The sequence below is a fragment of the Cavia porcellus genome, unplaced genomic scaffold, assembly GCF_034190915.1.
Source record: "Cavia porcellus strain 051 isolate PalLab524CR breed Dunkin Hartley unplaced genomic scaffold, mCavPor4.1 scaffold_12, whole genome shotgun sequence".
In the NCBI taxonomy this organism is placed as follows: domain Eukaryota; kingdom Metazoa; phylum Chordata; class Mammalia; order Rodentia; family Caviidae; genus Cavia; species Cavia porcellus.
Window position 1 is genome coordinate 50159908 of NW_026947495.1, and position 144179 is coordinate 50304086.

Sequence of the window (144179 nt, forward strand, 5' to 3'; positions counted from 1 at the left end):
TGTATGCCCTCATGGATGCAAAGATGTATTATGCCTTCAATTTAAACATTCATCCTGGAACTCAGCTATGGGTCCTTATTGTACAGTAATAAACTGAATGATGTTATAAACAGGCTTATTGTTCCCATCTCCTGAACTAATCAGAATGTGACATTTGACAGTTGGTTTACTAGTTTCCAACTGATGTTGCATTTGCTCATACAGTGCAAGTTGACTGGTACAAGTACTGTACACAGGAACCAAGCAGAAATTTCAAATTAAATGTTGCAATTTGAAAGCAGTGATTTACATGGTACAATCTTTGGATTTCAGAAAGATTTACATTGGCCTTGTATATAGCAAAGAAAAACAAACTGGTACTGCTGATGTCAACATTGTACCATGATGGACATATTGATAGAGGAAACCTCAATAAAATGGGAAGCCTGAGATGGAAGCTCTCTACAAGGCCAAAGGGAAAATAGATATTGTTGAGGAGCTATACAGCATCTATGATGTCACTTGTAACACAAACCATTGGCCAGTGGTTCTATTTTACTTGATGGAAATATTGATAAGGAAACCTCAACAAAGTGGGGAGCTTGAGATAGAAACTTTCTACAAGATCAAATGGGGAGAAGCCAGGAACTTAGCTCAGTAGCCTAAGTACCTATCTGGCAAGTGTGAGGTTGTGAATTTGATGCCTGGTAACACACACACACACACACACACACACAAGAACAACAACAACAACAACAAAAAACAAAACAAAAGGGGAGTAGATGTTGTTGGGGAGTTATGCCGCAACTATCATGTCACTTGTAACACAAACCATTGGACAGTAGTTCTGTTTTACTTGATCCTAAACACGTGTGGCACACGTACAAAGTTTTGATATTTACAAAAAAAGTAACAAGGGCACAATACCATGAAGAAATTTTCTTAGAGGACTGGGATTGGAACTCATAAGAGATATTTACAGTAGAGGAAAAACAAAATATTTCTATCTAGAGAACTACACACAAAAAAATTATGGACCACACTGGGGAGCTGACAGATGAACAGGGAGGTGCAGCATCCCAAAGACCTACTATAACCACAATAACAGGAAAACCAAGAAGACGTCAAGTATGTCCTACAGGAAAAGGATAGGAAAGGATAGGAAAATAAAACATATGTGCTATCAGTGCAAGTGATACTTGTGTAACATGCAATTTTGATGTGTGAACACTGCCTTGGTTGTGACAATTGAAGCAGAGGTTATTTTTGTTGTAGAGTTCTATTGATATTTTCATTGTAATTCACAGAGGTTTTTATTTCTGATGTTATCTCCTAGATTTTTTAAGCAAGTAAATGGCTGATGTGAAAATGTTGATGCCTATTCTAAGCAATCATTACACATCTGATATTTTATTTCATTGATATTTTCCTGCTAAGTGCACATTGTACAGTATAGTAGGAAACTCCCTACCAAACAGGAAGAGATGTGACAATAGTGGCCTACCACATAGGCCACTATGTACACATGTGCTATCAGTATACACAAGATATATGTATGAAATACACAGTTGTCATGTGTGAAGAACGTTTTGGTTGTGACAGTTGAAGCAAAACATTTCTGTGGTAGACTTTTGTTTGGGTTTACATTGTAGCTCACATAGGTTTTTTTTCCTGATATCTCAGGTTTTGTAAGCAAGTACACAGCTGATGTGAAAATGTAGATGTTTATTCTAAATGTGCAATATTTATTAAAATTTAATACTTTATTGATATTTTATGCATCTTTTAACTACACAATGCATAATATAACAACCTCTTGACAAAACAGTAAGACCAGAGAGATGTCAAGTATGCACTACAAAAAGGTCAGGAAAGCAAAATACATATACTGTCAGTGTAAGCAATATATGTGTATGGAATATGCTGCTGTCATGTGTGAAGACTGCCCTAGATGTGATAATTGAAGTAAGGATTATTGCTATTTTCATTGTAGTACATATAGAAATTTATTTCTATTGTTTTTTAGACTGTGTACACCAAAAATCATTTGATGTTGAAAATTTTTTTATAAACGCTCAATAGATAATAAAAATTCAAAACTTATTTTTGTGATTTTCCTGTTATACATTAACATAATAAAACTAATAATTCATCAATAGAAATATTCAAAAGGAAAAACATGGTTTGACAAAAGTTGTTATGCTCAGATGTATGTTATTTGAAACACATTTAAGAACATTTATTTTGTAAAACATGGTGGTGCCCTGGACTCACAGCGTAACATACACTTGTCAAAAGTCATTTAGTGGGCAGTTTTATTGATTGAAAAAGCTAGCACAGAGCAGATAATGGGTAAAACATAGTTATTTGGACATATGTGAGTTACCCTTTAAATTATGTAAATTAACTGAGTTTAAAGGTTTTTTAAACATTTGTGAAAAACGTTAGCCAACGCTTGAAATTCAATCCTTATAAAACAATAAACACAAAGTGGATAAACCGGCCTAAGGGAAAAGTCCTTCTCTAATCACAAGGCCTTTTCTTCTACACCGGCTTCCCAGCTCTGACCAAGTTATGTCTAGTTCAAGTTAAACTTCTAGCTTTTGAGAATGGTGAATGAAAAACAAAACGAAAGGCGATCTAGATTGTGCAATACCAACAGTTTCATCAGGAAGCCAGTCACCTCCCAAGCAGGGAAGCACCCAGATAGCCGGAGAAAACAGCAAGACTCGAGTAGGAGGAGGCATTCAGCGCCCCAACTTCCGCCCTTTCCTCCATCAGTCCCGCGTGCTCCTTCACGGAAGCCCGCCCAACGCCAGAGACGTCTCCTATTGGCCGTCAGGGGAACGGAAGCCGCAGGAGAGCAATGAACCCGGAAGTGCTTCGCCACGGAGGCCCGGGCTACTCTTTTTGAATGGAATCGGGCTGATTCATCGCCGGTTCGCGGAGCCGTAGCTGGGCTGTGTCTGAGCCGCCGCCCCGCCACCACCAAGTCGCCGCAGAGTCAAGACAGGGGTCCAGACCACTCTCTACCGCTCACCTTCAGGTGAGGCCCAGCCGGCAGGCCCGGAGATCCGGGAGGCAGTTGTGATAGGCCGCGGCTAGCCCCGGGCTGGCCTGAGTCACGCTGGCCCGTGGAGGTGCCGCCACAGGCCGGGTCCCTGATGGAGGAGCCTGGGCCTCTTCGTATGCTTTGCTGCCTCCCCCAGGTCTCCGGCAGGTCAGGTGTAGGTTTCATCTCTTCCCTCCATCCGTTTATGCTTATCAAATTCATATTTTGGCAGTCTCTTCTCCCTGTACGAGGAGAATGCTTGTTTGTGGCCTATTTGTCAGTGCTCCATCGAGATTGTTGCTTCCCTATTGAGAAACTTCAGAGCACGCGAGGAAAACACGGGAGAGAATAAAATCAACTTTCCTTTAGACTGCATGTTTGCTGTATCACTTACCGGTGTTACCTGCTTTGATCTATCCTCACTCCAGTGTTAGGTTTTCAGCTCCCTTCAAAAGATAAGAAAAAAACAATTCCTCGGAGTTGTAATACTTTCAAAGCACAGTGTATTCTTAATCTAATCTGTTTACTTATTTTCAGTGTTGTCCTAATTAAGTAGTTGTTAGTAAATTTATTAATTTCCTGTTTTCAGTACAATAGAAATTAGCTGTGCGTTACCGCCTGGAACTTAGTTTTCCTGGGAATTTAGCTCAGTTTCTGTTTAAAAAATAATGTGAAAGTTTCAAAGTAGTGGCTTAGTGAGAAATTCTCGAAATTAAAACGACTGCCAGACATTAGTAAAGATTTCATTGGAAGGTAGAGAAGACACTTAGAAGTTAATATAGAAAAATAGTTTTACCATGCGAATAATTATTCAACACACAAAAGTATGTTTTTAGAGCGCTGACTTAATGTGTGTAAAACAAACACTGATAATGTTCAGTAAACGGAGCACAACTTTAGTGAAGATGATAAACATGATGGTAACCTTATTGTCATGAAAGGCTACCAGGCAGTTCATTTAAATTTTAGATTATGTTTTAAGCGAATTGCATGGTTATTGCACATTTATAGAGCATAAGATAATATAGTAGCTCAGAATTAACTACAGTTAAGGAATATTTAGTGTATATTGTCTTCAGTTTGCCTTAAAACAATTAGAAAATTTTTGAAGTCACCATCTTAGCCCCTCCCCTTACTTGGTAAATAACACTTTGCTATCTCTTTGTGGAGCTGGACTTTTAACCTCTCTGACATGGATTTGTCTTATTTTTATAGGGCTTACAAATGTTGCACTTAGTATCTAGGTTCAGAACCATTTGTTTGAAAATCAGTAACAAGCAAATTGTGCTTTTTTTATTGTAGAATTTTATTATTAAACGTCCATCCTTGAAAGCCCTACTAGAATACTCATGTAATATCTTGCTTATGAACTTGCTGTAAACCTTTTGTCACGCTCATTTAACGTTTTATTTTCTGCTTTGTGATATTTTATCCTCATTTGTTAAATGAGAGAATTGGATTGAATAGTCTCTTGCAGTTCTAAAATAATAACAATACCAGTAATAATAGTAACAACATTTATTTAGTGCCTAGGATGTTCCAGGCAGTATGTGAAATATCCTGGATTTATTCTAACAACAGACTTGAAAGGTAGTTAACTTCCTGGATCAGATCTAGAATCCAGAAACAAATAACTTGTTGTCAGTAGCATAATGCCTGTATTCAAGTCCTGGAATGACTGCTTTTAGAATTTTTTCTACTGTGCTGCCTGTTTTTAACACTGCTGCCTTTCCACTTTACATATTTTTTGTGGGGGGAGGTTTCTCTTAACCACCTTCCCCACCATCCCCAGATTATAGGTACTTTCAATGCAAGCCACTAAATTTCTTGGGTGTCTGAAGTGTAGTACTCAGTAAATGGTTTCCTTGAATGCTGTAACGCGGAGACACTACAATATTTATAATTCCCTCTTTACTCTTATAAACTGAGGGAATTTTAGCTTTCAAAATCTTACTGTATAATTAAGATTAACGTTAACTCTTTCTAGTTCTTCCACTGCAAAAAGTCCTTAAGAGAATGAAAGACATTTTTACTTTCTACAAGTCAGAACAGAGAAATTTGAAATGCATTAAGGCACCTAGAGAGTAGTTTAAAAAGGATTTAACTTTTGTTTGAGAGGTACTGTATTTAACTACAGGATGGATTAAAAATAAATGGTAACTAGGAAATACAAGGATTGGCCTGAACAGCTAAGGTTATGATTTTGTTTGAATTTTGTAAATTGTAAGAACTCTAGTATTATGCTCTAGTATTATGCCTACAATACTAGGTAAAAGTTTGAAAAGGGGAATAATCCAAATTAAATTTGAAGGATTTACTTTTTAGTTACCTATAGTTCTATATGTTGTGTAAATATTTGATAATTGATTTATTTAACTACAACATGAATATGATCGAACAATACTGGGTTTTAATCAGATAGTAATTTGAGAGATTAAGAAAAAGTGAGTCATCAATCAAAGTACTGATACTTTTTTGGTACTATTTTGGAACATAACATTTGCATTTAGGTATAAACTTTATTTGTGCTGACTGATAATATTGTAAGTAAAATTACACATATAGAGGCCTTTTGACTCCTCAGCTTTTTGGTAGGTATAAAAACAGTTTAAATTCATAGACCTTTTAAAAAGATTTTTATTTGTGAGGATTGAAAGCATTTTTTTTTTAATATTGTGGTGTAGCACTTTAACTTTGTGAAATTCACCAAATGTCAAACCCTGTGAGAAGAATGTTGCTAAAAACAACAGCTAGCTTTCTTGGTTACTTATTTTATGCCAGAGATTATATTACATTTTCTACTTCCAGTGTTTGCTTTAATCTTACAAACAGCTCTATGAGCTAGATGGTATTCTGCCTTTTTGGAGATGAGGCAACAGGTAAAGGACACATTAGCTTTGTAGCTAATAAATGTTAGAGACAGTAATTCGAGTTGGTTTGGGTTGGGTTTTTTTGTTTTGTTTTTTAAATTTTAAGACAAGTTCTCACCTTGTAGTTCATTTTGGCCTCAAATTGGCTATGTAGTCCAAGATGGACTTTGTCCTTCCGTCTCAGCCTCCATAGTACTAGTATTAAAGATGTGTGCCATTATACCTGCCTAGTTGCTGGTATTTGCTATGGCAGTTTTTCTTTCTCTCTCTCTTTTTCTTTCTTTTTAGCAGTACTGGGGATTGAGCCAATGACCATTGCACTAAACTATATCCCTACCCTTTTAAGTTTTTTTTTTTTTTAACTTAGAGATAAGATCTCACCAAGTTACCCAGGCAGGGCTTAAACTTGTTGATACTCCTCCCTTGTCTCTCAGAGTGTGCCAGCATGCCTGGGTAACTTGATATTCTTATCTGCAAAGTCATAACACTTGACTGTCATATATGGAGAAAAATAGCATTCTATTATCATCATTTATCATCTAGATCCAGTGCATACTTTCGTATGTACATGTAGATCACTCCTCAAGTAATTTACAGAAATAAAGGATAGTGAAAAACAATTATATTTGAAATATGGTATGGGCAGAAAAATGACGGATTCCAAAAAATTAAAAAGGAAGCACATTATTAACTGAGCTCAGCAGCAACACTGTCCCAGAAAAGCAGTCTTGGAAAGTGGTGCCAGCGCTGCAGGGAGTTATAAAGTAGCAAGCAGCAAGGAGAGGGGTCAGGGTCTCCATAAAAGGTAATTTGGTTTAGTTTCACAGCAACTGAGGAGGTGGAACAAGCAGTTACAAAACTAGGGAGGCAAGGAGGGTCGCAAGATTGTAACTTAACAGGCACAAGCTTTACAAAAAGAGAACAAGTTATAAAGGCACATTAAATAATAAGTATAGTACATTTTGGGTTTTTGAGCTTATAACAAAATAGTGTTAAACGTTACACAATACAAATGTTTATGTATTTTCCTGGTTTTGAAGGTACTGTGTATGGACCTGAAATAGACAGTATCCTTTGAGTGTAATTAACTGTTTAGTTATCCTTGTATAAACCTAGCAGATAATTACCTTGTAAAGATCAGTTCTGTGTTTCAAATACATCTCTAGGGGATGGAGGTGTAGCTCAGCGGTAGAACTTTATAAAGCAAGCCCTAGTTTCAATCTCTGGCACACACACACACACAACTATACCTTGAATAGACCCCAACTTATTTCTTCTAGTGCTTCTTGTACTTGATATACTTTGCATATAGGGTGGGGAGAGTTTAAAAATTTACATTGCATGAAATTTACCATTCTTGGTATGCAGAATTTTTTAGGAATTTATGGCAGTGAGTCTTTTACTGTAACAAATTTTTAAAAATTTAAACATGGGGGCTGGGGATTTAGCTCAGCGGCATAAGCACCTGCCTTGCAAGCAGGCGGTCGTGAGTTCGATCCCTGGTACCGATAAAAATGAAAAAGACAAAAAAAAAAAAAAATTTAAACATGAACCATATGTTTTATCACATAATGTAAACACACATACACATACCCATACACAAAATCTATTAAAATCTGTTTTCCATTCATCCTTTGGTGGGCATTTGGACTGTCTCCACCTTTTGGTTGTTGCAAATAGTGATGCTATAGATGTAGAAGACAATTTGAGTGACTCTCTTTAATGTAGAACAATTGCTAAAGCATTACTCTTATTTTGATATATTGATATATATGGAGTGGGGTATGCTATTTTTTTTTTTTTGATGTAAATAAGGCCAGCTGGAGTACTAATATGTAATCTGTAATCTTTGGGGTCAATCTGACAATTTCCTGTTTTTTTTTTTTTTTAATATATTTTTTTAACTTTTTAAAAACTTTTTATTGGTACTGGGGATCGAACTCACAACCGCCTGCTTGCAAAGCAGGTGCTTATGCTGCTGGGCTAAATCCCCAGCCCCTGTCTCCTGTTTTTTTGCAAAGTATTTTCTATAAAAGATGTGAGCACAACAGAATAGCAGAGCCAGAGCCAGTCAGCTCTAAAAATGTCAGTTGGATATAAGCCTCAAAATAAAAGAGTTTCAGGGCACAAAAGTTCATATATCCAAAACTAAAGCAACAGCCTGTAAAAACAATTTAAATGCTACCTTAATTGAGTTATGCAGATTGATCCTGCTGCATGTCATTTTTCCTACAATTTATAAAGATGCTTTTTTTTTTTTTTTTTTTTACCTGGCTAGCCAGCTCAAGTTACCATTTTCACTGTCACTCACCTTTGAGCCACCCCTTCTTTACAAGCTAATAAATTTTGGGAGAGGCCTTACATCAAGGCCTTTGTCTGTATATCTTTACTTAGATTGAGTTTAGGACTCCCTTGGCTGCCCTTAACTGTAAATATGTCTTGGTGTTTTTACTCTTGCCATGGGTTGCGTTAGAGGTGATAGATTAAAATTAATTTGTCAGGATTCCAGTAACGTCTCAATGGGATTACAAATATAACTTTCCAAAATGTAACAAGGATTATAAAATATTACAATATTTAGATTACAGTATTCAGTATTTAAAATTACAGTAATATATGTGCATGCACATGTACTTATTTTAATGATCTGTTTTAAATTCTTTGGGATGTATTCGTAGGAGTAAAATTGTTGTTATATAGTAATTCTGTGTTTAGATTTTTGAGGAAATGACAAACTTTTCAGCACTCATTGATTCTTTAGTTTGGGAAAATTAATCTGGGATGTTGTTATCTCAACAGATAGTTTGAGTTTTTGTTTTAATTCAGTTGAAAGTGATTTTGCCCCTCAGGGAACATTTGGCAGTATTTGGAAACTTTTTTTTGATCATCACTGAGTAGGTACTTACTGGCATGTAATGTGTAGAGGGCCAAGATGTTTGGTTTTTAAATTTTTTATTTTTTTTAAGAATGCTGCTAAACATCCTACAATGCCTAAGAGCGTCCTCCCCCAACAAAAACTTGTTACTTCTGAATGTCAGTAGTATCAAAGTTAAACTGGCATGTGTCATCAATTTTATTGTCATTATTAGAGACTAAAGTATTACCTGTATCTTTGCAGTCACCTCATCATTTCCCAGTTGTGAAACTTTTCTGTTAGCTTTGGCATTGTGGGTGGAAAATGAAAATTTCTCAATTCTTAAGTGTGTCTAATGAAAGGTTATAAAGAGTACAATGATGATATCTCTGATTTTTAAAATATATTTTGAAAGATTGATCTGTACTTTGGGCAACATAATAAAAACTGAAGGACAATGCAGCTGTCATAAATTGTTTCACTATTGTGTTGTTTTGCACAATTCTTACCATTCCATTTCCTTGTTTCTTTGTGATGGAGGGAACCATAGTTGTGAAAAATTAACAAATAACTAATTCCAAGGATGATGAATGGCACAATTTCAAGAATCAAGAAAAGTAACATCACTAAGATCCCATGATACATTGTATATTTGTAAGTGTACAAATGGCATTAATTGCATACTATATGAATTCTTTCTTTTTTTATAAGTAAAATTTTTAATACTTCTAGAAAGACTAGAAGTCATAAAGATGTCAGTCCTCAAAGTTAGTGCATGAAAATGAAGTCTACAGATTTGAGAATAGGGTTAATCAGTATGCGTTGTAGCTCCTTGGGATGATGAATCATTCTGTACTCTCAGGAAATCAATTTTAAGACTGAAGATACTGGTCAGTGGTAAGGGTGCTTATCTAGCATACCGAAGGTGCAGCACTCCCCACAGTCAGTTATAATTTCTGTTTCACTTTTAGAAATTTTGCTCCTCAGACTTGGTATAAAAATGTCCTCCTCAATTATTTAAATAATTGTATCTCATTTATTCCTTTTTTAGGAGACAAAAAATATTTGGAAAAAATTATATCTGCCAGAAGTTAGCAAGAGTTTGAGTTAAGAAGAAATTTGTTAAACTTGACAAATTGAAACTTACACCTTAAGAGTTACAGTTACTGAGCAGGTGAGGTTCAAGAATGTATTTTACTTTGAAGTATAAATACTGTGAAAATGTTACTCTTACCAGACATCAGATTAGGAATATGTGTGATCGAGAACCAGATTTTTCAAAGTAATGTGATTTAGAGTATTTATCACTATATTTCATTTCCAAATGTTACTATTTTTATTAAATGTGGTCATCTTATCTTAAATGTTTTAATTTGTTAAATATTTTTTCTTGTTTGTTGAGACATCTAGTTTTGCTAAAAACACGAATTTGACCTGCCAGATTTTCTTTCCCTCTGCTCCTCACATTGCTCATGTATATTCAGAGCATCTGGAGTCTGTAAAGTCATCAGAAACAACACAGAGGGAGCAGACAAACTGAACACAGCTGGGAAACAGCTTTGGCCTAGAATACATACAAATATATTCTATATTGTTTTTTTTTTTTGCGTTGGTTTTTTTATGCTTGTAATGTTCCAGGAGAAATTTTTTCTCTTTGATAATATATTCTAAAGAAAAAGTCTTTAATATTTAAAAATATACATGATTTTTTTAGGCTGCCTTTAAAAAGTGCTGCATATTGAATGCCATACTTGGATTGAGGAATTTTAATGAGAATGTGATGGAGATTTTGTTTGTAAATGTTATTAGGGGTATGAATTAAGTTTATAAAGTGGAAATTTTGTCAGAACTGTCAACTTTTCATGCCTTTCCCTTTTTAAAAATGAATTTATCTCTTGTGAATCTCACAAACGTTGAGTGACATTGCCAGGCACAAGAAATACATGATTCCAGCCAGGTGTGTTGGTGCACACCTGTAATCCCAGCACTCACACTGAGGCAGGAATATCCTTAAGAGTTCAAGGATAGCCTGAACCACAGAGTCAAACCCTGTTTTCAAAAAAATTAGCAAAACTAATCCATGTTGTTAGAAGTTGAAACCCCATATTTGCAGAGTAGTAAAGACTGGAAAGAAGCTTGAGAAGCTGAGCTGTGGATAATCTTAATCTAGGTAATGGTTACTGAATGTGTTTACTTTGTAAAGAATTCATGCTTTTATTTTTGCATCTCTGTGTGGATTTAAATAATGTTTGTAGAGTTGTAGTTAAATATTAGCAGAATTAAATTATTACTGACTAAACAAAAATGATTGGGTGGAAATGAAAGGATAAGGAACATTATTGAACGTTAGTTTATATAGCAGTTCTAACTAGTAAAATGAACAAATGACTGATACATTAGCACTTGACTTAATTTAAGGCAATGCCATTTTTCTAAAGCATATACTTGGAAGAGGAATTTTAAGGCATAATAAGTATTTTCAGGTAGAAAAAATCTTTGTTTTCATTTCTTAAATACTTAGTTGTACTTAATTTTATTTTTCTTTAACATTTTTAACTTGTTGCAGTGCTGGGGATCAAATTCAGCGTAATTTTTATAATTTGATTATTTCTCTTTGTGTATTTAAGGCTGAATAAGTATGCTTGCTATATCTTTCCTTCAATTCTTCTCTGAGTGTTTTGTTCTTATAATAGTGAACCTTGAAAACAAATCCCAATGATATTTCAAAGTTAATTGTCTTTATATTGCTTAACTCTGTAATTGAGAATAGTAGCTGAATTTTCTTGGTGTAGAAGAAAATATGTATCTGGGCAACATCTGAAATAATAGAAAATACCTAGTTAAACTCTAAGACACTGTCTTAATGCATTTAATGTTTACTCTATAGTATTTCTTTTGGAATAATGAGTTCATTTTTTAAAAGCCTTTGATGCTAATTCAGAGATCTATAATCTGCTCACAATGTCTTTCACATGTAGTTTTGATGATAACTGACAAGCTGTAAGTTAATTAGCACAGAACTTACTAATGAGGATGTTAAAATTTAATTTAAAAGTGAGGATTTTTATTTGTACACTCTGGACAAATTGAAGGAAATTCAATCATACATATCATAAGCATTTCAGGCACTTTTTCCTCATTCAGGTACTATATTAGATAACAATAAGCAAATATAATTAACTTAATGATAGCAAAGTTTTGAAAGTATGCTAAGATTGCTTGTCTTTAAAACTGGGGATAACCCAAAACCAAAGCAGTAAAATAAGGTCTGTTAATTAGCATGGAAGACAGCTTCTTGAATTAATATGTGGTGTTAATTAACAGGAAGTCTGATGTTGTGTTGTAATTACCACCAATATTTTTGACATGCTGAGTGACTGAAGGTGAATTATAGCAATTGAGTAAACACTTTTGTACTTAGGAACATTTTTCTTTGTTTCTGTTTTCTAGAAATATGGACAGACTTCTTAGACTTGGAGGAGGTATGCCTGGATTAGGCCAGGTTAGTATCTAGACTCGAGTATGTTTTTGTGCATAAACTATGGGGTTTTCTCTGTTGTATAAGAAGGCAATCACTCCAAAGAAAATCATTCAATAGATAACCTTATGGTAAGAATGTTACCTTATTGCCTGCCAGTTGTTATACTGCAATGCTAAATAACATATGGAAAACATTTTTTAATTTGCTCTTTTGGGAATGAAGTTTTTTTGTTTGCTTGATTTACAATTTTGTAATATAAAACTATAAACTTGCCCTTTGGAGAAAAAAGAACTCAGAACATCTTATTTCTGAGTTTACAGTGTAAACTTTGAAAGTGACACATGAAAAAGTAAACATGACATACTCTACTAGGTTCTAAAAACTAACGTATAGATTTTTTTGTGTGTGCTGTCTTAAGTTTAATTTCTGTAATTATGATACAAGAATATATTGATAGGCAGTATTTCTTTTTTCTTTAAATTTGATGTATATATGGATAATTTAAAAAAACGTTATTATTAAAATTAAGTGTTGGGTTTTTGTTTATTGTTGTCCCATGCTTTTGGCAAATGATTTATATCCCTCTGCCTTCAACTAAAGAATTGCTCCGTCTTATGTTTTCACCTTTCTAGTTATTACCCCTTAATAGTAATGTAAATGGTAGTTATGTATTGTTTCCTTCCTCTTTTATGTGGTATATTGGTTTAAATATTAAAAATTTGTTTTATTTTATGAGACGAGGCCTTGTAGTATAATCCAGGCTGGTTCTGAATTCACAGTGTGCAATAGGCTAACCTTGAATTCACAGTGTTCCTCTAGCCTTAATCTCCCAAGTGCTGGGATTACAGGCATGTGCTGTGCTTGGCTAGAAATACTTCTGTAACTTACCTTTATAGCCCTTTTAATTATTAGCCTTCACTTGCTGTCAGTGTCATTGTCTTTCTTCCCTCAGAGTAACCTGTATTTACAATGCAAAACACAATTTTGTTTGAGACTTAATGAAATTTTCTATATTTTAGGAGTTTTTTTGTAATCTTTGCTTAGAGCTGTTTAGGTTTATCAGTAATATTTCCTTTTAGAAAGATGAAATCTTTTTGTGATTCTGTGTTGTGTATTTGAATAGATTTCAGTTATTTTGAAATTTTTGTTAATGTTGGATATTTCTTACATTTCTTTGCTCTCCAAGGCTTCTTCATGTTTCTTCATTTTTGTAAGATCTATTTAATCCATTTACTAGCATATAAACATGTGAACTGAAGTTATATGTTGATTACTGTAACCTGTAAATTATAAGTAAAGACTATTCTTTTTATTTGTTTTGTTTGTTTTTGACACAGGGTTCTTGTATTGCCAAGGCTGGTCTTGTGGGCTCATGCATTCCTATCCCTTCAGTCTCCCAGGAATGGGACCATAGGCATAGGCTACCATGCCTGACCTTAGTGGTGTCTTAGTTACATAGAAAGAGGAGCTTTCCTTAAGCATGAGATGTGATAAATTGTATACCCATCTTGTAAAGCTATGCTAGGAAATTGCAAGGCATGAAATATTAACCATAAGTTGAATTATGTTGCATCTCAGTGGTTACTTTAAACCTTTATATTAAGTGGAAAACCAGATGTTCCATAATTTCTCATTAATTTCTGATTATATTAATTGGCCTTTGTATACTCAGTTTGTATTCTTTGAAACTTAAAAATATGTTGCTTAAGAACCTAGGTTATTTCATCTATATATTTTATCTCCCCAGTTAAATGCCAAATTCTCGAAATAATTTGTAGTGTTCTTATCTTTATGGCATTTTCCTTATCAAATAGTAGGTGATGAAGTGATCCAAAATGTTTTCCCTAAAATTTGATGTTAAGTTGTTTTAGTACTAACTTGACAATCAAATTTAGTATTACTTCTGGAATGTGAAATAGTATATTATTTCTGAAGTATTTGATATTTAATAAGACTTTTCTTTTGCAGAGCTAGAGATTGAACTTAGAATATCACACATGCTAAGCAAGTGCTCTACTACTGAGTTATACCCCAGCCCCACAAGAAATCAAAGATCTTTGAATCAGTAATAGTTGTCTTTTCACTAGCTAAAGTATAATGAACCATAGTAGTAGGAAAGGACATGCAAGTTGGTCTGCCTCTTCAGAAGTCAGTGAGAAATGTTACTGTTTCATTCTTTGATGAAAAGGCACAGTTTTCTCACAAATAGGACCAAATTTTACAGGTGGCCCTTTTAAAATATGGGACTAATAGGATCAGAGCAGATAAGGGCCACATGTAATTTCAGAGTTCTTTGTGGCTATTTAACCTTAAAAGTTGAGTAGATTTTGGCTCCTTTTTAGGAATTTTTTTCCTTGATTAAAGTATAAGATACATGGATTATTTTGTGAGTGGATGGGACTTCTTAATTCATTGTCTGTAATAACTTTGATGGGGGAACCAGCCAAGAGTCTTTTCATAGCATCAGTTAATAGTTAATTACTTTTTTGGGGCTGGGGATTTAGCTCAGCGGCATAGGCACCTGCCTGCAAACAGGTGGTCGTGAGTTCGATCCCCAGTACCGATAAAAAGTTAAAAAAAAAAATAATTACTACTTGTTTGCTTCACTCCCAATTGAGAATATGGCAGTTACATTTCTGATGGTAACCAGGAGTTGGTATCAAACTCCATAAATTAGACCAGATATGGTGGTGCTTGCCTGTAATCCCAGCACTCAGGAGGCTGAGGCAGGAGAAACACTGGGAATTTGAGACCAGCCTGGGTTACAAAGTGAGTTCAAGGCCAACTTGAACTGTATATCGAAACCCTGTCTCAAAAACAAATAAGCAGGACACCCATACTTTTCATTAGACCAAGTGGCTATAATTGTGGAAGTCCCCTAACTTCTTCAGGTGTAATAATTCACAACAATTTAAATCAAAGGAGGTATATACTTATGATAACAATTTTATTGTCACAGACACAGATCAAGAGAATTAGCCAGTGAAGAGACACATAAGGCAAAGTCTCAGAGGAAATGCCTTTTTATAGATTAGGATGTGTTACTCTGCATCTTAATAAATTCCAGCTACTTCAGTGGAGCCTTAGTAGTTATAGTTTTTATTGGGACTTTATTGCAAAAGGCTATGATTGAACCCAACCTTTAGCTTGGTTTTCCTCCTCAAAATGAACCTGGCTCAAAATCCCAAACCTTGACTCAGCATGTTAGTCTTAGTGGTGACTAGCACCAACCCTAGACACCATCTTGGGGCTTAGGTCACTCATTAGCATAACAGATATGCTGTTGTTAAAGAAATTACAAAGGTGTTGGAACTTTGAGCCAAAATCAAGACTAAGACCAGGGCCAGGGACAAAGCTCCGTGGCGCAGTGCCTAACTGGCAAGCTCAAGGTTGTGAGTTCGATTCCTGGTACAAAAAAAAAAAAAAACTAAAGACCACACAAGTCATTACAAAAGCTTTTGTTTTCAGTCTTGATTCCCATTATTTGTATGGAAATAATTCAACATTTCATTGTTTTTCTTAATATTCTTATTTGGTGCTTATTTATTTGTTTATTGCATTGTGCTAAGGTTTGAACCCAGTGCCTCATGCATGCTAGTTAACTATAGTGCTGTCCCTGGTGGTGGTTTTTTGTGTCTTGCCTCTAACAAATATAATCCAGTAGTAGTAAGAAGACATTTGGGTTTTGCTATGTGTTTTAAGTGTTCAAAACAATTTTTTTTTAAATGGAGACCACAATAATAATACAGGAATGTCAGTATTATAGTCATGGTTGATACTGATATTTTATTATATTTGAGGACATGTAGCCATATTTGTTTTATTTGGGAGTAACCATTGGATTAAAAGATTAAAAAGGATTTAGAAATAATCAGTCTCCATCCAATTTTAGTCTGTCGACTTTCCCTGAAAAGGAAGTGACCTTAATTTCCCAGGAATAATCTTTCCTTATCCCTTGCTCTTTCCTCTTGAAAACTTGTTCATCTCCACTGATGCCTTTTTTTTTTTTTTCCTACAAAGATGTATCTCCTGTATCTAAAAAACAAAACTAGGGCATACTTCCACTCAGCTTTTTTCCCCTTCTCTATTTATTTCTAGATCTCCTGAAATAATAGCTTAAAAATCATATATTCTACTTCCTTTTCATTCTTAGGAGTTTACATTTTGTACTTCTCACTTACTGTGCAGAAATTACTCAAATTGCCCAATCTGTTGACCTTTTCCTAGTTCTTAATTAGACTTTGGTATTCCAAAGTAACTCTTAAAACTCTTCCATTAGCTGTTATTATACTGTCTTTTTCTGGTTCCTGTAATAGTGAAACAACTTCAGAGTTTGGTTTCACATTTATGCATCTTTAAAAATGTTTATACATAATTAAATCTTTACTTCAGTATAATTTAGTAGTAGTTTGAAGCAGAAATGTTTTATTAATACTGGTAAAATACATAAAATACCTGTAAAATTTCAGATACGTTTTTAAATTTACTTTGTTGAAGTTCTTAGAGATGTGAAATTACTCAGTGATGTGAGATGATTGTATTAGTAGCATGCATGGCTGTAATTTGGCTCTTTCATTGTCTTTGGGACCACCCTACTCTAGGTCTTGGCAACTAAACTAGTTCTGCCAGAGCCCAAGAGAGGAGACTGATCAATGTATAGAGCCTCTAAAAGTTTTCAAAAAAAGCCTGAATCTGTTCTAGTTGGGGAGTCAGCCCCACTATCCTAAAAAATAGATGAAACTTCAGTAAAATGTTAATGACTTTAATTCCTTGTCTTCTATTTTAGCTTTTTAGGGCAGTATTTTAGTTTCATGTTCACTAGATGTTAGGCTGCAGCGAATTATCAAGATGAGTAGAAATGGCAGTGTATATATGGGCTTTACATTTTAGTAGATTCAACTAGTGATCATTATACATAATGTGATTTATAAGAATAGTGGAGATATGGCTTCTTTTTCCTGTAAGAAGGGCAAAATGAGCCTTGATATGATGTTTAAGCTATGTTTTTAAGTATATACCATGGCATATTCAGAAAGAGTGGAGAATAGGGATATAAAAGGAAATAATGGGAAGATAAACTGGTGAAGGCATTTGGAGTAGATTATGAAAGACATTGAATGCCATACTTAAGTGATTTTTCCCTTTTTTCTCCATAGCTATATATGTGTATGAAAACTTTTGTTTGTTTGTTTCTTTATTGGCTTTGTGGATCTTGTATTTGTACCCATGTGTGCCTACTGTCCCATAGATGGAGATGAGGAAATCACCTGACTTCCTTCTACACTGTATGAGCACTTCTTTTCTGGTAGAGTTGTAACATGATTCAGTAACTGGTTTGAAAAGTAATTCTAGTGACAGTTTAGAGAAAAAGAGGGAAAGAGATCAAACACAAAGTCATCAGGTATATGAACTATTTCTGACTTTTTTGGTACTGGGGCTCGAACTCATGACCACACACTTGCCAGTCTGGTGCTTGTGCTGCTGAGCTAAGTCGTCCCCCGCCCCTCAACTTTTAATCTTCTGGACATATAAAGCATAATCCTTACTTAGCACCTTTGAAGCTACTCTTACTGAATCTTGCTTTGAGCAGTGGAATGTGATTGGAAGTTAATAGGTGTTTTTAAGTGGAAGCATTGAGAATCAGTGGGTGGTTTGTGTTGGCTGGTAATCAGTAAAGTTTCGATTGGGGACTTGTTTAGTTAACTCTTTGAGTGAGAATTCATACAAACACAGTGTAGGCCAAACTAAGCACTTAAGTAGCAGGTCTATATTGCCTATAAGTGGCCAGTTTTAATTGGCCATATACAATATGATATGTAAAATATTATACTCTATGATGTTGATAGTCTGTGATATGGCTTATAGTTTATGTATGTGTACAGTCTATGATATGGTTCTCAGTAATTTCAAGGTGTGCGAATATTTTGGGCAAATGACCTGAGAAGGCTTTCTGAAATTGGCAGGGTACACATTTTAAAGAATTATTTTTGTGACTAGATTTAAAAATAATTCCATGAATTTAATATGATATGTTTTATTTGTTATAATTTCTGAGTCCTCACACAGTATAGACTTTGTATATATTGAGTAGTAACCAGTTTTGAAGTTTCTTACCATAGGTCCCAGAATGGAAATGTTGTTTCAGTTGTCTTAGGTTTTGGTCTGATGTTTTGATGAAAGGGTTAATTTAAGATAGCAGTGAAAAAAATTCCTAGAAAAAGAAATACCATTTTCATGAATGAGCAGTCTGAGTGTTATATCCCAATTCTCTTCAATAATAATAAGTTTATTGCTTTTTCAATAAAGATAACTAGAATTTTCATGGAATTAAACAAAAATCTAAAATTCGTATGGGGAAAAAGCCCAAGAAAAGGAAAGAAATTTCTTTTCAAAAGTGCAAAAAAATTGCTCTTCCAGGTTTCAAAATGTGTTTTAGTGCTATGTGATTCAAATACTATTACATTGTTAGGTAGATCAGTATAACAGAATAGAAGCCTCAGAAATAGACCAGTACATACAGGGGAACTTGGTTTGCAATATAGATGACATTAAGTGTTCATGGTTGGGGCCGGGGATTTGGCTCAGTGCATTAAGCACTTGCCTGGCTTGCCTGAGTTGAATCCCTGGTACTAAGAAAAAAAAAGTTCATGGTGAAGTGCTGGAGGTATAGCTCAGTGGTAGAGTGCTTACCTACCATAAATGAATGAATGAGGGAGGTAGGGAAGGAGGGGAAAAGGGGTTTTTAGATGATGCTGAAGCAAGTTGCTTTCAGTATAGAGAAAACTAAAATGAAATCCCTGTCTTACTTTGTGCACAAAAGTTTATACCAAATGAATTGGACAAATACATATGAGCTCAGACTTCATAATTGTGGAAGGCATACCCATTGGGATGACTGTTATCAAATAAGAACACAGTAACGAGTGATAATGACTGTAGAAATTGGAACCTGTGTACATTGACACTGGGAAGGTAAAATGGTAGAGCTTTATGGAAAGCATTGTGGTAGTCCCTCAGAAGATTAAACATAGAGTTACCATCTGAATCAGCAGTCCTACCTCTGGGTGCATACCAGAAGCATTGAAAGCGGAGACTTCCGACAGATATTTGTATACCCATGTTTTCTGCAGCATTACCTATAATAATTAAAAGGAAGAAACATCCCAAATACCCATCAATAAATGGATAAGTACAAGCTTTAAAGGGTGGATTTTTTTTTTAAAGGAAAAAGAGAAAAAACAAAACAAAACAAAGCGATGTAAGGTACAAGTAATATAGAACTACAAAAAAAAAAAAAAAAAAAAACAGTAAGAAATCACCAGTTAATAGATTACACATTATCATCTTAGAGATAGTTGCTCAAGTCACAGTATCAAAGATACAAAGTGGACATTCAAACAGAGAGACTGCAAACAGTTGTGTTCAATGATCCAACCAAAAACATTAATATGGTCAGCTATTTAACACCCCTAAACACACTTGCAGTTGTATCCTTTAGAGCACTTCTTTTTCCTTCTCTTTTTTACAACAAAATTTATACATTTTGGGTTTTATTACTCCTTCGTTCTTATTACTTTTTTTTTTTTTTTTTTTTGGTCTTTTTTCCTTTTTATCGGTACTGGGGATTGAACTCATGACTGCCTCCTTACAAGGCAGGCACTTATGCCGCTGAGCTAAATCCCCAGCCCCATTACTTTTTTTTTGGAAGAGAATAAAGTCAAATATGGCAAAACAAAGCTGTCAGTCAAAATCAAGGATAGACATAGTACATGATGTAAAAACAGTACAAGGTTATCAACAATGGTTACCATAATGCCTCTTGCTTCCTTAAAAAGAATTGTCTATCTCATTAGGTATTATAAAGTTGAACAAAACAGTAGAGAACAAGACCAATAAAACTTAAACATTGTAAACAATACAGGACTTCCAAAGGAGATAATAGTCAAACCAGAATGGGCATCTTAGTGAATCTTATTGCCTTCAAAGTAGTTGCCTATACCCTCAAACTTGATACTATCATACAGAACGGAACAGAGTCTAATCAGTCAAAACAAGATAGTGGGAGTATTACAGGACTTCAAATCAAGTTAATAGGAAATCAAAAACAGTTACTATAATATATCCTGCTAATTTAAAAAATTTTTCCCCTTAATTAAAAAAACCATAAAAAATAAATAATTTTTTTAATGAATAAGGGAGAGATTGAGATAAAAGAGGACATAACAACATAACAATACAGGTCAAAGCATGACTGTTTCAGCAACCTAGTGCTTCACCACCAAATAACTCGACTTAATAGTAGTTACCATAGTGTCTGTCTTTTTCCTTGAAATATTTGAATATAACTTCATATACTATAGCTTCAAATATTTCCATATCAAGAAGCCCAGAATAAAGCCATTCCAATTAATAAGTGAAAACTTTATAAGGCTTCAAGGCCACATAATGGGGAATCATGATTACCACGTTCTTTTATATATTTGAATCATTACTTACATTAGGGAAACTATTCGGTATTCACACATGCAAGATTGATTTATTTCACTTATGAGTATGGTCTCAAGCTGTGCCCATTTATTGATAAATATCTCAATGTGATCCTTCTTTATAGCTGAGTAATACTCCATTGTATAGAAATACCAGAACTTTTTTTTCCATTCCTCAGTTGATGGGCACTTGTGTTGTTTCCAAGATCTGGCGATTACAAATTGTGCTGCTATAAACATAGGTGCATATATATCACTGTGGTATGATGCTTTCAGTTCTTCTGGGAATATGCCTAGAAGTGGAATAGCTGGAATAAATAGGACTTCCAATCCCAGCTTTTTGAGAAATCTCCAGACTGACCTCCACAAAGGTTGTACCAGTCTACACTCCCACCAATAGTCTAGGAGAGTTCCTTTTTCCCCACAGCCTCTCCAGCATTTGTTGTTGTTAGTTTTCTTGATCCTGGCCATTCTTTCAGGAGTGAGATGGAATCTCAGTGTGGTTTTAATTTGCATTTCTCTAATGACCAATGATGATGAACATTTTTTCATGTATTTATTTGCCATTTGTATTTCTTCATCTGTGAAGTGCGTATTCATCTCAGATGCCCATTTTTGGATTGGATCTTTGAATTTTGGGGGTCTGAGTTTTTTTAAGTCTTTATATGTTTTAGACAAGAGTCCCTTGTCTGAGTTTTCACTAAGATCTTTTCCCAGTTTGTGGGTTTTCTTTTCTCTATGCTGGAGATTTCTTTTGACATGCAGAAACTTTTTAATAATAAAGGTTGGATTTCTGACACATCGTATAATATTGATAAACCTAGACGGTAATGTTAAGAGAGTCAGACATAAAAAGACAAATATTGCATTTTTCTGTGTATGAAGTACCTATAACAGGCAGATTCATAGATCTAGAAAGTAGCAATGATGATTGCCAGCTACTAGAGGGACAGGACAGTAGAGAGCTATTGTTGAATGTGGATAGAGTTTTAATTTGTGAAGATGAAAAAACATTCTGGAAATGGTTGTTGATAATCGTTACACATGTAAATAGGCCTAATGCCTTTGAACTGTTCACTGAAAAATGGCTTGAAATGGCAAATTTATGATGTGTTTTTGCAAGAAAGACAACAATTAATTTACTGTATCCTTAAAATAAGACTAATAACACTTTTCATAGATAGTTGTTTGTAAGAATTAAATAAATTAACATGAACATTTCTGATACATAGTATTTTTCATCCTAACTTTATTTTTGAAGACAATTTTGTATCTCTGTGATCCAGGATAGGGAAGCACAACTCAAAAGAAAAATTCATAATTGAACTATCTTAGGACAGTAAAACAAATTCTTACCTCAAAAGACAAACTTAAAAAGATTAGCAGTAGAAAAAAGGAGATGCTGCAACATTCATTTGTAAAACATTCAGCAGAAGCATAAATCATTAGGACAACAAAGAACACCTTATAAATACAAAACGATAATTTGTAGAATAAGAGTGACCAACTGGAATATTTGAAGATACCCTCTCTGTGTATTAGGAAGTAAGACCTCAAAGCCTGTCACATTACATATTAATGAAGTTTGGGGAAACAAGAATTTTTTATGAGCCTTTTACTTTAAGAGATGTATAGTATGTCGGGGTAGATAAGGTTGGTTAAGTATTATAACTCAGTGCTTACAACATTACCTACCACAGTAGCAGACAGTAGATATATATTATATGAACATACCATATATGAAGTATAAGTGATTAAACTCACTTATAACATGTATGACACAACATTTGGCAAAAAGAATGAACTACATTCTATATAACGATATGCATAATAAGCCATGTAAACATACTAAGAGAAAAATATGCAGCATGGAGACATTGATATAAATCTTTTTATTTTAAAGAGAAAAAATTCAAAACAAAGTAATAAGGGGATAACAATGGTTAATACATTATGGGTTATCTTTAGTTATTCAGAGTACAAGATAGTGGCATTTAATTGTTAAACAATAATAGCACAAATCTTTCTTTTCAATGCACTAAGAGAAATGAGTACTATAACTATCTTAACTATCATATATATGTATATATTTTTTGCTTTTCCATTCCTTTTCTCCATTTTTTCCACCTCAATTTCTCTTTTCTTTTGAAGCTTCTTTCCATTTACAGTATCCTATTGTACATTTTGTATCTTTATTATTCTTTCAGCTTCCCACACTAGGGAGACAAAATGATTATACATGCGAGCCTGATTTATTTCATTTATGAGTATGGTCTCAAATTGCATTGCTTCACCTATAAAAGCCTCTTGGTTTACCCTTATTTATGGCTGAGTGATAGTGTATTGTATAAAAATACCACATCTTTTTATCTGTTCCTCAGTTAATGGGCATTTCTGTTGTTTCCAAGGTCTAGCTATTACAAATTGTGCTGCTGTATACATGGGCACACATATATATTGCCATGGTACAGTGTATTTAATTATTATATAAAGATATCCAAAAGAGGAATAGTTGGATCAGATGAGACCTCCAATCTTAGTTTTTTGAGGAATCTTCACAGTGATTTCCACAGTGGTTGTACCAGTCTACTCTCGCACCAACAGTAAATAAGAGTTCCTTTTTCCCCACAGTCCCTCCAGCATTTATTTTTTTTTTTTTTATTTTTTTTTTAATTTTATTTAAGGAGAAAAGAAAAAAAAGCGGGGAAAGGGTACAAGTTATACAGATTTACAGAAAAAAATGAACAGTAGGAAATCACTAGTTAATGGATTACATACTGTCATCTTAGAAATAATTGTTCAAGTCACAGAATTAAAGCTTGTAAAGTGGACATTCCATCAATGATACTGCAAACAGTTCTGTTCATTGATCCAATAAAACTCTGTGATATCATTTTCTATCTTATATACTTAAATATACATGCAGTTATATAGTTTGGAGCACTTTCTTTTCCTCTCTTTTGTACCATGACTATTACACATTTTGGGTTTCATTGCTCCCACGGTTCTTATTACTTTTTTGGAAGAGAGTAAAACCAAATGTGACATAACAGAACAGAATCGGTCAAGTCAAAAGGGTGGACATAATAGATAATGTAAAAACATAATACAAGGTGATCAACAATGGTTACCATAATGCCTCCCGCTATCTCTAATAGAATTGCCTATATCGTTAGTTATAATACAATTGAACAAAACAGTAAAGAATAAAACCGACAAAACCAAAACATTGGAGACATTGTAGGTCTTCAAAAGTAGATAAAAGTCAACAAGAATGGGCGTCATAATGAATCTCATCTTCACAGCTGATGCCTAAACTTTCGAACCTGATACTATCCAGCAAAACAGAATAGGGGAACCTCAGTTAAAAACCAGATGGTGAGAGTAATACAGGGCTTTAAATCAAGGTAATGAAAAGTCATAGTGGGTTACTATAATATATCCTGCTATTTTTTCCCTTAATTAAAAGGATAAAGATAAAAAAGTAAATGATGGAGTGGAGATTGAGATAAAAGAGGGCATAACAACGAAACAGCGCAGATCAAAACATAACCATTTAAGCAGAATAGTGTTTCACCACCAGATAATCCTAACCTAAAAGTAGTTACCATATTGTCTCTTTCTTTGAAATCCTTGAGTACAACTTCGTATACTGTAGCATTAAGTATATCAAAACAATGTAAAACCATTTAAGAGAATGACAGCATTACAGAGTATTTAGAATCGACTAACAGAAAATGAACAATGGTTTCTGTATAATCTCCTTGTCTTTAAAAGGTTTTTGCTTATACTATCGTACATAATAAAATCCAATAAGATACAGCCTATTTAGACCATTGGAGACAGAAGGACAAAAGCTAGATGAGACTTCAAAACAAGATGATACTAAATCAGTATTACCTATTAAGATGTCATTTTCTCCAAAATAGCGGTTCCTATCATCCAATCTTCTTTGCCTCATTTCTGTTGAGCTCTTATTCTGTCAGTAGCTGTCAGTTTGTCTTCTTCATTTTGTTCTCTGCTCCATTCGTTGTGGCCTCTCTGCCATTATTTCTGGATTCTTTGTATTTTTCTTTTTTTAGAATATCGTGCAATACTCTCTGTAGAGTTGAATTGGTGGTTGCAAATTCCCCCAGTTCCTCTTTATCCTGGAAGCACCTTGTTTTTCCATCAATTTCCAGGGACAGTTGTGCAGGATATCTCAATCTTGGCTGGAGATTATTATCTTTCGAAGCTTGAATTATTTCCCCCCACGCTCTTCGTGATTTGATGGTTTGTGCCGAGAAATCTGCTGTAATTCTGATGGGTGTTCCCTTGTAAGTGGTCTGTTTCTTGTCTCTGACAGCTTTTAATATTCTGTTCTTGTATTGAATTTCTGGAATTTTTATTATTATATGCCTGGGTGTTGCTCTGTTTGGGTTGTAGGTAGCTGGGGTCCTGTATGCCTCATACATCTGAGTATCTTTACCTTTTGCTAAATTAGGGAAATTCTCCTGGATTATTTCTGTGAGTAGCTTTTGTAGTTCACTTGTTTGTGTCCCTACTTCTTCTTTTATGTTCTTAATCCTTAAGTTATGGATCCTCTTATCATCTTCTTGTCTTTGTATTATTGCTGTTTATTTCTTTGTTATTTTTAAGAAGTTTTTCATTTCATTCTCCCATATTACAATTCTGCCCTCCAGTTCAGATAGTCTGTCCTTAGTTTCTTTCAAGCTGTTATGCCAGTCTTCTATAGACTTCTTAGTATCTTGGTAGTCCCTTTGAACCTGCTTCACGTATTCTATGCTTTCTCTGTTTTCTCCATCAAACAATTCTCCCCTTTTTTTCTGTTCTTCCATTCCACCACCTGTTTTTTCTTGGGTGGTACTTAGCATTTCTCTAACTATTCTGCCTACTTCTAGCTTCAGGTCATTGATAACTTCATTCCTGAATTGGTCTATGAGGCTCTCTATATGGTGCCTTATGTATATTGGTGTGGTGTCTGCTATTGCCTGTTTCTCAGGATTGGGGGCCGAGGAGCCTTTCTTGTTGCTGCCTCTTCCCATGCTGCCTCTTCTTCTCTGTTCCTTATATATGCAAGCTTATATAAGAGGCCCAGCTTCTCTCCCAGTCAGCCACAGCCTGATCGAATTGCGCCAGTTAGGTGTTCCCGCTCACCGCTGCGCACCAGGGAGTTGTGGACCAGCCAGCCTACGAGTCTCCCCTCCCGGCCACCGTCAGGCTCTGGGATCTGGGTTGGGACAGCCTACCAGGTCCTCCGGCAGGCAGTTTTTACCAATCCCGCCCGAGAGGGGGATGTGTGGCCCTCCAGCATTTATAATTGGCTGATTTCTTGATAATAACCATACTTTCCAGAGTGAGACAGCCTCTCAGTGTTGCTTTAATTAGCATCTCTCAGTGGTGTTGAATATTTCTTCATACATTTATTTGCTATTTATATTTCTTCATCTGAGAAGTATGTATTCATCTCAGTTATCAATTTTTGGATTGGGTCTTTAAATATGGAAGTATGGCCATTTTCACTATATTGGTTTGTCCTACCTAAGAACAAAGGATGTCTTTCTGGTGTTCCAGTGTACCTGTGCTGGCTGGAGGAGAGCTTTAGACTATCACTCCCAGCCATTAGATGCCCGCCCAGCTTCCTGAAACACTGGAGGAGGCTCAGGAGATTCCGTGGGCCTGAACAGACCACTCCTGTTGACCTTCTTTCAATCCGGGGAGCTGACACCTCACATGGTGTGTCCAGTGTGCCTGTGGTGGCTCAGGGAATGCTTTAAACCATCGCTACCAGTGGTTAGGTGCCCGCCCAGCTTCCTGAAACACTGGAGGAGGCTCGGGAGGTCCCAGGAGCCTGACTGGACCATGCCTGGCGACTTTCTTTCAATCCAGGGAGCTGAGGCTGTATGAGGTGTATTTCAGTACACCTGCACTGGCTAGGGGAGACTTTAGACCATTACTCCCAGTGGCTAGGAGCTCCATCTTCCTGAAACACCAGAGGTGGCACTGGAGGTTTGGGAGGCCTGACTGGAACATTCCTAGTGAACTTTTGTCAATCCAGGAAGATGAGGGCACACGAGGTGAGTTCCAGCTCACCTGCCCTAGCTTAGGGAGAGCTTTGGCCTATCACCCCCAAGGGTTAGGGGCCCACCCAGCTTCCTGGAACACTGGAGGTGGCACGGGAGGTCCTCTGAGCCTGATTGGGCCACGCTGAGCAACCTCCATTCAGATCCAGGAGCCGAGGGCACAGACATGATTTCCAGCGTGCCTGGGGGGAGCTTTGGAACATTGCTCAAAACCCGGAATATAGGAAAATGACAAGATGAAAGACCAAAATAGAATCTTAAACCTCCAGCCCATCCCAAGAAAAGCTAGGAGCCCTGTACGTAGAACAAAATATAAGCCATACACCTCAAATGCCTGAAATGATATCAACTGAAATAAAGAAACAACTCAAGAAACAAACAATGCATGAACCAGATTCAAAGAGATATACAGCAAATCAAAATTCTGTTGAAAGTTGTCAAAACCGCCTCAACGAAAATAGAGATAAAATTTCAGATCTTGAAGACAAGATTGCAGCTAGTGAACAGGAAAGGAAAGATGTTTTAAAAATAACAAGGAATCAGGAAATAACAATTCAACAGTTTCAAGATGATGCAAAGAAAAACAACATAAGATTGATAGGGATAAATGAAAATGAAGAGGACAACACAAATGCTATCAAGAGGCTATTAACAGAAATAATAGCTGAAAATTTCCCAAACATGAGAATGGAAACTGACATATGGATTAGTGAGGCAGATAGAACTCCAAATAGCCATAACTAAGATAAAACTACACCCAGACATATAGTAATCAACATCCCAGAAATCCAACATAAGAACAGAATATTAAAAGCTGTTAGAGAGAAAATACAGATCACTTATAAAGGAAAACCTATCAGAATCACAGCAGACTTCTCAACACAATAAAGTCAAGAAGAGCATGGAGTGAAATATTTCAGTTCCTAAAGAAAAACGACTTCCAACCCAGACTGGTGTACCCTGCAAAACTGTCCTTCAAAATGGATGGAGAGCTTGCATGCAAGATACTTGCATGACGAGAACAGTTGAAGAACTTCATGACTACCAAACCAACCCTGCAAAGAATACGGAAAGATATTCTAGACAGAAATAGGAAAAAGTCACTAAACAAGGCAGACAGACTGGAAAAGTAAAGAAACAACAGCAGAAAGATAACATGTCAAAAATAAACCCATATATAGAAGTTATAACCATTAATGTAAATGCCCTAAGTTCACCAATTAAAAGAAACATTGGCATAATGGATCAAGGAACAACATCCAAACATATGCTGTCTACAAGAAACCCATTTAACCCAAAAAGAAACTCTTAGGTTGAAAGTCAAGGATGGAAAATAATACTTCATCCAACCGGAACCAAAAAAAAAAAAAACAAGCAGTGGTAGCTATCCTGTTTGCAGACAATATGAACTTCAAACCAAGAATGATTTGAAGCGATAAAGAAGGTCACATACTAGTTAGGGGAAAACTTCAAGAGGAAGAGATAACAGTCTTAAATATATATGCACCAAATTCGGGAGCACCCAGCTATACAAAACAAGTATTAACAGAAATGAAAAATTAAAAAAGCAATAACACAATTATAACAGGAGACCTTAACATGCCATTGACACAAAGGGACAGCTCAATCAGACAGAAAATCAGCCAAGAAATAACAGAACTGAATCATACCTGTGAACCAATGGACTTGATAGACGTATACAGAGTGTTCCATCCAACATCATCAGAATATACATTCTTCTCAGCAGTACATGAGATATGCTCTAAAATAGACCATATAATAGCCCACAGAACATACTTAAGTAAATGCGAAAGAACTGAAATTATACTATGCATGTTATCAGATCATAACACCATGAAACTAGGAATTAATGATAAAAGAAGCTGCAAAAACCCCACAAACACATGGAAATTGAATAATACACTCTTGAGCAATCAGTGGGTCACAGGAAATTAAAAGAAGAAATTAAACAATATCTACAAGCAAACGAAAATACAAATGCAACTTACCGGAATCTATGGGGTGCAATGAAAGTAGTCCTCAGAGGAAAATTTATTGCAGTGAATTCCCACATCAGGAAAACAGAACGAACACAAATAAACAACCTGTTGCTACACCTCAAACATCTAGAAAAAGAAGAGCAAGTCAAGCCCAAAGCCAAAAGAAGGAAGGAAATTATAAAAATCAGAGCAGAAATTAATGCAGTAGAGACAAAGAAAACAATCCAAAGATTCAACTAATCAAAGAGTTCTTTGAAAAAATAAAATTGATAAGCCCCTAGCCAACTATATTTAAAAAAAGGAAAGAAAAAACTCAAATTCATGCAATAAGGAGTGAAAAAGGTGAAATTACTACACACTCTGGAAATACAGAGGATCATCAACACCTATTTCAAAAACCTCTACTCATTAAGTTTGATAATAGAAGAAATGAACAGAATCCTAGAAACGTATGAACTACCAAAGCTGGATCAAGAAGATGTAAAACTGCTGAATAACCCAATTTCTATTAGTGAAATTGAAAATGTAATTAAGTCCTTACTAACAAAAGAAGAGCCAAAGCCCAGACAGATTCACTGTGGAATTCTACAAGAAATACAAAGAAGACCATGTTGACACTCTTCAGACTCTTCAATAAAATTGAGAGGTATGCAGTTCTTTCTAATTCATTCCTGGAAGCAAATATTACTCTAGTACCTGGGAATGACCCAACGAAAAAAGAGAACTACAGGCTAATCTCCCTAATGAACATAGATGCAAAATTCGCAAACAAGATGTAGCAAATCATCAAGAAGATTATATACAGTGACCAAGTGGGATTCATTATAGGCATCCATGGATGGTTCAACATGTAAATCAGTAAATGTAATCTACCATATCAATAGAGCCATCATTTCTATAGATGCAGTAAAAGCTTTTGATAAGGTCCAACCCTCATTCATGATAAGAACCTTGCAGAGAATTGGAATAGATGGTCTTTACCTCAATATGGTAAAGGTCATGTACAACAAACAACCAGCATCATATTAAATGCCAAAAACTGAAGGTCTTTACCTTAAAATCAGGCATAAGATAAGGATGTCCATTACCACCGCTCCTATTCAACATAATACTGGAAATACTAGCCAGAGTAATTAGACAAGAGAGAGAAATAAAAGGAGTAAAGATAGGAAAAGAGGACGTTCAATTATCATTTGCAGATGATATGATACTCTACATAGAAGACCCCTAAAACTCCATTGAAAGACTCCTAGGTATAATAAATAAATTCTGTAATGTAGCTGGATACAAAGTCAATACTTAAAAATCAGTAGTATTTCTATACACTTACAACAACATCACAGAGAGAAGTAAGTGAAGCCACATCCTTCCCAATAGCATCAGAAAAATGAAATACTTAAGAATTAATATAATGAAAGAAGTAAAAGATCTGTACAGGGAAAATTATAATACCCTGAAAAAAAGAAATCAAAGAGGACCTCAGAAAATGGAAAGACATTCCTTGTTCATGGATAGGAAGGATAAATATTGTGAAAATGGCCATTCTCCCAAAATTGTTATACAGATTCAGTGGATTCCCAATCAGAATACCTCATAGGTCTAGAGAAATCACTTCCAAATCATCTAGAACCAGAAGTGACCTAGAATAGCAAAGGCACTACTAAGCAACAAAGGCAAGGCAGGAGGCATCACAATCCCTGATTTGAAGTTATACTACAGAGCTACTGTAATAAAATCAACATGGTACTAGAATAAGAACAGACCTGAAGATCAATGGAATAGATTAGAAGATTCCACTACAGACACACTGAGCCACCTTAGATAAAGGGGCCAAACATGTTCACTGGAAGAAAGATAGTCTCTTTAATAAATGGAGCTGGAAAAATTGGATCTCTATATGCCGAAAATTAAAACTAGACCCGTGCCTATCACCATGTACTAAACTAAAGTCAAAATGGGTCAAAGATCTAAATATTAAAACTGAGACACTAAATCTGTTGGAAGACAAAGTAGGTAAAAATCTTGAAGATGCAGGGATAGGTAGAGATTTCATGAACAAGAATCAAAAACTGCATAGGAAATACTTCGCAGAATCAATAACTGGGATTACGTCTTATTAAAGAGTTTCTGCATGTTGAAAGAAATTTCCAGCATAGTAAAAAGAAAACCCACAAGTTGGGAAAAAATCTTAGTGAACCATCCCTTAGTAAAAGGACTTCTGTCTAGAACATATAAAGAATTAAAAAAAAATCAGACCCCAAAATTCAAAGACCCAGTCCAGAAATGGGCATCCAAGATGAATACACAGTTCTCAGATGAAGAAATACAAATGGCAAATAAATACATGAAAAAATGTTCAGCATCATTAGTCATTAGGGAAATACAAATTAAAATCACACTGAGATTCCATCTCATTCCAGAAAGAACGACCAGGATAAAAAAAAATCTACCAACAACAAATGCTGGAGAGGCTATGGGGAAAAAGAAACTGTCCTGCACTGTTGGTGGGAGTGTAGACTGGTACAACCACTGTAGAGGTCAGTCTGGAGATTCCTCAGAAACCTGGAGTTGGAAGTCTCATTTGACCCAGCTATTCCACTTCTAGTCATATTCCCAAAAGAACTGAAAACATCATATCACAGTGATATATGTGGACCCATGTTTATAGCAGCACAATTTGTAATAGCTCGATCTTGGAAACAACCTAAGTGCCCATCAACTGAGGAATAAAAAAGTTGTGGTGTTTTTATATGATGGAGTACTACTCAGCTATAAAGAATTGAGATATTTATAAATAAATGGATGCAATTTTATTCATAAGTGAAATAAATCAAACTCACATGTTTAAATACCATATAGTCTCCCTAGTTTAAGAAATGAGTATGTAATTTTATGATAATCATCATTCCCCATTACATTGCTTTAAAGCCTTATAATGTTTTCATTCATTGATTGGAACGGTTTTATTCTGTTTTGTTTGATTTTATTGTGTGTGATGGTATGAACAGCTACTTTGAAGAACACAAAACATTATGGCAGCCATTGCTGATTTAATATTATGCTTTGAAGTCCTACCATGCTTTTGTTGTTCTATTTCTATTGGTTCTATCATAGTTTCTTATTGGATTATAATATGTATGATAGTATTTTATTTCCGTTTTTATGGAAAATGAGATATTATAGTAGCCATTGTTCATTTTCTGTTTAATTTTGAATTTCTTGTAGTACTTTCATTCTCTTGAGTCGTTTTATACTATTTTGTTATGTTTGATATTATTGTATGTGAAGGTATGCTCAGCTATTTCAAGTTTTCTTGTTGTGAAGTGCTGTGTTGCTTACATTGTTCTGTTCCGATTTGCTTCTGTCTTCTTTTGTTTTATTCTCTTTAAAATAAAATTTACAATAAAAAGGGGATGCCTTTCCATTTTCTAATATGTTCTTCAGCCTTCTTTTTCAGAGTCTTGTAGTTTTCAATGTAGAGGTCTTTTACATCCTTCGTTAGAGATTGATTCCTATGGATTTCATTTTTTTAAATGCTATTGTGAAAGTTATTGTTTCCTTGATTTCTTAGTGAGCTTGTTATTTGTGTACAGGAAAGCCACTGATTTTTGAGTGTTAATTTTGTATCGAGCTATACTACTAAATTTGCTTATTGAATCTGCCAAGTTTTTGGTGGAGTTGTTAAGGTCTTCTCTGTATAGTTTTATGTTATTTGCATATAATGAGAGTTTAAATTCTTCCTTTCTCATATTTATTCCTTTTATTTTTTTATTTTGTCTAGTTACTCTGGTTGAAGTTTAAAGAACTGGGTTGAATAAGAGTGGAGACAGTGGATATCTTTGTTTCTGATTTTTTTGGAGGCAGAGCTTTTCGTTTTTTATTATTATTATTATTATTATTATTATTATTATTAATATTTTTATTTTGAAGAGAATAAAGCCAAATGGGAAAAAACAAAATGGGGTCAGTCAAAAGAAAAGGCTGGACACAGTACATGACTTAAAACCAAAATGCAAGGTGATCTACAATGGTTAGCATGATTTCTCTTGTTATCTTCAATAGAATTGCCCATATCATCAGGCACAATAAAATTGAACATAGCAGTACAGAACAAAATCAATAAAAACAAAACATTGGAGACATTATAGGACTTCAAAAGAAGGTAATTGTCAAATCAGAATGGGTATCATAGTGAATCTTAATGTCTTCAGAGTAGTTGCCTATACTCTCAGTCTTAATACTATCAAACATAACAGATTTGAATAAAATCAGGCAAGACAGTGATCAAACAAAAGAAATTCACATAAAATCAGTCAAAACAAGACAGTGAAGAACTTTTGGTTTTTGTCCATTTAGTGTGAGGTAGCTGTTGGTTTGTTATAGATGGCTTTTAGCAGATTGAGATAAAGATATCTGTTCCAACTTAGAGAGTTTTTATCATGAATGGGTGCTGGACTTTGTCAAAAGCCTTTTCTGTCTTGGGATGATAATATGATTTTTGTCCTTGGCTCTGTTAGTATGGTGGACTGTATACATTTATGGATTTATGTATCTTTGGGATGAATCCCACTTGGTCATGATAATCTTCTGAATGATTTGCTGCATTCTGTTTACCAGTATCTTATTGAGGATTTTTGCATCTATGTTCATCAGGGAGATTGGCCTATAATTCTCTTTTCTGGTTGGATCCTTCTCTGATTTTGGTATCAGGGTAATGCTTGCTTACAGGAATGAATTTGGGAGTATTGCTTCCCTTTCAATTTCATTAAGAGTTTGAGAAGTAGTGTTATTAGGTCTTCTGTAAATTTCTTGTAGGATTCAGCTGTGAATCCATCAGGACTTGGGGTTTTTAATACACGTTTGATTTCACTGACTGATACTGGTTTATTTAGGGTTTTATGTTCTTTTGATTCAAGTTTTTTTTTGTGTGTGTGTGTGTCCAGGGGATGAACTTGTGACCTTGCACTTGCCAGGTAGGCACTTACGCCACTGAGCTAAATCCCTGGCCCTGATTCAGTTTTATCATATGATTCATATGTATCTAGAAATCTCTTCTTCTGTGTTTTTCTTGCTATAATACAAGCTTTCAAAGTAGGAATAGATGATCTGAATTTCTGTGGGATTTGTTATGATTTAACCCTTTTGATTCCTAATTATATGGATTAGTGTCTTTTTTGGTAAGGTTGGATAAGGTTTATTGATTTTGTTTGTTTATTTTAATCTTTCAAAGAACCAACTCTGATTCATTGATTCTTTGTAATTTTATTAGTTCCAGTGTATTCATTTCTGGTTTGATATTTCTAATTTCCTCCTTTATATGAGCTTTTAGCCTGTTCTTCTTTTTCTAGAGGTTCACCATTAAGTTGTTTATTTACTCTTGTTCTGTCTTCCTGATATGAATATCCATTGCTATAAATTTCTCTTTGAACTGCTTTCATCGTGTCCCATAAGTTCGGCCTTGTCATTGTCATTCAATTGTAAAAACTGTCTTAATTTCTTCTTTTACTTTCATCTATGACCCATTGGTTATTCAGGAGGGTGCTATTTAATTTCCATGTGTTAATGAATTTCTTGTGGTTTCTTTTGCCATAGATTTCCAGTTTCGTAGCAGTATGGTGTGATAATATACATGAGATAGTATCAGTGCCTTTGCATTTACTTAAGCATGTTCTGTGAGCTAGTGTATGGTATTTTGGAGAATGTACCATGTGAAGCTGAGAAGAACATGTATTCTGATGTTTTGGGGTAGAACACTCTATAGACATTTACTAAGTCCATTTGTTCAAAAATTTGATTCAGTTGTCGCATATCCTTTTTAATTTTTTTTTTTGTCTAGTTGATCTGTCTGTGACGGCAGACAGTATAATTGTATCAGTGCTTATTTGATTTTTCATGACTTTTAATATTTTTTTTATAGTTGAGTGCACTGTTATTTGTTGCATATATATTTATGATTGTTATCTCTTCCTCTTGAATTATTCCTTTTTTATCTCTTCATCTCTTTTATCAGCCTTGGCTTGAAATTCACCTTGTCTGCAAATAGAATAGCTACTCCTGCTGAATTTTGGGTTCCTGTCACATGGAGTATTGTTTTCCATCCTTTGGATTTCAGTCTGTGAATTTCTTTTTGAATTAAATTTATGTTTCTTGTATGTGGCAAATTGATGGATTTTGCTTCCTAATTCATTCTGTTAATCTGTCTCTTTTGATTGTGAATTGAGATCATTAATATTGATGGTTATAACTTGATATTCATCGACTTATCCTTGTCATTTTATTTTCCTGTTGTTGACTTCCCTTCTTTCTCTCCCCTCCTCCCTCTGTTTAATTGTTTACATTGCTGGTGGGTTCCTTCTGTTGGGGTTCCTGGAGTTGTTGGCCTTGTTATCTCTTTCTAGAATGTCCTTCAGAACATTTTGGAGTGCTGGTTTGGTGATTATAAATTTCCTCAGATGTTCTTTGGTATGGAAGTATCTTTATTTTCCCATCAATTTTGAAAGATAGTTTTGTGGGGCACATCAATCTGGGTTAAGATGGTTTTCCTTTAGAACTTGAAATTCTTCACACCAAGCTTTCCTTGACTTGAAGGTGTGCTCTGAGCAGTTGGCTATGATTCTGATCGACTTTGCTTTATCAGAAATTATTTCTTTTCCCTAACAGCTTTTATGATTCTAGTGTTGAATTCCTGGAACCTTTACTATGATATGCCCGGCTGTAAATGTTTTTTTAATCATGGCTAACTAGAGTTCTATCTATATGCCTCACTTATCTGTATGTCCAATTCTTTTACTCTACTAGGGAAGTTTTCTGTCATAATGTCTGGACATTTTTATTTCATTTGTGATATCTCCGCCTTTTTATTGACTCCAATCCATCTTAAGGTATTCTTTGCCTCAGCTAGCAGCTGTTGGATTGATCTTTCATGATCCCTTGCTATTTTTAAGAAATCTTTCTGCTCATTATCACTAACTGCAAACCTGTCTTCTGTATCTGAGATCTTATCTTGTCATTGCTTTAATCTACTACAAATACTTTTAATGGAATTTTTATTCTCCTGGATATCTGCTTGAATCTGCCTTATGGATTCCTTTTCTTTCCTATGCTGAGCATTCATGGCTTCGTAATTTTCTTAAGCTCTTCTCTTTTTGTCTGTATGTGCTATAGAGTCACTAAGCATGGTCTTTATTATGGATATCAGCTCTGCAGTTATTTGAGAAATTATTTCTGATTTGATTTTTTTTCTAGAGCCTCATTCAATTGCTTTGTTGTTATCACTTCATAGAGACTAGGTGAGAGGCTTTTGTATTGTCCCACCTCATTGCTCTCTAGGTTTGCCTTTGGTGAACTTGATGTCAGGGGTTCATCTTGTTTAAATGTCTTCTCATTTTCTTTTCTTTTTTTAGTTTAAACCTTGGGGCAATTCCTGTAAGTTGCCTGTGGGGGATTGCTTTACTGCTAGTATTTATAATCATTGGGTAGTATTCTCTGAGTATCTTCTAGATATAGCTGGTTTTGGGGTTTTGAGTCCATTGGATAATACTACCTCCTCAGTTTGTTGAAGATGAGAAGTTGGCTGGTTCCTGGTTCTTTAGCATGGTGCCACAGTATTTTCTGTGGCTCTTAGTCAGTCTTAGTCATGGAATGCCAGAAAGAAAAACTGTTTGGAAAAATGATGTCACTTTTGACTATAGTGGTACCATTAGCCTCAAACACAGCCTGAAAATGACAAACTTAGCTAACTATTAATTTGCCACTTTTAACCATATGAATTAGATTTGTGGTTATGTAATAAAATTTAAAATAAACCAGAAAATTACATGTAGTACACAAGTCCTTAATAGGTCAATTTGGCCCTCTAGGGTTCAAATTTAAAATTGGTTAATGTGAAAATAGAGACATGGAAAAAGAGGAAGAGTTTAGAGAATTGGACAAAGGGCGATCATGCTAACTTTGGGAAACTGGTGCAGAATACTGGAGGGAAAGAGAGACGCAAGAGCTAAAAAAAGAAGAATAGAGCAGAACCATAATCACAGAGGCCTCAAACCACATTCACACCGATATAAAAACGAGATCAAACAATGAAGGACAGAAATAACAAAAACAAGCTAAAAACAAAATCAAAACCACAGCAACAAAAAACAAAGAGACCAAAGAAAAAAAGAAGAAGAAATGAAAATGGCCATTTTTAGGTTAGTCTTTGCTGTCACTTGTAGACAGTGCGTGGAGATAGAGTCCTGATCTCTGCTCTCTATCCCAGCAAGCCAGCAATAGATTTTTGATGAGGTAATGGATAATCTCAGCAAGCCTGCACTTTCTGGTCAAGAGCAGGTTCTTCTGCAACCATCTGCTCACTATCTTGAGCCCAATTGGGAGCTATTAGATGGAACTGACAACAGCTCTGAATTCTGAGCTCATCCAGCCTGTCTCTAAGATGACTTCCTGTCAATTTCTGATGGGAAGACTGAGCCCTTAGTACTCAACTCCCAAGTAGTACAGTCCTGCTCTTCCCCTCTACAGTTCTCTGTGGAGGTCTCCAGGGTCACCAACAGTTGTTGCCATATTGTACAGGTTTGAGCCTTTCCTCTCATGCAGTGAGTTCCATCTCAGCAAGGAGGTGCTGACAGGTATCTATCTCCTTTGTTGAAGTTTCTCTCTTCACTCTCTGTGAGCTTGAATTCTCACTTCAGATCCTTCTTGGGTCCAGAGGACCCACTTCCCTCCTTGTCTTATTCTAGTTGCTAAATTCCAACATCTGGATGGCAGCTCCCAGAAAGGCTGTTTCTCTGTTGCTTGCCTCTCTGCCATTTTGGTATTCCCTGATGTAATCTTAAAAACTCAAAAGTTACACTTTTTTCAAGGATACATAACTTTACATTATTGATTTTGTGCAGTGCTGATATTTGAACCCAGAGTTTCGCATCTGCTAGGCAAGTATTCTACCATAAAGGTCCATCCTTCGTCTTTTTTACTTTATTTTGAGACAAGATCTTACTGCTCAGGGCGATCTCAAACATGATCCTCTCACCTCATCCTGCCAAGTAGCTGAGATGACAAGTGTGCACCACCATGCCGAGCAGCATATAACACTTGAGTATAAATATTATAAGTTCCATAGAAGCACTGTCTTGTACATCTTTCTGCAGTGATAGAAACATTCTATATGTATACTAATGCAGTAGTTGTTAGCTATGTATCTATTAAGCCCTCAAAATGTAATTAGATCATCTTAAGAACTGAATTTTATATTCTATTTAATATAACCCCTCATGTACTTACTGAACCAATGAGATATACCTAATGCAATGATGGTGAGCCTTTTGGAGGTATCAGTGATACAAATAGCTGCTGTGGCACACATGCTGTAGGTATACTACCATTGATGTAGTGTAACTAGGGGAGGGAGAAGAGGGAGAGGGGATGGAAAAAGGAATTAAGATATGTACCAACTCCACCAAGGGATGGCAATGTTATATATTGAAGCATACTAATAAAAATCTCAAAAAATGGAAAAAATGGTAAGGTAAAACAAAAACAATCTCAATTAAAATTAAAATTTTAAATAGGCCGGGTAGCTAATGGCTCTTACCTTTCACAGTATACACCTGGATGACTCAAAACAAATTCATGAAAAGGGAAGGAGACAAAAGGAATGTCACCTTCATATGTCCTCTTTTTCATGCACAAAATAAAATGAGAACAAATCATAGACTAACACTAAATAATATGGACATTTTTCTTCAGTAGTCCTTTTTTAAACAACCAATTGAAACCGCATCAGAAATTCATTTGAATTTGCTTTTCAGTACTTTTTCTCAGCTTTTCCTAGGTATTTCATATTTTTTCCTGTCTTAGATTTGAATGGGAAATACTAGAAAGGTTGTTGGAGACTACATCTTCCCAGGCTTTATGGAAGATTCTCTTTTGTGTAAGTTAGGAAGCTATTAGATATTATTGGGCAAAGTAATTTATCAGCCTGAACATTTTTAAAGAACCTGAGTTTTCTGGATATGAGATATAGGAAGCTAAGAGTAAACATAAACAAATAACTAGTACAATAATGTTTTAAAGTAAGTTAAGTTAATGTGTCATATTTTGATCAGCTAGAGAGATTCTACTGTGGGATAAGCTGGTGTAGATCATTGTATATTATATGATTAATCTTTATAGTATACCTATTACATTTGAAGAGTACGTTTTAATTTTACTATAAGCACTGGTGATCAGAATGAAAATGGGCTCCCAAAAGGCTTCTATGAATTTTCTTTGTTCCTTGATTTCTTTGGCCTATTTATATTGCCTGTATTTACTGATAGATACGTCTGTTTACCTTTTTTAAAAATAACTTTCTTTGAGTATCTGATGTGATCTTTGGTATATTTCTGAACATTAGATTATCTTGGCTATTTTTCCTTCAAATTAAATAGGGTCAAGAACTTTTGATAGTTTTATTCCTTTGTTTCACTACAAATAATAAAGAGTTTGCTTTAGAAAAAAATACAAAATGCCTTTAGTGGTTTTTCATTTGCTACTCTTACCTGAGAATAACTGTTCTGTTAACATAATTGATTAGATGTTTCTACTACAGAAAATTAAGAAAAAAGGTCAAAATTAAGGTAATTAAGACATAGTTTTTCTAGTGATCATTCTAGTGTAATTCTTCTGAATACTTATTAAACTGAAAAATGTTCTGTTGGGAGGTCTCTGGCACTCGAGGATTACCATGTATAAGCAGAATTCTTGGTGGGTGCATTGTAGTTAATCTGTATCATTTTACTTGACATTGTAGTTTTGACAGATCTTTCAAGGGAAAACCTTTGGATGTTTAATTTCTATTTTGATATGAAATTCAGTAAGTTTTTTGAGTGCTGATATATTTTCAGTAACAGTGAAATTTTCCTCAAGAATTAATCATATTCTGATGAAATAAGACAAAATCAAAATTTTGAAGAAAAGTAAAATGGTTAAGGTTTTAAATTTGAAGTCAAGGATATGATGAACTTATGACATCTGATTACATTTTTGGTAAAATAGCTTCTGTGTTCTGATGTGAGGTGTTTAAGTATTTAGTCTTCTCATTCTATAATCCTAGAGTGGTAGGGATAATTATTTCCATATAGAATTAAGTCATGGAACTGAAAAAAATATTCTAGTGTTGAAATCTGGGTTTTTTTTTTTTTTTTTTTGATGTGAAAGCCTACTTGTCTCAGATAAACTCTGGTTGTCACTGGATACTTGCTTCACATATTAATAAAATAGTTTTGTAATTTTTATTGCAAAGTGTGAATTGAGAATAAGATGTTTGCTTTTAAAGTTTTTAGGAAATTTAAAATATTTAAAGTGGTTATTCTTACATAAAATATTTGGTCCATGTTTTAACAATGTGGCAGGAGTGAATGTTTCATCTCATTCCTTGTGTTAATACGTATTATACCATATTGATAAAGGTAGTGGTTATAAACAGTGCAACTTTTAAAAGGAGATTTCTTTTTCTGACTCCTTTGCTTACAACATTTTTCTTATCATTCAAATCAGATTATTATGCTAAACTAATTGCCAAAATATGTTGTTTCACTAAAAAAATATTTTGGGAAAAAAGCTTTTCTTATTAAGCTAATTTCAATGACCTGTCTTGTTGTACCTTGACTTGTAATCATGAAAAAAGAGTTACAGAGAGCTGTTTTATTTGAATAATAGACTTGCCAATTAGCCATCAAGTGCTTCCATCTGTGAAATTGTTGATCAGATGGGTTAGTTGGGATGTTTCCAGACTAGGGCATCATAAATGGCACTTGAAAACTGTCACTTTGATGATGAGGTTTCAAGTATTACACTGCTTGGTGCTGTGGAACCATTTTTTTCCTTTTGCAGTACCATGTTTTTTTAGAACATACTGATCCCATTTATGAATTCTGTGGCATCGAGAGAACTTGGGAGACCTGCCACTCATGTAAAGTTCTGTTTAATCTGCTTCTCTGGCCTGTGCTGGTTTTAAACCAGAGTTGTAACAGCTTCTTTCATGGCCTTCATAATAGTGTTTGTTGGTGATCTGACTGGCACAGGCAGCAGTGCTCGTTGCCTGTGGACCATGAAGCTGGCATCCTTTGGCAAGTTTATTTGCACTTTCCTATTAATATAGACTCATTTTCAAATGTGTCACTGCTTTATATAAATGTATAATAGCCTAAGTCCACATACGTGTTGAGATTTAAAAAAAAATTATTAGTACATGTTTGCTGTACCTAATGTTTACATTCCTCATGGGGTGTTGGTACATGTACATAACACATCTTGGTTCTTTTTATCTTCCCTTCCAGTCCCCTTTATTGCCCAACCCCCATCGCTTCGTCCTCTAAATGTAGCATTTGTGTGAAGTGATTTTGACATCTGTCTTATCTTTCTCTCTTTGCTGAGACAAAATAGCTGACACCCAAAGTGAAGAGGGAAAAGGTTTATTTAGCTCACAGGTTTTAAAGATTTCCATAATCCATTGGCTCTGAGGCAGGATGGCACAGCATACAAGCATCACAGAGGACAGAAAGTTCATGGTGGGCAGAAGGTAGCAGAACAACAAGGAAGGGATAAGACAAGCCTCTGTCTGTCCCTTATATCAGGAGTAGAGTAGTGCCAAGCCAATCATTGGAGTGATTTAGTAATCCTGCACCTTAATCCTAGCATTGCCTCATGAATCAGTCACACACTAGATTCAGCCACCTCTGAAAAAGCTCCACCTACGACTGCTTGAGGCTTCTAGACAAGGTCTATAAAAACATCTCATTCATAGGATTTGAATTACTTATTGATAATTACTACATTTAAAAATTGTTTATTAATAACTTAGAAATATAAATTTCTATAAGTAATTGAAATATTTTTCCTTACATCTCTTCCTTCTTGGCATTATACAGTTTTTTATAGGAAGTTTTCTTAGTTCTGTGGTAGAACTTTACTGAATAGTTCTGTGGTAGAACTTTACTGCACGTCTTGAAATTTGGGCAGACTTTGTGGTCACCAGTCTGCGGGAACAAATTCATGGCCCTTGTCACTTTGCAGACTTAGCCTACCTTCTGCATGTACTAGCACAGATCTGACCTGCCAAACTCACTCTGAAAAGCAATATGTATTGGATAATGATGAAAAAGCTCTAAAGCTAGGCTAGATCTAAACAGTGACTGAGCTCCATGGAAGAAGTAGAAAGGAAAATGTATAAATCAGTAGGACCGCCGATAGTTTGAGGTCGTGTTATTCCAAAGTAGATTTTCGTGTAGTACTGTCTTCCGCTGGCCCTTTAATTTCCCCAAATGGACAGTCTCTCAGTGACAGAAAAGTATTAATTCAAGTGTAATTTGGAGTATCTGGTAACTTGTTTGTTCTGTAAGATTTGAGTGTTACTCAGCAAAAGTGTCTAAAAGTAAATAGATTATGTTGATTAAGCAATGGGTTTCCCTTTACAGTAAGGAAATTGAGGCATATTTTTTGTTAGTTTGTTTTTATTTATTTTTTGTAGCACTCATTACCAAATTCAGTATATTGTAACATTTGAAAACAAAAATGTGACTTTAGAACAGACTGCCTCGCATACTAGCCATTAGCCACATGTGAATTGAGTTTTTGATGATTAAAGAACTAAATGTTTAAATTTTATTTAATGTCAAAGTATGACCCCATCATACAAACAAAATTTTATTTAATTAAAATAAGTGTAATAGCTACATGTGGCCAATGGCTACTCTATTATACTACCCTGTAGTACATATATTTAATAGCACACCCTGGAAATTATCCCACCTCATAGTCATATATAAAAAGCTGGCTTGCTTTTCCATTTTAAGAATCTACTGTGCTTTATTCCTGTATTAATAAACAGTTACATATTTTCCCTATCTTTTGATTTACAGTGTTTGATAAACATTTCTTTGACAGTGTTATTCACATGTATATTTTTGGAGGGTAAATTTGTAGAGTAGAATTACTGTGTTTGATCAGAGTAAGGTTAGACTGATGTAGATATAGTACAGGTTTGCATTAAAATTAGGTTTTACCTGTTACATTGATCGTGTTGAACATATTAACAGCTTTGAGTTTGAGCTTCCTCTTTTATAAAATAGGCACTATAGCATCTACTTTGCAGTATTATTGAAATAATATGTGTGATGGATCTCTCAAATGGTTCTAGGAGTTCAAATTAAGACAATTAATGATAGGTTTATTGTTATTTATTTTGTTAATACTAAGTACATAAGAAATCCAGAGGCCTATGTTTAACATGAATGTGACAAGAAGCTTCAGAATAGCTTTCGTTAGCTCATTTTAGGTTTACTAAAGTATAGACAGTCTACCTTTTATTCCTTTAACTTCTCTGAATTGATTATAGCCATCTGAAAATTATTTTTTATGTGTTAATTTACAATGCTTGTATACGAATGGGCAAAACTGTAAATTTCAGTTTCTACATGGGCCTTGCTTGTCAGCCTGTAGTTAAATTTAAGCAGTATAGATTGTGTTTTATGGTCTATTGATAGAAAACAAAAATGAAAGTACTGATAATATTTGAAATAGCTTTGGGGCCTAAAATTACATGGGTTATGCAAGCATTTTGGAGTTTGGATATAATTTTTCTCTGTAGTATTTTCAGTGTTGTTTATTTGAAATAAATCCCTTAGGGTTATACTGAAGAATTAAACTTTGTAATTTGATTCCTTGACTACAGTGATTTTTATACTGTAGTCTTAACTCACTTGCAACTATTAGTGAGCTTGTTCTAAATTTTTCTTGACTTTCTTCATAAATATTAAGGTCAGTTATCAACACTTTGCACTGTCATATCAGTGGATAACTTTGGAAATAACTTATTCAAAGTTATGTAGAGAAAAATTCCAATCCAAAGTTTTACACACTTTCAGATGAAGAATCAGTTTTCAGATATGCTCTATGTATGAACAAGAAGGAAATATGCTTTTTTTTCACTTACTCATTTTTTAAAAATATGAGTAAATAAAAGGCATATTTATATATGAAACTCATATATAAGGAAAAAACTGTATTAAGTTTTTCTATCTAAATTTAGTATTTAAGACATATATATTATGTTGAAATTAAAATTGCTACTTTGTGATAGACACTAGTAATCTAAATATTAAAGATTTATTGTTAGAAGTAGTAGGAGGAATAGCACTTATGTGCCAGGCTCTATACCAAACATATTCCATATGTTATCTCATTTATTCTCATATTAACCAGCACCTTATGGTATAATTAGCCTGATTCACAAGGAAAAGTGAGTCGTAGCTTTAAGCAATAAAAATTCAATCTCAGATTTAGTCTAGTTCCAAAATATATAAACCCTGCAATAGTAATTTAGTTTAGGAGAGGTTTAACATATTATCAATGGCTGGATCCATTAGTGGTACATGGAAGTCCTGTTGGGTGGCTTGTACCAACCAATGGTACTGTCCTGTGCCTCCATATGCGACAGTCATGTACCTACCACCAGTTGTTCAAGATGTTGGGAACATAACACATTCAAATTAGAGCCTCATAGTAGTGAGACATACATTATGGCCCCTTGTGAACATGTTATCAGGTTGTTGACAGGCATTGTCAACTTGCTCATACACTGAACCTGTAAGAATGTGATGAGCATAATATATTTTACAAAGTAAGAATGTGATGAGCATAATATATTTTACAAAGTTTATATATATATATATATACATACACATATATATATGAACATTTGCAATAATTGAGATGATATACTGTAGCAGAAAGGAATTGCTCTGTGGACCAGGAGATGAGGGTTTATTACTCAGTATACCTTCTCACTATAGATTGCCCAAGTTATTTATTTATATTAGTTTCCCACCTGTGTGTTTTTAATAAGCAGAATCATACTCACTGACTTCGTAATTGTTGGGAAGATCAATAAAATTGATGAGAGGGGGCTGGGGATTTAGCTCTGCGGCATAAGCGCCTGCCTTGCAAGCAGGCAGTCGTGAGTTCGATCCCTGGTACCGGTAAAAAAGGAAAAAGACAAAAAAAAAAAAAAAAATTGATGTGAGGATCTAAAAATGTTTTGTAAAATCACATAGCACTTAACAGTTTAACCTAAAAAATGATGCTTTCCAAGCACTAGCATCATGGTGAGTTGTACAGCCTTAACTAAGTATCCTTAAACTAGATTTGTCTTTTGACCAGAATTTCTCTCAATTTATAAGACTATCTTTGAAACTGTAAGTTATAAGAATTGAAATTTTTCAAACTTCAGTTTGTGTGTGAATGCAGTTGTTATAATATATTTACCTTGCAAATAGGGCCAAGAGATGTTTTTTATTATTTTGGTACTAGGGATCGAACTCAGGACAAGTTTGGCAGGTAGGTACTTGTGCCACTGAGCTAAGTCTCCAGCCCAAGAGATGTTTTTAAATACAGAAAACTGCTCTTAAAATTTTTTAATTGGGCAGTTTTGAAAGAATGTGATTTAAAAAATTTTTTAATGTTTATTAATACATATTTGCATCATATATTGATAAATTCATCATGGGAAGATGATACATGTAAACAATATGTCCTAATTCTTTTTAGCTTTCCCCCATCTGTTGGTTCACTTTCTGTTTACAAAGGACTTATCTCTGATTTTTGTCTTTATTTTGCTTTTTTTTTTTTGGTACTGGAAATCAAACTCACAACCTTGTGCATGCCAGACAGGTGCTTGTGCTGCTGTATTAAATCCCTAGCCCTGTTTTGCCTTTTTTGTACTTATTTATTTATTTGTACTTGTACAATTTATTTGTACTTTGGTTTCTCATATAAGAGAAACCATGTGATATTTAAGCTTCTGTGTCTAATTTATTTCACTCAACACTATAGTCTCGAGGTGCATCCATTTTCTTACAAATGACTCAAATGTATCCTTTATGGCAGTATACTCCACTGTGTATAAACAACCACGTTTTCTTTATCCATTCTTCTGTTAATCAACAATAAGCTGCTTCTAAGATTTAGTATTTGCTATAAACATGGGTACACATACCTCACTGTAATATGTCCTTAACTCTTTTGGGAAGATATCTAGGACAATATCTGGATTGAACAAAATTTCTACTTTTACTTTTTTTTAGAAATCTCTATACCAGGGGCTGGGGATTTAGCTCACGGCATAAGAACCTGCCTTGCAAGCAGGCGGTTGTGAGTTCGATCCCCGGTACCGATTAAAAAAAAAAAAAAGAATCAGAAATCTCTATACCAATTGCCTTAATATTTGTACCAGTTTACATTCCTGCCAGCTATATAGAAGGATTCGTTTTTCTCCACAGCTTTGTTAGCAGTTATTATTAGATTTTTTAATGATAGTTACTGTGTTATTTTAATTTCTCCGATGTCTAGTGATTTTGAACATTTTTTCACTTGTACTTCTCTGAGAAGTTTCTGTACATTTTCTGTAGTTCTCTGAGAAATGCTGTTTGTATTTTGATTAGGATTGTATTGAATATTTGTATCAGTTTTGGAAGTATGGCCATTTGACAATACTGATTCTGCCTGTCCAAGAATAGGGGGTATGTATCTTTCCATTTGTGATGTCTTCTTAGTTTTGTTTTTCAGAGTACTATAGTTTTTGTTATAAAGATATTATAGTTTTTGTTATAAAGAGTACTATAGTTTTTATTATAAGGGTCTGTCTTCCCTTTTATTAATTTCTAAGTACAAGTTTTTCTTGAATGCTATTATGAATGATATTTTTTTCCTACTTTTTCTTTTGATGGATTTATTCTTGGTGTACCAGACCACAGTTGATTTCTTTCTTGGCTGGTGATTTTTTTGTGTTGATTTTGTATCTCCAATACCTTGGTATCTTTGATATGTTGTATTGCTACCTTGCTACCTTGCTAAATTTATTAGTTCAGTGAATCTTGGTGAAAGTTTTTGGGTCTTCTATGTAAAAGACCATGTAGTCTGCAAATATGGGTAGTTTGACATCTTTTCCTGTATATAACGCTTGTATTTCTCTTAGCTGATTCCTCTGTGGACAGAGGAAGACCTTTCACTTTTGCCCCCATTTACCACCTTGAGATAAAGTCCTTCCATATCTCAAGGTTTTATTGTGAGAGGATGTTTGATTTTTTTTTTTTTTGTCTTTTTCATTTTTATCAGTACCAGGGATCAAACTCACGACCACCTGCTTGCAAGGCAGGTGCTTATGCTGCTGAGCTAAATCCCCAGCCCCAAGGATGTTTGATTTTGTCAAAGGCTTTTTCTGTATTAAGGTGACTATGATTTTGGGCATTGATTCTGTGTATGTCATGTATTACATTTATTGATTTCTGAATGTTGGAGAAATGCAAATGAAGTCAACTTGGTCATGATGTATCTTTTTGATGATTTGTTACATTGTCAGTATTATGTTGACATATATCTTTGCATATATAAAATATACAGAATGGCCTGTAGTTTAACAGCTGAATTCTTGTCTGGTTTTGGGATCAAGGTAATACTAGCACCCAGGAATGCATTAACTACGTTCTATATTCTTTCCCTTTCAATTTAATTAAAGAGCTTGAGAATATTGACATTAAATCTTCCCTGATTTTCTTGTAGGATCTAATGATGAGTCCATAGGGTCCTGGGCTTTTTTCTTGGTAGTTTATTTTATTTTAATTACCATCTCTATTTCATTGCCTGTTACTAGATTTTGTGTTTTCTTTATTCAGTTTTGGTAATTCATATGCATTTAGGAATCTATCCATTTCTTCTGCATTCTCCAATTTATTAAAATTGGTAGAAGTAATTACTAATAATCTTGACTTAAGCTGTGTTCTTTGTAATTTCACCTTTTTTGTTTCTGATTGTGTTGATGAGAGTTGTTGATATGGGCCTTTTTAAAGTAGGATTGGCTAAGGGATTGTTTTGTTTATTCTTTCAAAAAAAGCAGCTCTCAGCATCACTGATGCTTTGTAATTTTTTTTTCAATTTATATAGTTTCTGCTCTGATATTTATAATTTCCTTCCTTGTTCTAGCTTTAGGTTTGTATTATTCTTGCTTTTCCAAGAACTTGAAGTATATCATTAATTTATGTATGGATTTTTTGGGCAGTTTTCTAGTTTTATTGCATTATGAACTGATAATATAATGGGATCATTTAGATTCTTCTGTATTTATGCAAGCATAAGCATACTTTCCAGGCTACTATGTGGTCTATTTTGGAGAACACCTTATGTGATGCTTAGAAGAGTGTGTAGTTTGTTCTTAAAGGGACACTATAAATATCTGTCTCTATTTCTTTTTCTGTTTTTGTTTGTTAAATTGATCTGTTCATGTTAGTGGCCTATTGAAGTTCTCCACCTAAATTGTGTTGATGCTTATCTGATCCAGTAGTGTTTCTTTTATAAAGTTGTATGAGCCAATACTCGGTGCATATATATTTATATTTGTTGTCTCTTTTGTTGGATTGTTCCCTTAACCAATATGTAGTAACCTTTGTCGCCTCTTAAGTTTTGGCGTGAAATCTGCTTTGTCTGGAAATTGGATGGCTCCTCTTCCTTTTCTTCAGACTCTCATTGCTGGAATGTTGCTTTCCATCCTTCAATTTTTAGTATGTGAATTTCTTTTTGAATTAAATGTGTTTCTTGTATGTAGCATATTGTCAAGCTTTGTTTCTTGATCCAGTCTGCCAGTCTGTGTCTTTGATTGGGGAGTTGAGACCATTCACACTGGGAGTTATTACAAAATGGTATTGACATATTCTTGGCATAACATTAATTTTTGTTTTACTGATTGTCCTCCTCCTGCTTAACTGCTCAACCTACCTGGTGTATTCATTCCATTATATTTTTTAGTGTTGTTGGCTTCATTGTGTTAGGATATCCTGGAGACGGTATTGGAGTGTTGATTTAGTAGTCATGAATTTATTTTGGTGTTCTTTTCCATGGGAAGACCTTATTTCCTCATCAATTTTGAAAGATAGTTTTGTGGGATACATGAATCTGGGTCAGAATTTGTTCTCTTTTAGAGCTTAAAACTCTTCATTTCAAGTTCTCTTGACTTATGGTTTGTTTTGAGACGTGTGTAATTTTGATGGATTTACCTTTATAAGTGATTTGTTCTATTTGTTTCTATAACAGCTGTGAAGGTTCTGTTGTTGTGTAGGATTTCTTAGATTTTGACTATGGTATGCCCTGGTGTTTTGTTTTTTTCCTGATCCTGGATACCTGGAACTCTATATGCCTCACTTACCTGTATATATTAAATGCTTTCCACTTGTTTGGAATGTTTGGAATGTTTCCTGTTATTTCCGTAAATAGGTTTTATATGCTGTTCATTCTGTCAATTCCAGTTAGATCATAGATTAGTTTTCTGTGCATCATTTAGTGGTTACTGTATGTAGTTTTTTTGGTGTTCTCTTAATGTTTTAAGGTATCTCTGAGCACATCAGCCCTATATTCTAATTCTTATACACTGTACTCATTGGTTTTTTTGTATTCAAAGCCCACACTTTGAATAGAATTATTGTCTTCTGGGTTTTTGTTTGGTACCTTTTTCATAGGATCTAATTTTATACTAAACTGGTTATACTATATAAATTACTATATTGTATCTTCAATTTATAATATTGTTATTTCATTTGTATTTATATTTATTTAAGGAAAATAACAATATACAATGGTATAGTTTATATCTCCATTCTGGATCTTTGTACTGTTGTTGGAACTCTACAATATAATTTTATTGTTTCTGTTTAGTCTTTTTTAATTGTAATAAATACACAGAACTGAAAATGTACTATGTTTTTTTTTTTTTTTTTGTCTTTTTCCTTTTTATTGGTACCAGGGATCGAACTCACGACTGCCTGCTTGCAAGGCAGGCGCTTATGCCGCTGAGCTAAATCTCCAGCCCCCAAAATGTATTATCTTAATCATTTTTCGTTGAGTAGTTTAGTGGAAGTAGATACAGGTACATTGTTGTGCAACCATTACAATTCATCTGCATAATTTTTTAATATTTTCGAATGGAAACTATGTAGCCACTGAAAAACAATTCTCCTTTTACCTTCTCTCCTCTCGCTCCCATCCCGGGCCACTACCATTCTATTTTCTATCTTAGAGTCTTAAAAGCTTCAGGTATCTTAGGTAAGTACACTGATAAAGTATTTGTGCTTTTGTAACTGGCTTATTTCTCTTAATGTAATATCTTCACGTGTCATCTATTTTGTAGTATGTGTCAGAATTTCATTCCTTTTTTAAGAATAAATATTACGTTTTATGTGTATACTATATTCCATGCTTCCACTGATAGGTAGACTTTTCTACCTTTTGGCTATTGTGAATAATTGTGCTGTGAATGTTGTTGTAGAAATACTCTTTTGAAGGAACACTGCTCCACTGTTGGTGGGGGAGTCAGCTGGTGCAACCTCTATGGAAATCAATATGGAGATTTCTCAAAAGACTAAGATTGGAAGTTCCATTCTATCCAGCTATTCCTCGCCTGGGTATTTTCCCAGAAAACCTGAAAAGGTCATGTCACAGTGATATATGTGCTCCCATGTTCATAGCAGCACAATTTGTAATAGCTAAATCTTGGAAACAACCAAGATGCCCATCAACCGTGGAGTGGCTGAAAAAGTTGTGGTATTTTTATATAATGGAATATTACACAGCTATAAAAAAGATGATCTTGAGGCCTTCATAGACAAATAGAGACAACTTGAGGCTGTCCTCATTAGTGAAATAAATAAGAATCATATTTATAAGTATCACATTGTGTCTATTGAAAAAAGTAATAAGAACTGTAGGAGTAATAAAACCTAAAAAGTATAATTGCTATTGTAAAAAAGAGAGGAAAAGAAAGTACTCTAAAGGATATAACTACATGTATGTTTAAGTGTATAGGATTGATAACCGTATTACTAAGTTTTTGTTGGATCATTGAACAGAACTGTTTGCGGTCTCACTGTTTAAATGTCCATTTTGTATGCTTTACTTTTGTAACTTGAACAACTATTTTTAGGAGGACAATATGTAATTTATCAACTAGCGATTTCTTACTGTTTATTTTTTGAAATTATGTATTATTTCTACCCTTTTTCTGTTTTTTTTCCTTTAAATAAAATTTTAAAAAAAGAAATATCTCTTTTGATTCTCTTAATATCAGTTCTTTGGATATACACTTTAAGTAGAATTGCAGTGTCTTAGTCCATTTGTACTTCTCTAACAAATTACCATAAACTGAATGATTCAAACAGTATTGCTTATAGTTCTATAATCTGGAAGTCTTGATATCATGTCAGTATGAGTACTTTATGGTGAGGACCTACTACCAGGTTGTACACTGGTGGCTTCCTGTTATATCCTCATCATGGCACAAGATAGCTCTGTAGGGGTTTTTTTTTTTTTTAATAAGGACACTAATCTTATTCATAAGGATTCCACCTTCATGACCTGATTACCTCTGTAAGGCCCATTGGATTATAAGATTTCAGTACATGAATGGGAAAGGAACATAAATAATAAAGTATGGTAAGTATTTTTAAATTTTTGAGTAATCTCTATGCTGTTTAATAACTTTAAAAGAGCTAACAAAGGAAAAAGATCTTATTTATCTAAGCAGTTATTATTTCTAATGTTGCTTTTTCCTTTGTGTAGATGGGTACATTTTGGTTTAACAATACGAAAAAATATATATAATTTTACATAGCTATTGATGGTTCTGTTTATTTTCTGTGTTTTGGTTTGTGGGTTTAACTTTTTGTTGCTGTGCCTTCAGGTTCATTATTTTTTTTTTTCCCTTGTGTAAGTTTTAATTTTGTGTTAATCCCATCTAGTATGTTTTTCATTTGGCAGCATATTTTCTCCTGGCCACCCATTGACCTTCCTAGTTCAACCAACCTTCACCTCTGATTTATCCTGTGCCACTAATACATTTTGGTTTTTATGTCAAGTTTGCTTTGAGTACCGCCTGTATTTTCTGTGTCTGTTTAACTTTTTGACAGTTATAAAAACTTTAATGTCTTTTCTAATTTTAATACCTATGTTAATTCTTAGTGTCAGTAGATTGTTTTATCCTGTCAGTGGGGATCATATTTTCTTTCCTCCTTAAATGACTTTGTGAATTTTACCTTGTGTACTGGTTGGTTTGAATTCTTACAGTTATTTTGTATATTTATTACTGGATGCAGTTGAGTTACTTGGAAAATTTTTGAGTCTTTCTAGTTTTGTTTTTACTATGTGTCGTTTGCAACTTGTACTGTGTCTTATTTAGGGATCATTATTCTTCTCTATTAATATATGTGCTGCCAAAGTGAGCAGCATTCTCCACTATTGAAGTTGTACTCTTTGGTCTAATCAGTGCCTTGCGAATTTTGAAATTTCCGTTTGATGGTGGGAACAATCAGTTTCCAGGAGATAGATCTAAGAGATAGTTGTAGAAGATAGATGTGGTGCCTCTAATCCTTTTGGGCAGTTGCCTACACTTTGATAGATTCTTCAGACACATGTCTTGTCAGTACTTAGCTGGGTACTAATGATCTGATGATCTCCAGGACAGTTTTCTCCTTTTGCAGATATTCTGTCTCTGGTACTCCAACAAGCAACTTTGGCTGTTTTGGCCTCCCAGTAATTTTAGTTCTGTCACCTCAGCTTAGTCCACTCCTCTGCCTTGGTTCTTCTGCCCTGTACTTCTGCCTGGAAATTGTCTCATGGCAGTAAGCAAGGTTAGTGGTAAGGCTGACCTTGTTTCCCATTTCCTACGAATCACGGTCCTTTGTTGCCTGATCATAGTGGTCTCTTACAGACTACTTTTTCATATAGTTTTGTCTATGTTTGTTATTTTGATTTGTCCATTTTTAATTTGTTTCAAGTAGAATGGAAATTAAGCTGTGCTCTGTCTTGGATTTAAATAAATAATCTCTTTTATTTACTATTTAATGGGAAATTTGTGTTGGAATAGATATTCTACACTGTTTTCTACTTGAACATTGGGGAGCTTAGTTTTAAAACATAAGCTAGATTTTAAATTTTGTTCAGACTGATTAAAAATGCTTTTTTTTCCCCTTTAACATTCAGTGATACTGAATATTAAGTGAGGTTGAGACCTGTATTGCTTTGTGGCTGCTTGAAATTGGAAATATAGGGCAAAATTTCTTAAATAACGTGGAAAATACAAATAATAAATGGACAAACTTGCTTGACACTTAAAATTTATTTTCCTATAAAAATGTCATCAAAAATTAGTAGTTCATATTTGTGGAGCACTTACTATATGCCAGATACTCTTGGAATTCTAAGTGTTTTAGGTCTGTTAAGTCATACAATCTTTACAACTCGGTTGTTGGAATATTGTTATAATCTTCATTTTTCAGGTTCATCTGTGGCATAAAGAAACATAAAGGCCACTGACTGGAAAGATTTTCTAGCGTATATATTTTGAACTTCTACAAATCAACAACAACAAAAATGATAATTCATGTAAAAATAGCAAAAGACAAAAAAGAAAGAAATCATGTCATTTTCAGAAAAATGGATGGAACTGGAAACCATTACGTTAAGTGAAATTAGCCTGATTCAGAAAGTGAAATATTTCATGTGTTTTCTTATAGGAGAATCTAAATAAATAAAAGAATTAATTAACAAGTGAGAAATGACAGGAAACCAGAAAGTAAACTTTGGGAGATGGGAAGGACATAAAATAAATCCCACCATTATGTAATATTAACCTATACTAATAAAATGATGAAACAGTAGGCAAAAGATAAAAACATTAATAAAAGAAACCTGAATGTTCCATAAGCAAATACAAGCCAGTGGTAGTATGTAACCACCTTGGAAAACATTTTGACAGAATGTTACAACAATTATGTTCTGCCTACCCTACAGCTGAACAAATTTTTTCCTAATTATATTCCCTGAAGAAAGTCTCTCTCATGGATACTAAAACATTCATAACAACATTGTTTATAACAGGGTTTGGGGATCTTTTCTTAAAGGGATAGATAATAAATATTTTAGGTTTGTGTACCATGTGATCTCTCAATGAAAAATGCACAGTCTACTATTCATTGTAGTGTTAAAGCAACCATCATACAAAAATGAATGAGCCAGTCCATGTCCCAATAAAATTTAATTTTAAAGAATCAGTCAGTGGGTTTGCCCACAGGCTATAGCTTTTGAATTTCTACCAAATGATTTTCATGTTTCAGCATGTTTAATTTATACTAAAATATTGGAGAAAGCAGAGCACAATTTAGAAACATGCAAAATAATACTAGACTGCCTGTGCATAATTTTGTGGTGAAAGTATAAAGAAGTACAAACCCCTACATGTGGGGTTACAGAGTAAGGATGAAGTCAGTGAAGGGAAAAGGATACAGGTGCTTCAGTCCAGCTACTTAGTGATATTTCATAAGCTGAGTAATGAAGTTTTTATAGTATTTATTTTACTTTCAGTGTTTCTTAATATTTTGTAGAGAATTTGTTACATTTAAGTAACAAAGTAAATTACATTAGTTAGAAAAATATTCATTGTTCACTTTGTGGATGAATTTCAATTAGCTTGCTGTTCTCTACTGCTCACATCTACCTCATTGGCCTCTTTCATTCTCAGAGGCAGCTTTGTACTCTTAGACCTGAGAAAGATCAGATCTCTTAATAACCTCTGTGCTCAGTCTGTTGTCTGATTGGTTTGCTGTCTAGTTCTTTTTTCTATAGCCTGTCATTTATTTTATCTTTGGGTATACTTACCCTTCTGAAAGAAGGGACCTAAAATTCTAAATGGAAACCACACAAGTAAAGGGTTGCCTTTGGCATTTTCATGTATTGCTGGGTTACTGAAGTACTGGAATGCCTACTTGGCATGTTTTGAGTGAGACAATAAAAAAAAAAAAAATAAAACTATTTTGAGATTGAAATTATTTATTGCACATTTTAAAGGTATGTTTGATACTCTTTCTTTAGTGTGGAATTCTTTGTTACATCTGTAGCCTTTTTTTATTTTTCCATTAAGTTATTTTACCAGGTAGCAATACTAGTATGCAGAGCACTTAGCCAGATGCTTTGTGAAGTTACAAACAAGTGAATAACAAGTTTTTATGGAGTGTTTGGTTTAATGGAGACTTACTAACGAGATGAGAAGAGTTTGTGTATACCACAATTAGCTGAGAAATGCTGCTCATTGGATGGAGAAGAGACCAATGTCAACACACAGGGTGACAGTTGTGAGTTGAGGTTGAGGTGGGTGACAGTGTGAATGTTAGAACAGCAGAGTTGTAGGCACTGTACCTCTAAACTGTTCTCATATCTACTTTATCAGTTACTGGATTATTATTTTAGCATTTAGAGAGAGAAGATACTTCAAAGTAGATACTGATTTATAGTAAGAATGAGAATGTTTCTGTCCTTTAAGATGAGTGTTTTCATAAGGAATTATGGATGTTTGGTGAGGTTGGGTTAGTCTAAAAAGTATTGCTTATTTAAAGGTAAAGAAGTGATAACAGATTTTGAAAAAATTATTGGTATGTATGGCAATATAAAGAAGTTGCTCTTAAATTTTGAAACAATCTTAGAATATAAAGTGTTATAATTACACATAGACATAGACATAATGTTGCTAGATTTAGGAAATAATACTAGATGCCTAGTTAAATTTGAATTTGAAATACATATAATAATATCTATAATACAAGTATAATTTTAATATATTTGTGTTCCAAATATTGCATGGAATGTACTTTTAAAAAATTTAACTTCTATATCATATTTTTATAGAGCAATCTTAAGTGTGAAGAGCTTCATTAATTTACATCAAAAAGGAAATAAACAAGTCCCATTAGAACTCTTAAGTTGTGTTTAATTTTAAAGGCATAACTGCTATAATTTTTTTAGTCTGAAATTGTTCTTTGGGTAGGTCCTAACTACCTGTTTGAAGACCAGATAAAATGTTATTACACTTGTGTTTACTCTGAACATTGTATCATCAGATCTTGATTAGTCAGTGTAATGGAAAGGAAAGGAGATCTTAGATCAATGATTGCAAACCTTCTAGAGCTTCCAGTGAGACAAACTATCCACTGCTACACATGTGTGATAGGTTCACTGCTCTCTTAGATAATTTGAAACAAGTTAAAACAAAATTAGTTAAAATGAGATATAATGAATTTACTGTTCATATAACATACAGTGCTATATTACATGTATAAGAAAGTATTAAGATTCTGGAGATTTAGAGTATAAAAATATTTCCTATCTTGATTAACTTCGTTGATATTTACCTAGCTGACCAAGGTAAAACCTGATTCTATTGTATTTGTGTTTCTCTGTATAGTCAATCCCCAAGTATTTATTGTATCAGGACTTTTGCTTCCTAAAACTATCTTGAGTGTATTTCTTACCTTCTGTCACTGCCTTTTGCTTAATTTAGGCCTTTTTCAAATCTTACCTGTGTCTGCCTTGTCATCAGTCTTGCTTAGTATATTTTTCTACCACCAGCCAGAAATACCAGAGTCCTTCCTGAAAATGGAGAAGTGATTCTTTTATTTATTTGTTTAAACAACCTGAATAAGGCCTCAATCATCTTTGCTGTTGGGTAACTATTACAGTCATGAAGGCTTCCCATATAGACATTTTTAAGGGTTATGGGTCACTAGGTCCTCTCTCCAAAAAAGATATTACGATCAGAGTCATTTGGGAGTTTTCTAAGTTGATATGGCATAGGTTGCTATTGCGAAGGTGAAAGTGGCCTGTCGGTTTTGTTAGGGCAGAAAGAAGATCATAAACTAGTACATCTTCACAGAATGACCCCGTGATGCTTTTTTGAATTGATCTCTACATTTTTGGTCCTTAACGATTTGTCTCTTGCTGCAACTTCCTTATGTCCTAAACTAGCCAGTATTTGTAATTCTTTTAGTGTTCTATAACATTCTGCTTGCCCATTGTAGAAATTTGTAAGATGTTTTTCTGAATGAAGGCTCTTTGCCTCTTACTATTTGTTTAATAAGTTTACTTCTAATTTGCTTTCCAGATTGCTTAAATGATCCTTTTCTTCTCTCTTGCTCATAGAAGTTTTCTGTTACGTCAGTTGAGAAGGCTGGTTCATTGTTTATAACAACTCCTAAATCTCAGTTGACTTAAATCCATAGTGTTTCCTTTTTTACTCATGGATCATGGGTCAGCTGAATATTCTGTGGTATCATTCAAGCTGGCCACAGTGTCACTGAACAATGGCTTTTTAAAAGCCATCACTAAAATGACATGGGTCAGTTCTTTTTCATGGGTTAAACAAGTTACATGTTCACACCTAACTTCAAGAGATCAGGAATGTCGCCAGCCCTGACTGATGTTTCTATTTCATACTTCTGTGGCACTCTGTAAACTTAATATCTCAGTTAAAATTATTATAGAACTCTGTAGCAAGATAAAAAAATTTGATTCATTTGATCTAGACCTTTGAAATTTCAAGCCAGCTATATGAACAAAACTCACCTCATGTCATCTCATTAATCTCACAATAATGAAATCTTTTGTTTTATAGGTTTGTACCAGGATTCTTAATCCTGGTTGTATCTAGAGTCTTTTGGGGAGTTAAAAAGTAAAGGAAAAAAAAAAGAAGAAGCAAGAGCTTCACATTGGGGCAGTTAAATCAGAATGTCTGAGGTGAGGCCAGACACCAGAATTTTTATTTTTTGGTCCCAAGCATCCAATTCACGATCTTGCACTTGCCAGGCAGGCACTTAGGCTGCTGAACTAAATCCTTGGCCCAGATACCTGAATTTTTAAATTCATGAATTCTGAGGTATAAACAGCATTAAGAACCACTGGCTTATGTATTCAGTGTATCTGAAAGTTCAGTGTTATGTGAGGCTCTTTCAAAATTAGGCTTTGCTTTTATTATAGCACTAAGACATTCTCTTACCAATATATTTTGGCACAAACCTGTGTTAATCAGTCATTTTTACACTTAATCATTATTGTAAGTCTCCTAAAATACATTTTAAGGATTAGCACCACATCTAATATGTTTACCAGTATATGTTATAGTATCTGTCACATGAGGCCCACATCTTATTTTCCCATGCCCAAATTCACCTGATTTTAGATTCCCTCTCATCTGAATGGTGTACTCTTTTTTTTTTTTTTTTTTTTTTTATTTTTATTTAAGGAGAAAAGAAAAGAAAAAAAAAACAGTGAAGGGTACAAGTTATACAGATTTACAGAAGAAAAAAATGCGCAGTAGGAAATCACTAGTTAATAGATTACATATTGCCATCTTAGAAATAATTGTTCAAGTCACAGAATTAAAGTTTGTAGAGTGGACATTCCAGCAATGATACTGCAAACAGTTCTGTTCAATGATCCATTAGAACTCTGTGATATCATTTTCTGTCTTATACATTTAAATATACATGCAGTTATATAGTTTAGAGCATTTTCTTTTCCTCTCTTTTGTACAGTGACTATTACACATTTTGGGTTTCATTGCTCCCACTGTTCTTATTGCTTTTTTGGAAGAGAGTAAAACCAAATGTGACATAACAGAACAGAATCGGTCAAGTCAAAAGGGTGGATATAATAGATAATATAAAAACATAATACAAGGTGATCAACAATGGTTACCCTAATGCCTCCCGCTATTTCTAATAGAATTGCCTATATCATTAGTTGTAATACTATTGAACAAAACCGTAAAGGATAAAACCGACAAAACCAAAACATTGGAGATATTGTAGGTCTTCAAAAGTAGATAGAAGTCAACGAGAATGGGCGTTATAATGAATCTCATTATCTTCTCAGCTGATGCCTAAACTTTCGAACCTGATACTATTCAGCAAAACAGAATAGAGGAACCTCAGTCAAAAACAAGATGGTGAGAGTAATACAGGGCTTCAAATCGAGAAAATAGAAAGTCAAAGTGGGTTACTATATTATATCCTGCTATATTTTTCCCTTTAATTAAATGGATAACAATAAAAAAGTATATAATGGAGTGGAGATTGAGAAAAAGAAAAAGAGGGCATAACAGCGAAACAGGGCAGATCAAAACATAACCTTTTAAGCAGAATAGTGTTTCACCACCAGATATTTCCGACTTAAAAATAGTTACCATATTGACTCCCTCCCTGAAGTCCTTGAGTACAACTTCATATACTGTAGCATTAAGTATATCAAAACAATGTAAAACCATTTAAGAGAATGACAGCATTATAGAGTATTTGGAATTGACTAACAGAAAATGAACAATGGTCTCTGTATAATCTCCTTGTCTTTAAAAGGTTTTTGCTTATACTAACGTACATAACAAAATCCAATAAGATACAACCTGGTTAGACCATTGGAGACAGAAGAACAAAAGCTAGATGAGACTTCAAAACAAGATGGTACTGAATCAGCATTACCTATTAAGATGTCATTTTCTCAAAAATAGCTGTTCCTATCATCCAATCTTCTCTGTCTCATTTCTGTTGAGCTCTTTTTCTGTCAGTAGCTGTCAGTTTGTCTTCTTCATTTTGTTCTCTGCTCCATTCGTTGTGGCCTCCCTGCCACTATTTCTGGGTTCTTTGTATTTTTCTTTTTTTAGAATATCCTGCAATACTTTCTGTAGAGTTGAATTGGTGGTTGCAAATTCCCCCAGTTCCTCTTTATCCTGGAAGCACCTCGTTTTTCCATCAATTTCCAGGGACAGTTGTGCAGGATATCTCAATCTTGGCTGGAGATTATTATCTTTCAAAGCTTGAATTATTTCCCCCCATGCTCTTCGTGATTTGATGGTTTGTGAAGAGAAATCTGCTGTAATTCTGATGGGTGTTCCTTTGTAAGTGATCTGTTTCTTGTCTCTTACAGCTTTTAATATTCTGTTCTTGTATTGAATTTCTGGGATTTTTATTATTATATGCCTGGGTGTTTCTCTGTTAGGGTTGTAGGTAGCTGGGGTCCTGTATGCCTCATACAGCTGAGTATCTTTACCTTTTGCTAAATTAGGAAAATTCTCCTGGATTATTTCTGTGAGTAGCTTTTGTAATTCACTTGTTTGTGTCCCTACTTCTTCTTCTATGTTCTTAATCCTTAAGTTGTGGCTCCTCTTATCATCTTCTTGTCTTTGTATTATTGCTGTTTGTTTCTTTGTTATTTTTAAGAAGTTTTTCATTTCATTCTCCCATATTTCAAGTCTGCCCTCCAGTTCAGATAGTCTGTCCTTAGTTTCTTTCAAGCTGTTATGCCAGTCTTGTATAGACTTATTAATTTCTTGATAGTCCCTTTGAACCTGCTTCACATACTCAATGCTTTCTCTGTTTTCTCCATCAAGCAATTCTCCCCTCTTTTTCTGTTCTTCCATTCCACCATCTGTTTTTTCCTGGGTGGTGTTTAGCATTTCTCTAACTATTCTGCATACTTCTAGCTTCAGATCATTGATAACTTCATTCCTGAATTGGTCTATGAGGCTCTCAATATGGTGCTTAATGTATACTGGTGCGGCGTCCATTATTGCCTGTTTCTCAGGATTGGGGGCCGAGGAGCTTTTTTTGTTGCTTCCCTTCCCCATATTTTTTGTTCCTTATAAAATGCAATCTTACAAAGGAGGCCCGGCTTCCCTGCCTGTCAGCCACAGCCTGATCAAATTGCGCTGGCTAGTTGTTCCCGCCCACCGCTGCGCACCAGGGAGTCGGAGGAGGCAGCCTACGCGGAAGTCAGTCGCTCCTCCGGGCCATCGTCCGGCTCTGTGATCTGGGTTAGGCTAGTCTAGCCTAGAGAGTCCGCCAGCAGCGTCACTCAGGCCAGGCACTTTTCTCCAATCCCGTCCGAGAGGGGAATGGCGCCCAGAGAGATCTCCGCTAGAGTCAAACTGTGGTGGGGGGGTCAGATTCTCACTCACCTCGCCACCAGTCAGTTTTCGTGTACACCTCTGTCCGTCCTTTTTTTTTTCGACTCCGTTCTCCCGTTCCCAGAGCTCGGCGCTCCCAGAGCTCGGCGCGTCTCTCCTTGCTGAGCCGCTGTGGAGATAGCCGGCCGCCGCACGGCGGGAAATCCAAACCGGTTTCCGATGGCGCGGAGTCGAGCCTCCACACCGAGATTTTTCTGTTCCTATTTTAGCGCCAGGACTGTATTCCAAGTTGGATTCTCTCAGCCCAGTTCGTTCCTGAGTCAGCAGAGCATATCTCTATTGATTCGTGTCTCCCTAGTCCGCATTATTTCTGGCCTCTGAGCCGAACCTTTCAGAGAGCCTCTGGTAGTTGCTGTTGTCTGTCCGCCATGTTCTCTGGTCTCCCGGTGTACTCTTTTTTTAAAAAATATTATTCCTTTGTATTTCTCTTTTTTGATTGAAAGAAATAAGTAATATTTGAGAAATAAAGCAAAGTACAAACATAGTATGAGATAAACATAAACAGGCGAGATTATTAGTATTCATTGTAGCACCTCCGGGGTTTGACTTTCATGATAGTTTAGTATCATTTCTAACAGCTATCACATAGCATCCACTTAACTCTCGGCTCCTTTGATCAGTGATTCAACTGTTTCCAACTATGAACTTCCCTTCTCTTCCAGGGAGACCCATTGCTTGGATGTCTATAATTGGCTTTTTGTAAATTTGTTGAAAGAATATTTTGTTCTTAGAATTATATTTAAAAATCTGGATTTAAGTCTGAGTCATATGTAATGTTTGAACAAATTGTACCAACAGAGAAGCACTTTTTATTCCAATCATGAAATCTTATTTGTTGTAACACATTAACATTTTGTACGAAAACATATAGTCTTATCCTTCAAGTTTTTTCTTGTAACTATGTTTCTTTTAGAAATGTCAGAGATCTCCAAAATGATTTATATTCTTAAATGGTAGATATGTCTTATAAATCTAAAAGTATAGGTAAGGTTCACTTACCATCTTAGGAGGTCTATTTGAAAAAAAATCATGACTTAAAAAACAAAGCACTCATTGAAATTGAAGCAATTTTAATTCATATTTGACTTCTTAGTTTTCATAATTTAGCCCATTTTATTGTTTGGAAAAAATTTGAATGCTGATGTATAAGATAATTGATATTTTATGTCTCTTTGCCTTTCAGTATACCGTTTTTTTCTTGGAGCACCTTACACTGTCTCACCCTCCTCTATTTTATGGAAAAGACATACATATTCTTTATTCTTAGCATAAGGGAAGATTATATCAAGTAGATGGCTGTGATTTCTGTATTCCATATTCTTAAGAGCCTCTGTTTTTGTACTTGATCTACTTGTGTTGTAATTATGGCTTTGCTATTTTTTCCTGGCTATTTTGTAAACTTTTTATTGGCCTTGTGCTATATAAGCAGTATAGCATATCCATATAGGCTCTTAAGTCTGTGATTGTAGAGTGAATAAGTAAAAATATGTATTCTATATGTGTTAGTTTGTGTGTGTGGAACATTCCACATATGGACTTGCATGGAATAATTTAGAAGATAATTAATGAATTGTGAATTATGTTTGTGAATTATAGATATATGAATTACGGACTCATTTGTGGTTTATTATATTTTATGTTTATTATACTTAAAATTCATGATAGTATACTTAAACAATATTGTTTATTTGTTTGTTTGATTATTTTTTGAGACAGTGCCTTGCTTATGTAGTTCAAGCTGCCTTAGACTCACTATGTAACCCAGGCTGCTCTTCAATGCAACAGTCCTCCTTCCTCTGCCTCCTGAGTGCTGGAATTACAAGCATGTACCACCATCCCTGGCTTGAACAATATTTTAAAAAAGAGATGGAACCACTGGTGATGATAAGAACATTGACAACTAGTGTCTATTACTGAACAGTTCTGATACCTTAATGTTCGTGTAGGATCTTCAAGTTTCTGCTTGATTCTTGGCCCCTATTTCTAGTTACATTATAGCAGCATGTTTTTGCCATTCCAAATGTTTACCATTATTTTCTGGTTTCTGAAGTTTGAACTGATCCTCTATAAATAACGCTTCTTTATTTTTTGGTACCAGGGATCAAACTCACAACTTCATGCTTAGCAGGTAGGCACTTACGCGCCACTGAGCTAAATTTGAATGCTGATGTATAAGATAATTGATATTTTATGTCTAGCCTTGCATAAGGGAAGAAATTTTTTTTCTGGTGCCAGGGATTGAACTCACGACCTCACACTTGCCAGTCAGGTACTTAACACTGCTGAGCTAAACCGTAGCCCCAAATAACTCTTTAAAAAAAAGTTATCAACACTGTGCTTGCCCCTTTCTTAACCACAATAAGTAGGCGTAAATGTTTCAAAGTGACTATTAAGGGTGGTCTTAAAGGGGAAGAAATGTCACCACTGGGCATTGTGCACTAGGCTACCAGCCCTTAGGTCGTTTCCTTCCTTTCCTTCTGTTGCAGCACTTCACCCCATTGCCTGTTTTCCATTGAAAAAAAAAAATTTTTTTTTTTTTTTGTCTTTTTCCTTTTTATCGGTACCAGGGATCGAACTCATGACTGCCTGCTTGCCAGGAAGGCGCTTATGCCGCTGAGCTAAACCCCAGGCCCCCCGCCCCAACTGAAAATTTTAAATTTTTAAAATCCTGGCTCTAGGGCAGCCCCCTTAGATTTGCTGTAGTGGAGGAGCTCAGTAAGCCTAGAGAACAGAAGTTTTCAGAGAGGAGGAAATGAGTTTGTCAAGTAGTGAAAGACTTGGGAGGATGTCAGTAAAGTAGGAGAGGAATAATAAAGTGTGGCCTAAGCATGTAGTGTAATTCTCATTTTTTTAAAATATCCTTGATCCACTCTATTTGGTATTATGATCTTGGCCCTTACTGATTAAATATGTAATGAATAAGTATATCATGGATAATAATTGCTCAGGAGCCTAGCTATATTTTAGCAGTGGAAAAGATTATATCTAAATATCCCACTATGTTACTTGTCAGTATCATAAGTAGATAGTGTTAAGTATAATAGGTTTTTAAATGTTTAGTTTTCACTCTGATATTTTTATTAAAGTCAGTACTTTCAAGAGTACTCAGATTTGCAGCAGATGAATGTTAATTTTTAATTGTAATATTTAGAACATTGTTTATATAATTGAGTTTTATTTAAAATTCCTGTAAATGATTAAAAATATATTGGAATATTAGTGTTTATAAATGTGAGATTTGAAAAGTAATGCATTATTTTGATATTTCCATTCTTATTTTCTTTCCTTTTTGTGTGTGTGTGTGTGTGTGGTTTTTTTTTTTTAGAATTAATGTGCCATCTGGAAACCTGAGATCCTACCATAAAAGGAATTTTGGGTTTTTTGGCAACCAGTCATCAGGATGTGCAGTGACTGTGCACCTTATCAGAATAATGAAACATAATTAGAAAGGTGTATTCATTCATAGGTTTCAAAATATTTCTGTATTGAGAAATCTTGGGGTGGACATTATGGGATAAAGTATTAGTATTACTCTATTTGAACATTAAGATAATGATAAACTTATGAATCCTCAAACTTAAATGTAAATCAAAATTCTACATGTCTAAGGATTTCTGAGCTATTTCTAAATGCTATATTCTGAATCTTTTTTCAAGTTAAAATAAGTAAATACTGTTAGGTTTATGTTCTTCAGAGGAGAAACTTGCACTATTACATTGCAATTAAATTTCTGTATTCCTCTCTTCTGAATAGTATGGTCATAGGAGCTGTCAGCCAAACAGCTTTATTTATTTATTTATGGAACACTTTTTTTTAACTCTAAAAAGTAACAATTTAAAAAAAAAATTAATTGAGAGAAAACAGCTGAAATCTTGCACTGAAAGGGTTAAGTCGACATGAAAGAATTCATTTCCACTTTAATGACCTAGCCTTGCTGGGTTAGGACGATGGGGAGCGTGCTTCTGACTTGTACTCCTATTGCCAATTAACACCTCCTATAACAGGTTGCCTCAGCTAGTCATTGAAGCTGAGGCAGTTGAAATAGTTTACATGCAGCTTGTTTTTCACACTAGTTGTTTAATACTCACAAAATTAAAGTATTAAAAGGTTGTTTTTTACCTTGCTGGGTAAGAGATAAACAGTACAGTGGTGGTTATTTATGTATGTTTTAATTCACTTATTTTGTGTTCAGTTTTTGTTTTTCAGGGCCTATTTTTATTGGGGAAACAAAAGATACTGGCTTCATAAAATATTTTAATTTTCTGACAATTTGTTGAGCATTATATTGACTATCATAAAATTTATTTTTTTCTGTTAACTTTTCAACATATTGTTTGTTTAGGTGTTTTGTTTTTAAAATATAATCACCTTCATTTGTTAATAAAGTCTATGTTCTTTATTAAAAAGCATATATTTTACTAGACTTTAAAAATAATTTTAAACTGCAAGATGAAATAGGTACCTTTAAACTTCCATCTTAAAATACATTCTATATAATATTTTAATCCCATGATTGCCTTCATTGTAAATTTTGAAATGTTTATTGTTATTTCTCTAGAATACGTTATATTTTAGATATTTTGTAATACTGTAATTTAGTGATACTATTTATTTTACATTTCTTTTAAGTGACACTTTTGCTCCTATCTATAATCAGCAGGTATTTTAATAATATAAAATTAGCTAAATAATTGATATCAGTTCACACCTAGAGAAGGGTGGAGTAATATAACTAATAGTATTAACAAAGTTGTTAAAAGTCTTGAGTAGGTAGCACAGTGAGGCCTTAGCTTTTATGCTGTTAAAATGGCAAATGCCTTTTGTTTTGTTGCTGTTGTTGGTTTTTTTCCCACTTAGTCAGCAAAGGCTGTCCAAGTAAAAGTCACAGCTTTTTATGCTAGATCAGATTTTAACCTTCTAAGTAGGTGGAAAACAAAACGAAATCAAGATCTCATTTAATTTAATCACATTTTACTGAGTGTAGGACTATGTTTTACTCAGTTTGATGTTGACGCTGTAAGAGGCTTTATACCACTGGGTTAGCTTTTCATGTTTGCATAAAGGCTAGTTAGACTGCTTGTGCTCATTAGATGTGAATGGATGGAAACTTACATATTTCATCAATTTCAAAGCATGGATTTTCTTCCCTTTTAAAATGAATTTATCTTAAAAAGTAAGATTTCCTTCAGTGGCATAAGCGCCTGCCTGGCAAGCTCAAGGTCCAGAGTTCAATACTTTAAGTAAGATTTCCTTAAGTGATTTCAAAGTTCCCTGTAGGAATTAAAATATTGAAGATTTATATAGCAAAAGTAATTCTTTCTGTTTTTTTTTTTTTTTTTTTTGCGGGGTATATGTGCATTTTAGTTTTATAGTTTTTATGGAAATATATAAATCATATGCCAATTTTCCAACTAACATTTAAGTTTTAAACAGTAGACTAGTTGGAGAGCATTCAGATGTTTCTGTTACTTATCTATAAGTGACACATTTTTAAAAATAGTGACATGTGAAATGTAAACTAATTTTTTAGGTTTATTTATGTAAGTTCCTCTGTAGTTGATATTAATGCCTTCAGTTTTGTAATTGGATGCTTTTAAAAGCCCTGACCTTTAACTTACATCTCATTCAGCCTCCAAAAAAAGTATTTTCTCTTATATGTTACAGTGGTGAAATAGTTGGTAGAACATTAGCAGAGTTAACTTGAATAGTTCTTACACTAGACAAGCTAATAATTTTATAACTTTGCAGTTGATTAAGCACCAGGAAGATACTGTTATTAATTTTTATAATACTAACAACATAATCCTGTTTTTAAAATTAAAAATACATTGGGAGCCAGATTTTTACTTGATTTGCTTATTTTTCCATAAATTTAATTAAATTAAGCATTTAGCTTAATTTTTAAACTCAGCAGGTTCTTAATAAATGAAAGATGATTGAATGATTCATTTCAATACTGTACATTTGTTCAGGATTTTTAAAGGTCCTGCAATAGGACATAGGTAACTTGCCCTTAAATGTAGGTCCATATGTCCATTTCAGTTGAATGTAACCATAAACTAACAGTAGTTAAATCAGACTTGAGGAAACAGTTTGTTACAGGTTTCTACTGGTGAAAACTTGTTTCTCAGAACAAATATGCTAGTATGAGGGATGATTTTCTGATGAGTTATAAGGACTTGGAAAGTTTCTCTGAGGGATGAAAACCACTGGCCGTATTTGTAATTTTGGGATTACAAACTCTTAATCCTAGGATTCCTTCTGGGGCCCCTGCATCCTCTTGACCACTCCTATCCTGTGTATTTCTCCTCACTGCATCTCCTGATTCATAATTCTTTTCTTTCTTATTTGATATTTGCCTCAAGTATAGTCATCTGGTAAAAAAATGAAATATCTTGAAAATTCTTTATATTTGAAACATGCTTCTAAAATGTATGAGTTAGTGTCTAATTCCTGTTACATATGTTCATTGCTTTAAAATATGTTAAAGTAGTTCTCAAGCAATTTTATATACTCATATATACGACCATGATTTAATTTTTTGAGCAGGTGATAAGTTTAAGAACTATTCTTGTCTTGTGTTTATCTATCATTTGTATCATCCGATTTTCCAAGATCTCATGTGCTTTAAGTTAAATTTTCTATAGTAGATTTTGAAAAAAATTGTTGCTATTTTCATAGTAATTGCTGTTTTCATATTAACCTATATACTCACTATGTTAGAAATATACCTATTACTGCACTTTGCTCTGTGTAGTGTACTGTGTGCCCATCTAGATTTCAGAAAACAGGGAGACACTGAAGTGCTTTTGAGTGGCAAGGAGACCCAGCGTTTTCTTTAATAAGAAAATGGTTTTGATTGGAAGAGAATTCTGAAACTTAAACAGTGGAAAGGCACTCCAGAATAAAAGTAGGTTTGGACACCTGAAAATGGCAAGAACATATTACTGGAAGTCATAAATAGCATTTAGTCCTGGTTTTGATATGTTCTAACTGAATATATGCCAGTACATGTTTTGTCTCCCTCATGAGCTCCTTGAAGCCTTTGCTCAGCGACAGTTAAAGTAAATTATTTGTATCTTGGTCACACATTTGAGAAAAATTAGTTATTTTTAGAGCCTAAAACAGAAAGTCGATATATTTTAGTAAGATTTTCTGGCCCATGGAATGATTTGGAAAACTTTAGGTTAAACAATAATAAACAGATTTGTTTTCCATCCTAGGATTTCATTTTAAGCTTTTAGGATCCTAGCATACCAAGTAAACTGGATATACATTATATTTCAGATTTGACTAGAAGTGAACTCTACATACAATTACCTTGAAACTGTTTTAAAAAATAATTTTGAAAACTCTGCCACACTGAAGTAATAACGAATTGATACAACTTACTGATATACTCAGTGTGAGGACTAATGAAGAGTCAACAAGAAAAACCTGCTTAAATGAGCTTGAGACTCAAGATCTTGATTAGAATAACATTTGATTTTTGAAGATGTTAAATTTGAGATGTCTTCTTTGGGAGACAGTATGGTGACTTAATAGTAGGTTAGAAGGGAAACTGATTTTAATATCTTCTGATTTAATCATTCATGAAATATTTGAACCCTTTGTATAAATTTTTTTTTTTTTGCCAGTTAGGTTTAGCTTATTAACTCAGTAACTTTTTAAAATGATAACTTGGATCAGTATAGGCTTTTTCTTACTTGAAACTCCTTTCCACAGTCCTCAGTCCTTTCCGTGAATTCTGTTTTAGTCACTAGTTAGTCTAAATAGTTGTTCTCAAACTTTAGCAAACATTGGAATTAGTGGGAGAATTTCTTTAAAACCCTGATATAGAGTATTGTAGTCAGGGGTTGTGAGGAGAACAATTAGAATCAGGACACAGAATTTATAATATTTTATGATGGTCACCCAGAGTTAAACACAAGAAAGTACAGGAAATGTGTCCACAACACTAAAGATTCAGAATATACAGCCACGGGCCTGAATCCCACAGCAATGTCCTGCACGAGTCCAAATAAAAACCTACAGCCAATGACAATGCCTCCTGCAAGTCCACCTGGAAGTCTAAAGCCCACAGAAAGGACTCACACCAGTCCGATTTACAGATCTGCGCTTGGGAAGGCCCAAAGGTCAGCAGTGAAAACTGGAAAGTCTGTGCCATGCCAGCAGGGTGAAGGAGCTGTGCTGGTAGGTTGAGGGTTTTACACTGGAGCTGAGAAGTCATGTTCAAAGTAGGACCAGGGCTGTCCTGAAAAGCACCATAGCCATCCTCAGTGACATAGAGGCCCTGAGCTCCTCCAACAATAAGCACAGTTGAGTACATGCCAGAAAGCCAGCATGACAAGTTTCTCCTGGAGATTAAACAGTACACATCTTCACTTCTGGAGCCAAGAAGCAATGCTCCATGTAAGGACCAGAGCTCCCCCAAAGTGAACTACAATCACTCACCAACAAGGTCCCCTGCTCTTCCAATAACTATGGTCGAACTCACACTAGGGAAGCTAGTCATGATGAGCTCCTCTAGGAGAACCAACGGCTCAGAACAACAGCACTAGGAGAAACTCACAATGCCTGGCTCCTCTTCTCCAAGTCATTATGTTAGCAATTTTGCTCAGGTGGAATATCTACATTCAACATCATGCTAATTTAATTTAGTTGGTGTTAAGTTGACCGCAAGCTTTTAATCCATAACAAGTATGTTCCTAGACACAGGTAGTTCTCAGGTGCGCTGATAGAACTGGTTTAGGTACTGTACTTGTAAACATTAGTGTTTAAACCTTATCTTCTGACAACTTTTCAAGTATTTGCAAAGGGCTGTTTGTACCTTGAGTGTGTTCCAAATTTCATCAGATTCCTTTGAACATTGCCTATATATTGTGATTTTTATGTCACACTCCTGTTTGAGGTAACTCAGATTTTGAGAATGAAGGACTAAAAACAGAATCCCTTACTTAGAAACAAGAACTGTTGTAAAACAAGGCTATACCCTTGCATTCTCTAAAATATTTGAATTGGTAAACATTTTCACCTACCTCATCTGATAGGTTAATTCATAATTTTATTCATTGTCAAAGCTGTCAAAAAGGAGAGATCTGTTGCCATGGTAATGTACTTGATAGCCATACTCCTTTTTTGTTCCTCAGTTTTACTGGGGTGTTTTGACAAATAAAATACTATGGTGTTTTTTGACTGAAGATTGAATCCAGGGACTTCATATTGAACTCCAGTGTAGCTCTTCCTATTTTTGACAGTTTCCCAGGCTAGCCTTCAACTTGGAATCCTCTTATCTCAGATTCAGAGTTCTAGGACAACAAGCATGTGTACCAGACCTGTGTTAAATTGTGTGATATTAAGGTACACTGTGATAATTTGATATACCTGTGTCTTGTGAAATAATTACTACCATCAAATTAGTTTACATGTATTACCTCCACATACTGTGTATTACATCTATTGAGCATGTTCATCTTATAACTCAGTTTGTACTCTTTGACATCTTTTTTCTACCTTTCTGCCTCCACTAAACACTGTTTCAATGATAAACTTTTTAAGGATTCCACATAGCAATGAGATCATATTATTTATTTCCCTTAGCATAATGTCAAGTTTATCCATGTTGTTGCAGATGGCATTATTCCTTTTTTAATGGTACAGTCATCTTCCAATGGAAATAAGTACTACACTGTCTTTAACCTTTCATCTCAGCAGAAACTTCAGCTGTATCCATATTTTGGCTGCTGTGAATAGTGCTGTCACAAACATGGGCATGCAGACATCTTTATGTCGTGCTGATTTCATTTCCTTTGGGTATAATGCTCTGCAGAGTGATTGGTCCTATGGTAGTTACATTTATTTTTAAGTGTTTGAGGCACCTCCACATTGTTTTTTTTACATTGACTGCATCAATTTACATTTCCACCAACAGTGTGTAAGGTTCATTTTCACCACAGCCTTGCCTCTTTATTTTTAAATTTTGGGAGGATGCTTTCAAGATTGTAAGTTAAATGTTCAGTATAGATATGGATACTTGCTTTTTAACTCTAGGTTATCTTGCTGTTTAAGATGGCAGACAGAGGAAGGGGCTTTCAACAGTATTCCTTAATTATAGGCTAAGTTCTGAGGTTTATTAGCACTACTAAAAGAACTGTCATGAACATTCTAGTTCTTACAAACATCTCTGCTTATTTACTCAAATAATTTCCAGAAGTGAAAAGTAAGTCACCAAGTTTGTGCAGTTGTAATACTCTTGATGTACATTGTTCATTTGCTTAACATTCCTACTGAGTGCTATGTTGCTTTTATTATACTCCCAGAAGTGGGCATTGTGAAGCTTGTTTGGTGGGGGAAAAATACCATACATACAATGTCTTGATGTGTTAATTGGTATTTCTTTAATTAAAGCAGGTCAAGGAGGGAGGTTGAACATTTTCCATGTTTATTTCACTATGTATTTCTTATATAATTAGTCTCTTTGTATTCTTTGCTTGTTTCTATTAAGGCTTTAACATTTTTAATTTCTTATGTATCTACTTTTTGTCATAAATGGGACAACTTTTCAGGATATTTTCTTTGTTTTTTTAAGTATTTAGAAAGTTTAGATTGTGTTGTAAATTTTATATGCTTTTATTTGTTAAACTGAATTTATAACTAAAATGTGTTTCCTTACCTTGATCAGTTAGTCTCTAGTATTTTTAGCATAGTTTTTGTTAGGCTTGCATAAAATAAAAAGTAACTGTAATCCATCAGGATAGTGGCTTAACATGAGATAGGCAAATTTAAGTTCTTCCAGTATGAAGAAAAAAGGAAAATAATATTTGTTCAATTTTGTGGTGGTGACTTTGAAATCTAAGTGAGATTTCAAAAAATTTGTGCAGTGGTATAATAGTCTGTCCAGATAGAGGTAACCTAAAGTTTTCAGTGCCACCGAAAAAGCTGTAGCAGTCATTCTCAAAAACAGCTTCACAGCTAAGTGTTTTAATAATGAATTTTTTTAGATTTTAAGACTTAAGTAATTTTTGCATGCATGTACACATCATTAGAACATGGAAAAATGGAAAACTTGTAAGATTTTCCATTTTAGGGCCTGGGGATTTAGCTCAGTGGCTTAAGCGCCTGCCTGAGGTCATGAGTTCAATCCCTGGCACCAAAAAAAAATGTTTTTCCAGTTTACTTTTTAAATTACCATAATAATATTAAAATTTGACGAATTTAACAAACCCATCTCAGTTTTAAAACTATTAAGTTGAAGGAACAATTTATCCCACAAGCACAAAGATTATTTAAGACTGATAAATGTTACTGTAGTATGTCACTAAAAAAAGGCAAGATGAGCGGCTTCTTTTACACAGGAGATATAGGTACTAAGGTTTAGCATCCTAATCCAAAAATCCGAAATTTTCCAAAATCCAAATCGAAGTATTCAAAAAGTTTCAGCTTTTAAAGCCTGAATTTTTGGATTGGGGATGTTCAGCTGGGAATATTTTTGCAAATATTCCAAAATCTGAAAATCTCTGAGAGACATGTCTGGTCTCAAGCATTTCAGATTACAAATACTTGTCCTCTGTATATCTCTTTGACTGACAATAGAACTCTTTTTCCATCTTTTTGTGGTTGTTATTTTTTTTTTTTTTTAATTTTTTTTTTTTTTTGTCTTTTTCCTTTTTATTGGTACCGGGGATTGAACTCACGACTGCCTGCTTGCAAGGCAGGTGCTTATGCCGCTGAGCTAAATCCCCAGCCCCTTGGTTGTTATTTTTAAACAGCATGTATTTGAATTTTCGTTGTAAGCCCATTTTAATATGGTTTTATCTTTTATCAAGAGATTTTAATCCAGTTATAACTAGTGTATTTGGTTTTACTACATATTTGGTGTTTCTGCCTTTTTTGCTTTTTTAGATTCTACTTTTTTATTGTCAGGGTTCTGTTACTTTTTTCTTCATTGACTTAGGTGTATACATGTTTTAAAGTTTGTAGTGAAATTCTTAAAAAAAATTTTTTTGAATCTGTATTTGTAGAATAATTGAAGTCAAAACTTCAGTTGTATCTTCCCTTTCGTTTATAAAAGAGTTTTGTATTCTATATCACTGAATAAACTTGTGCTAATGTTATTTTATAGTATAATTTTAATTATTTTTCATTTTGTCAGTCTTGTAGCATTTAATTTTAAAAAGGAGAAACCTTGTACTCTAATGATACCAAATAATTTACTAAAATTTTATTTATGATTCCTATTTTTAGATGACTTTCCTCTTCAAAACATGCTTTTCGAATCTGGTACTTTCCATCATCAGTATGCTTTGCCCCACGAGTGTTTGCCAGAAAATAGTAGATGTAGATATAACCCCACATTTTTTTCATTTTGGGGGGTGCTAATCAATTCATCTGCTGCATAAGTTTTTACACATCTTTCTGAGTTGTTTCCCGAGTTGTTTAATATGATTTTCATCTAGATTGCCTGGTCATGTGCTATTCTATATAGGGGGCATGTTCACTGTTAGTCAAAGGTCCTTAATATCTGTCTCATAGACTGTATCTCTTTTTTCTTCTCCCCACCTGTGCTCTGTATTTCAGTGCTACCAGTCCTTTACTTGTTAGATTCCCCTCCGGTTTTATTAGTTTATGTTTGTGATGCATAATAAATATATTCATCGTGGGGAGTTGGTACGTGTATATATCACATCTTGATCCTTTTTATACTTACCCTTCCTTCATATCCTTCCCATCTTCATTCACAGATCCCCATAAGTATTTTTATATTTACTTGTAAAAATAAAATTGAATACCAAGCACAACAACAAAATAACAAAATGATGGTTTTTCCTATTTTGAAATTATCATAGGCTTCTCGTTGCAAAAATAGTACGCACATACTCTTTATTCAATGGTAACATCTTTAGTAAACTATATATAATACAATATAAAACAATGTTTTTTAAGGTAAATATATCATACCAAATTCTCATAAATTCTGCTAGTATCCACTTCTTGTCCAGCATTCAATCTTTTCAATCTTTTAATTTCCCTCAACCTTGCAGACCCCAGATTATAATTGTTAGCATATCTACTAAAGGTCCAAAAACCCTTCCAAGATTTTGAGTCTGACTGGAACGAGAAACAAAACAGAGCAGTAATGATACAAGGAAGGTGTGAGAGGGACAACAGAAAATATCACTGTACTGTCTGCTGTCTCAAAAACTGCACTCCTATACTAAAAGAAACAGTTGTATAGTTTTCTTTTACTTGGTACATGCCTTTGTTTGTGAACCAGGAGAAAATAATACATTGTGAAAAAGGAGCTGTGATAATTTATATGCATCTGGCTTGCTTTCTATCTTACAAGTTAACTATTTTTCTTTTTTGTTCTGTTGACTTGCAGAGATTTTATTCATTCTTGCAATTAACACTGAGTTCTCAGCCTGTGCTGGTACTTTACTAATGACTGAGTATGTGTAATGTTGAACAAAACATTTTTTTTCCCCCTTCAATAAACTTTCTGGATTCTGTCAGTAATGCATTTTGACAGTGGTGTAATATTGTATTTTCTTTTTTTTTAAACATAAATATTTTCTAGGAAATTCAGAAAGGCTGTATTAGTACAATCAAGATACCAGCTTCACTGTGTTTTCCATGTACAAATTTTAAAGTTATTCTAAATTCAGAAAATAACTATGAGTATAGTAATATTCATCATCCTAACCTTAATGTATTACCTCCTCAAACTTGTCCTCACTTCTTACTACAGTGCTCACCTTTTCTTAGTGTTAAATTAATACAATTACATCACTAAAATTATGAGTTCAGAAGATGTTTGCCTAAAAGCAGTGTTTCATACAATTTTCATTCTTACATTCTTATCTTTGAAAGATAAGCAGTAAGCTGCATTGCATGATAATAGAAGCTTTAACTACTGCCTGGCATTTATTATTAAAATATAAATTTTATGTACTACTTTGCATAAAAGTAAATAAAAACAGGCTATTTTGCTATGCAATTTTTGTATTTAAGGAAAACTTACTCTAGAACCTTATACTTCATACTAAATACAGGCTTTTAAACAAAACCAAAATAAAAAAATTTAATTACAGAATTTAGCATATAAATAGAACTGCATATAGATCTATAAGTGTGGAATCTAATGAGTAAAGTAATTATGTAGTTTCAATTAGTATAAAAAACACGAGAGAACATTGAGTTGTACTTTAAATACCTAACATGTTCGTTATAGAGTTGGTAATAAGAATTATTGCCAAGAAGAAAAGCAGAAAAGAAGTTGAAAATTAGGCATCACAGTTCACTGTAATTTCCCAGACTGCTGGGTTATAAAAAACAAGTTTTCATGTATATCAAAGGAACTGAATTATATTTATTAAGATTGTAGGCATCTTGAGGGTAAAGACTGTAAATTGCTTTGTGTAGCTGAATGTTACCAGCAAAAAAAATTGTTCCTTTTTATACCTGAGATAGGATCTTTCTGGAGAAAGTATCATCTTTAGCTTTTAATGAGAATGATAATATTCATTTTAAAGGTAGTGGACAGGATTTTCACATTAAGACACTTAAACAGTTGATTCATGTCTGAGGTGAGTGTGTTAAATTTGTTGTGGGGGGAGGGGAACAACTTCATTAGGTGAAGTGTAGAGTATGTTAGCAGCTCTTTCACCTAGGGATTAGAATTCTTCCTGCTTCCCTCCCACTACACCTATGAATTCGAAGAGTGATCCCATAGCCCTAATTTACATGCTGCCTTTAGCTAAAAATCAAGACATTCAGAGGATTTGCTAGTTGTGTGAATCCTTCAGTTATCATCTAGTTTAACAGCATTCCCTTTGAAGTAAGAAGTGACTAATTGGTGCATTAGTATTATTTTGTAGCAAAAGTGGAGTAGCATTGTTGAAGCTTTATGTCTGCTGGAAACCTGCCTGAATGCTAAATTTTGTATGTTTTCTTCAGGTTTGATATTTGCAAACTTGTTTTGAGTAGGTGTTTTGAACTGAATAGGAAGAAACTTGAGATTTTTTTCTAGAACTCCTTTAAAACAGTGACATGTATATGACATACAGCATCTAACTTCTACACTCTGTTTATAATAATTCCTCCACTTGTTTCCAGGGACCACCTACAGATGCTCCTGCAGTGGACACAGCAGAACAAGTTTATATCTCTTCGCTGGCATTGTTAAAAGTAAGTAATAAAGGGAGTTACTTGCTTTACTGACTTCTGTTGCTTTCACTTTTACTTTGGCATATTTTCACCTTAATCCCCTCAGACAGAAGTATGTTTTTATGGGGAAGAACAGACTTTTATTTTTACGGGAGCAAAATTAGATTATTATTAAAAGCAAAGCAAATAAAAGACTTGAGATCTCAAAGAAATGAAGAAATGAGCTTTGTGTTCACATGTCTTCCTCTTTACAGATGTTAAAGCATGGCCGTGCTGGAGTTCCAATGGAAGTTATGGGTCTGATGCTTGGAGAATTTGTTGATGATTACACCGTCAGAGTGATTGATGTTTTTGCTATGCCACAATCAGGAACAGTGAGTACTTTTATAGATTCCTGCTGCAAGTAAATGGATTTCTTTTTACTTTTCCTAAGCAAAATGATTTTTATCATTGTATGTATTTTTTGCTAATAGGATAACTTTTCATGCAATTAGTGGTATAAATTTCTAGATTATATTTAACTAAATCATTAGTCTTTTAGACTATGTATTCATATATAGCCGCCAACAATATGATAACATTAGAAATCCTTTTACATGTTCCTTCAGATTTCATTAGCAGAATATACTGGATTTAAAAGTAAGCTACTCTATCTCTATAAGCACAGTATTAGTTTGAACACCTGGTTCAGAGTATTTCAGAGATTCTTTTATTGAAATTTTTATTGCACATACATTAGTCCACATTATTTTGAAATATGTCCTTTTAACAGTTTAAAAACTGTTTTACAGTAATGAATGACTTTTAAGCTTTCCCTATTAAAAACATTGAGTGGTAAGAAACAGAACTGTTTGTGAATTTTGGTTCTTTTTATCCAGATATATTAATTTGCCTATATGAACTGTATTCCATTTGTATTTTGAAAGTTAGTTACTATACCTCTTTAGAATATAGTCTTTCTAAAGATTTTTTTGTTTTGTTTTTCCTTTTTACTTAATTTATTAGTTTTGTAGATGTTAAAGAAAATAGTCAAAAATCAATAATCATTGTCTTACTTTCCAAAAATAATACATATACTGTTTGCCTAAAAGCTACATGTGTGTGTGACTTTTCTAATGGATGTTTATTTCTGTTTGCAACATTTCTCTGATTCTTGTAAAATATCTGACTTTAAAAATTTGTTGTTGGGGCCGAAGATTTAGCTCAGTGGCATAAGCGTCTGCCTAGCAAGTGCAGGGTCGTGAGTTCAATCCCTAGTACCAAAAATCCCCCAAGAAACATAAAAATTTGTTGTCATAAAACTGTGTTCTGTTTGAGAATCCATAAATTAACTTGCATTTGCTTACATTACATTTGGTCCTTATATAAATATTGATTATAATAAATAGTTTTACTTTCATGTGAGTGCTTATTTGACAATATAAAATAAAATATTTTGATCCTCATATTTATCCTGCGTAGAATTAGAAAGTTTTTCTTCTGGCCCAGTAATCAGTAAACTTTTCTATAAAGACATGCTTATGTTGCATATTTTTCTCCCTCTCCTTTTCATTCTCCTTACTTTCCCTCCTGTCTTCTTTGTATTCTCTCTTTTAAAATATTTAAAAATAAATGAAATATTATTATCCTAGCAGCAAATTGTGTACTTTATTGGAATTTAGTGTATTGTTTGCTTTGATAGGGAGGAAATGCTTAACTGGTTTCTTTATCTAGATCAGATTTAGAATCCTGATGTTCAAAAAAAGCCTTAGAGAAGATAATATGAACCTTTTTATATTTCCATTTGCTAACATGTTATTTTGGTTGAACTAACAAAGAACATTCAAGATACTTGGTCACAAACTATCTCCAATAGAATAGTATTTTTGTGATTGCATTTATTTGAAGCAGTAAGTTATTACCCTTCTCCAAAGTTGTTTATGATTGAAAAAATACTGTTTCATTGTAATAACTAAATAGTTGTAGTCCTTATCAATGATTAGTATATATGGTATTAGAAAGGTGTGTTTTGTTTTGTTTTGTTTGTACTAGGGATCAAACTTACCAGACAAGCACTTGAGCCATTGAGCTAAACCTTCAGTCCTAGGAAGTATTTTTGCCTAGATAGGTCTAACCAGAAGTCATGGTGGTTCAGTTATTTGATACTTCTTACAGTTACTTACATAGCATTAGCCGTAAACTTATAAAGGATCTTTAAGTTCTCCTAGCTCATTAGTGAAAACAGTTTGGTATATGAAAATTTTAGAAACTTTATTGCTGTACCATTTATAATTAAATGACTTGAGTGAATATCAAACTTTTATAAAACTATTTGTTACCTTAAAATAATATATAGAGGCATTTGGGGGCTAGGTGTTATTTATTTACATTACAATGTAAAATTTCTTTGTTTTCAAAGTTATAAAAAGTAATTTCTCTGTCTTTCTGAGCTAGGGTGTCAGTGTAGAAGCAGTTGATCCAGTGTTCCAAGCCAAGATGTTAGATATGTTGAAGCAAACAGGAAGGTAAGTATTTTAAAGGACCATTTAAAAAATAATGGGAAGCATTTTAGAAGCATGCCTTAAAGTTTTATGGATGTTTATGAAAAGCATCCTAGGAAAAAAGCCATGAAGCTGGTATAAAAGTGTCTTGTTAATATAAGTGTAATAAACTACTTATTGTTACCTCTTTCCCGGAAATCTGCTTTGTATTAAAATTCTTGTTGTCATTTAGTGAATTTGGGCTATAGCTTCCCTCTGTTTAGCATATGGAGTTAATTGTTTCAACACTTATAATAAAAAGGTTTGTGTTTTAAGTTTTGAAATGGAATGAGATTTTGAATATTTAATCATGTTTGTAGATATTAAAGACAGAAAGTGAAATCCAAACATTAAGTTTTTTCCTCCAGATTAAATCTCTTAATAGTTGTCATTCTTTTGCTCAAATTCTTTTACTGTGGAAAAAACTTCAAAATTAATGTTAGCAAAAGGCTCAGCAGCTGAGCAGAACAGTGCAAATTGGGTTTTGACTGAGTTCGTAGTGCTACTGCTGGTTTAATTGATATTTAATCCTTTCACAACAGTGGATCCTGGTGTCCATTGTTAAAAATGTTCTCTGTGCTTGGAAAATCCAACTCCCAGAGCTAAGGAGTTAAGGATTAGATATTTATTTGAATGCTGAAGGGGTAAAAACTGGCTCTGAGAAAGTGTGGTAACAAGGTGAAAAACTGAAAGCCTTATCTACCACTGCTAATGTGCATCTCTTAATGATAGCACTCCTTTGTCACACTTACTCATTTCCTCATGTTTCTTGTTTCTAGATAATATGGTGTACAATTTCAGAGTTTCTAATGGTGCTTTTTCACACCTGTGTGTTTTTCATCTCTTCTTAATTTATACCCTGTTAGTGTGTTGTTTCTTTTCATAGCATAAGTGTATTTCTTGTTCTGTTTTGAGCATCTGAATGCCCTTTTTGTTTCAGGCCTGAGATGGTTGTTGGGTGGTATCACAGTCACCCTGGCTTTGGTTGTTGGCTTTCTGGTGTGGATATCAACACTCAACAGAGCTTTGAAGCCTTGTCGGAGAGAGCTGTAGCAGTGGTTGTGGATCCCATTCAGAGTGTAAAAGGAAAGGTAGAGTTAATTCTATCTTTATTGTCATCTACTGCTACCTTGTGCTTATACATACATGAAATAAAAATCCATTTTGCTTTAAACAGCATTCTTGATTACACAAAAACATGCTGTTTACTTAAATAAACAAGTGAGAAAATATACAAGTCAAATGTATCTGATACTAGCAATTTCATTATTCAGGGATTAATTACATGTTATAAAAGAGCTTTTAACTTTAAATTTTATAAAAATGGGAATATTAAACCATACTATTAATATTTTATTAGTATTTTAATAAGCATTGCTCTACCATTATTTTCAGGGTAAATTTGGAATCAGCACATTTTTAAAGTGTCTGTTTAGGGGGCTTTGACTTACAGATACTGTGTGAGGCATATTCTGGAGTTGTACTTTGCAGATATTTTAGACAATGAAAACTTGCTCCATAGACTAGGTGTCAGCCATTCACATTTGGAGAGAAGTCATAGATGAATGATTAAATATGCTAAACGATTGTGAAAAGATCATTTGAAAAGCATATTGGGTTATAGTTGTTCTTTGTTGAAATTTCTTTTGTTCTTGTTTAGTTCTTTTTTTTTTATTCTTTCTTTCTTTCTTTTCTGTCTTTTTTTTTCTTTCTTTCTTTCTTTCTAGCCCCATATGCCGTTTTCCTATTTCCTGCCTCATGACAGCAGGGAGCAGCTCTATTATCACCTTCACAGAGCTGTCTGCAAATGTGAGAGGCAATTCGATTTTGCTCAACCACAGGGAGAGTGGATTAGAAAAACTACAGAACATACAGAAATTGGCTAGGTGGTTACTGCTTTAAAATACTGCTGAGGTGTCTTGTTTGAGCATGTACTTCCATTGTGGTGTAGAATAATTGTTAAAATAAAATCACAGTAGATTTATGGAATACTTTTTATGCAGGTTTCACAAATAATTTTTAAAGCACTTAGAAATAAATATTAACTTGATATCTATCAGACCTGGAGTTTGGTAGGAGTGTAGATTACATTTACCTCTGCTTACCAGCTAAAACTAAACATGGCTGTTAAAATACAGTTTTTATCTGTTACGAATTTGAAGTTGAATGTTTTCTGACATCATATTATTATGATGTATAAAAATTGAAGTCTTCTCCTAAATATCTTATTAGATGTGAGTTAGTTTTTCAAAGACAGAAACTATCCACAAAAACAATGATAAAAGAAAGTGATATACGAAAAATTTCAAAATGAGAAACTTCTGATGCTTGCTATATGCCTGTATTTCAGTTTATTTACTTTCTTTTTGCTGAATATTATTACTTAACTAACAAATAAGTAAATAAATCCTTGATTTTATTAGTTTCATGAATTAAAGTGTATTATGATATCTCTTAAGTATAATTCTGATTTTAAGGTACCTTTTTTATAACTTGTTATTCAATTATATAATTAGTATTTTAGAATTATACAGATACCCCACAAAGTATCTTATCACAATAACTCACAAGTAATAATTGAAGCTTAATTTTAAGTGGCAGTTTTAATTTCAGAATCTAATTTTAAATATTGTATAATGTTGCAGTTTGCATTTCTGGTTGACCATTAATATTAAAAGTTAGTTTCATATAAAACTACACCTTTAGCATATGACTTATGATAGTTTTACATCTAACTTTTTAAAAATATATCTAAAATTATTTTACAAAATAATACATTTTTATGTGCCATGACAATTTTTGAAAATATTTAATTTTATATCATTGGTAATTCATATCATTTGTTGTATCTGACTTACAGATTTATGGATTACCTGAAATAAAAAGCCAGTTCTTTCCCAGTCATGCAGCTTTATTTATATGGCTTCTGAGTTTAAGTCTTAATTCATCATTCTTTCATGCTAAAATCTCTCAGCACTCTGAGTAAAATTAAATGCTAGTAAACCCATCAACAGTATTTTAGTTAAATCACTAAACTTAAGAATATGTTTATAAAAGTGAAGAATAGCATAGGAGACTCTTCCCTTCCTTGCATGTTATTTATCGAAACTGTCAAAATATTTAGTATGACAATAATTAGATTAAGAGTTAAAATGACAGTCTATATGTAAATGATCTAAGTTAGATATCTGTTCATGATTTTTAAAACCTATTTCCTGTTTATTTTATATATTTGTTTTTATAAATTCTTACATTACCTGTTTTTGAGCAATTAGATAATCTTAAATTCTTTTCTATAATTTCAGTTTATTCACAGTAAGTTTGATTTCTTTTAGGGTGACTTAATTGTATTTTTAATAAATAATTTATGTGTGCCAGGTATTGTAATAATAACCATTTCAACTTATTCTTTATAGTAATCTTGGTGGTACTATTATTGTATTATATTTTATCAATGAAACAGTTTTTAAAAATCAGAGTCAAGGCGATTACAGTGTACTTTGCCAAAATCAGACTATGGCAAAGCAACAGAACAATAATACAAATCCATGTCTAGAAATTTTCAGTGCTCCTTTTTTTAAAAACTGGTTCTTTAATATTGCACTGTTATAAATTACATAAGCAGAATAATTCAGGAATGGAAATTAATGCCAGAGGTTGATGCGGAGATTTTTCTTAGGTTACTGTCACTAGGTGTCACTCCCTTCAGCATTAAGTTAAGGGAATGAGCTTTATATTTTCTTTAAGCTCTCAATAGTTCTCTACATTGTTTATAACAGGTATCATATACAGTTGATTTTTCTGTATTCTATTAATTATATAAAACAATTTTGGTAGGCATCCCTGTCAATTTTTTGACATCTCTAGGACCAGTGAAACCAAAATGAATACTAAAATACCCTATGTGTTAAAGAATCCTTGTCACTGTATATTGTACATTATTGTAAATGTTTTAAAATGAAAATTACTGTTAGTCTCATTCGAATTTTAGTGGAGAGTAAGCTTATAGAAATTATCGGAGCTCTGCTCTGAACTAATCTGTGAGATAATGTTTTTGCAGTTGTACTTCAGTTTTGAGTTTATTATAAAGTATATATATTTAAGTATTTTGAAGTTTAGCTCTCAAATTGTACAGTGGCAACTTTTTGCTTATGATTATATGTTCAGCCCATAACTGAATTTGATTCAGAAGCTAATTGATTATACTTTTTCCTGGAGTGTGAAGGGAGAGAAGAAAAGAAAAAATTGGGTAGAATCATAGAACTAGCATAGAACTTCATATGACAGTTTAATATATGTATTAAAAATGTATGCTATAGAAAACTCATTCACTTGCTAACTCCTGGCAATTATTGTGTCTTCTCTGATTTAAGAACATGAGAAAGAACTAATGACCATGTTGTCTCAATACACTTTTACACTGGCTAGGTTTTCTTGAAACATTTTTATTTAATCTGAACAGAAATATTCAGTAGACTTAATAAATGTGATGTTTCTCTTAACATCAGTTAGCTCATTATCATGTGTTTTTTAAATATATCTGATATGCTATATCCTAATGATTCTGGGATACAGAAAAATGATCTTTATCTCTTTGAAAGAATAATTCATGTACATTTAGTGTCACTAGTGAGCAGGATAACATTGTGTCAGTCCCATATTGAGTAAATGGGTTAATGACCATGAATCAGCTCAGAACTTGAACCTTTAAAGGTTTAATTCTTTATTAGCATTCCTAGTTTTATAAAGAGTGAAGCACGTCAACCCTATCTTTCCCAAATCTTATAAACTTGAGTATGGTAGAATTCCTTGGGGACCCAATATTGGTTTAGTTGAGCTCTGAAGCATCTTAGTAGCTTTAGTCTCCAACACTGGACTAGACCTCACTATGGACTCTGAACAAGTACCTAGTGGTATTGTCTTTTATGCAGAATTTTACCAAAAATGAGAGTCTGGACAATAAATAAAATTCTGGAGAAATGATTCAGGGAACAAATGTTATAAGAACTGACCTTTTATTTTCAGATATCTAGGAGGTATGTTACTTTTCCATGAAATTTTGTACCAGAAAATTTTAAGATAATGATTTTAAGCCACTCAACAATTATAAGATTTTTAAAGGAAGGGCAGAGTAATAAAGAGCACAACCTTCGAGTCAGGCCTGCATCACAATCCCTCTTTTTAATTTCTTCTTACAGCACGACTTTGTAGCAGTTACTTTGAGCTTCAGTTTTTCTATACATAAAATGAGTTCCTGCCTCATTACTATAAATGTCATGAGGTGATCGGTAAAGATTAGGATGTGCATGTTCATCGGAAAGTAGTACTTCGCTTTTCTGAAGATGAAAGTAATAGATAATTTTAAGAAATAAGAAACTAGCTTATTTTTTAAAACAGTGTAACTATTTCTGGAAAATTTGCTAGAGAGTAAATATGTATTAATTCCTACCTTGATTATATTTAGGAAGGTAGGAATAACCTTATTGTAATGACCATATAGAAATACAGACTTTCTTGTGTTTTTAACATCATGACTAGTATAAAAATACTGTACTGATTCAGCTTATTTTTATGGTGTATTTAGCCATTTTCAAGGTTATTGCCTTTGGGCATATTGGTGAAGAAGTCTATGAAGTGATTAATGTGTTGTGGCTACTATTTTGTATTTTATTCATTTATATCATCATACCTATCATCTCTCCTCCGTGACAGTTGGTCCTCTGAGAAGGGGAGCAGTTTTTATCTTAGAATTTATATAATGTCTGATAAAATGTATTTTCTTCGTAAGTACGGAATGAACGTGTGTCAGGATTCAACTATTACCAATTTTTTAAGCAACTGAAGTGAATTTTATAAGTTTAGTAAGTAATTTTTACACATTAGCAGTCATAGTCATTTTTTTTAAGTGGCTAAAATGTGCAACAAGGTCAGTTAGTCGATTTGCTATGGACGTTAGTTCTAATGAATTCCAGTTTAACATGTTGTTTGCCTTCTCAGAGTAGTCAAAGACATTTAGCACATTCATTAGCGATAAGAATCTTTTTAAAATATCAATATCCTGTAAGGAATAATTAAGGATACGTAGTGGTTCTAATCTCAAACTGACATATACATGCCCTAATCTTTGTCTGGTTTTCCAGCCTGGAAAGAGAGACTTAAAAATTCTATTTCCATCCTAATATAGTTCAATGAGCATACCCTTCCAACTTTTGGGGCAAGTTTAGTTACTACATTTTTGTTTGTTTCTTGTTTTTTAACTCATCATCATTTCAAGTTTTATAGTACTACTCAATCTTATAGCATACCCATGAAAATACAGGTTCTAATGCGCTGTAAATTTCTGATTTTAAAAGAAAAGAAGACATGGCAGCTTTAGTTTATACACTTAGAAATTTTAAGGTAGGAGTGTAAAAATAATTATATGTTTAAAACTCTAAGAGAACAAATCTTACGTAGCTCTGCATAGAGTTCTTTTTATCTAAAGCTTCTGAATAAATGATACAGTCTTTGAACTGATTCATTTTTTTTTTTTCCTTTTGGTTCACATGGTAGACTTTTAATTTGTGCCAATAATTTCATAAACCCCAGCTAGAGAGAGAAGTCCACTTAGCAGAGCAAAGAAAAAAAAAAAGAGCAGACAAGTTTTACAACTTCTTTTTCTCTTTGCTTCTCCTTGGTCCAACCCAACTCTGAATGAAATGTCCCCTTCTCAGTAGGAACCTGTGTACAGGAGCAAAATGAGGTTAGCGCAGAATAAAAAATTTACACAGGATTTCTATTAAAAAAGTGTTGCATGAGAATCAATTTTTAAAACTAGCCCAAGTATTTCTCCATAAAAATCAGGACAAAAGGTTGAACTGATGCATTTTGATTTAGTATTTGCTGTATATTTTGAATATGTGCTTCAAATTAGTTTTAATACAGCTATTTCAGTAAAAAACCTTTAAAATTAATGTCACAACTGCAAGAATATAGAATACTACTATACTTTAGCTTATTGAATGCTTTTATTTCTAATGTTAACCATCTAATTATTGCTGGTTATTCAGCACACTTACTGGTCACCACTAAGTGCCAGACCTACATTAAAGATACAGAACAAAAATCTGCTCCCAATCCGTAATGCTAGAGGCCTTTTCAGAGGTAATAAAGTTTAATAGATGATAGAACTTTTTTGAAGATCGCTCTCTAAATGATTTGATTAACCATTGTTAATTGTGAAGATTGTCTTGGATCTGGAGCTGAGTTTTGAGACATTTAGTGTATTTTCATTACACTTTCCCAGTAGAATTGATTTTGATGGTAAATCTTCAAAGTCAAAATTAGTTCCTCAGCAGTTTTCTTAGGCTGCTAGCAAGGTGATTAATAAATGCTCATTGCCATTTTTACATTCTAAGGAGCTTTACTTTATTTAGTCTTTATTCCAAATTAAACACAAGTCAGTGCTTTTTGATTTTGATGCTTGAGATTTTCATAGTACGACATGGTGTGCTTTATGAATTCAAGGATGAATACTTCATGAATTCGAAACTGAGCAATGATAAGGAAATGGGAAGAATATATATTATTAAACCTAGATTTTAAATGCATTATTGGTATTCTTTTCTTGAAATTTTTTTTTTTTTTTTTGGTCTTTTTCGTTTTTATCGGTACCAGGGATCGAACTCACGACTGCCTGCTTGCAAGGCAGGCGCCTATGCCACTGAGCTAAATCCCCAGCCCCTCTTTTCTTGAATTTTTAAAGAAAAATAAATATGAATGGTGAAACTTGGTATAAAATTATAACCATATGTCTTTTCTTAGAGTTTCCCATTGCAATAGATGTTTATTTTGCTCCATTTTATGTTCTCTGTTGAATACTGTTATGGGTGGAATGGATGAATATTCAACGTTGAATGGGACATAAACCTTGCTGTTCAGTAACTTTTCTTGCTCTTGTATTAGGATAGCTTTTTTTAAATTATTATTATTATTTTTAATCAGTACTGGGGATCAAACTCAAGACTGGGCCATTTGCAAGGCCGGTGCTTATGCCATTGAGCTAAATCCCAGCCCCTAGAATAGCTTTTAAACTAGATAATGTAATGAAGAGTGCTTCAAATTTGGCATACAATATAGGCACAAAATCATAATTGTGTCATTTGTTGGTGTTTTACTTCATTTAATTTATGTAAGTTCTTTAGACCTCAGTTTTCCCAGGCATAAATTGATAATATTTGGTTATTAATAACAACATACTTGCTGGTTATTGAATGAATTAGCCAAGACAATTTTCATGATTTTAATTAATAAGGAAAATTAAAATGTATAAGATTATAGAGAAAATTAATTTACCTCTACATAGTTTTCCTATCAAGAGATCCTAGTTTTAAGAACAAACTTGCATTTTTCTTTGAAGGTGATTGCAGAGAAGGAATCTGCCACATTCCCCTCATCTATCACCCCAGTACCATGTTTGAGCCCTAGTCTATAGTCAGTGAGACCTTTTGAACCTTGACTTTGTATAGAACTATAAGTGGGCACACTGATTGTATTGCCTTAGTTGCTAAAACTATAAAAGGTTCTAAAATCACTTACTTATTTTATGTAAGCTGACTAAAGTAGCTATAAGATAGAATTGGCACTTTGAGTTGGCATCAGACTAGTCGTCCATAGGTGATAGTCTCTTAAAGATCATTAGAGTCCCCTAAAGAGTTCAATTTAAGTTCACTGCCTCATCAGTCTAGAAAAACCTATCTTGAAGGAGTTTCAAAATTCTGGGCATAGTAAGTCATTTTTAAAAAGGTAATGTTCATTGTAACTACATACTGTTTTGTTTTAATTAGGAATCTGAGGAAACACATGCCTTGAAATGTATCTCCTTGATTTCTTACTGATTTTTTTCATATCCCAGGCATTTATTTCTGGATGCCAAACTTATTTGATTTTTAGGGTAACCTTTTCTAATTTTTTAACAATACTGTTTACTACAGAGCTACGCTGTTTTATTGATTGTGTCAGTTTAAACACTGCAAGGATCAGACATCAGACATGCAAAAGATTATTGGAGGGAAACATGCACAGTGAATAAAGAGGAAAGCTTCTGGACAGAATTTTAAGTTTCATCCTGTGAAAGGATAAACGGAAGAAAGGGTTGGGTTAGAGAAGCTCTCAGATTGCAATGCAGTTATAAGAAAGTTTCAGCTGGGCGGATGGGAAGTCTTTGAGCAAAGTTGCTCTTCAGAGGAATCCCTTTTTTTGCTCAGTTGTTGAGAGCAGCCCAGGGAAAGAATGACCTGGTAGATAGGGGAAAAGTATAACAGCTGAAGTTTTTTTGGTCTACTCTTCTTTAAAAAGAAGGTTCTTTGGAAAGCAGATCTGAATTGGATGGCTCCATGACCAGTTAAGAACAATAAAAATTATAGTGGTAGGATACATGTATTATTTAGTCTTATCACTAGCTCTGACAAGTATTATACATGAACAGAGATTGCAAGTATAAATAACTTATCCTAATCATTAAGCTAGAAAATGATAGACTCAGAATTCTAACTTAGAAAAGATTCTGACTCTTGTTTGCTTTAAGCATTTGAAGCTCTATATCCTACTGACTGCATACAAATACTAAGAAATTCTCCTAAACTCATTTTACTACCTAAGTAAATTTTCAGTGTTTCTCATGAATCTAAAAATATCTAATTACCATTTACATCTAAAGAGCAATTTGTTTTCATTAAGGAATATATGTTTAAAACTTGTGGTTTTACTCTTTGAATTTTGATGCATGTCTTCACTTGCCAAAAAAGTACAGAATGCTAGCTCCACTCCCCGATATATTGAGGTTGTATTTCAGATCTCTAGCTACAGTAAGCTATTCTCTGAGGATGAAGAAAGAAAATGTACATACACATAGGAATTTCTTTTCCAGAGCTAAAATTGACATTTTATAAATAATTTTCATGTTGCAAACTTGAGACTAAGAAATCACAGCAATTCAGTGATATGCATTTGGCATGAGTCAGTTTTAGTTCTTAGTGCTTTTCATTGGAAATGGCATAAAAAGTAAGATATCTCTGAATTTTTTATGCTATGGGCTTACAAGAAACGTAAGATGTTTTTCTCTTATACATGTGTGACAGTGCATGGTAGCAGAAATAATGAAATGGTCACAAACCCCAGCAGTGTTTCACAGGTCACATGCACTCTTAATATTTAAAGAATCTCCAAACAACTTAAGCAGTTGATAACTAGTCATTTCTAGGTGATAAAGGGTATTTGATATGAGATGTTCCTTTTCTTTCCACGCCTCTCATTTTTATAGTGGTTTAAACTGAAATTTATTTTATGTAGTGGTGTTTATTGTTTTTTAATATTTAACCTAACTGCTAACGTAATATTCTTTTACTCTCTTAAAAAGTGTTTTTAAATTGATTTGAGGCCTTAAATTTTTCTTTCAAACTTTTATTTTTTTCTTACTTTAGTTTTGTGTATGTGTGTGTGCACGTGTGTGTGTATAAAATACTAAACTGACCTAAAAGGCTATGAAAGATTCAGATTGTTTAGAGTTTTTTTTTTTTAAGCTCAAGAAAATGGCTTTATAAACTCTTAAAAATTTGCCCTGTTTATCTTTAACATTCCCCACAATCATTGACTTCAGTATAAATGTAGTTGGATGCTACTAGGAGAGATAGAATTATAATAACCATTTTCACAAGTGTTTATGCATTTGTCTTTAAAATGCCTTTGTAGTAAACTAATTTGAAGAGCATTGCTTTAAAAATGTCTTCCATTGATAGTATGCATTGGAAAATTCAGATTGACACTTTAGAAATTTAGTCTAGACTTTCACTGTCCTAGCGGTTGATAGGAAAATATAAATTTTAAAATAAATAGTATATTCGATGAACTATAATATACTCAAAAGCCAAAAAATTGTGGATTAAACTGAATTTGAAAGTAGTTAATTTTAAGACCTGAATCACATTCATCATTAAAACGAAATGGTAGGTCCTTAACCCTTGGGCATGTGTCAGATAAACATAGAATTCAGTATTGTTTTTAAAACTATTTTGCTTTTATAAGCTAAGACAGATGTACAAAATAGATACAGTTTTTATTTTGTATTGGCAGCTTCCAAATATTTAGTATCTATTTCCAAGAGTTGCAATTAGTAAAGCAACCATGGTACTGAAATCTGCACATCCCACAAGCTAATTATATTTGCAAGGTCAGAGTGAATACATATTTTCAGAAAAATAAAGGGTTATATAAATATGTGTCTTCTACTTGGCTGTTATATCACAGTTTGTTGATCTGGAGTATAATGTGTACAATTCACAAATTTGTCTGATAACAGAAAGTGGTGTGTGATTGTGTTTATTTTACTAACCAGTATATTCACAGCAATCACTTCCAAATATCTCTCCAGTAAAGATGTGTTAATTACAAAACAGACAAGGTCTTCTATTATATTAAAGCTACTAACAAGAAGACAGCAGGAATCACACATGTAAATAGCATCATCAACCCCTATTTTAGTCCTCTGTTTTGATCTGTGAGTTGCGCATAGACCAAAGGTGCTATTAAAGACTGAGTGTATGAAATAGGCAGCATTATATGAACAAAATTTATTCAACAAGAAAACAGACCTTTAACATGAATTTAACAAGCTTGAGAAATTATAAACTATCATATGCTGCAGATTCATGCAGTGATAATAAACAAAAAAGGAAAGTAAGAGGTTTCCCTAAGCTAGCCAAACTGCTAATGGTTTTGTTATAAGCTGTCTACTGTTGCAGTGACCTCTGAAAAGTCTCAAGGCACTTGTACCAGAAAAAATTAAATGGTCAGGCTGATGAATAGAGATTTAGTGTGGTGTACAGGACTTCAGCGTGCAAAGGAATTTGAGAAGTACAGCATTACATTCCAGAAATTATTTTTTATACTTTAGTGGTTTTATTTGTTACGTATTAAGGAAGTAATTTTTGTGATGTTCTTGTGTTGTTCTGTTGTTTTTGTTAAATTACTACAAACCAAATTGTTTTAATGTATATGCACTTTAAAAACTACTTAGTGAACTATTTGAAAAATATGGAAAGCTCCAAAATGTATGTTATTCCTCCTGGTCACACACACGCACGCACGCCCGTATCACCTCCCACCCCTGCGCACGTGCACAATGCTGCAATTCTTGAAAATTTTTGCTTAGTATATTACATCTGTCATTCCTGTTCTGAACCATAGAGTGACCACTTTGCTGTCATTTTGTTGCATCATTTTGTTGTAAATATGCAAACATGGAGAACAGCCTTCAGCTTATACAGACCTTCAAGTGCTCACTAGGGCTTTTTCTTGAAACTTACTGTGGCATAATTAACACCTTCTTTACCCATTGCTCATTACTATACTGGACATTAATGAGTCTGTTTTGATAAGTTACTCTAAAGGACAGACTCATTTTATTTTCACAATAGAAAAAGCAATTATGAAATTGTACAGAAATTAAAATGTAGACTATATTGCCATATTTATATTTTTATTACATGCTAAATCTAATTTTGGTCTGCAGGTTGCTGAACATGTTAAGTTTCCTTAAGATAGTTGCTATAGTAATAGCACCAAATTCCTTTAATCTTACTGTAATTATTTCTATTGGTTATCATATCTCTACTTAGGAACTGTCAAGCTAAATGTGTCATTTTTCACAGTCCATCATTTATTAACAATATATTAAATCTGGCCTGGGGATTTAGCTCAGCGGCATAAGCGCCTGCCTTGCAAGCAGGCAGTCGTGAGTTCGATCCCTGGTACCAATAAAAAGGAAAAAGACAAAAAAAAAAAACCAATATGTTAAATCCTTAAATTTTAACAGAACATGATACCTACTTAACTGGTGTTTTCATTTCTTTTTTGTGAAGTTTCAGACTTGCTTATAATATTCCAGGGAGATAGGACAGAGACTTCATGTAAATATCTGTCTGCTATTTTAGTTAGAAAGCATTCAATATAAGAAAGAAAACATAAGCAGATATGTACTTTAAGTGCTATATAATGGAATTTCTGTAGTTTTGTAGATTTTCTTCTACAAACAATTTTACTGAAATCTTAAAATGGAATTATAGAACAATTAGCATAGATGATACTTTGCTCTTGAAAATTTACCATTAATATTTGGGTGACAATTCTTAATTATGACTTTGTATAAGTTGTATATCTCTCTTTAAAAATTGTTGTTTTTGGGGGCTGAGGATTTAGCTCAGCGGCATAAGCGCCTGCCTTGTAAGCAGGCAGTCATGAGTTCGATCCCCAGTACCGATAAAAAGCAAAAAGACAAAAAAAAAAAAAAAAGAAAATTGTTGTTTTTCCCTCTGTTGTTTACAGTTAACTTGATATTATATGCTTTTTAATATAAAATTTTAGTTTTATGATTTAAACTGACTAAATATATCTGAGATCATATATCTGTTGCTTTATTAATAAAAATATTTAAAATATACAAAAAACTATTCCATTTTTTGCTGTCTTTAAATGTGAAAAGTCTAGATTAAAATTACTGTATAAAAAGAACTTTCACAGACTAATTCATATTTTGAGTATGTTTGTCTTTATTTTGAAGTAAGATGAATCTTTGGGAAGAATTTGAACTATTGGAAATAAAAGCAAAATTCAGAGTTTCCTGTTTAGGCTGATTAGAAGGAAAGAAACTTTAGAATGATTTACTGTCATAGTACTTTCTTTTTAAAAGTCTTATTCTTCAAATCTAGCACATAGAAATGCTTACTGGGCCTGAAAATAAGTATTTTTACTAAAATAGTTTTTAAAATGAGACCAAATCTAGCTGACAGCTTTTTAAAAATATTGGCAAATCTATTCAACACTTTCAAAGGTGAATCTGAATATTATACTGTATCACGTTGCTTTAAGACTGTTTTAGGTGACAAATATATTAAGTTCTCTTAAAGAGTCAATCAGTCGGGGCTGGGGGTTTAGCTCAGCGGCATAAGCGCTTGCCCTGCAAGCAGGCAGTCGTGAGTTCAATCCCCAGTACCGATAAAATGAAAAACTCCAAAAAAAAAAAAAAGAGTCAATCAGTCTGAAATTCATATGGCTTTACCTAAAATGGTACAGTGTTTAAAAATGTTTATAAAATCCCTTAAATCTGTAATAATGAATGCAAGTGTGACAGCAATAAGATAGTATTAGATTCTTGTTAATCTCTTAGTATGTGAGAGCTAAGAGATGATTATATCATATAAGAATTCTAAGGCTCTATCCAGAGGAAAAAAGCATTTATTGTTATTTGCCATATTGTGTACCATGTTTCCCAGTTTAAAGCAAAGATGACCTTGGTTTTCTTACATTGTGCCTTTTATACTTGACAGTGGCTTGGATGTTTAAGGCCATCAGACAAGATATAAAGTCTTTCATAGTCACAAGAAGTAAAAGGTATCTGACTAGAAGAGAATATGTGGGGAAGTGCCTTGTTGGCTGTAATTTTGTTGTCATTTCAAGTACTGTGGTAGTATAATTGATGTGACAGGGCTGGGCTTTAAATGTAGTCCCTTAGCTTGTGCTCACTTTCAGTTTTACTTTCTCTGTCATTCACTGTGATTAAGTAAAATTTAGGTTACAAACACATACACATCAATGAAGGCTGTTGGTATAAGTTTAGTAATGATGTAATAATAAAGATGCAAAATTAACATTTTTCTTTTACTGCTTCATGAAAATTGCAATAATTGGTGTCACCTTACATTATAAGATAGAGGGTGGTATGCTGATGGCACAATCAGCAGGAGGTTCTTTTTTATTAATATTATAATTAAATGATTTTCTGGAAATAGGCCAGAAACAGATGCAAGTTGATCGTGCCTTGTCCACTGTTGCTTGGAATCATCACTTGCTTTTAAAGAAGAATTGATTTGACACCTTGTTTTTACAGGTTGTTATTGATGCCTTCAGATTGATCAATGCTAATATGATGGTCTTAGGACATGAACCAAGACAAACAACTTCAAATCTGGGTCACTTAAATAAGCCATCTATCCAGGTAAAAAGTGTATTTGATAATGTGTTAAAACTGTTTTGTGTTTTTAAAACTTCTATAGGTCATCTTAAGATCTAATTTTTAGCATTTTAAGTTTCTTGGAACTAATGTTTGCATTTTAAAAGAATTATAAAATTACAGTAAAAGTTAGATTTGGTCATATATGAGTCTATTTATAGTAGAATACTTATAGTTTCCCCCTGTATTTTGAGGTACCCTTTTGGGGATAGTAGAACCTTTATAGTCAGAGTTATCTTCTGTATGTTTCATTATAGAAGAGGGCTAATAGGTATTTATTTAATTTGGAGAAAACTGGCTATTGTCATTGATTAATCAGTTTATAGACACTTCTCATAACAGAAAATAATGGGAAAATTGATAAATTTTTTAAAACCACAATAAGTAGTTCTTCAATAGTATTTAAAACTGTCTACCATTATGTATAATCTTTACCTTTAAGATAAATCACATAAAACACATCTATACACTACTTTTGATGAGAATTTGTATTTTGTTTTAACTGGAAATAATAACCACTTTGTTGGAGATACTGGTATTCAAACACTATCCTCTTGAGTGATGAATGTTTTCTTTGTATCATTCACATGGCTCATTGTTTAAATACAAACTTATATCATCTGCAGAATTATTGCAAATGTGTTTTTAAATGTATCACAGCCTATGTCTGTGTGTTTAATTACTTCTCTAAAGATTAATTAAAAGGACAAAAATAACATGTTTGGTTAAATAGGAGATGTGGACAAAGACATTACCATAGTTATTGCTGATCCCATCTGAAACCTGGTTCTACCAAGAGGTTGTCTTTGGGGAATTGTGGCTTTGACAGTTAGCTATGGTTAAGCTTTGATTACACTTTGATAACTTTGTACTTTTAAATGCTTAATTTCATAGTCACTTATGTGACTATATGAAATTTTCATCAAAGGAAAGTGTTTTTTGTTTCAAAGGATTGAGATACGTTGCTTTTGAAAAAGAATTTTTGCAAGTCAGAAAATTGTAAACTGTAATGAGTACGGAACACACCACCAGTGATTTTGACTGGGCACAGACAAGTCCATACTTGTATGTTTCAAGAGAATATATTATAGGACCTGTTTAGCTTGTGATAATGACCTTTCTTATAAACCCCTTAGCATCAAACTACTTCATTATTTTTTGCTAAAGGCTAAGTAGCATCTCACAATCCAAAATGATTATGATCACTACATGGTATATTTCTACCAGAAGTTTTTACTAATTGCAAGTCAACAGCCACCTGTTGCAGATTTCATTTTTAAATTAAGACACTGTTTTATAGTCTTAAAAGTTGAGTGTAATTGATATTAAAATTATTTGTTTCTATACCAGACCACATTGTATTTTTGATTCTCCTTTATAGTCTATAATTTAGGATGGACCTAGTTAAGCAGATTCCAAACCTAAGTTAAACAACCTATGTGTGTAACAGCTACAGCATCAAAGCATCATTATTTTTCCTTTCATTTTTAGTTTGTTTTGCCTTCTAATTAGAATATATTTATTTCACAGTTTATATAGCGCCCATCAGAATGACATCTATCTGGGTGCTTTACAGTTTTAAGAGAATTTTAATACTAAAACACACAAATGGGATTAAGCCAAAAAGTGATGGAACAAAGCCACACCTTAAAACATTTTTTTATTTTTGTAAGACAAGCTTTGTAAGGAAAGCAACCCAAAAGAGCTAAATTTGATAATACCTATAAGAGAATTTTATTTTATTTTTTTAAAGAATAAAGGGTTTTTTTGTTTGTTTGCTTTTGTTTTTTGTACCGGGGGTCAAACTCACGACTGCACACTTACAAGGTAGGTGCTTATGCCACTGAGCTAAATCCCAGGCCCCTGTAAGAGAATTTTAATACATGGTAACAAAATTTTGAATTAGAAGTCTTAGAGAGAAAACATGTTTTTTTTTTTTGTGGTGAGGGGAAAATTAGCTTGTGTTAAAAGAAGGAACCTGCTACTAAACTGACTTAGGTACTAGGGATAGAAGTTTGATAGCAACCATTAGTACATATGCTAGTGGTCACTAATGTTTTCTAACACTGATTTCTTGAAGTAAGGAAATAGGATTACCTGTGGACTAACAATTTGAGGAAAGTTCAAAATTATTGATTACAAAAAAAGTCATAAAATTGGCATACAAGTTCTGTGCTTTGTAAATACAGATTTTGTAAATTATGCCTGTATATGGACACCAAGATCTGATTACCTTTGGGTAGTACAGTTTTGGATTGCAAGTTTAAGGCCCACATGGGCTGCATAATGATTTCAAAGTCACATGGGCTACATAGCGAATTCAAAGCAAGCCTGGACTATATGGCAAGAAATTGCCCTACCTACCCAAAAGTTAGTTTTAAAACACTGATGTAAATGTTGAAGTAGCTAATAAACAATTTTTATTTGCATATTTTATGAAAGGGAAGCCACTAGTCCTGTTGAGAAATATGTCTAATGCCTAAATGGTACTATCGGCTTCTATATTAATATATTAAATTTTCTATTATTTTTTACTTGAAAAAGTTGGCTGGTATTACTAAATGTTTACAATTGCAAAGTTAAGCATTTGTTTTAGTTACTAAATTCATAAAACTTTTATTAAAAACTGCTCACTGACATTTCAGATCCTTAAAGGGTCACAATAAATTTGCAGACTGCTTGTCAGCCTTATGAAATTTTGGTAAATATTGATGCATCAGTCTCTTTGCTAAGTTCCCTATTGAGCTCTAAATGTAGCCCTTGGTGCTGTTGCGTTTTGTAGTAGAGTTAAGCTATTAGGAAAATGTTATTTTTGATAATTTAGTGCAATTATAATACAATTGTACTGGAATTATCATGGTGATTTTGCAGATGAAGCAAGGCAGTTAAAACCCAAAAAGTTGAGTTGCTCGTGTTACTCAGTGAAACTGGTATTCATAATTAGATCTCATTCTTTTATATTATAGTTAGAAATTTTATTAATTTTGGCATAGATGACATAAGTATACAGTTAAAATTTAAAAAGACAAAAAGATAGTTAGTTAAAACTCTTCCAATTTTGCCTTCTGCGTGCCAGTTTTCACTATGGAGGGAATCACAAAACACATGTTTTCTTTCTGTTCTATTTATATATAGAAAGTTGTATTTAAGGGTGTGACTTAATGGATACCATTTAGCACTATATTTTAAGTGTATTAATTTAAAATAATTTAAGGAGAACATTTATTTTTACCTCTAAACACACCATTTTAAGAGCATAAAATGTTTAAACCTTCTAGGGTCTATGAATAGCTTATATATATAAATCATAAGCTCTGTGTTTTATAACATGCCTGCATTTTCACAGCAATATACAGAGGTATAATCATACGTAAACTGGCTATGTGCACTTTATCCACATAAGACCAAAAAGCTCATGGCTGGTTTATTTATGATTTGAGATCAGTGCACTGCGAGCACACATATGTAAAATCCAAAGACTACTTAAGTATAGGATTTGACTTAAATTTATATTTTTTTATTATTACATTTGCTATTTGTTCATGTTGTTTGCATTATTTTTATTAATTTCATTTAAATATTTTATCTTTCAATCATGTAACTGACAACTAGATAGATAGTGCCTTTAAATACCAAATTGTGAACTGATATTTCAGCAGTACTGTTAATTTCCAAAATGTATGGCTGTCTGTGGGCCCACTGGCTTCCTTCTGTTTGTATTGGTTTCAACTCTTACTAACCTTACTATCATGCAGAATTCTACAGTTGCATAAAGCAGAATTCTACAGTTGCATAAAGGTACTTGGATGAGGGAGCATTCAACCCATGCTTCTCTTCCCAGCCTGGCTATGACACCTTTGAGAACTAGGGACATTTTTCAGATTCTCCATTCAGAGGCTGTACCTCCTAATCTGTGTAAATATAAATATGGTTTAAGCAAGGCCCTCTTAATTTCTACTTTTTGATTTGCACAATGTACCATTTTTATACACTGAAATTTAATTCTCTGCACCTACGAGTATCGAAAAAGGTAGGATAGAATACTCTTGTTATCTTAATTTCATATGTCAACCTTTTAAAATCAATCCTTGCTTCCTGTGGGATTTCATAGCTCACTTTAGCAGACATTTTACTTGTTGGTGATTTTTGCTAGTAAGGCCTAGAAATAAGATTATGCTTTTCTTCATGCAAATCTGTAAAGTGTATAGACTTAATCAAAAATTTGCAGGGTTGGGGATTTAGCTCAGCGGCATAAGCACCTGCCTTGCAAGTGTGTGGTCGTGAGTTCGATCCCTGGTACCAATAAAAAAAAAATTGGGGGCTGGGGATTTAGCTCAGCGGCATAAACGCCTGCCTTGCAAGCAGGCAGTTGTGAGTTTGATCCCTGGTACCTATAAAAACGAAAAAGACAAAAAAAAAAAATTGCTGGCATGTATTGTAGCATCATATGTTAGGAAGAACATGGGCTGTCAACATGGACTGGGGTTCAAATGCCAAACCTTTTACTACTTATAAACTGGGACAAAGTTAAGATTTGTCTGTTATGCTCCTTATCAATATTCACATGGAATCACCCTGCTTTGCTGATTGTTGTGAGAAGTAGAGATGTGATGTGTAAAAGCAAAGACTAGGTGCTCATTAAATGTTCACTTCCCTACTACTTTGTCTGAGCACCTTAAAACTTACACTGTAAAGATGCATCGCGAGAGTGGTGATTATTTTGTTTAGCATTGTCTTCACATTCCTGACAATTAAGATCAAAGCCCTTTTTGTTTTTTGTATTTACTAAAAATATTCCTAAATTGAGTAGCTGTATTTGCCTTCGGAGGCCAATAGAAAGCTTTTTAGGTTTCCCAGAATACTGTTCTTAAACACCATTGAACCTTTTTTGCTAGAGTTACATGAACGAACAGTTGAGAGTAATATAACAGATCCAGGGTCATTTTTTATTAAGCCATGGCCATTAGCTTAGTTTTTTTAAACATATGTTTGACCTGATTGTCTTGGTAATTGAGTGGTGAAAAAAATTCCAATAGTAAGACTGTGTATCACTGGGTAAGAACATAAGCAAGATAGACATAATAAAACATGGACTCAGTATTGTTAATTTGGAGATGTGTCTGGACACAATTATTTGAATTGAACAGAACTGAATAAAGTAAAAGGGAAACCCCAGATTGATACACTCCTGTCAGCTTGACCCACTGGTGGTGCATGCATGACTATTCCGTCTGGTGGCTTGTTCCACTGGTGGTACAAATGGATCTAATTATTTTTACTTGTCTTTTTACTAATAAAATTACTAAGCTGCTTGATGTAACAATCATGGTGGTTCAAGCCACGCGACCGTAAGATACATGAATTATAGTACTGTCATGAATGTGTTAATGTGGATGAAGAAACAAGTGACTATGCTTTTTTAGACTTTTCTTTTGAAATAGCAGAGCCCCATACCTGTCATCTAATCACATTTAATAAGTTGTGAGTGGTTAATTTATAATTTAAATCATGTGATCAAACTTTTAGTCTGATTTTGGCCAAGGCTATTGCCTCTTGAATTTGGACTCTCTATATCATACTTTGAAGAATGTGTCACTCATATATTAAACAGCATTTCTAAACTTGGAACTGAGGAAAATGTTTTAATTTAATCTTAGTTTGGGGTTAAATGTTCATTTTAAAAGATTATAAAAGTATTGAATACAGAATATGCCAACAGTTTCAAACATTTCTGTTTTACTAGATGAAAAAATATTAATTTATCCCTTTTAAAATCATTTTATCTATGTAGGCATTAATTCACGGACTAAACAGACATTATTACTCCATCACCATTAATTATCGGAAAAATGAGCTGGAACAGAAGGTAATATTTTTTATATTAGAAGAGCAAAGCCTCTTTTTCAAATTATTTAAATTATTACCTGCTCTATGATTTGAATTTGAATTGTTGACCTGTTTTTTTGTTTTCAAATAATTTTGTATTTCTAATGAATTACAGCATAAAATAAAGGAATATTTTATTGAAAGATAATTTTGATTTATTAGTAGGTACTAAATTGAGAGAGGAAACAGGAAATGAAGCAAATACTCTATTTTGTTTTATTTCTCTAGTTCTGTGGTTATTCTAACATTGTCTTCAATAAAATGACCTTTTGTAATTTAGCTACTAAATATATAGCTTTTCAGTATGATAGTAAATTGTAATTCTGTAATACTTTTTTTAAAATATGCCATTTATTTACAGTAAATTAAGTACAGTTAAAGGTAAGAATTTAGGGCCTTCAAGTAAAGGCTAGATTTTTACTTATTTTTATACTGAACTATTTTCATATTTAATTACTCTAGCCATATCTAGCATTTGGTGGTTTTGTATTTTGTTTATTTCTAGAATGATTTCTCTTACTGTTTTTCTCTCACCTATTGTCAAATATTTAACTTTACCTATTACTTTTTGAAATTATAATCTGAACCACTTTTCGCCTCTTTACTATTATAGTCATCCAAAAAAATTAATTTTTTTATATTTCTTTCTGAGAAAGCATTTTTAAAAATTTCTTAACACTGAATTTGCTATTGATAACCAGTAAGTTCTGACTGCTATGTACAGACAAGCTCACATGTAAGTCTTCAGTAGTAAACAAGATTGTTCATACTAGTTGAAGCTATTTTTCATAAAGGTGCTTCTGGTTTATATGGTGAGTGAAAGGCAGATTAATTCAGGCTCTCCATACTTATCTTGCTTTCAATCAAATCATTTTCATCTTTATTTCATTTAAATATTGTGGGGGTTCTATACTAGATTTTCTTTGAAAGAACAGTCCTATATAAATTTTTGTTTTGTTTTTTAAAAAGTAAAACCACTCATTACTCACCTAGTGGGTAGAGCTATTTGGAGTATAGTGATGAACAAATGGAGTGAGGAACCAGTTTTCCCTTGGAGGGAGGGGCCTCTATGAGGCTATACAGCCAGCCTCTGAAGTACACTGACTCTAATTAAAAAACAACAGCAGTCATTCTATAGCCATTGTCTCCCCGCCCCCATCATAATTTTCATTAGTCTTAGAATGGAGATAAAGCTTCTTATTCTATGATAGTTTTGATTTAAGAGTACTTGTATAGGAAGACTTTAAGAAAACTGTCTTAAAAACATAAACTTTACAATGTTAGGTATGTCTAAGAATATGTCCTTGGAATTTGAGTCTAATTTGAAAAACACTAAACTGAGGTTTCTAGTTTCATGATCCCTAATACAATGTCCAGCCCCAGTTTTCCAATGTGATTACAAATTGGGCAAATCTGTGATGCACTTCTGTTTCATGACTTTTCATTCTGACATTTAAAAAGTCTTTTAAATTTTAAAATTATTGACAGAATATTAGAATTTGAAGGAATGTTTGAGATTAATAGTTAATTAGTAAATGAGATATCTTACCTCCTTATCTTGGCATGCGAAAAGCTGATTATATGAAAAATTAGCAGTTCAATGTATAAAATTTTTAATTTTCCTATTCATTCATATATATTATATACTTTAACTGTTGTAGAGCAGTGATGGCGAACCTTTTAGAGCTTTCAGTAATAACACATAACCTGCAGCGCCACGCATGCTGGAGATTCACCACTGCAATAGCTAGACTGGTGAACTTGAAAATAGCAGAATCCCTGTCCTCTTGATTTCTATTTAGCAGTAAAAAAATGCAATAAGCAAGAATACCAGGTGTTTGTAACTATTTAAAAATAATAGAAGGATAAGGGAAGAAGGAATTTTGTTTAAAATGGTGTAGGGTGGCATTTTTAAATAGTGTGATTAAGGAAAGCATCTATCTCTTAAAAAAGGAGAAAGATCAGTCATGCAAAGATGAGAATAGCCTTCAGGTAGGACAACAAAGCAAAAGCCATGGGGTTGAAACATTACGTAGATTATACTAATATGGTTTTAGGAGAATTCTTACTAAAATATATTTGAATTAAGGAAATGAAATTTAAATTCATTAATTCCAAAAGACTTTTTGAATTTTTTTCTCAAGGTAAGGTACTATCTTTAAGGCAAGAAAATAATTATGTTTTCTTTATATTTTTTAAGATGTTGCTGAATTTGCATAAGAAGAGTTGGATGGAAGGTTTGACGCTTCAGGACTACAGTGAACATTGTAAACACAATGAATCAGTGGTAAAAGAGATGTTGGAATTAGCCAAGAATTATAATAAGGTGAAAGTTATTTCTAACATTTTTTAATATGTATGACTAGATACCAAGCAATTATATAAATATAAATAATTTAAAATAGGCCTCTATAGATGAAACAGTAAATATTTATTTTGTAGTCTGTCTTGTCTTATAAATGTCACTGCTGTGGTGCTAAAGCAGCCACAGGCAATATGTAAACAGATAAAGGTGGCTGTGTTTCATTGATATAGACGGCTGGCCAGAAGTAGCCCATGGGCTATTGTTTGCCAGCCCCTTTTGTAGACTGTGTAATATAGTAGCACATTGGAAATTTCTCCACTATTCAGGGAATTTTTCTTGGAACAGGAAAAGGGCGATGTAGACAGCATAATGCTTGCTTTATACAGTTTACTTTATGAACTTTTCTGTTTTCAGTGTAACTTATTTATTTTATTTTATTTTATTTTTTTTATGGTACCAGGGGTCGAACTCACAACCTCACGTTTGCCAGGCAGGTGCTTATGCCACTGAGCTAAATCCCCAGCCTTTCAATATAATTTTTAAAATTCTGTTTAATAAGTTTTGACAGTTTTATTTCTTTTCTTTTCTTTCTTTTTTGTACCAGGGATCAAACGCACAACTATGTGCTTATGAGGCAGACACTTATGCCACTGAGCTAAATCCCCAGCTTTAATAGGTTTTGAAAACTACAATATGCTAGAATCACTTATACGGTAAAAAATAAGACATAAAAGTCTCTTTTCCTTAAGGAACTTACATATATAGGGGAAACAAGGTAATTATTTTTATACTGAACTATTTTCATATTTAATTACTCTAGCCATATCTAGAGTAATTAAATGTGAAATAGTATATTTTGACTCATGCTATGGACAAAATAAGATAGAGTAAGGAAGAGTAACTTGAGACCACTTTATGCAAGGATGTTAAAAAAAAAAGTTAATACTTTGCAGTCTCGTAAAAATGTTTGTGTGTGCCAGAATATGTATGGCCAGGATAATGTTTTTGTTCAGATTTATTGTTCTCACACTTGAGATATGACTGCAAAGTATCTCCCATGTTGTGTTAGTTAACTAGGGATGTCATTTATGTGCGATATTTTTTGTTTTCTTTCTCATTTGACTCCATTTTATTCTGTTGCCGTTAAACATACGAACTGGTAAAAAAATACGGCATGTTTAAATTTTTAAAATTATTACAATAAAAGATGCTTTGCCATCAAAATATTCCATCTTACTTCAAACACATATAACCCATTGTTCTTGCCACTGTCTGAGGCAGTTCTAAAAGTCCACTTTCATGAGTGTTTTCAAGAGCTATAATTTTTTAAAAAATGGACGTTTTGCTGCCAATTGCCATCCAGTTCCTAAAGATAATACACTTTGTCCTCAACCCACCCTTTTTACAAGATCTGGAACTGTATGACTTCTTGCTCTCCCCCAAAGTCAAAATCATTATGAAAAGTAAATGTTTTGAGTAGATTCAGGATATTGAAGGAGTCACAACAGTGCACCTGAGGACATTCACAAACTAAGACTTCAGAACTGCTTAGGACAGTAGCAAGAACAATGGTGTAAGTGTATTTGAAGCAAAGAAGGTATTTTGAGGGAAGTAATACTAGTATATACTTTATTTTAATAAATTGTTTAATAAATTTTTATGATCATACCCCATATGTATAGAGCATATGTCCATACATACAGATTGCATTCCACTAATGAGTTGAAAGTGTACACTCCAAAAATACAGTTATATATTTTTTTCTTGAAGGAAAAATATGGAAATAGAGCTTTTATAAATCGAGAGGGAAAGAAGAGTTGGAGGGAAGAGAAGTGAAAGGGACAAAAACAAAAAGAATTGATGTGTTGCATATGGATTTAAATCCCCATGACAAATGTGATCATTAGTCACTGCAAACATATAAAAATAAAATATTAAAAAGTAGTTACACATTATACAATGTTTTATTTACAAATACTTATTGAACATCTATATAAATTGCAAGACAGAGATCCTTGTTTCATTTAAAGGAAACAAGTGCAGAAAGACAAATTGCCCAGAACAACGGGCAAAAATTGGTCTGTATTGTAACACCTTACTATTCAAATTATCCCACAGGTCAGCTGTATTAACCTCATCTGGGCTCTTGTTAGAAATACAGACTCTCGGGGCTGGGGATTTAGCTCAGCAGCATAAGCGCCTGCCTTGCAAGCAGGCAGGTGTGAGTTCAATCCCTGGTACTGATAAAAACGAAAAAGACACCCCCCCCCAAAAAAATACAGACTCTCAGACCTTCTGTGTTAGAGCTTACTTTTTTTTTTTCTTTTTTGTTTTTATTGGTACCAGGGATCGAACTCACAACTGCCTGCTTCCAAGGCAGGCGCTTATGCCACTGAGCTAAATTCCCAGCCTCTAGAGCTTACATTTTAACAAAGATATCCAAAAGATTTATATGCTCTTGAAATTAGACATTACAGGGCTGGGGATTTAGCTCAGCGGCATGAGCGCCTGCTTTGTAAGCAGGCAGTCGTGAGTTCGATCCCTGGTACCGATAAAAGTGAAAAAGACCAAAAAAAAAGAAATTAGACATTACAAAAACACTGCCATAGAGAAATCCATGTAAAATCCTGTAGGCATTCAGAGGCTCTGACATACAAACACAATTTACTGGGTTACAGTTCCAAGTTACTAAGAATAGCATTTGAACTAGGCATTGAATGATAAGTAAGATTTAGACATATGAGTACACGCAGAATGTATGTTGATAGGCAAAGAGTGGGAGAGAAGAGACACACGGAACATGTTCTACAGTCCTATTATTCTAATAATATATATTCAGTGGAAAGTGTGGTATCTATACTTCAGTGATTATTGGAGCAATATTCACAGTAGTAAAGATACAGAATCAACTTGAGTGTCCATCAGCTGTATGAATAAAATATAAAAAGGGAAATTCTGTCATTTGCAAAACCATGGATGAACCTAGAGGATATTCTAATAAATAAAATAAGCCAGGAATAGAAAACAAACACTATATGATCTTACTTTTTATGAAGTCTGGATAGTTGAGCTCAGAAGTAAAGAGTAAAATTGTGGTTACCAAATCTTTAGGGGAGTGATGGGTAGGATGTTGGGAATAATAGGTGAATAAAAACAAGCACAGGAACTATTTAAGAATAATGTGCTCGACTAGACTACATAGTACACAAGGGTAATAGGAATTTTTTTTTAAGTTCTTAAAATCAAGCTAACAGTATTGAGAACATCAGGAAAAATTATATGCATACATCCTGACTTTAGAAACATAATTTTACAACACGGTAGGAGTTTCTAAGAGGAAATTTGAATGGGAAACTGTGTCTAAGAGGTTTGCTGTTAACCCAAACAAAAGGAAATTGTCTAGATTACTGTAGTGGCAATAAGTATAAAGGCATTACTAAGGAAAGTATAGCACTCACTGGCTGGATAGGTAAAGTAAAAGAAGAGGAAGAAATCAAAAGTTATTTCATGATTTCCTGTTTAGAGTTCTAGAAGTACATTGCTACTATTATAACATTTCCAATTTAGATACAAATAGAAGAAATGAAAGGATTAGAGTTAAATTTTAAATAAGGAGTTAGAAATAGGGGACTAAAGTTAATACTTCAGTCAACACTAGAATTCAAGATTTGATAGGTATGAGGTCCTGAGTTCAATTCCCTGTACCAAAAGGGGCAAGAGGAGAGAGACTATTTTTTTTTAAAGTAAATACATTTTATAAAAATATTTTCCAAAAAACAGTATATAAGCAAGTTTTATAAGAGAATTGAGCTTCGAAATAATGTTAATGCACTTATAGACTAAATTTCAGCAGAATTAGGTTTGGGTTTTTTTTTTTTTTTGTCTTTTTATCCGTACCGGGGATCGAACTCACAATTGCCTGCTTCCAAGACAGGCACTTATGCCGCTGAGCTAAATCCCAGCCCCAGGTTTGGGTTTGATGAAATTAGGTTTGGGTTTTTTTATGTCAGTGTGTTAGATACAGTGCTTTAACTGAAATCCCTGCTGTATTGTATGTTTAAAATAGAAAAAAAAAGGAAGAAAATTTTTTATTCTAATATTGTTTTCATGCTCTAGAGATTTAAAAAAAGAAGTAGCTTCCCATTTTACATTAGTTAACTTTTAGCCAGGCATGGTGGCGCAAACCTGTAATCCCAGCACTTGGGAGACTGAGGCAAACAGATCATTGCAAGTTTATGGCCAGCTGGGCCGCATAGTAAGTTCAAAGCCAACTTGAATTACATAGTGAGACTCTGTCTCAAAAAAAAAAAAAAAATGTTTTTATAAATAAATCGTTACAGCTTAAGCTATTATTCAGCAGACTATAGGAATGTTTTTCATTGCTGTATAACATACATTTAAGTAAATTCATATTGGTACCACTGCCAGGGAATAACCTATTTATGGTTACTGCTGCCCATCCACAGAAGTTTTTCCTGTTTTACAGTTTTAAAAAATCTGTAGTACTCCAAAATTTGTAAGATTTGGTTAAAAAATGAAAACAATGTGTAAGCTGTGATATGAAAGAGTCCAAATTTGGGAATGTAATTCCCTGTATGATTGAAAGAAATACAGTGAATTTTTTTTAGTAACACTTAAAATATAAAACCAAAGGCCCTTTCTACCAATTTTTTATAGTATTCTTTTTAATTGGTTGATGTTTTAAAGTAAGGTAATTGCCATTAGATGCCAGTTAGGTCCTAAAGTGAGACAAGGTTAGAAAATAATTAAATTCCTATGTTCCAAATTTTCAATTTCAAGTCTAAATTCCACACAGAAATTCTGCTTATTACTCATTTGATTTTTCTAATTGCTGAACTACAACACCCACGACTCTGTTACTCCAAACCTCATAATTTATTCATGGCAAAATGCATTTGCAATTTTTTAAATTTTGATAATATTTGATTACATATTTGTAAATGAATGCAGGTGAAAAAATGAGTTACAGAAGTGTGTTTTAAGAATAGCATAGTAACAAAAATATGCCTGTTTTTAAGCATGTAACTGTAAATTCTGAGATGTGACAGTTTACTTTTCAAATAGATGTATTACTATAAAATTTGATTTACTACAGTAGTTATATCAAACAGGAAAGTCATTTTGTGCTAATATAATAAAAAGAGAGAAGCCAGATCATTATTTAAACATGATAGCTATACTTGTAATCAAATATAGAAATCGAAGAGAGTGAACTAGAACGCTTCTAGAACTATATGTATTAAAAATACTAATAAATTGGATAAAAGCATTTTAAAAACTTACTGAAGGAAAAGACAAATAGCACTAAATATGAAAAAGTTTCAACTTTATTAAGTAGTCTAAGAAAAAAAGAACTAGAAATTTTTTTAAATGAAAAAAATTTTATGAAAATACACTGCTAGTGGGAAGATAAATGATGTAACATTTGTAGGGGCCATTTTTAAATTTTAAATGCATCTATTGAAAAATCAATATATTCTATCTTAAGCATGTATTCTGAGAAATAAAATTCCTTAAGAACTTAGAGAAAGATCTATAAGATTTTAAAAATTAAATTGTGTGATAATATGGGGGAAAATTTCCTACCATAATATCTTCTCTCCCTCTTTTCAAAGTGATCTCTTATCTCTATGTCACATATATGTCAACATTCTGTGTTGCTAACAGTGATCCCCAAGGTGAGAGATGGGAGAATTCTGTGCTTAATGTAACTTCTGAATTTTGTTTTCAGTTTTTGCCTTTAGCAAGTGTTATTTATATATAAGCTTGTGTTTGTTCAAAATAACAGTGGCTTAAATAAGACAAAAAACTGTGTCTGTTGCCCTTTTAGACCACTATGAAACTTCAGAGTCATCAAAGATACAGATTTCTTCCATTTGTCTGCTCTATTTTCCTTGTACAGCTTTCATTCTTTATGTTGCCTCATAATTCAGGCTAATTGGTAGAGAGTTAGCCATCACACGTAAATTCAGCAAAACTGGAACAAAATAAAAGACAGAAAGGAACATAACCATTTTCCTTTAGGATCTTTTCCATAAGTCTGCTACCAACCCTGATTACCTCTGATTGACAGAGCTCGGTCAAATGCACACACTTCACAATGAGAATGTCTATGTAATATCATTTTTTTCACTGAGAACACTGAAACCTTTGGTAAAATCAGGACTGTGTTACAAAAGAAAAGGAAAATGGATATTAAATAGACAATTGGCACACTCTGCCATAGAAATTTTTTTCAAAACATCGAACCATCGTTTCTGTTACACACATGTGTGTGAAGGTGTTTGCACATATCCATATGCTTTTTAATTTATACCCTTGATACAGGTTATTACGTTTTAAAATTGGACTCCTCATAAGATTTCTGTGAAGAATCTGTGCTGTTGAGGACCATCTAATAATTTGTGGATTTCGCTTTGCTATCATTAGTCAAGATGACTTTAAATTACAGTTTTCTCTAATTGCCACAGAAGTTGCCTTGAGATCTAGCTAGATAAGACTGTGTTTAAGTGACAGTTTCTTTTCTTCTTGCCTGTGTGACCAGAGGCAAGTTAACCTCCCTGAGTGCTGTTTCATTTTCTCTAAAATGAGGTTGTTTTAAGGATTTTGACTAATGTATATAAAGCATCTGATACATGATAAATGTTTAATGAAATGGCTACACCATTTCTGTTACTAATGTCATTCTTGACTCTTCTTCCTTTTTCCTATATCTAGTTAGTCAACAAGTCATTCTACTAACTAATCCTTGAGCTAATCTGCTTCTTTATGTTGACACTTGCCCTACTTTACTTCCTAGTTGGCCTCCATGCTTCTTCTATTCAAACCTATTTTCCATGCTGAGGAATGGTTTTTCTAAAGTGCAAATTGGTTGTGCACCCAGAAAAGAACTGAATGAGAAAATATTTGGAAATCCTACCCAGAAAGAGGCTAGCGTCTAAAATACAATTTTAAAAAAACTTTTAGAACTGAACAACAGGGGCTGGGGATTTAGCTCAGTGGCATAAGCGCCTGCTTTCCAAGCGTGCAGTTGTGAGTTCAATCCCTGGTACCGGAAAAAAAAAAAAAAAAAAGATTCGAACTCAACAACAAAAAGGACAACTCAATTCACAAATGGGCAAAGACTTGGATAGACATTTCTTCAAAGAAAAGATGTTCAGTTGACATCATTAGTTACTAGGGAAATACAAATCAGAACTCAATGATACGTCACTTCATTCTCCTTGGCATAGCTCTAATCAAAGTAATAGAAAATAACAAGTAGTGCTAAGGGTATGGAGAAATTGGAATCAGTATACGTTGCTAGTAGGAATATAAAATCGTGCAGCCACTATGAAAAATATTTTGGTAGTTTAACTTTTTGATTCAAAAGAAATTGTGCTCCTAACTATAAACCCAAAATAAATGAATAGAAATAGTCAAACAAAAATCTGTACATGAATATTCATAGCAGCACTCTTCACAATAGCCCAATGGCAGAGAAAACCCAAATGTCCATTAACAGGTGAGTGAATAAACAAATCATGACGTACGCATGAGTGGAGTATTACACATCCATTAGGATGGAAGAAATGAAGTCCTGACACATCTATGACATGGATGAGCCTCTAAAACTTAGGCAAGTGAAAGGAACCAACTACAAAACGTCATATTGTATGATATCATTTATATGATGTATCCAGAATAGTTAAATCCATAGAGACAGAAAGCAGGGTAGTTGTCACTTAAGTCTTGGGCAAGGGAGGACTAGGAAATACAGTTTAATTAGGTTTTCAGTTAGAATAGCGAAATATTTTGAAATAGAAGTGATTGTTGTACACAACATTACAAATGTGCTATATATCTTTTGAATTATGTACTCTAAAGTGTTTGAATTTATGTTTAAGGATTTACCTTAATTTTAAAAGGCAGATTGATCCATGTCACTATCTTGCTTTAAAAGGCTTTTAATCAAATTCTGTTTGAGAAGTCTAAATCTGGATAAGCTCCTGCTTGCCTCTGTAACCTTATCTCTTATGACTGTTAAATTGTTGCTATACTGAAAGCCTTGCATTTCTTCTGACTTGCGCATTTTCCTGCTTCCTGGCCTGAAGCACTGTTTGTCACCACATCTCCATCCTGATCCCTGCTTTTCATTCAGGGTCTCCTTTCAACCCTTTCTAACTATTGGATCCTCACCACAACAGTGCATGCTCTCCCAGCTCTGTGAGAGGCTGATGCAGGAAGATGCTAAGTTTGAGCCTAGCCTGGGCAACTTAGAAACTTAGCAAGACTGTGTCTCAAAATACAAAATAAAAAAAGGCTGGGATGGATCTCAGTGCAAAAGCCCTGACACTCTTGTACAAAAAAAAAAGTCTTATTTTATCTTTCACACACTGCCAGATAAATGGCAGACACTCAACAAACATATGTTGAATCAGTGAAGTGCTATGATACATGTATTTTTTAGCAAAATTATAACTATTAATCATCAGCATCTGGTCACTAATATTAACATAATCTTATAAAATTTTAGGTAATGGTATGCCCCCTGAAGGGCACCTTGCTTGATAATGTTCACCAGCTTCCCATCATGGTCTATTTTGCCCCTTTTGCATTCCTAAGATTGACTAAATAAAACATAACCTTCTTAATTCACTATGTTCATTCATAAAATCATGCCCTTTCCATGATGGACTGAATACTGAAGACAGTTTACTATCTCCAACTTGTTAAAAGAGATGATTGGTTTACTTTTTTTAGTACGCTAACTTTACACCTCCTTTACAGGTTATTTTCATTGAACCCTGCTTTTTTTCAGTGTTCTTGAACTTACGAAGTCTCTGCCTTTACTTCTATGGCCGTCTTCCTCTCTTGACAAGTCTGCTCTACTGCCTTTGCTTTTGTTGTTTTTTTTGTTGTAGCTTTGAGATTTATTGTTGTTTAGGGGCTGGGGATTTAGCTCAGCGGCATAAGCACCTGCCTTGCAAGCAGGCAGTCGTGAGTTCGATCCCTGGTACCAATAAAAACGAAAAAGACAAAAAAAAAAAAAAAAGAAAGAAAGAAAAAGAAATTAAGGAGATTTATTGTTGTTTTGAGACACTATCTGATTATGTAGTCCAGACTGGCCTTGAGCTCGATTATGAAACCCGAGCTGACCTCAAATTCATGGTGATCCTCCTGCCATGGCCTCCTACGTGCTAGGATTACAAGCATACACCACCATGCCTGTATGCTCTTCTATTTTTATAATTTGTAAACATCTGTTCTGAGAGTTTAGCCATGCTAACAGCTTAGGAAAATATTTTCCCTTTCACCTGGTCTTTATTCTCATCCCCATTATATTAGAGACCTTTCCACTCGCACATCCCAGGTATGTGAAGTGCTACTGTTTGAGAGTAAAGTGTGGTCTGCTCTGCTTTGCATACTCTCATTGACCTTCTTTTTTCCCCCAGGAGATCCAGAAGGAAAAGTTAGGTCCACTTGATTAATCTGTATCCCCTTCATTCTTTTTGAGTGCTTTTTGTTGTTGTTTTGCTTCATACTGCATTTTAATTGGAAATTTATAGGCAAGTAAAGTGTAGCTTGAGCTCCTTGACAGCAGGAAGAGTTTGAAACTCTGTTACAGTAGAAAAACTGCTGGAGTTAACATACCTCCAAGGAGGCAATGCCTACATTATATGTAAAATGTTGATTAACTGCATTAGTAGAATGTTTTAAGAATTCAGTAAATTAGTATCTATAAAAATACGTATATGTTGATATTTAATGATAGCAGTGGAAAAGGTTTATTGTTCTTCACACTCAGACTTTTGTAGTTTTCTAATTGCTTCATGTTTGTTTATTTTGCTTTCCCAAATGTTTTGTAAAAAGCCATTTCTTTGATATTATTCCCTATTTCTGCAACTCAGGTTTTTTTCAGTTACATATTCAGTATGAAAAATGTAAAAATCATGAGATTCAGGTATGTTAGTGCATGCCTGTAATCACAGCTACTCAGGAAGCTGACACGACAGGATTCCAAATTTAAGGGCTAGCCTAGCAAGTTAGTGTGATCCTATTGCAAAATAAAATGAAAATGTCTAGGAGTGTAGCTCAGTGGTACAACACTTGCTTGGCGTACGTGAGGCGGTGTATTCAATTCCAGGTACTGCAAAAAGAAAGAAAAAACATGAATGAAGTAAAATACAGTGTCTTGGAATCCACTGGCAGTTGCAGGGGTGGTTTACTGGGGGAGAATTAGCATATTTTATTTTAGCAGTTTATACCCTATTTTCTATTAAAATTGCTGTATCTGTGATACTAGAAATTGTGTGGTTACGTAGGATCATAGCATATTGTAGGTTGAACAGGCACATGGATGGGAAAAAGAAAGTCAAAGAGATGTAGACTAAGAAATAGGTTAACAAAGGGAGGGTTAAGGAATAAAAACTGGTGTTGGAATAATTATAAAGTTGTTTAGAAATTTCAGAATACTGAAATTGGCCTGGTGGAGATCTTTGAAAGTTAGTAAAATGTCAGGAGTCCAATTAATGTTTATGTGTAAATAAAATCATAAATTTGATGTAAATGTTCCATTTGAGAAACTTGACCATTAAAAAAAAAACATGATTAAGGGGGTTAGTTTAAGCTTCTTTAAGATAGGGGTACATCTGGGGGCTTGTGATTGCATAACAAACCAAATTCCAAGAATTTCTTATGACTGTGCAGACCGTGCATGATGGGATAGCCATCTGGGGGTCTTTGTTGATAAACTGTTACAAACGTTTCTAGTGTGAATAGCCACAAACATTTTCAGTGCTTTTTTGTTGGTTGAGTAAACCGAAGAGCACAAATGCAAAAGCAAAATTTGAAGCCAAATCACAGAAGTTGCCATAAACACAGAAGTTCCCTAGTGAGGACACTGCCTGTGCCTGAATTTCATTTGTTTCTGCTGCTACCATTTCTTAATTTTTCCTGGTGACTAGCCAGATTAGAACTGTGAATGAAGACAAATTGGTCTTAACCAGATGGCAGACAAGATACAGGTAACTTTTAGGTAGATATGAAACATTTGTAAGGATTTGATGTGGTTATCTGTTCTGTCTTAGAATGGAAGAGATGTGCTTACTCTTTTGTCATGGGGGTTTGCAACCTTAGGATATGCCTAAATCTACAGCTGCTCCTCATTTCCCAGATGGCATCTATGGCTGGGAGTACTTTTTACCATCTGCACTTCTCAAAGAGTTTGTGAACTCTCTCTTTTAATTATTGGGAATGGAAAAACTAATTGGTAAAGTGGTGAAATGAAAAAAAGATTTTTAAAATTTGTTGGAGCTTTTTATATCCTGTCTAACCTTTCAAATAAAATTAATACTTTAAGGCTTTTTGACGTTCATCTTTGTGTATATGTCATCTTTGATATTTGTAATAATCTGAAATATTACTACTAATCACTTTGTATGTGGATTGGTATTTTGAGCCAAATTCCAAAACTCTTGACTCTTTCCAATGCTGTAGTAAGTACTGTTGTTGGCATGTGCACAGAAAATTAACACTGAATGGATATGGGGTAAACTTAATTGTCCCATTCATCTAGTATGCTTTTAATTTAATGAAATATAATGTCACAATTTGTATAAGTAATTTAGCCAGGAAACTCTTGCATGTGTGTTAATGTTTCCTTTTATGTTAAAAGATAGGCAAGTGGGAGAAGCAATTTCCCAGTTAAGTTGTACTTTTCATAACTAGCTGAGAATAATAGAGTGACATCTGACTCTAAAAATGAACATATTTTCTGTCTAGGGAATTCTAGATTTGGAGTGTATTAACTTTTATTTTTCCTTCTTTCAGGCTTATGAGTCATAATTGTAATTCCCAATGATTTCCTGTAAATAAGTGTCCTCTAGTAATCAGGGGATATAATACTTATTCACTATCTTCTCTTTAGACAAGTTCTATTGGGGAAAATTCTCTAGATAGTTTGTCCATTTATAAAATTAGACACTTGCCATCTTTGCTCATTTTCAAGTTCTCTGTTTACAAAACTATTAAGAAGGTGTGAAATGCAGCCAAACTTCCCAGTTTATGGGAAATGTCTGGTGATTGCATTTCCTACATGTTCATTGTTCACACATGAAGAAATTTGGCAGCTGTGAGATTATTAAATTTAGAGTATCCAAGTCTAATTCTCACTGGGATTTCGTTTTCCTGCTTTTAGCCACTGCCATTTCGCCCTCTTTGTGATAAATGCCTTGGTGGCATTTCTTAAGGTTGGCAATCATTATTAAATTTTCTTGGTATTCCATTTATCAAATGCTATGAATAAATCATGGCCCCACAAGTTTGCCTGCTATAGAGTCCTATCTTCAGGCCATGACATACCTAAACTGCGAAGGCTCCTTAAGCTTAGAATTCTCAATAAAAGTTTCATACTGGTACCATAATGTGAAGCAAGAACTGTGGTGATAGCTAATCTAATGTCATGATAATTTAAGAATTGTTCTTCTAGAAATCCTATGATCACACACATCGGAAAGCTAACAACAGTAACTCTGAAAGTAATAGAAAGTGGTTTGCATGGTTTTTTTGCTTGATTTAATTTAGTTTTTAATTGAAGTAATTATTTCAATGTTGAAAACTTCAAATTATTTATGGTTAGTAAAGATCTCATTTAAATAGTGAAATTTTTCTGAATAGAGGTACATATACTATATTACTTTAAAGATATAAAAAAATATAAAGAGATTGACTTGTCAGTTTTAATTCAGAAGCTCCATTGGTCCTGAATGCTTTTAAATAGGCACTGGATATTTTTGTTAGGCCACAGGCTAGCTTGACAAAACAAGACAGAGAGCTAGGAAGAGAAAACTACCATGAAAGAAGGAAAAGAAGCTAGAATAAAACTGATTAGCAACCCAGCACCATAAGAAGCTAGCTCAGATATTTCCACCCCCCTGTATCTCTCAAAAAATTAGTAATGATTTTCAGTGACTGTTTTGCAAATAGTTAATATAACCATTTACCAATTCAGTTTGGTATTTTCCATACCTACTACATGGTTTTTGGTCTGTCTTCAAATGGTGGTGGTAGGTTTTTATTATGCTGAAAGTTATTCTAAAGATTAGCAAAATTGATTTTTTGAACAATAAATTCTTTGAATAAAAGGTTCTATGATGAAAAGCATAATTATTATTATTATTTTGGTAATTATTCTTCAGTGGGAAAAGTAAATTTAGAATTTGAAACGCTGTTCTTTGTGTTTTTCATAGGCTGTAGAAGAAGAAGATAAGATGACACCTGAACAGCTGGCAATAAAGAATGTTGGCAAGCAGGTGAGGATTACTGTAATAGGCTATACCTTATCATAACAACATGCTCTTATAGAGTTAAAACAATTTTAGGGCCTATTATTTTTCCCCTGTCTGTTCACTTTGTATTTTTCTTTTGTCATGTAAATATGATAGTAAGTTTAAGAGTCACTGAATTTGATGTCAAATTTTGTTTGCTAGCAATAAAGAATAAAACAGAAACCTGTACCTATGACATATTTATCTCTAGTGAAGGTATTTTACTAGGAATAAATTAAGATCTTTATGTCTTGAGTTAATGTTTGTAGTATTATTTTGCCATAAATCAAGTAAGAGAATTGAATTGAATGGTAGATATACCTCTTGCATATTTCTAATAATATTTATTGATATTTGATATGTAGATAATATACTTGAGAAACCTTATAACTATTGGTTATACTGAGTGAAGAGAAAGGGTTTAAGTATTTGTTCTTTTGCTTTCCTAAGATAAATATATGTTTTAATCTCTATTATCTGAGGGTAGGAGGAACATACCAACCAATTAAAGGAATCTACAGATTAATTAGGCTGTTTTTTAAAGAATGTTGATTACTTTTTTTTTCATTTCATGGAACATGGATATCATATTGCTGATGTTGGCAGAATCTTGATATTTCAGATGCAAGACACTAAGCTGTCTTTGCTTTCAGCCATCCTACCATATGCTCTGATCCCATCACATCTCACAAGCTATGTAGGTTTGGGCCAGGACCATTCTTGGATGGGAAATCTCTAAGAATCACCCAGCTGCCACAAGAAGTAATATAGATAACTGATAAATCAGTTACCAATTCACTGTAAAACCAATTACTTCAACAGAGTTGTAGGGGCAAAGGTCTGACTTTATCATATATCATAAATGAGGAAATCGTCTCAATACATTCTAAATATTATAATTTAAAAATGAATGCCTCCAAAAACCAAAATGAAATGTAGCTCATCTTATTTTCTCATCTTACAGGATAGCCTTGCTGTCTCTTTTTACCACTTATTTTAAAGTGTAATATTAGATCACCAATTTGGAGCCTTTACCCTTCATAGAATTTGAATTTGAATAAATAGCTTTCTGCAGTTTCTTAATGTGGATTTTAGCTAACAGCAGCAAAATAGGACTAAATTAAAAGTGAAATGGAAAAATACATAATTGACAAAGCTTAATAATCATCAGGCTAATATTTTAAAATGCAGTAAATACCTCTCTGGTTTGGCCCACTGCATGGCAAAAGGAAAACTGTCTATCATGGATTTAAACCAATATTTGTTTCTCTAGCCAGTTTTGCTCAATATGTTTTTACCTAAAATGCATTAAGGCTTATTTCTGAACTAACATATAATAATAATAATAATACTGTGGTGGAGTCACTTGAAATTATTTGTAACATGTTGTATCTCTGGGTTGTTTAAAGAAGTCAGTGTATTGAAATTATAGGTTAGAAAAGCACATTGAGTTGCTTCTCGGCCTTTTGGCTAAGCCCAAGTGAAAAGCACAGTCAAGAGATAATTTCAGTGATGGACATTTGTAAAGTTAAGAATCTTCGGTATTTTGATAATGCTCATTAGAAATAGTGGTTTAAATTATCCTTTGTTTTCTACAATATGTGTCCTTTATTTCAAAGCTTTCAAATTTAATTAAAATACTTAATTCACCCCAACTATAAATTAAACATTTTGTTTTAATACAGTGCAGTTTTAATCTTCATTTTTAACACTTTAAAAATGTATTTGACTAAATTTAAAGAATTGCACCTATGTAATTCTCTGTATTTTTCCAAAATAGCTGGATGAAACATTTTAACATTTTAGAATAGATCCAAATTGTATTTAAATTTTTCAACCACAGTGACTTTTGATCTAAGAATATTTTCTGAATCATTTGAAGCACTATTCTTGAAGTATTGAAATTAAACAAAATTTTTATGTTTATCAAGATTCAAAGAAAAAATGATATGCATTCCCATTAAACTTTTACCTATTTGTATGTCTGCTCTAAATAAAACACTCCCTCACACATTTAAAAATATGTGAACTGCTGAGAAAACTTATATGGACATGTATATACACATAAATACACTTTTTAAAAGTCAGATGATTGAGAGCTTTGTAGAATTATAAAGCTCTTTATAAAAATTGCCCTTTATAAAAATGTCTGATACAAAGTTAAAACACTGATTGTATAAATCAATCTTGCAATGAATGAGTCATTTATTATTTTATTAGGTACTTACTTTTTTTAAAAAACAAATTTAGAACCCTAGGAATATAGCAATGTGTTAGGAAAGTTAAATTGTAAAGTATGTAGACATTTAGGTTTCTTACTTAATTTTGTCAACTACTAAAAAACATCTGAGTAATTTATATACCAGTAATAGAGTTCTTTGTTTTTCTTTTTTTTTTTTTTTCTTTTAGGATCCCAAACGTCATTTGGAAGAACATGTGGATGTCCTTATGACTTCAAATATTGTCCAGTGTTTAGCAGCTATGTTAGATACTGTCGTATTTAAATAAATAAATAAATAAAAAGCAAAAAGCTTTAGTGAAACTTCAGTACCTAGTCCTCTCTTGTTCCTAATGCTCAAAATCAAGGGACCTTGGAAGGTGTGTTTGATTAAATGTAAGACATCTGGCATCATTTGCAGCACTGTAACACCTTCAGTCTCAGTTGTGCAATTACTTCTGTTTCTTTAGTCAGGGTCTTTTCAGATTCCAAAGTTGTACAAGAAAATATCAAAATGGACAAATTTTGTTAAGATCTCATTTAATATTTGAAGAAACCAGTATCACAAATATATTTTGATTGTTGCTTACAAAATAAAATACATTTACAATCCATGTCTCCTGAGGTCTTTTTGGCACTGGGTGGAATTGATAGAATAACATTTGATGGTGCTTTGGAATCTCACAAAAAGATATGTTTTCCTTTGCATTTTAAGATCTTATAACACATGAAACTGTGATAACAAAATTTCACAAATTCAAAGTGATTGCCATTAATGAGTGGCTACCTCATTGGTAATATTTTATTAAGAGTATTTCTCACAAGTTAATATTGTATATCCAATATTCTGTTAAGTTACACTTTGGAGATTTCAGAGGAGTACATTTAAGAAAAAGGGGACTATTTTAATTTAGACTCATCATGTTCTTTTATCTTTTTTTTTTTTTTTTTAATGGTACCAGGGATTGAACTCTTGACCTCGTACTTTCCAGGCAGGCGCTTATGCCACTGAGCTAAATCCCTGGCCCTTATCATGTTCTTTAAAAAGTACATTCCACCAGTGGTTTTAAAAGTGGAACTTGGCTCCTGGAAGAAACTCCACTGGATTTTTGTCTAAAATAGCAATGCAAGGTCTAACGTCTTTGAAGGAAAATGAGAAAACTATAATCATTGTGTGAGTTTAATATTATGAACTTAGTAATTTTGTTTTTTCGTTCTCTAACTTAGAAGGACTAAGATTTCTGATAGAGAAAAACATTTTGACTAATAGCAGTTTCCACAGCTGACTTCAACCCTTATGCTAACCTGCTGTACAAAAGTGACTGCCCTTGTGAATAATACTTAAGGTAATACACCATGCTGAGTACTCCAAGCAGTATGCCCAAACTCTGGAGACAAAGATTTAATTCTACATCTCACCTTTCCTTGTGAAAATGCAGTGAGATTATTTCTCTCTTTTTTTTTTTTTTTTAACTTTAACATTTTATCGGTACCAGGGATTGAACTTAACTACCGCCTGCTTGCAAGGCAGGTGCTTATGCCACTGAGCTAAATCCCCAGCCCCCTTGAGATTATTTCTAAGGCTGTCTAAAAGGAAGGTTCTACTTGAGGACCTCAAATTTTAATTTTACTAGGGGTATTATGAGTGCTATTGCAATAGTTGTAGGCTCTTACTGGTTGCCTAATGAAGTTACTAGAAACTTCATTGCCAGAAGTTCATGGCTTACTTTCTCAGAATGTTTCACTGTCATCTTTGGAATAAGTTCAGAGCAGTTTTTTTAAGATTCAATGGTAGTACATTTTATGTAGGATATGTAATATTTTACATAATTTAAATTGTTCAAATTATATCTAACCATTTAAAAGAAGTAAAAGTTACAATTTTTCCTGTAGCCTAATTCAAACTTCTGTGCAGGATCTTGGATATGAGATTTTTCCCCCTTTCAAAATAAGGTGTTATAATTTACCCCACAGATAGTATTGAGAAGAGCTAGGTAAGAGGGTTGTTTTGTTTGGTTTTGTTTTGTTTTAGTGAGGGAGTACAGTTTGCCCTCACAAAAAAGTCTCAACATTTCAAGGGCTTGTCTCGGTATTATGTTGTTTCATTATTGTTTTTCCTTCATTTCGGTTTCTGAAAATACCCTGATTGAGTACTGTGACTGGAAAGAGTGCCTATATTTTGCCCTTACTTGATCACTTGAATTTCTTGGAATCCCATTCCATTTCTTCTCTCTTGGTTCATATTGAAGGTAGTCCCAGTTTCAAAACCTTGTCAGAATTCATCCAAGCGAAAAAACAACAAACAGTTTTTTGTAGACCTGGAGTGGATCAAAATCAAGTTGTCTTAAGCAGCTCAGCGAACACATTTTTTCCTTAGAACATACAGGTATTTTTGCAGCAGCCCAATGCTGCAGGGCTGGTTAGGCATTGAAACAACCTGTTTAATCACAAGCTCAACAAGCTATTTAAGACTGTCTGTGTGCATATGTATTTTACTGTTACTCACCATACAGGTTAAAAAAGCTCCAGAAACAAAATGTTGCCTGTTTCTAGAGCTGCTACAAATACCCCTGCTTTCCTATTAAACTAGTATGAGGTCACGGACAATTTCTGCCTCCTTGGTTCGGAGTGTGATGTGCCTTGACTGACAAGAATCTTATCTGGAAGTATGAAATGCACAGAATCCAAGGCCTTCCCTAGACCTACAATCACAAACAAGAATCCTAGTGTGGTTCTTAAGCATTTCTATTTTGGGGTGGGTGGGATGGGGTACCAGGGATCCAGTTCATGACCTTGCTAAATCCCTGGCCCAGCACTTCTATTGTTTGAGATCAGGCCCCACTATGTAATTCAGGCTGGTCTTGAACTCACTATGTAACCTAAACTGTCCTTAAACTTATGGAGATTGGTCTGTTTCAGTCTCCCAAGTGCTGGGATTATAGGCATGTGCCAGCACACCCAGCTCATGTGCACTTTAGAATATTAGAAGTACTAATCTACAAAAGTAGACAGTTGTGATCCTAAGGAAAGTATTTTCCTTCTTGAACACATTTAAATTCAAGACAAAGCATACATGTGAAGAATCACTGTATTTAGTACGGGGTGTCTGAAGTGGGTCTCAGAGTACACATTTATCTTCCAGTTCTGAGGAAAGTATACTCAATCCTTATGTTATCCTCTTAAACACCTTAACATGTCATTTTAGCGTTCTTCCTTTCTTGAAAAGCCAGTTCAAAGTGCCAAGTAATAGCAGAGTCTCAAAAAGAGCCCAGGTGGTGTTTCACCTTCTGTATACACTCTTAGGCTGTACCCTGAGGACCGAGCAAGTTAGGGTGGGAAGCAGCAGAAGATGCACTGGGGACAGAAATTAATGATGGAACTCAGAACCGAAGTGGCCAAAGTGGGGCTGAAGTCTCATGAGCACAAATGGCGAGAGAAGGGCAAGGCAGGAAAAAATATGCCAAGCGGTGTAGCTGTCGGCCCCCTCCCCCACGCCTCGGCCTCAGCAGCTTGTTTGTGAAGCTTCCTTCCACGAGCTAAGATTTGCTTTCGAAGGGATAAGTGGGCCTGGCTTTATTTTTCTCCTAGAAAACTGCCTCGGTTCGGTCACTGACCTCTCCAGTCTCGGGCCACCCGCACTAGCCTTGCCCGCGGCGCCCTACTGGAGACCGCATCTGGTGCCTACTGCAGCCCGCTTCGGAGGGTGGCACAGTCTGCGCTACGCTGACCGCTCGGTCCGGCACGCTGCTCTAAATTGCACCACAGCCTGAAAGCGGCGAAATTGGTAAAAGCCTACTCCGCCCATGCCCAGGCCCCAGCCAATGTCCTCAGGGCCTCGCTCCTCCAAGGGAGCTGTTTGGGCCGCGCGCGCGCTCTCGCTCCCGAAGGCGGAGGCTCCACCCGGTAGAGAAGCGCAGGCTGCGCCAGTGCCACGGAGGAGTGAGCCTCTGGGTGGTCCCCGGCCACCCTCCTCCGGGCGGGAGCCAGCGCACCAGCCAGCCACCTCGCCGGACTGCGGGAGCCTTCGGCGATGCGCTCCTCGCTCCTCGTTGGTGCTGGGCTCGGGTGTCAGAAGGAAAGCCGCGGGAGGGCAGGTTGGCAACTGCCAGGCCAGAAAAGCAGCTTTGGGCGAATGGAGCCTCCGCTGTTCTTGGTCCTCTGATGCAGGCCAGTTGCTGGGCTCCTCAGTAGGGCAGGTAGCGAGGAGCTCTCCCTTCACTTTGGAGGTCCTTTGTGCTATATATTTGTACCACCATCCCTTTAAATTGGTTCTTTTCTCTATTTCTCCTCAGATTTTTCCTCCTTTTAAAATTACTGGCATAGATTCTTTTTCTCCCCTCCAGATTATATAAGCAACACACACACACACACACACACACACACACACACACACACACAGAGTGTCTTCGTTGATACCACTTCCACTCTGTCTCCCCAGATCAGCGCTTCTGGAGAATCCTTTTGCACCCGGGACTCAGCCCTCTCTTTTCCAGGCCAGGCTTTTGAACCTGTCGCCAAGTCAGTACCGCTGAGAGAAAGGAGTGCAGTGGGACTGGAAAGATGCATGGCTCCTGCCCCCAGTTAGATGCTCTTCGGATAATCTGCAACCAAGTTCGCTGATAAAATATTTAGTAAAGACCTGGTAAACATCACTGCAAATACATTAAAGCACTTCAGCCCGACAGCTTATGATTATTTCAAAACTTTAAAAGGAGATCATAGATTGTTACTGTTTCTGTGCTCCACCAAGAAATCAAACCACCTTCCCGAGGTGGGTGGATTGGTGGGTGAGTTGCTGCTTCTGCTCCCCACTTCTCCCCCTCCAGCTCATCACTGTGACTCTCAGCAGCAGTGATTTATTTATGTCTGTATGTAGTTTAAGGGTGGGGGATGGAGTAGGGGTGCCAAGGGCACGTAGGACCCGCTCATGAAGCACCGGTTCAGGTGTTGTGCGCTTTTGTATTAACTGGAAAAGACAGACTCTGGAACTTTTACAGGGTGAGAAGAGGCCACCGGCTCGCGCTTTGTATACTTTGCACTTGAAATCGTTACATTCAACTGAATATTTGGCTCATTCAGATCCGAAAAGTCTCCTAGCATCATCGAATTCCCTCCTCCACCCCTCCACTGAAAAGCGGGGAAGGGGGAAGGTAGGAAAAATGTTTAGTAAATTGCACATCTTTGAATCTTCCTAAAGCAGTGGTCACAAAGCTTAAAGGTGACACAACAGAGCTCACTTCAACCAACACGCATTCCCCACCCCACCCCCAGCCAACAATAAAATCATCCCCTTCAATTTGCCATGATCGTCGCGACCAGGAGCCAGGTGATTATCCTAATTAATGTCTATCTAATTAAATTACTGTCAGCAGTTAACCAATGGCAGGAGCCGTTTCATCGGCTGCACAAGCAGCGAGATCAAAAGTGAGCCTTTTCTGATTGCTGCATAGTGTCAATTGGCCAATCTCTTCTCCCAGGGGAAAAAAAAAGTAAATCAAACCTTTGAGAAGCATTTGCTGGTTGAAGTGCTTTCTGTCTAGTGAGGGGGTCTGTGGATTTCTAGTATATGATAAATAGCACTTTAAAAACCAGGGACGGGAGGGCGAGCGTTCAGGTTCTAGAGCTATGCAGCTGGAGCATTGCCTTTCTCCTTCTATCATGCTCTCCAAGAAATTTCTCAATGTGAGCAGCAGCTACCCACATTCAGGCGGATCTGAGCTTGTCTTGCACGATCATCCCATTATCTCGACCACTGACAACCTGGAGAGAAGTTCACCTTTGAAAAAAATTACCAGGGGGATGACGAATCAGTCAGATACAGACAATTTTCCTGACTCCAAGGACTCACCAGGGGACGTCCAGAGAAGTAAACTCTCTCCTGTCTTGGACGGGGTCTCTGAGCTTCGTCACAGTTTCGATGGCTCTGCTGCAGATCGCTACCTCCTCTCTCAGTCCAGCCAGCCACAGTCCGCGGCCACTGCTCCCAGTGCCATGTTCCCGTACCCCGGCCAGCACGGACCGGCGCACCCCGCCTTCTCCATCGGCAGCCCCAGCCGCTACATGGCCCACCACCCGGTCATCACCAACGGAGCCTACAACAGCCTCCTGTCCAACTCCTCACCGCAGGGCTACCCCACAGCCGGCTACCCTTACCCACAGCAATACGGCCACTCCTACCAAGGAGCCCCGTTCTACCAGTTCTCCTCCACCCAGCCCGGGCTGGTGCCCGGCAAAGCGCAGGTGTACCTGTGCAACAGGCCCCTTTGGCTGAAATTTCACCGGCACCAAACGGAGATGATCATCACCAAACAGGGAAGGTAATGCTACATTCTGGGCTGCCGCTGGTCCGGGCATGGCCCGCCCAGGTTGTCACCGCCGCCGTGGCAGCGACGATTTGGGATCGGGAGCGGAGTGGAAGGCACTCTGGGGCGCCCCGGAGTTGGCTAGTTTTGGAAGAGGGGAAAGTGGAAGGGATAACCGCCAAGGTGATGTTGGTAGTGGGGAGCCGCTCTACCAACGCGGTCGGAGAGCCGGTCAGTGGCTGCAGTAAGGCGAGAAAGAGGAAAAATCCCCGGCAGGCTGCAGGGCAAGGGATGGACGCAGCAACGCCCGCGTTTATGGACAGGTGCAGGCGCAGGTCGCCAACCTCGCTCTCCACCTGAGCGGCACCTGCGGCTCCCCTCTCCCGCTCACTCGCTGCTCTCCCCCGACTTCGGTCCCACTTCTTTTCCTCTGCTACTATGGCTTTTCTAGACCAACAAACATTTGTTCATTTGTGCTTGAAGAACAAGTTTTGTTTTGCTCTGGCGCCCCGCTTCTAGCATTTAATCTTTAACATTTATTTTTTTCCCCTTGTTTTGTTTCCCCCTTACTTTAAACAGGCGCATGTTTCCTTTTTTAAGTTTTAACATTTCTGGTCTCGATCCCACGGCTCATTACAATATTTTTGTGGATGTGATTTTGGCGGATCCCAATCACTGGAGGTTTCAAGGAGGCAAATGGGTTCCTTGCGGCAAAGCGGACACCAATGTGCAAGGCAAGTCCTTCCAATTAACACGTTTTCTTGACACTTATTTAGGTGAGAATGATTAATTAAAGCCTTTGTGGACTGGCATGAACGACTTTTAAAACGATCGGGCCAATGACTTCTTAAAGACGAGAGGGACAGGGGGACAGACTGAACGTGAGAAGGGGGAGGATTATGCAAAAGCTATTTTAATCATCCCCAGTTAATAGGAAGAAAGCACGGTCTAAAAAAGCCCAGCTAATGGGCCTCACACTGGAGTAAGGTGTGTGGGGTGTGTGTGTGTGTGTGTGTGTGTGTGTGTGTGTGTGTGTTGCATGCTGAGTTGGGACTGGGCAGTGCACCGAGTTTATGTAAACAGCGTATTTCTTTCTCTAGGAAATCGGGTCTATATGCATCCGGATTCCCCCAACACTGGGGCGCACTGGATGCGCCAAGAAATCTCTTTTGGAAAATTAAAACTTACGAACAACAAAGGAGCTTCAAACAACAATGGGCAGGTCAGTGGCTCAAGGGTTCTTCTCTCTGTTTCTCTCTCTCTCTCTCTCTCTCTCTCTCTCTCTCTCTCTCTCTCTGTCAAACACACACACACACACACACACACACACACACACTTCTTTCATTGGTTTAAAGCGGCAATCGAAGCGAGGTACTTTCTTTGATTCATTAAAAACACATCAAAATTTTATATTTCCACTCTCCAAAATTATATTGTCTGTAAATTTCCCCCTTTCCCAGTTTCCTCTGCCAAAGTCCAGAGTTCCCAACCTTCCCAAGTACAAATGAGAAGGAAACCCACAAAACCTGCAGGTTTTGAACAATCTTTGTTTCTCCTTAAAGGAGGATTTAAGAGACGACCCGATCGGAAGAAAAGCGATCGGTTCCTTTTTTCTCGGGCGCCCCGTGGGAGTCCTGGCTTCCATAGGTGCAGGCCCGAGTCCTGGGGACCGAGATGGCTGCGGGCTCCGGTGGGCCCGGCCTGGTCCTGGCCCGCAGCCGCAGCCCTGAGCCACGCGACGCAGACCGCGTGTTAACGCGCCGCCCGGCGCTCTCCTTTCTCCTCGCCGGACAGATGGTGGTTTTACAGTCCTTGCACAAGTACCAGCCGCGCCTGCATGTGGTGGAAGTGAACGAGGACGGCACGGAGGACACCAGCCAGCCCGGCCGCGTGCAGACGTTCACTTTCCCGGAGACTCAGTTCATCGCTGTCACCGCCTACCAGAACACGGATGTAAGGAGGCCGGGCTGGGCGCCGCGGGCTCTCCCCGCGCTCTGGGTCTCCCGGGCCGCCCGGGCTCGGGTGCCGGCGGCTCCACATCTGCAACAGCTGGGGCTAGGAACCCGCATGGCACCTTCCCTACAAAGCCACTCGGTGGGGGAAATGTTTGCTATTTGTCCCCGACTCTGGTCACCCAGACCACCTGTGATGCGGCCAGGATTTCTAGGGCCTCTTGTTTTGGAAGCTTTAAGTTAGTCGGAGGACTAGTATATATTTAAAAAAAAATTTTTTTTTAGAAGTCCCTCTTTAGGAAACAAGCAGATCTTCTACTTGTATTCTATTCTTAGCAAGACTTGGCATCTAAAAAATGTTTTAAAAAGTCTCAGAATTGATGACTGAAATGAACAAACAACACTATTACCGTTCTGGGGCATCACAAAAAGCATATTAATATATGCAACAATTACAATGTCAAGGTCCTGGGATCTAAGGAGTTTTGTGCTTCATTATTTGCATGTTTGCAAAAACAAATTTTAGTGGTGAATTTGGCTACTAGGAGTGACAGATTTTTTGTTCGTTATTTTTTGTTCGGAAAATATCAAAAGTTAAAACACGATTTTACTTTAACCTAAACCCGATTCTGAGATACTATTTTCGGCTTCAGATTATGAATCAGAAGCAATGAACTTTTTAAAACTTGGTGAAGAAAGAAACAAATAGGCAGTAGTTGGTGGTGAATTCGAGTTTCCTTTAAAGATTTTTGTTTGTGCACTGTGATAAGCAGTTTTAAAATGTGAGTTTGTTTAGAACACATAGATCACCGAAAGCGATATTTTAATTTTATGCATCAATTTAAATGTTCCTTATGAGTTGCATGCTTTCTCTTTTTCCCCCCTTTTCATCTATTCTCTTAAATTTTTCACTAGGGAAATCTTGGTAATAAATAAAACTGCAGGCCGTGAGCCCCTCTGAGAAGTGACAGAGGACATACTTTTAGCACACGTACTTGCTGTATAAAAGGTGAAATTACAGTCATCATTTTTCTTTTCTAGATAACACAACTGAAGATAGATCACAACCCTTTTGCCAAAGGATTTCGGGATAATTATGACACGTAAGTAAATTTCATATTTCTTCTTACATAGTTGTAGAATTGGCCTTGAGGTCAAGGGTGGAGTGTTGTGTGCAAATCTTTGGAAGCTAGAGTGTGTGAGAACAGTTGTTTGAGGCTCCCCTCACACACACACTTTGCTGTTTCTCCTCTCTGGTGACCTTGTGGCTTGATATTTGTATGGGTTTGGTCAAAAGTTTCCTCTGCCTATTTTTAACTTTCCTGTGAATTACAAAGTTGTTGGCGGCCTCTGGGGCTGGCTGGCTGGGGAAGCTGCCCTGGTTCCCATTTGGGTGTTGTATGTGGCGCTGCAGATGCTCGGCTCAGATTGTCTGTGTCTGAAACGGGCAATTCTGCCTGAAAGTGCATGTGGCTCTGGCAGTTGTTACAGTCTCCTTGGCATATGTGACTTTTATTTACCCATTTCCAAGTTTTGTGAAATAGCATTTCCTGTGCAAGTTTACTGTGGACTGAATAAAAATGTGTACCCAGTAGAGGAGATTTCATGAGCAGAACCGCTGTCACAGTGATTTCAAGCTTCGGGAAGGACTAAGATGCTGTTGCTATATATTATTTATAAGCTTCGAAAGAAGAATCCACTAATCTTTTGCATCTATATTTTAATTAAATGTGTCGATTTCCTTTATTTAGGTCTCCCTCACCTATTTGTATCTCTTCCAGAAAAAGGCTTGTTTTCTGAGGGCAGTAGTGGGTGTAAACGGAATGTTTTCTGGGCTTTTTCTGGGACTTTCACTTACAGCCACAGCACCCAAGGGTTCAGATAGTGTTAAATAGCAAAATATAAATCTGGATTGTGGGAGTTTGTTCACTTTTTCTGACTGTAAAAGAGAAGGCTTCATGGCTTGTATTGAGTGGTTGGAATAGAGTTCAAAAGTTGACAATGACTTTGACTAGATTAAATGTGTGGAGAGTCAGGTGGCTGCCTCTATTAAATCTCCAGATAGATATCCCTCTTCCTACTCAATACTTTATAACAAATCAAATGGAGAGTCATTGATATCCCTTTCTATAACCTTTTTATGTATATCCCTCAAAAGTAGTTCAAGAGAATTTACCCTCATCCACATGATTTTCCAGAATAAAAACTTGACTCTTCTAGGTGAGAATTTAGGCCCAGCACTGTGGAAAGAATGTGGCCCAAGAGACCAGAGATGTTGGAGGAGAGTCCTATAGATTTTGAGCTTTTAATTCTGCTGTGAGCACCTGTTCAAAAGCATTTTATTTGCACAAATCAATCAGTAATCTCATGTGGGTATCTAAACTATATCTGTTGCAGATTGTTTATCTTTTAAAAATATTGTGGTGCTTAACAGAGAAGATATTTGTACCTTGCTAGTTATGTTCCCTTCCTGCCTCCCTCTACTACTGTTATTTGAAAATGCAATTAAATTTCAGAAGGGAAATTCTGTGTAGTAGGCAGAATGCACCTGTGCAACCACAGTACCTCTCATCTGCTCTCCCTCATTCTTAAATCACTATACATTTTTCATAAAAGTCTATCTATATAAAAGATACCTTGGGTTTTTAAGGACTAGGGAAGAGTTGAGTGGTTTTTGACACTCTTCCTTCTTTTATGTTAGTTATTTGGCAATGGCTTGGTTTTTGAGAAATAAAGAGAGGCATAAGAGTTCAGGGGGCACTAGGAGGTTACTTGGCCACTCAGCAGGGAATCTCCTTCCTAAAAGATTAAGGTCTGACAAGACAGAGACTCCTTCAAAACAGTCTGCTAACTAAAGATTTAAAACATTTATGTATGAGCTAAATAAAAAGGGAAGCATGTGTGTATGTGTATGAGAAAACACTTTTAATCTTCATCCAATCCCTGATTCCCTCTCCATTCTAATGGGATTTTCTAGGCTCAGGGCCTAAAGTTAATCTTTACTTTATCTAAGGTAATTCCCAAGAACACAATCCCTATTGGTGATTGAACTTCCCTTTGCCTCTGTTTCCTAAGTAAGAACGTAGGATAATAATAGTACCTAAAAGGGTTGTTGTGAATAGAGTTTCTATCTGTACAACTTTACAAACAATAGTGTCTGCACATATCAGCACAATCAAAGTTAGTTATTATTAGCCATAGACTGCTCAGAGAAGATTGGTAACTGTACTGTAAGTTTGTTCCAAAGTTTTTGCTTGGATTAAGAGCTGGATAGAGAATGTGAGAATAAAGAACACATTTTAAAGAATTTTATTAGGGTTTGAGATACAGCTCATGGTAAAGAGCTTGTCTAACATGCCTAAGACCTTGGGTTCAACTCCCAGCACATTGCCTACAAATTATTGGTTGGTGACCATTTTCAAATAACTCTGGTTCTCTTGCATTGATAGAGGTGAGGGTTAAAGGCTCACATAGGAGACACAATGGGAAAAATTATGCTGGAGATTTCCAGCAGCAGTCCTCTGGTCTTATGAAGGCCAGCCTTTCAGCATTACTCATCTGGAAGTGTGCATCCCTACCCCCATTAGAAAAAGGAGTAGAGAAATCATCTGAAACCATCAAATGGACACAAGAGGTCTTAAAAGGGTGGAGAGAATGGGTACCTGGTTTAGAAATTTTGCTCAAAAACCTATCAGAGAGGAAAGGCCCGCTGGGCAAACAGCACTGTAGTCCCTGGGTACCTCTGCCTCAACGTGTGTAACTGTGCTGGAGACCTGGGAGCCCAACCCCCAGCTGCGCTCCTCTCCTGTGGCCTGTACTCTCAACAAGAGACCTTGGGAAGAGGGAAGCCTTCCATTGGATACTCTGTGTCCTGCTCGGGTCCCCTTTTACGATTCCACTATTTCGGTTGGGGAGCATGCAGGTCTGTGACCTTTGGTGGTCTCTATCTTGTATGGCAAGTGCGAGTTACAGAGGGAAGGTCTGGGGGTGGGCGACCAGTGAAGGTGGCTTCCCCTTCAGCACCCTAAAGGTGCCTACGCCCGCGCCACCCCTCGGTTCTCTCTTTCTCCTCCCTCGTAGGATCTACACGGGCTGCGACATGGACCGCCTGACCCCCTCGCCCAACGACTCTCCGCGCTCGCAGATTGTGCCCGGCGCCCGCTACGCCATGGCCGGCTCTTTCCTGCAGGACCAGTTCGTGAGCAACTATGCCAAGGCCCGCTTCCACCCTGGCGCGGGCGCGGGCCCCGGGCCGGGCACGGACCGCAGCGTGCCGCACACCAACGGGCTGCTGTCCCCGCAGCAGGCCGAGGACCCCGGAGCGCCGTCGCCGCAGCGCTGGTTTGTGACGCCCGCCAACAACCGGCTGGACTTCGCGGCCTCGGCCTACGACACGGCCACGGACTTCGCGGGCAACGCGGCCACGCTGCTGTCGTACGCCGCGGCGGGCGTGAAGGCGCTGCCGCTGCAGGCCGCGGGCTGCACGGGCCGCCCGCTCGGGTACTACGCCGACCCGTCGGGCTGGGGCGCGCGCAGCCCCCCGCAGTACTGCGGCGCCAAGTCGGGCTCCGTGCTGCCCTGCTGGCCCAACAGCGCCGCGGCCGCCGCGCGCATGGCGGGCGCCAACCCCTACCTGGGCGAGGAGGCCGAGGGCCTGGCCGCCGAGCGCTCCCCGCTGCCGCCCGGCGCCGCCGAGGACGCCAAGCCCAAGGACCTGTCCGACTCCAGCTGGATCGAGACGCCCTCGTCCATCAAGTCCATCGACTCGAGCGACTCGGGGATTTACGAGCAGGCCAAGCGGAGGCGGATCTCTCCCGCGGACACGCCGGTGTCCGAGAGCTCGTCCCCGCTCAAGAGCGAGGTGCTGGCCCAGCGGGACTGCGAGAAGACCTGCGCCAAGGACATAGGCGGCTACTATGGCTTCTACTCGCACAGCTAGGCCGCCCCTGGCCGCCAGGCCGCTCTGCCGCCGCCGCCCTCCGCCCGCGCTCCCCGCTCCCGCACCCAGGCCCCTCTCGCGCGCCCTCGCGTTGCATTTGACCCTCGGTGACCGTCTGCAGCGAATAAGTGCAGGCCGCCCACTAAGTAAGGGTCTAACTTTTTCTTTGCACAGCCGTCTCTGCAGTTAGCGCACCGTCCTTCAACTTTGCTGTAAACCTTTTGGTTTTCCAACTCACTCTCCTAACACATACTCCTCCCTTCGTCTTTTTCTCACCCCATCCTTCTCTCTCTTGTAAGGAGACTCTTCACCCTTAGGAGACCTGGGCAGACCTGGCAGGCAGCAGCGATTCTGATCCGCCTTGTCTCGGCCTCTCCATTAACCATAAGATGTTGACTCTAGAACCTGGACCCACCCAGCGCGTCCTTTCTTATCCCCGAGTGGATGGATGGATGGATGGTAGGGATATTAATAATTTTAGTGGAACAAAGCCTGTGAAATGATTGTACATAGTGTTAATTTATTGTAATGAATGGCTAGTTTTTATTCTCATCGTCAAGGCACAAAACCAGTTCATGCTTAACCTTTTTATTCTTTTCTTTGCTTTTCTTTTTCTATTTTCATTCTTTGTTTTCTCTTTATTTTCTTGTGAGATAATTAAAACTGTTCTAAGAGGCTCTGGAAACATGAAACACTCCATACTGATGGGTTTCTCACTTCTCCTCAATTAGTTGCATGAAATAATAACCAAGTGCCCTAATGCACACAAATAGCTAAGAAGAATCCACCCAAACACCTGTAAAGGATAGGTGTCTGTTCATAGGCAAGTCGATTAAGTGGCATGATGCCTGCAAAGCAAAGTTAACTGGAGTTGTATGTTTTCCTCCCTTCCTTCTAAATAGAATAGCTCGACATCAGCAATATTATTTTGCCTTATTTGTTTTTCCCCAAAGTGCCAAATCCATTACTGGTCTGTGCAGGTGCCAAATATGCTGATAAACTGTTTCTGAATATCTTTTCAGTCCCCCTTCACCTTTATATGCTGTAAATCTTTGTAATGAATACTCTACTAATGATATAGATGACTGAATTGTTGGTAACTATAGTGTAGTCTAGTGAAGATGAATTGTGTGAGTTGTATATTTTACTGCATTTTAGTTTTGAAAATGATACCCTCCCCCACTTAGAAACAGCTGAAATTTGACTTCCTTGGGAAAACACTAGCATTAATGCAAGTAACACTGATTTTCCCCTCTAAGTCTTGTTATATTTGATAAGGAGCATTAATCCCCCTGGAAATAGATTAGTAGGATTTCTAATGTTGTGTAGCAAACATACTTTTTTGTATCTTAAAATTAATGTGAAATATGCATCATACACAATATTCAATCTAGATTCCAGTCCATGGGGGAAATTTTTCCTAATAGGAATTCAGGGTCTAAACGTGTGTATATTTTGGCTCTTCTGTAAATCAAATGTTGTGATTTTTATATTTGTTTTGTTTTGTCTGTGAACTGAATAATTTATACAAGTACACTCTCCATTGAGAAACGTTTTGTTTTTTGCTCGTTTGTATTGTCTGTGTATAACAAGTAAAATAAACCTGGTAAAATGCTAACTATGGTGTTTGAAAGCAGTTTACAGCTTGAAAATAATTTAATTATTATAGTCGATTGCTTTTAAGGAGTAAGGAAAGCTAGCTTGTACCCACTCTGATATGGGGCAGTGTGTTTAATGGGAACCACCTCCTACTCTTGCCTTGCATTCGTTTTCTAGCACTATCACGAGTTGCCTTTTCCTTTTTATTTACATTTATTTAGGTCTCTATGAGTCAAGTTTCTCTTTACTGCGTGCATTTTTTTTCTAGGAAAACATATGCACTTTCTTCATCATAGCTCTCTGAAGTTGAAAATGGTGCGAACAGGAAAAGGAGGGTCTTTATATAAGAAGTTAAGAATTCCTTTAAATTTCACAAAGTAAGGAGGGAGGCATTGGGTGAGAGTAGAGTGTAATTTAAAGCTTGTGTCAGGATAGTCTGTTGACCGCAGATGTCAAAAATTCTGGTGTTTCCAAGAGACCTTGGAGGTGAGTGATGAATCTGTAAACGCCAACAAAGTGGCCTACATTTCTTTAGTGATTTCAGGGAATTGTATAGGGACAAAGACCTGTAGAAAAATCTAGTGGAATGGTTAGTTTTAAACACTGACTTTAAATTTTGCTTTGGGAGCTACTTGGAGGCCGCAAATCTAGCCCTTTACAGTGGAATCCCTAGGTTAATCCTGTTCAAAGAAGATCCCCACCCCCCCCCCCGCAGAACAAATGCAGAAATGGGAAATTGCAGCTCTAGGGCGCCGCACTTTAGGGAAGGTGTGGGATGAATTCCGCCTTTACCTGCTGCCTTTAGAAGCGATTTTTATGCTTTGGTCTCCAAAGAAAGCTGATTTAGGAAAGAGGCAGAAAATAGTTTAACATTCGTGTTTAATCTGGGCCGGGCTCAGGTAATGGAACTAAATTTACCACCACCTGGAGACTGTCCTATGTCCCTTTTGCAGTTTGACAGATAGATGTAAAGAGGCTTCAAAGTTTCAATTAAAATGAAAATTCGAGGGAGAATGAAAATGAGTAGGGTTTTCTGGACAATTCCACCACTAGACGGCGTTTCTTGGAATTCTGTCTGCCACGCAGGAAAGCGATAACTGATTTTCCTTTGTGTTCCCTTTTCCCTCCCCACATCTAAGAACTAGAGAGTAGGGCGCAAAGTACAAAGCACCGCGCGCTCGGAGCGGGTGGAGCGCAGCAGGGCACCGTGAGGTCACCCGCTCGCCCCGGGCGGTGCGGCCCTGGGCGGGCGCTCGCGCGGGGCTGGTGTGGGGTGCGCAGCCCCAGGGCGAGGGGTGGCGAGCTCACGGGCGCGGGCCGCGGGGGTCAGCGCTCCGGGCCGCGGGGTGCTCGCCCGGCTCTGGGCCCCGGGTGCGGGGCGCGGCAGCGTTTGGCGGCGCAGCGCGGCCCGCGGCCCTTGGGCAGAGTCACTGTGAGCCGAGGAGTCGGTGTCATGTGCGTAAACGAGGCTCTCGGAAGCCGAGGATAGATTTCACAGGAACGTAGTGCCTTGTTCTGAAAGACGCGCCTTAGCTGCTATTAGGAAGCACTTAAAAAAAAATCGGGAGGTCGTTTCCCTTGCAGCTCTGCCACCATCTGCTGTGTGGACTGAGTCAGCGTGAGGTAGCTGTGCAGCCACGCGCTCCTCTCCTCTCGGAGGCAGTGTGCTGTCGCGTCCCTTTAAACGCGATCACTTCTCCTCGCTTCCAGCACGCCCTGGGAGTCTGGTGCAGTGACACTGTCAGTGTCTGAGCAGTTGCTGCTGCTCCAGGGAGGCGAGAGCGTGGCTTTGGGAGGCCCAGGGGCCATCAGGTTGCGTCCCAGGTCGGAATTGGAGGCGGCTTTTTATCTCTCCGAGGGTAGGCGTCAGGGTGAGGACGGAGAGGGAGGGCGAGTCCAATATGGAAACTCTGAGGTGCTACTTTCGGCAGTGTGTTTGCGAGACAAAGGAAGAAAGAAGAAGGGCGAGCACGCGGTTAGCGCTCCCCTCCGGCTCCCGCCTTCCCGCCGCACGCGACCGCGCCATCAGTGCACCAGGCCGGCCGAGCTCGGCGGCCGCAGCAGCTGCTGGGGCCGAGAGGCCGCGCCCTGGTCCTCAGCGGCCTGCCAGGCCGTGCGCACGCCGCGGGTGAGGCCGATGTTGACCCGAGGCGAGGCCCAGCGCGAGGCCCAGCCGCTCCGCCGCCGTCGGGCGAGCGCGGCCCTGGGCCACCAGGCCTGGCCGGTGCAGGCCGCAGGGCGCGGCTTCCGCTGCAGGGCCTGGAGCCTGGCCTGGGCCGCGCAGGGCTCAGCGCGAAGGGCCCAGAGCACTGGCAGAGGCTCAGGGACCAGTTTGCCTGAAAAGTCAAATTGCTCTCTAGAAGGGATTTACAGTACCACGGCTTTGAAAAATGTAGTAATTTAAGACTTGTGAGAACTTACTGAATCCCCTTGCCTTCTGCCTTTTGTTTATATTTTGGGGGGTGAGCTACAATTTTTTGTTTATTTGTTTGTTTTTAGCACTGAATCTGTAAAGGGTGTTCTTTCTGTTCAGGAAGCAGATTAGGAACAGAAGCATTGCTGAATTTGAGGTCATTTATATTCCTCCAAAATTTAAAATGCGTTTGTTGGGACAAAGTGTTTATGTTCATAAATCATTTTATAAAACATTTTGTCTGTCCTCAGGGGCAGCATCTTCGTGTGTGTGGCTATAAATTATCATGTAGACATTTTACTGTTGGAATATAGGAAAGACTAGGACCTTTAATTTAAAAAACTTCGATTCCCTTCGAAGAACCAATAGACAAACTGGTGTCTGAAGTACTCAGCAACATCAAGGCCTGTGGCTTTTAGAAATGCTTAGTTTACTCTGGTATGTTAGCTGAGACCTTAGGCCAGTAGAGTCCATGTAAATTGTTGAAGTTATGGTCAGCTTCACTTTTGCCAGAACAAAATAGTCTCTTGGAAGAGCTCAACAAACTAGGCAAGATTTTAGGCATTGCATTATACTTGGTTTATTTCAGCTGTGAGATTTATATGTCTTCCCCATTCTCATCTTCAGCTTGTGTTCTAGGTAGCCACACACTTAAAAATACATTCATTTGGAAGAAAACCCCATTGCTTTCACAATAAAGTAAACTTGATAGTGTACAAGTCATTGGTCTCATCTGAGCTGATTATGTCTGCCTTGAGTATATTTTACACTCACAGTATGGTTTACAGCGGTGTTCAAGGCATGGCGTGAAAATTTTGATTTGAATAGTTCCATTAAAGCAATGGAAAAAAAACACCCATGGCTTAATAGACCTGCTAGTGATAGCTCCCCTTCTTACTATGTTAACTCTGAAATAAATATGTAATCTAGTATTAGGAACATGGCATTTAGAAGACCCTTGCTGGTAATATTTAATTTAATAAACATACTAACTGTGACATTATTAATGCAACGAAGCTTGCACTACAAGCTGATTCTTTCAGGTTGTTTGACCTCTTATCACTAGACTCCTTACAAACATATTTTGCAATTTATAACGATTTGTGTTTTAAAGTTATTTAGGACTTCAACTCTAAAAATATCGGCATGACAGGGAACTCATTTTGTATATAAAGCATTTATACATCAATATCATTGCTGGGGAAATTTCAGTGGAAAGAGCATTTCTAGAGATATGGCTCTTATTGTTTTAGCTAATACATTTATTTTGCTCCTACACTAATAGAAAAAACCAGTGGGATTAAGTTTCAGAGCAAGACTTGGCCCTATATTTTGATGATTATGTTTTTAAAAAATGGCAAATTAAAAAAAAAAGAAATGGCAAATTATACTTTTGCTTAAAAATAGAGCAAATCTTGGGGCTGGGGATTTAGTTTAGTGGTATAAGAATCTGCCTGGCAAACGCAAGGTAGTGTGTGGCAAGTGCAAGGTTGTGAGTTCAATCCCCAGTACTAAAAACAAACAAACAAACAAATAAAAAAATAAAGCAAATCTTATATTGAGTTTGGTGCTTGCATTAGGTCTATTTATGTTTAGGGTTAGTGTATGTCTTATTGTTAGCAAAAGTGTACTGTATGGGAAAAAACCTTTTCAATTCAGTCTTATTTCAGGTGCATAGAAAAAAAAAGTCTACAATTTGTTCTTACACTACAGGGTCTTTGCAACTCATATTTAAACTTTCAAGATGTAGTTGTCATGTATTTTGCCATTCTTAGTATGAAAGGAAAGGCATTTTTCAATCTTAGGAAAATTCAGAAGCAATTTTTTGGTTCTCAGTTAATTCAGTTTCATCTTAAAAGTTCAAATTTAGCAAAGCACATGTTCCCTTGTTCATGCCAAGTGTGATAAAAACTAGTCGAAAAATAAAACCATTGCAAACAAGTAGAGCACGGCACTCCACTGCACACCATACAGGCCACATCATTTCTAGGTCTGATACCACTGCTGACTGTGCTGCCATTTGTGTATATGTAAGTCAGCCTTTGAACGTGATAGAAGGCACTCTACTTCAGATCTGTGTGTTTGAAATGTACTTTTTGAATAGTAATATGGACACCCAGGAACTTTCAAACATTTGCCATCTCTAACAAAAGTTCATTCTTGTTGGAGCCCTAAGTTAGAGCCTTATTTTCTCTCAGTGTATTAGAAGATATTTTCCTTAGTTATATCTAACGTAAAGATTAACAAAGTCACTTGTCTCTCTTTGTAAAATAGTCAAAATCAAAGGCTGCTGTGGGGAATTACAACTTTCTTAATTAGGTTAATCTATTTATAATATTAAGCTATCACACATATATTTAGTTTAATGATTTTGAACTTCAGTGAATAAAATATGCATGCATGTTTTGTAACTTCAGTTTAGGCCATCTCCAGTTAACACAGACGTTTTATGAGAACTTTTCAGTTATATAGATTTGTTATTTCAGATGGCTTGCTTAATTGGGTATTTACAGAAATTGTTTCAAAGGTGGCAGTATAGTACCTTTATAACCTGATGTGTTTTTGAATTGAAAGTTATACTTTTATGTATAGCTTTACCAAATAGCAGCAATGTTTACTATTCAGCACCTTCTTTTGAGAAAATAGAAACTATAATGAAGCCTTAGCTTTTCACAGTTTACTTACCATTGAAATGCTATATACTTTGTTCAAATAAAATCTTGTTTTTCTACTGTCTTAATTTGCTAGTTTTTAAATGACTACGTTCTTAATAATTCTTACAGCTCATTTACCTTTGGAATTCACTCGTAATTTATGCTCACATTCTGCTTTGTTCCTGTGGAGAAAGTCAAAGAAACATACAGACTTCCTCCTCAACCAATTTGTTCCTTCCTCCTCCAACTCTGCTCTCTCTCTGACACTCATTTTGCCCTTGTTGACTCTTTTGCCAACAACTTTTTTTAACCTACTCTTTTTTTCCCTCACGCTACCTCCTTCAACCTGAATCTTTAATAAAATCTATGCCTTAGTCCTCAACTTGCTTATTATAAGTCTGAACTTTTATGCTTTCCCCAAAAAGTAATTGTAAAGTTTTTGAGACAAACATCAGCTATAACCCCTTTTATTTAATCCTTCCCACACTTTAAAAATATTTTTGCGTTTTTTTCTATATGTTTCTAAAATTAGTTAATCTCTTCGTAATGCACTTTTCTATTATCTTTTCTCTCTTTGCATTTGGAAAAGACAGTCTAAAATTTTTAAAGTCTTCTTGGTATTTCTGATTACACATAACGTTCTTAGCTATGTGAGGTACTGCATTTATCCCTGTTCTCTTTTGTACTTAGAATCCATTTGTCAGTGCTTTCTTTGATCTATTCATTTCAACTTCCTCATTTGTGCAGACATTACAATCTTTCTGTGTTCAGCACTGCACTGTTAGCTAAATGCAATGGCCTTATTACAGACTAATCTTTATTCTCTTAACTATTTTAATTCATAATTAGCCCTTTGGGTGATTCAGAAGTACAGCTTCTGCAACTCCTTCCCTTATCTCTTCTTCCAGTTTTTCTTTATGGTTCTCTGCTTGCTTGCTTATTCATTAATTCACTTACTCATTTTATGAATTTCTACAGGTTTGTTTTTCACAGAATATCTCTTCATACATCCTTCCTAAGTAAATTTGCTAAATATGAAACTTGTGGTGCGGAAGAAATGTCTAGGAGTGTTTTTATGTGTACCTTTAACCCATTGCCTAACAGTCTTCACCTAGTTGATGATTTGTATTTCTGATATTTATTTTTAATTGACATTCTGCATTTTTCTATTTGTCTTTCCCCAAATTATCTGATACAAATTCATATTCTATTTATCCATAATCTAAATTTAACATGAAAATGAAAAGGATTTTTACAAAATTTAATTTTTCTTAGTATTAATTTAACCCCTTTAGAAGATTGCAATGCATGCCAACACCATTAAAGAAGGAGGGGATTTTATGGTTATACAGTTATATATACTATATCTTATTATCTGAACCCCCTATATAACCATGAACAAACAGACAAACAGGTCCCCCACCTGAAACCCAGAATATGAAACCTAAGAGATTCAGGCCTTATAGATCATGTAAAACAGTTTTTCTTGTGCCACTTCTTTGGAAAATTCTGTTCCTGAGTTTAAGCGTAAAGCTACACACGTTCTAAAATTTCATCTTCAGTTCTTTTTGCTTTACAGTTAGTTTTGAAATTATAAATGTGTGTGTGTGTGTGTGTGTGTGTGTGTGTGTGTGTGTGTGCATGCACCCGTGTGCATAACAGCTTGATGAGTCTGGAGAACAGGAACATAAAATCAAGAAATGTGGTTTTTGATGCTCTTTACATTCTGCTACCCTAGATACCATTAGGACTGTGCTCTTTCAGGATCTCCTATTGGAATCTGAAGAAGCACCCTTCTTACAGTCTTTTATTTTTGAAAATAATTCTTTACTTCCTAACATTAAGATCAGCCTTTAAATTTATTGTTACTTAATTTGCATATAGTATAATTTCATTTCAGTAAGAAGTCGGTGAAAATGCACCATGTCAAATTAATACCTATAAGAGATGACTGCAGATTTGTAGTTGGTGTCATGGAAATTTAGTATGTAAATACCTGAATTTGTTTTGAAAATGCAACTCTCAAAGGAACTTGGTCTCCATTCGTGTAGTAGACAACAGTAAACACAAGTAAGACATTTGATGATGATTTTCACCGTACTTATTTGTAAAAAAAATTATAGTTACATTTTCCATATACCTTTCAGTTTTAAATAAATGTGCTGTTTTCTGATTTTCTATGAAGTTTGAATTAAAGTGTGCTAGGGTAGAACTACCTCTAAAGCAGTGTACTATGATTTTTAAAATTTTACATTGAATTTCATTGAAAATGAAATTACTATGACCTGGTAAATTTATTTCATGGTTCTCTAAAGAACAGTGGTTTAAAGTTTGAAAAGCATTGCCATAGCAATGCTGTTAGTTTGACTAGCCTAGAACATCTTTAATTTCCTCTTTATTCTCTAAACTCACTTTAATATTTATTTTCTAGAATGACAGACTAAGGAAAATTGCATCACTTGTTTATTTTTACTTTCTTATTTATTTATTTTTTGAGATGTATCTTGCTATGTAGTTCAAGCTATCTTTGAATCCACTTATGTAGCCCAGGCTGGCCTCCAATTCACTCCTCCCAGGCCAAGGATATAGCTTAGCTGCAAGGCATCTATCCTGAGTTCAATTTCCGGTTCAAAACAAATTCACTCCTCCTGACTCAGGCTTCTGAGTGCTGGGATTACAAGCATGTACCACCACACCCAAGTTGAGTGAATCACGTATTTAATAATCTATTTGAGTACAGAAAACTATAAAAGGATGGTTAGCCTTTACAATGTTCTTCCCATTATAAGCCGTAATTTTTTTTTTTTTTTTTTTTTTGTCTTTTTCCTTTTTATCGGTACCAGGGATTGAACTCACAACTGCCTGCTTCCAAGGCAGGCGTTTATGCCGCTGAGCTAAATCCCCAGCCCCTTATAAACTGTAATTTAAACAGATTTTTAAAGGTGTCTTTCTTTGAGATTGCTATAATTTAGGATTTAACATTTTTAAAAGGCATTTCCTCTCTTTCTTTGCCTCACATACATGTACGCACACACATGCACACACTCCAAACATACTGGTTTATTGAAAATGTTACTTGTCTTAGGGATAAGCAGGCCCAAACTTGGTGGGATGGTTCTTAAGTGAACTGCTCTTCCTGACATTAAGGTGCAGCTGGATCGAGGGAAGAAGACAGTGGCACTTCTTATATGCCTTAGGTCATTGCATTCACATCAGAATCACCAGGGGAGTTCTGAGGATTCTGATGTCAAGATGTGTAGCTTATAACAAATAAATCAGGATGTGAATATCTGGTGGGAAGATCCAGGCATCTGCACTATTTAAAGATTCCTAGGTAATTATAATGTGCTGCAAAGTCTGGGAACTACTTCTCTACATTTTTTTTCCCTTGGTTTAATTCTTTTTTGGTAGTGAAAGGGGATTTTTGTTTTATTTTAATTTTAATAGCTACTAATGGTGGCTAAATAACTGTGCATTAGAGTTTCATTCCTAGGGTCTATAGTAATGACAAATAAAGATAAAAATAACAGATACACTTAAAAACAATTATTTTGCTTTCTATATTTTGAAACATGTGTTAGTATGGTCATCTTTTATATTTTATTTTTGGTACTGGGATTGAATCCAGGGCTTGTACATTGAGCTACACCCCCAGCCTCCCAGCCCTTTTTATTTTTATTTTTCTAAATTTTAGACAGGGACTTAATAAATTACGTCTTCTGTGCATCAACTCTTTGTCCTCATACCCAGCCACCCAGAGTGCTAGGATTACGTGTGTGTGCCTGCATGCCTGTCTGTGGTCACCTTTTAGAAAAAGCAGTTTATGCCCTTGACTATAAGAGAAAAGCAGCCTGAAGTACTGTTTCTCACTTCCTGTATAAAAGAAGCATTTGTACTCCTCCTCTAGTTTATTATGATAAATCACGATGATTTGTACAATCTCTGGAAATTCTGTGATAATCCATAAGGTAACCTGGATCTGGATAGAATGAACCTGGAAGGTTGTCAGGAAGTATTGGATATTTGATATGTGATCTCATTCTCCAAAAATAAGTGACAGATTATTCAGGATAGTCTTAATCTATACAGCAAATACAGAATTCTAAGAGTGGGAAGTCAGTGTAGGCAAGGCCACAAAACATAGAGGGATTACCTCTAAATATGTCGATGGAAAAATTTTTTCCTTTCAGTAGAGGCCAGATACAAGGAGCTTTCTCTGATAGCTTCCTAGTCCATGGCATCCTCCCAAGTCATTCATTTTTAAGTGATTGCATCCATCTGAATCATGAACACAAAGTCACCCTGCAAACTGAGTCACAAATGAATTTACATATTTGAGAAATTCTTGTATTCAGTGTATTATAATAATAGAAGTATCAGAAACTACATTTTTTTTCAGATACAGAACCAATAAATCATGGAGAGTTATTGTTTGCTATTATTCCCAGGAATAATAGTTTAATAGTAATTTATTATGTTTGTATTTTATATAATATTTGTATATAAAAGCATTACACCATAACTAGAAGGATGCCTTGAGATCTGTTTATTTGCTAAGAAATATAATGTAGAACATGAAAATTCACCAGCTGTAGGAGTTGAAAGGACTAAAATTTGAAAGGTTAAAAGGAAAAAGATTGGTTATTCTGAGATATGCTAAAATTACTAGAAAAATCATATAGTTTTTGTTATGTACAGTTTGACTTATAAAATAGAAATCTGCAGATTCTGAGACATAATAAATGAGAAACAACCAGAAGAAAAGTTATCGATTCTAGTTATTTCTTCTACTGTGTGCTACTCACTTCTCTAAATGCAGTACTTCATCTGTGCTGAAATTAAGTATTTATTAATGTTCAAGGAACTAGGCAGTCATATGACCATGGCTTATTTTAGCTTACTCCTAAATTTAGAAATGTTCCCAGATTGAAAAATGGTAAATGGAATAGAGAACAAATGCACAGTTTTTGGTTTATTCCTTGTTTTGGATTTAACATATATTTTGAAACTAGCTTTCGTTTTCCTAATCTTTCTGTACTGAGCCTTTTAAAAGAGTGAAGTAAGATGGTTAGAATTTCTGAGATTCCAAGTTTTATTTGTATAAATTATACTTTTTTGTTTGTTCATTTAGCATACTTCCTAGAAATGATGTATAGTCAACCTTTTATTATTCAGACATTTCCTATTTCTGAATTGTGTGTGTATATTGCTTCTCACTGCTTCCATCTGCCAATCTTCTGATTACTTTAGCTTATTTTTACTTGATAATAAAAAGGAAAATTTATGTTAAAAATGAAATCTGTTTATTAGTGAATGTAATTTGGCAAGAAGGAGGACACAAATATTTCTAAAATGAAATTTTTGGACTAACGGATTTTATTTATGTTTGCTCTTTTTGCAGTCAAACTATCATTAAACAAAAAGGTTTACTTATTATGTTTTGAAAACTAAAAGCAATGCCACGATATTTCATCTCTTAGAAACTCTAATGAATATGTCTTTTCCAAGGTGAATTAAAATGCTTAAGACAGGAATACCTGAACCAAAGCTCAGAATTTCTCTGCTGTTATTTCACAAGCCTCCTTTGTCGATATTCAGAGCAAATGTCATAAAATTCCTCATTTTCCTGTCTGTTGTTAGTTGAGGGAAAAGTAATAATGGACAGTGGTGTACCTGCCCATCCCATTTTATAACTTCATTAAGGGTTATTGTAGCTTAGATGAATTTTCTTTTTTTCCTCTGTTACTTTCAGAGCCTTGAGACATAAATTCCTTTTTTAACAGAAAGATAAAAGTTTAGGGATTGTGTACCAAGAAAAACTGATATAACAAGCTCTTTTCAGATGGATTTGATTAATAATTTATTTAGCTTCTGTTGACTGCTGACAGGGATTGTGGCATTACACAAGCCACAATGGAGATTGTAGGATGAGTTAAATACAGTTCCTCTGTGATTTGTGAAAACACTAGTCCACAAGATTAAAATGGTAAATAGTGAGTTCTAGAAAGAAGCACAGGAAAAATCCTTTGGGAGCATAGTGGAGGGTTTGAGGGAATCATGGAAGGCTTTATAGATGTGATATTTGTTGAGACGGGATCTGCAGATATCTAGGGAGTGAAAAGGCCCTCTGGACATTACAAATAAAAGTCAGAAGCAAGCATCTGAGAGGTTGGTAGGGAAGCAAAAACCTATTTAAGAAATAAATACTGTCATAGGTTTATGTGTATGTGTGCATGTGTAATATTGGAATTAAACATGGAGCGTCTCACATGTTAGGTAAGTGCTTTACCACTAAGCTACATCCCAGCCTTATTTTATTTTAGTTTGCCTCAGGGTCTTGAATCTGTAATCTTCCTGCCTCAGGCCTGTGAGTACCTGGGATAACAAGTGTGTGTCCTTGTCTGGCTAAATAATTCTGATGGTTGAGAAGTAGTGTATAGGAGGTAAGAAAACGCTAAGGTTAAAAAGTCTAGGTTAATACAACTGGGCCCTTGATCAAATTGAAATAAGCCTTTTACTGTGAATCTTATCAGAAGAAATTTGTACCATTGTGCAACTTGTATATTTCGCACCTAATATATTTACGGTTCTTTCTTTCTTTCTTTCTTTTTTTTTTTTTTTTTTTTGTCTTTTTCCTTTTTATCAGTACTGGGGATCGAACTCACAACTGCCTGTTTGCAAGGCAGGTGCTTATGCCGCTGAGCTAAATCCCCAGCCCCTAACTCAGTACATATTGATCTTACTCTTTTTAACATTTTACAAATTAAGTTATATGGATACACCACCTAACATAATAAATCCCTCACTTATGTGCACTACTACTTCCTAGGTTTTTGCTGTTGTAAAAAATAATTCATTGTATCTTCATCTGTATAGACTTGTATTAGATATCCATAGGACAAGTTCCTAAAAGTGTAATTTCTGGGCTGTAGGCTGTGTCAATTTATAGTTACTCCATAAGTATATGAAAATTTGTTTCCCCACCCTCTCACTAGTTCCAACTATGTCAGTCTTGACATAATTAAAAATTTGATCATGCTGATAAAATTAGAAATTGGCATCTAAAGTAGGAAGGTATCTATCTCCTAAGGAAACATAGAACTGTGGGGAATGTGTAATCTTGGGATGCAATGGTATACGAGAAAACATAGGAATAATGTGACATATCTTTCTAGATTGTTAAATTTTCTTAAGAT

General features: G+C 35.2%; 2 protein-coding genes across 3 annotated transcripts; both read left to right on the forward strand.

Moving 5' to 3' along the window:
* Positions 1–2822: 2822 nt before the first annotated feature.
* Positions 2823–117738, forward strand: Psmd14 (proteasome 26S subunit, non-ATPase 14). 2 transcript variants are annotated; one of them, XM_005007675.4, is made up of 12 exons: positions 2823–3025; positions 9807–9929; positions 12206–12257; positions 75775–75846; positions 76080–76199; positions 78259–78329; positions 79285–79435; positions 93265–93372; positions 99179–99253; positions 101474–101599; positions 114829–114891; positions 117316–117738. In XM_005007675.4, exons 3-12 carry the CDS (start codon positions 12210–12212, stop codon positions 117412–117414), a joined length of 933 nt encoding a protein of 310 aa, XP_005007732.1. In that variant the 5' UTR covers positions 2823–3025; positions 9807–9929; positions 12206–12209; the 3' UTR covers positions 117415–117738. The 2 variants fall into 2 exon arrangements, with proteins under 2 accessions (XP_005007732.1, XP_003478614.2); XM_003478566.5 differs by lacking the exon at positions 9807–9929 and having other exon boundaries at positions 2831–3025.
* Positions 117739–121083: 3345 nt separating this feature from the next.
* On the forward strand, positions 121084–131935 carry Tbr1 (T-box brain transcription factor 1). Its single transcript, XM_063259157.1, has 6 exons — positions 121084–123441; positions 124006–124160; positions 124527–124648; positions 125221–125379; positions 126420–126481; positions 129459–131935. The coding sequence occupies exons 1-6, from the start codon at positions 122750–122752 to the stop codon at positions 130315–130317; spliced, it is 2049 nt and encodes a 682-aa protein (XP_063115227.1). The 5' UTR covers positions 121084–122749; the 3' UTR covers positions 130318–131935.
* Positions 131936–144179: the final 12244 nt, after the last annotated feature.

What these genes read in the sequence shown, in the direction of transcription:
- Tbr1 (XM_063259157.1), top strand. Translation starts at nt 122,750, where the DNA reads ATGCAGCTGGAGCATTGCCTTTCTCCTTCTATCATGCTCTCCAAGAAA. An exon ending in CCGCCTACCAGAACACGGAT is followed by an intron (nt 125,380 to 126,419) that starts GTAAGGAGGCCG and finishes TTTCTTTTCTAG; the next exon opens with ATAACACAACTGAAGATAGA. An exon ending in TTTCGGGATAATTATGACAC is followed by an intron (nt 126,482 to 129,458) that starts GTAAGTAAATTT and finishes CCTCCCTCGTAG; the next exon opens with GATCTACACGGGCTGCGACA.
- Psmd14 (XM_005007675.4), top strand. Translation starts at nt 12,210, where the DNA reads ATGGACAGACTTCTTAGACTTGGAGGAGGTATGCCTGGATTAGGCCAG. An exon ending in TAAATAAGCCATCTATCCAG is followed by an intron (nt 93,373 to 99,178) that starts GTAAAAAGTGTA and finishes TTATCTATGTAG; the next exon opens with GCATTAATTCACGGACTAAA. An exon ending in TAGCCAAGAATTATAATAAG is followed by an intron (nt 101,600 to 114,828) that starts GTGAAAGTTATT and finishes TGTTTTTCATAG; the next exon opens with GCTGTAGAAGAAGAAGATAA.